The sequence below is a fragment of the Chanodichthys erythropterus genome, chromosome 14, assembly GCF_024489055.1.
Source record: "Chanodichthys erythropterus isolate Z2021 chromosome 14, ASM2448905v1, whole genome shotgun sequence".
NCBI lineage: Eukaryota > Metazoa > Chordata > Actinopteri > Cypriniformes > Xenocyprididae > Chanodichthys > Chanodichthys erythropterus.
The window spans coordinates 36,285,147-36,429,325 of NC_090234.1; the positions used below are offsets into that span (position 1 = coordinate 36,285,147).

The 144,179-nt window shown below is 37.1% G+C and overlaps 6 protein-coding genes and 1 long non-coding RNA gene across 10 annotated transcripts in view; 3 read left to right on the top strand and 4 right to left on the bottom strand.

The window, feature by feature from the left end:
• Nucleotides 1-6,748, bottom strand: part of thsd7ba (thrombospondin, type I, domain containing 7Ba) — a 350,089-nt gene extending 343,341 nt beyond the window's left edge. For both annotated transcript variants that reach the window (XM_067409173.1, XM_067409172.1), the window contains exon 1: nt 6,464-6,748. The gene's annotated coding sequence lies outside the window, so the exon portion shown is untranslated. The remainder of the gene's footprint in view (nt 1-6,463) is intronic.
• Nucleotides 6,749-23,324: 16,576 nt separating this feature from the next.
• cxcr4b (chemokine (C-X-C motif), receptor 4b) lies at nt 23,325-25,279 on the top strand. The gene is made up of 2 exons (XM_067408871.1): nt 23,325-23,468; nt 23,709-25,279. The coding sequence occupies exons 1-2, from the start codon at nt 23,454-23,456 to the stop codon at nt 24,753-24,755; spliced, it is 1,062 nt and encodes a 353-aa protein (XP_067264972.1). The 5' UTR covers nt 23,325-23,453; the 3' UTR covers nt 24,756-25,279.
• Nucleotides 25,280-28,483: 3,204 nt separating this feature from the next.
• Nucleotides 28,484-65,803, top strand: dars1 (aspartyl-tRNA synthetase 1). Its single transcript, XM_067409427.1, has 18 exons — nt 28,484-28,705; nt 33,150-33,252; nt 34,857-34,886; nt 35,638-35,695; nt 36,379-36,471; nt 39,972-40,074; nt 45,681-45,783; nt 46,201-46,281; nt 48,269-48,328; nt 55,697-55,808; nt 59,587-59,721; nt 61,127-61,274; nt 61,806-61,952; nt 62,058-62,100; nt 62,907-62,987; nt 63,070-63,181; nt 63,584-63,655; nt 65,326-65,803. Exons 1-18 carry the CDS (start codon nt 28,683-28,685, stop codon nt 65,415-65,417), a joined length of 1,596 nt encoding a protein of 531 aa, XP_067265528.1. The 5' UTR covers nt 28,484-28,682; the 3' UTR covers nt 65,418-65,803.
• Nucleotides 49,014-58,930, bottom strand: LOC137035784 (uncharacterized). The gene is made up of 4 exons (XR_010897117.1): nt 58,150-58,930; nt 55,677-55,859; nt 50,024-50,110; nt 49,014-49,644 (listed from the first exon to the last, which is right to left on the bottom strand). It is a non-coding gene; the product is annotated as an uncharacterized lncRNA (long non-coding RNA).
• Nucleotides 65,804-71,221: 5,418 nt separating the features above from the next.
• On the bottom strand, nt 71,222-76,997 carry LOC137036278 (protein lifeguard 3). The gene is made up of 11 exons (XM_067410341.1): nt 76,781-76,997; nt 76,296-76,366; nt 76,109-76,173; nt 75,925-75,978; nt 75,243-75,293; nt 75,116-75,155; nt 75,001-75,038; nt 74,809-74,896; nt 74,348-74,443; nt 71,673-71,726; nt 71,222-71,368 (listed from the first exon to the last, which is right to left on the bottom strand). Exons 1-11 carry the CDS (start codon nt 76,995-76,997, stop codon nt 71,222-71,224), a joined length of 921 nt encoding a protein of 306 aa, XP_067266442.1.
• A 5,577-nt stretch (nt 76,998-82,574) lies between these two features.
• gmppaa (GDP-mannose pyrophosphorylase Aa) lies at nt 82,575-89,780 on the top strand. Of its 3 annotated transcripts, XM_067409192.1 has the most exons (14): nt 82,817-82,866; nt 83,231-83,300; nt 83,505-83,539; nt 83,823-83,920; nt 84,025-84,128; nt 84,243-84,435; nt 84,646-84,705; nt 84,848-84,978; nt 86,595-86,729; nt 86,853-86,950; nt 87,038-87,084; nt 88,717-88,809; nt 88,910-89,078; nt 89,163-89,780. In XM_067409192.1, exons 3-14 carry the CDS (start codon nt 83,509-83,511, stop codon nt 89,261-89,263), a joined length of 1,260 nt encoding a protein of 419 aa, XP_067265293.1. In that variant the 5' UTR covers nt 82,817-82,866; nt 83,231-83,300; nt 83,505-83,508; the 3' UTR covers nt 89,264-89,780. The 3 variants fall into 3 exon arrangements, with proteins under 3 accessions (XP_067265292.1, XP_067265291.1, XP_067265293.1); XM_067409191.1 differs by lacking the exon at nt 83,231-83,300 and having other exon boundaries at nt 82,575-82,866; XM_067409190.1 differs by lacking the exons at nt 83,231-83,300; nt 83,505-83,539 and having other exon boundaries at nt 82,575-82,866.
• A 574-nt stretch (nt 89,781-90,354) lies between these two features.
• si:ch1073-416j23.1 (rac GTPase-activating protein 1) lies at nt 90,355-103,204 on the bottom strand. Its single transcript, XM_067410170.1, has 16 exons — nt 103,108-103,204; nt 101,807-102,009; nt 101,424-101,560; nt 101,267-101,339; nt 101,071-101,127; nt 99,994-100,092; nt 99,047-99,188; nt 98,826-98,971; nt 95,249-95,410; nt 95,064-95,159; nt 94,638-94,836; nt 93,129-93,234; nt 92,901-93,033; nt 92,683-92,809; nt 90,521-90,632; nt 90,355-90,439 (listed from the first exon to the last, which is right to left on the bottom strand). The coding sequence occupies exons 1-16, from the start codon at nt 103,187-103,189 to the stop codon at nt 90,385-90,387; spliced, it is 1,929 nt and encodes a 642-aa protein (XP_067266271.1). The 5' UTR covers nt 103,190-103,204; the 3' UTR covers nt 90,355-90,384.
• Nucleotides 103,205-144,179: the final 40,975 nt, after the last annotated feature.

The following is a 144,179-nucleotide window of genomic DNA, read 5'->3' on the forward strand; positions in this document are numbered from 1 at the left end:
TCCTTTAATGGTAGCATCACTCTTATATTTGATACTGACACAAAGGAGAAGGCACAGGCCTACAGAAAGATTTTATTGTCATCAGATGTAGCTTTGCACACTACCAGCATCTACAATGATTTTGATCAGCATTTTAGTGTTTATAGCAGAGGGCTCTCTCAACTTGTTATATTTTAGTTTGTCAATTGATACGATTTTGTAGTCTATGCATACACATGAAAAATTACAGTTTCATTACAGCTTCAAAACGTTCTACACAATCCCAGACGAGGAATAAGGGTCTTATCTAGAGAAACCATCGCTCATTTTCTAAAAAAATTATATACGTTTTTTTTTTTTAATTATATACGTTTTAACAATAAATGCTCATCTTGAACTAGCTCTCTTCTTCTTCTTCTTCTTCTTTTTCTCTATTAGAGTTACGGCAGTATAGACACTGCTAAGTGTATTACTGCCCTCCACAGGTTAAAGTTTGAACTAATTGTTATGTACTTGCACTAGCATATTGTATATATTTTTATAATTTAGACAATTTAGTTCAAACTTTGACCTGTGGAGGGCAGTAATACACTTAGCAGTGTCTGGAATTCAAATAGAGAAGAAGAAGAGAGCTAGTTCAAGATGAGCATTTATGGTTAAAATGTATAACATTTTTATTTTTTTATTTTTTTAGAAAATGAGTGATGGTTTCTCTAGACCCTTATTTCTCGTCTGGGATCGCTGTAAACTGTAATTCTGACCTTCAACTGTTTGGGCTCCATTGAAGTCCACTATGGAGAAAAATCCTGGAATGTTTTAATCAAAAACCTTAATTTCTTTTCGACTGAAGAAAGAAAGACATGAACATCTTGGATGACATGGGGGTGAGTAAATTATCCGGAAATTTTAATTTGAAAGTGAACTATTCCTTTAACCCCTGGTAGCATGACAAAATGATTCATATGGCGCACGGAAGTTTGAATCATTTTTGCGAACCGATTCATTTAGACGGTTCAAAAACTGATTCACCAAGTCTCCATTTAGTAACAAAATATCAGCCTCTCCACTAGATGGCACCTACATCAAATGATAACAATAATTGTTTTTTCCATAGCTGGGCATAGTATGCTGATATTGCATTAATGAAGTAAATTTTTTATTAGCTATACTGTTTTTATTACATGGTGCATGTCTGCTGATTACATAATGCACAACAACTGTGTGCCTGAAATGAATAAATAAATACATGAATAGCAGTTCTGAAAATGGCTCTGGATGAATTAAATTCTGATTAAATATCATTTGCACACACATGTTATGGCATGATAAATGTATTAATATAAAGAAAAGGGAAACAGAAAAGAAAAAAAAAAAAACAGTGCCAAGAACAATTTGTTCTGAGGCAGGAAGTGGTTTTGATCAGCAGACCAAATCACACTTATCTGCCCTCTGTCTGTATGTGAAACTAGAGAAACTCAAAACCCCCTAAAAGATCACCATATCAAAAGTTCAGTTTTACTTTTGACATGCCCACTAACAAAGGCATGTTGTTCCACCACATCAAGAAAAACAGAAAACAAAAATGTTTTTAAAAATTCATTATTTTGTCATTCATTATTTAGAGGCAGCATCAGCATGATTGATTTGCAGGCTTTCTCTTCCTTTTTTCTACCTAATTAGCCTTTGGGCACTCGGTCACAATAATACAAGCCATCTTTTGTTTCCTGAGGCAGCCTTTACTCTGGGATCCATATCCACACACACATGGGAATACTCCATGTCACTAGAGAGCAGCTCCCCATCATGGCTGCAGGGCAGGAGTGGAGCCACACGATGGAACTGCCACCATCCCTCTTACTGATTTATGATCTGGAGAGCAACAATAAAACAAGGAGGAGGCCCAATTATTCTTCTGAGGGAAACTGGAGAAAGTGTGTTAGCCTTGACTGCAGGAGAAGTAGGCGTGGGAGAGAGGGAAATGAGTCTGGCCCTCAGCAGCAGGTTGCTTCTCACCCAAAACCCAGCCATCTCCAACCAAAGTCATGGAGAAACAGATTTAGACCAATCAATGTCAGGTTTACGAATCTTTTTTGTTTCGAATCAGTGGTTCAGTGTGTGTATCAAACTGCAAAAAAAGTCACATGATTTCAGTAAGCGAGGCTTCATTACCTCATAAGTGTTTCGAAACGTTTCTTTGGCACGCTCCGAACCACCGATCCAAAACAAAAGATTTGTAAAGCTTCGAAGCTTCATGAAGCAGTGTTTTGAAATTGCTCATCACTAGATATTGTTGAATAAAGTTATTTTGTTTTTCTGGCGCACAAAAAGTATTCTAGTCGCTTCATAACATTAAGGTTGAACCACTGTAGTCACATGAACTATAAATATGTATTTAGTAACTTTCTGGTCATTTGAAAGTGTTAATTAACTTGCTGTCAATGCAGGCCTCACCTCACGATCGGATTTTATCAAAAATATCTTAATTTGTGTTCTGAAGATAAACTAAGGTCTCACGGGTGTGGAACGACATGAGGGTGAGAAATTAATGACAGAATTTTAATTTTTGGGTGAACTAACCCTTTAAAACCTGAAAAGTGGATATAAAAAGTCTACACACCTATATTTAAAACATCTTTTTGTGATGTAAAACAAAAAAGAACAAAAAAACAGTCACGATGTGCCAGACTGATAGACTCAACTGACTGTGTGCTGTAATAAAGGGGTGTGCACACTTATGCAGTTGGTTCTTATATGATTCATGTTTGTTTAATTTTTACATCACAAAAACCAGCTGCTTCCATGTGTAGTCTTTTTTATATCCACTGTAAGTCAATAGCAAATACTGATCTCCCTACAGAGATCCTCTACATATTATCAGTAGGTCTCATGGTAAAGCTTTACAGTAGTACAATCTTACAGTGCATGCAATATAAGAAAGCAGGATATGAAATTTTACATTCCGAGAACATCTGAACTCCCAGAGGAGAGAGAACACCGGCCCTTAAAAGAAGGAAAAAGAGAGCAGTCTTCACATGAAACACTGATTCATCAAACTTTGATTAAAGCACTGATATATGCCATCTTTAATGGCACTCAACAGAGTGATCACAGATTAAACCTGAAATCTGAAAGTCGCTTGACATATGCTTTGATTTACGTTCAAAAGAATAAGGGAAAGATTGAGGATCCTTTATAAAGCTGTTTGGAGTGCCACCTGGTGACTATTTACTATATTGGTTTATATTGAATGAACATCTTGACAGGGTCACTGTCAGATGAGGTTGGTTACTACTTAACCCTTGTTATCTGTTCGGGACCTCTGTCTGTGAGACCCCAAGGTCATTTTAATAACTCAAAAAGCATACTTAATATTTTAATATACATTTACAACCTTTCATTATATAAGAATGAATGCAATGCATTTTCACATGCTGCTTTTCTCTGTCAGGTGCATTTTAAGAAAGTTTTGAATTTAAATGACTTAAAATAACTACTATTATTTTTACATATACAGTATTGAGGTTTCTAAGACACTAAATATGATTATCATGAAGTCAGTAACAGAACATGAGAGTTAATTACATTTTCATATCTGGAATAAGTTTCGAACCAAACAAAGCAAAACGTAACGGTTCATCCAACAACGATATAAATTTAACCATCATAATAAGGATGCAAATGAACATCATAATCAGCTTTCTTTCACAGATGGCAGTGCACATGTTGTTTTCCGTCTGTGCGTCTGCATTTGTGTGATGTGTTTATTTTGGGAGAAATCAGTGACCCTTCAAGAAACAAACACATTTTATGAAGTGAATCACAAAAAATGAGGCAAAGCCTACTCTGTCTTTGTTAGCCAACGAGATGCATTAATACTGACAGGACTAGGCAGATTGGGAGATTTATGACTAAAGTGCCATGACTTCTGAACCCTGTGTTGCCCTGGAGTGCTGTCATGAACATGCGACCCTGCCCTCCAAGCACAGCTATAACAATTAGCATAGTAGAAACAGGAGCAAGATGTTACATAATTAACTTTGTCACCATGCAATGCTCAAAAACATTGACATAATGAGAACATAGATGTGTAAAACTATGTTGCATTATCATTCTCCGTGATAATGAGTTTGTAGGAACAGCATATGTGATATAATCTTTGTTCTTCTATGAATTGCTGTGCTTGGTGAAGAGATGACTAACATTGATCAAAGAACTTAAATGGCATAACGTCATTATAAACAGGGACATCTGTTTGCCACAAACGTAAGATACACAGATCAGATACACTAGTTCCAGTAGGCTAAATACCAGAGATATTTATCTGTGACAGCAAACTCTGAACCTATCTGAAGAAGTCTTGTGGTCTGTTGCATGAAGCTAGTTGAACAAACTCTGAGTTTCAGAGTAGGTTTGGAGTTGATAAATCCAGATAAATCCAACCTGGTTTAGATCAAGATCAACTGTTGCACAACGCTCGGTATAAATTTTCTCTGTCAACTCAAGAGAGCCGCGCAATTCATGTCTCTTCCGAAGATTAAGAGATCATTATGAAAAATATGAATTTAAACACATTTACAAAGCAGGAATAAACACTGATGCAGGGAAAGTTTGAGAAGGCAGCTGAAAGAAAACTATATCATATTACTATATTGACTATATCAATGCATGCGAATCAAACAAATAGACCAAATAATGAATATAGTTTCACAAAGAGCTCAAAAGAATACATGTAAGATTAATCTGTTTAAATATTATGCATGTATTATATTTATTTTAATTTAAAAGCAAAGTTTAATATTGTCAAATAATATAATAGGCCTAATTATATGAACATGTCATGAATTATTCATGATTTAAATTTATTTAATATAAATATAATGAATAATTAAAAGCAATTTTGTCTCTAAAATGTTTTCACTATAAACTGATTTAATTTGGAGCGAGAGATACCTTCATAAGCCCGAAAAACCAGAGTTAGCTGCTCAAACTAATCTTGAACTTACCTGGGTAGCAACTGAAACCGGCTTTGTGCAACAGGCCACCGGACTCTATTCGAACCGCACCAGAGTTCGTTTGGAAGCAGACCGAGACCCATCTTTTCAGCGGTCTCGGTCCGCTTGTTTGGTGCGCACCAGGGTTCGGATGGCAGCGTTCACATATGTTCAAATGAACCGCACTATCCGAGCAACCGCACCAGGGTTCGTTTTAATCGAACCAAACATGACAAGTGTGAACGCATGTTTTCACAGGCATTTTCCGTTAATACGGTACATTCTAATAGATTTAAATTGTTGCATTGGATACAGTAGGCCAGTGGTTCACAACCACATTCCTGGAGGCCCACCAACACTGCACATTTTGCATGTCTCCTCAAATAGACAAGCTCATTAGAAGTGACTCAAAGATCTAAAATGGGTGTGTCAGACAAAGGAGACGTGCAAAATGTGCAGTGTTGGTGGGCCTCGAGGAATGTGGTTGAAAACCACTGCAGTAGGCTATAGAAATTCTCAATCATATTCACCAGTTAAAATCATACAACAGTGCAATAATTTTGGCAACCAGCCTTGACTGCATCTCCCAAGCTCAACAATTTAACGCAGTTAGGCTACCCAAATATATATATATATTTATCAATAGGCTACAAATCAACAATTCACCCTAGCTAATTAGTTAGCTCCCAAAGAAGCCCAAAGTAGGCTATACCTCACTTTTTACGCGTATGTGAGGATCAGCGCACGTGACACGAATTTCGTCATTAGAAGAGTACGTGTGCACTGTACACACACAGCCGTATTTTTGTACCAGCAGATTTTTGTACTTTGTACGCACAGGTCGCACATGCGCATTTAAATTTTGTTGTTGTTGTTGTTGTTGTTGTTGTAATAATTAGTTTATCCACAAGGTGTAAACTGTGCCCAGTGGGTGTCGATTCACAAGAAAAACTGCATAAACAGAACAGATTGGAGCACATGCAAGCTACAAGGACAATTGAGGCCTACATAAATGGAGAGGTTAGAAAGCACCCTCATTTGTACAACTCTAGCATGAGAGAAAATACATATATTTGCATAGGTTGTAACTCTTGGCGAGCGATCGCTCAAAACTGCGCATGCGTCGAACGCCTGTGTACGCGTACGAGTCAAGTGAAGTATACTTTGCAAGGCGCGAAAGTGTAAAGTATACCCAGTGCTAGAGTAATAGCTTAATGTAGGTAAAACTTTTAACCCTGTTACTCATTCTGGTATATTTTTTACATATAGGGGTGAATTTAGGTTGACTGGGACACATTTTGCCATTGAGATGACTGAGAAAACATGTCCCAATCAACCTGAATTCACCCCTATATGAATGAAAGAATGGAAATTTTGTTTTTCCTAATATATTTATGTAATATTTACTGCTATTAAATGCACAAATCAGGCATGTCCCAACTTGGGATTGCAAATGTCCCATAAAAAAATAAAACAGCTCATATAATATTTACCTGTATCAACATTTTGTGAAGGTTAAACACCTTCATTCACTGACCATTTTGTTGTCCAAAATTCAACCCTTACTTTGTACTCTATTTTTGGAAAGAGCTCACTGACTTTCCACCCATTGAGCAGATAATGGAGGAGAGCAGCCCTGTGGGAGGCCTTGAAACCCTGAGCTGAATGCAGTTCTGCTCCAGATGTGTCACCCTGCCATTTTCCTCAGCAACAAAGCACAATCGCCATGCTCCGCTTGTGTGCTTTCAGAATGTCTGTGTCATGTCACTAATCTCTGGGTGCTTGCCTTTGTGTGTGGCTCCTTCAAGCCTGAGCTGTAGCTATTCACTTTGAGCAAGCCACACTTCACACCTCCTGTCCTCCTACCCCCCCCCCCACCACTACAAAACAAGAGGCCATCTGCCCCTAATAGATGTCAAGAACACTCCTTCTAAAGAGTGAGGTAGAAGTGTGACCCCTCAGATTTTTGAGACCATGCTTCCAAAAAATATTTGTACATGGACCCTTTTTACAGACTATTGTCTAAAAAAAAATGATGTTAGTCTTCTGTCATGTTTTATGTCACTTGGGGCTTTAAGTGAGCCTTGGACATCCAAATGTGCCACCTAAAAAAAAAAAAAAGGCCCCAACCCCCGAGTGTAGGGGTGTTAAATATTTATTCACGTCTCTTTCTAAATGAACATGAGGTTAACATGATCAATATAGAGACTATGGCTCTGCGGCCACTTTAGTTTTCCATCGGTTGGTTTTGAAATGTCATAGAGCTTGAGGTCATGCTTTAAAGTGGCTCTCTTGATCATGAATAAGCCCCTCTCTCATTACAGGTGACACAGAGGTGAACTTGTCTGCATGAAAGACCACAGAACAAGAACGCAGCAAAGCAAGATCTTTTTCTGACAACGGAAAGTTGACAGTGACCTCACTGCATGTTCAGAGGGAAACAAACAAGTCACAACTTCTTGTTTTTAACCGTCGCTCTCACGCAATCAGTGCACAAAACAGGGAAATGCGCAGATGTGACAGTGACTCATCAATGTTCTCAACTATTGGTTTAATTTCAGACAAGTGGTTTTATCATGCATAAACAGGCTGTAGGGTTAGGTTCGGAGGGAGTAAACTAGACAGGGGAAGTTGCTCTGAGGTTTAAACAACATGAGAAGCAGCAGCCATCAGCAGAACACAGGCCAGGTTCACAGAGAGTTCAGCCACTGTGTTTGAAGTAACATGTTGAATGGCAGAGGTTTGGTAGGCAGTGAAAGGGAGAGCTAATTACCCTGCAGACATCAGCAGACGGCTTCATTTTTTATTGCATGTTTTTTCAAACTAAATGGCACTGGTAAAAACAGCCCTGCAGGAAGGTGCTCAGGCATTTATACTCAAATACTTCTTAATGTACAGTAAGTGTTTTTAGAACACCTGCTTTCTAGAGTGGTCTTATAGACCAGAAGTTAGAAAACAAGGACTTATACTTTTTCAGTTTTAAAGGTGCCCTAGAATTGAAAATTGAATTTACCTCGGCATAGTTAAATAATTAGAGTTCAGTACATGGAAATGACATACAGTGAGTCTCAAACACCATTGTTTCCTCCTTCTTATGTAAATTTGATTTGTGCAAAAGACCTTCGAAGAACAGGCGAATCTCAACATAACACCGACTGTGATGTAACAGTCGGGATCATTAATATGTACACCCCCAATATTTGCATATGCCAGCTCATGTTCAAGGCATTACACAAGGGCAGCCAGTATTAACGTCTGGATCTGTGCACAGCTGAATGATCAGACTAGGTAAGCAAGCAAGAACAATAGCAAAAAATGGCAGATGGAGCAATAATAACTGACATGATTCATGATATGATATTTTTAGTGATATTTGTAAATTGTCTTTCTTAATGTTTTGTTAGCATGTTGCTAATGTACTGTTAAATGTGGTTAAAGTTACCATTGTTTCTTACTGTATTCACAGAGACAAGACTGTCGTTATTTTCATTATTAAACACTTGCAGTATGTATAACTCACAAGCACAGCTTCATTTTTTTATAAATCCCTCTAACAGTGTGTAATGTTAGCTTTAGCCCCATTAGCCGCAGCATATTATCAAACTCATTCAGAGTTTAATGTAAACATCCAAATAAATACTATACTTACATGATCTGATATGCTACGTGATGAACACTTTGTAAAGATCCATTTTGAAGGTTATATTAGCTGTGTGAACTTTGTTTATGTAATGTATTATAGAGTTGCGAGCTGGGGGCGTTGAGTGTGAGCATTTAAAGGGGAAGCGTGCTGAATCTGCGCATATTTAATGATGCCCCAAAATAGGCAGTTAAAAAATTGAATAAAAAAAAAAATCTATGGGGTATTTTAAGCTGAAACTTAAACTAAACTTTGTTGTTTTCTTGTGGTATGAGATAGAGCTTTTGGGCCCAGAAGCGCTGCCATGTGATTCTCTTTTTCCCGGACATATCCTTTTTTTAACCTTAGTAAAAAAAAAACATCCATCTGGGATTTCTAAATTAATTATGTCCACGATTTTGCAGGAATTTTCATATTGATGTGTTCTCTGGTCATAATTAAGTTGGCTTGAAAAAAGAGCTTTAGAAAAGATCTCCTAGAGCTTTAACTCTACAAACTCGTCTCAGACCTTCAGAGTGTTCTGACTTAGTGTGCTATATTTTTTCTAACTGATCCATCTTACGGTTTTCCTAAAAACTTTTGACTATTAAAGCTCGGAAACATCCCATTGACAGAATGTTCAAATGAGCCAAGACTCTATCTATCTATCTATCTATCTATCTATCTATCTATCTATCTATCTATCTATCTATCTATCTATCTATCTATCTATCTATCTCTATACCAGAACAACCTAGCAACCACATAGCAACCACCCAGAACACCATGGCAACCACACAAATCTCCCTGGCAACAGTCCGAGTACCCTAGCAACTGCATAGCAACACCCTAGCAACCACCCAGAATACCTTAGCAACCGCATAGCAACACCCTAGCAACAACACTGAGTACCCTAGCAAACATATAGCAACACCCTAGCAACCACCCTGAATACCTTAGCAACCACATAGCAACACCTTAGTAACCACCCCATGTACCTTAGCAACCACATAGCAAAACCCTAGCAACCACCTTGATTACTCTGACCTCTATCTATCTATCTATCTATCTATCTATCTATCTATCTATCTATCTATCTATCTATCTATCTATCTATCTATCTATCTGTCTGTCTGTCTATCTATCTATAGGCAGGAACACACCAAGTCGACGGTCATGTTGAATCGGCATTGGAGCTCGTCGGGCCATCTGATCATTCTGATTGGCTGTTCAGCTACTGCCGTCTGCTGTTCGGTAAGGCATTTCATCTCACGCAGGCGCAGAACTGACGTGCTACTAACAGACGCTGCCGACATGAGCCAACCCCGCAGTTTGCTTTTGTCGCCACTAGTTCGTCGCCGTCGGCTTGGTGTGTTCTGGCCTTATCTAAACTACTAATCTAAAACTGAAAACTTTCAAACTGAAAACTTTTAAAATTGCTTCAAACTTTCTGGACCGGCTTTTTCAAACCAACTTAAAGTTTGTCTTGACAAACTTTTTTTCATCTAGTTTATTATTATCATTATATAATTAAATGATTATACATTCTATGTGCGCGTATTTGCGTTATTTTGACCGTTGATCCAGCCTTCTCGCACGTCATAATTGGTCACTGCATAGTATTGGTCAAACTGCTTTCACAAATTTCTGTTTTGTTTTTTTATACACCGATACGATATAACTATAGCTATCATTTTCCAAAACTTGCACTTGCACCCATTTTCAAAAGTTTGCGTTTTCAGGCCAACAAAATGGCGTTGCTGTGTATATGAACAGCCAAAATGCATAAAAAGTGTCCTGTTTTTAGTTGGAAATGGTGTCATGTGAACGCCTCCGACTCACTCATTTTGCAGTATTCATTGTGAAGCATCAGATCCTGCGTCCTGTTTTTTTTTAAGTAACTGCCCCTACGCAGTATTTGTGTGTGTGTTATATTAATTTTATTCGAGATGCAGGCCTTCGTCAGCCATGCCGCTCCACTTTGAACTTTTTTTGTCCTTGCGCAATTCACTGCTGCCTACTCACTGAACAGGCGTCATCAAATACATCACTGAGGTATGATGACACTATATTTCTATAATACAGTCAAAACAAAAATGATTCAGACATTTTTTATATTTTGGATATATTTTTACTAGTGGGTGCAGGACAGTTCATTTATGTAAGTGAGGATAGCTAAATAAATTAAACTGTGACACATTATACCCAAAAATGTCTTCATACAGTGGACTACCAGTAAAACTGATATAAATTTGTAACAAAAAATTATTCAGACACTTTGACCTGACCATGTTTTGCTTAAGTGTTATCTGACATAATTAAGATTAATTTTTCGGACACAGTTTAACTCTGAGATCTTGTCATATTTTATTACTATTTTTTAAACTATAGTGAATAAACTGCATTAATAAATGAAATGTTCAGGGTGTCTGAATAAATTTTGGTTTGACTGTACATAAAATATGAATTATGTTGTTTATATAACATTTACACTTTATGTAAACACATTTTGCAAAAAGAACTAAAAATTATTATTTAATATTGCAGCATTGAGTAGGCCTACAAACCTTAGGAAATGTTAAAGCAAAAAGTTGTTCATAATAGTTTGCTCTAACAATGGGCACATGCATATTAAAAGTATGATTTAAAACAGACCTATTTTGAATGGTTTTATGGTTCAGTGTTTTAAGACAGCTAAGGCTTCCCTCATAAATATGAAAAAGGGATTTGGCCTTAGGAACACCTGAGACAAATCAGACAAATCCATCTTCTGCCAGAAGAAATAGGATATGGGTGTCTGAGGGCAAAGACAAAGCGCTCAGAAGTTGGTTGAGCAATAATTTCTGGTGTCAGACATTGAGGACAATAATAGGTGATTCAGTTTGAGTAATGAACTGAAAGCACAGGTGTTGCCATCACCTGGAATGATAACATTGCTTTAATTAACATCAGCCTTGGATGCCAAAAGTATGTTTGCACAAGAAATGCTTTAAGTTCTCAAATTACAGCACATCTGTTAGGAAACAACAGTCAAAATGTACAATTTCTGCAGGAGTTAAAACATTTTTATAAGGCTTGAGTATTTTACCATGACTTCTTCAAAAGACGTGACGAAACCGTGCCAAGGAAATGAAGCAAAATAGTGTCTCATTTTGCATCCTCTATAGAATTTAGTTCCTCTAGACCAGCTGCATCTGTTGATGTATCTTCAAGTCACTTCATCTTGTCAGTTACATATAAAACCAGATGGAAACCACCCCGGGGACGTGGCCCTGCTAATTCAATTAGACAGGCCTCTGCCATAGCCCCAGATATAAGCAGTCAGTGGACACCCTGAAAAATGGCAGATTGATCCCCACTGCCACCCTGAAGGCTCAGAGCCCATGATTGATCAGACATTGATTTGATTTGAAGTGAGAGTGAAGAGCACTTTCTTGGGCTCTAAGTAAGAGGTCTGAACAAGATTCCCCTTGTCAAATTGCCTGCGTCTTGTGAAGTGACTTTGGCTGTGAACAATAGGGGCTTACAGTTGAATGCAATTCAAGCACGATTCAAAACACATTGCTGTGAGTGAGTCAGAACAGAAGAATGTGACATTTTGAGAATTGTACAGCATCCAATATCTGTCTAATTTGAAATAGTACACTTATATCAAGATTTCTGTTCATTTACAGGCCACAATGTGAGGTGTCATGCAACCCAAACTGCATTTTAAACAAATGACTGACATGGTTTTCAAATTATATTTGAGATATCCACCAAACACAATACACATTCTGACTAAAGACCTGTTCACACCAAGGACGATAACTAAGGATAATGATAAAGATGTTGTTATAAAAAAAATCATTCTAAATTTCTCATAGCAAACACCCAGAACAACCTAGCAACCACCCAGAACACCATGGCAACCACACAAATCTCCCTGGCAACATCCTAGCAACCACCCAGAATACCTTAGCAACCACATAGCAACACCCTAGCAACCACACTGAGTACCATAGCAACCTGACATTTTTCATTTGCAACCCAAAGTGCCTTTTAAACAAAATACTGACATGGTTTTCAAATTATATTTGAGATATCCACCAAACACAATACACATTCTGCAAAAAAAATTGGCTGATGAACGATAAATGCTTTAAAGAAGCATTTAAAGGGATGGTTGATTATGATTTCACTTTTTTAACTTTAGTTAGTGTGTAATGTTGCTGTTAGAGCACAAACAACATCTGCAAACTTACTACACTCAAAGTTCAAAGCAAAGGGAGATTTTTTTTTTTTTTTTTTTTTTTTGAAGGAAATCGTTTTTTAAGGACTACAATAAATGGCTGGTAGGGACTACAACTACCTTCTTCCCAGGTTAGTGACATCACCAACCCTAAAATTTACATAAACTCCACCCCCGAGAACATGTGGCCATGTTATTGCAATACAGTTTGTAACACAAATGCAATAGCATGTCATAAAAGCAAGAAGACAACATGACAAGTTATAATCGTAATTAAACTTATACCTGTTCTATCTTCATGCAGCATTCTTGGGCTCTGTAGGATCTTACAACAGTTCCCACATGAGCGATTTATAGATTATCATGACAGAATATGCTAATCAATGACTTTAAGATAGTTATCTCCACATCAGCTACATAAATTCATCAACTAACCGTTCAGAAACATCCGGTTGCATTCTACATGTTGTCACTTCTTCTTGAGTCTCTCCATCATTGTCCGACTCCGGTTTGGACATAAAAGGCTGAACAGTTTCTGACGTTTTCAGTGAGTCTGAGATAATCAGCGCTGCTAACATGAGGTCTTGAAACTCCGCCCTCTTCTTAGAGCAGCAGCGCTCATTTGCATTTAAAGGGACACACACAAAAACACATTTTTGCTCACCCTCAAAAAGTGACAAATTTAACATGCTATAAAAAATGATCTGTGGGGTATTTTGAGCTAAAACTTCACATACACTCTCTGGGGGCATCAGAGACTTATTTTATATCTTGTAAAAGTGGTATTATATGGCACCTTTAATGACAGAACTGTGTGCTTATAATAACATAAGAACATCATTGTGTTATGTGGACGCAAACATATTTATTGTTATAGTTAGCTTTATAGTTATCGTTCTTGGTGTGTACAGGCCTTAACTTGTAATCTAACGTTTGTGATTACTCAAAACACTGTAAAAGGTCAAATTAATATTACATTTTAATTTTGTTATGATTGCCTTGAGGGGGTTCGAGCCTTAATTGACACTGTGTTAAATGTGAACAAACAATGCTTATATCAGGACTATATTTTGGCTTCACGGCAATGTTCTCTGTTTCGCTGTCTGGATTTCTTAATCTCAACAGGTTTTATCGGTGAAGACATCTAAGAATTAACAAGTCATAACAGGAAAAAAGGGAAACTGTGGCCAGAAATACAATACAAAATAAACTAAGAGCCGTTACTTACGAAGACCATGATGCTGGGAGTATATGATTCCCTGTCTGTCCACAGAAAAAGCCAGGAGGCGGAAACTTTAGCCAGGGGGAAAGGGAGTCCTCTGTTTACCTTTCTTGAAACACAAAGCCTCATGGGAATCTCCTTTCAGTTTCAGACTTTGATACTTTAAACATACAAATAACAAGACAGTATTATCTGTTGACATGAGTCATTTATATAGTGTACTTTGAATATAAATGTCAATAGTATAAGAAAATTAAGTGTGTGTATGTGCGTGCCAATGAAAAGTACATAAAATTGTGCAATATACAGTAAATATATTCTAAAAAATATGTGTATCTGTGAGTACATGGCCTCGCACAGCAGTCGCGCGTCAGAATTTGAAGTTCAAACAGTTGAGAAGCCTATAATTATGCCAAAAGGTTCACTGTGTGGCCCATCATTATAGCTTGCAGCCTATGAAATTGAGGAACAAAAACAAGTCATGTTAACAGGTGCTTGTTTTTCATCTCGCTCTCTTTTTCTCTCACCTCCAGACATGAAGCACAGAAAAATTACCATTTGTTTTTAGCTTGCTGCAGGCCATTGCTCTTGTCTCATCTTTCAGGCTTCAAGAAACCAGATCTTGGAGAAAACAGAGAGTGTCGGGATGACTGTGCTGATTATAGGTACTTTGTTTCAGTCTAGTGTTTAAGAAATATCTGCATGTCAGGGTTCTGCATGCTGCAGCAGTTCGTGTGAATGTTCTTTTAATGCATTAAACTATGGTGTTCATGTCGGGGATGCTATGTATCCGTTACTTCTCTCTTTACCAAAAAATGTCCACTCTATCTGTCTGAGATTTAAATAAAATTATAAAAAATATTTATAATATTTAGTATATTTAATATTTAGCAGACTGTTTGCCTCGAAAACAAATATAAAATTTTAATTAAAAATGCAGTTTCAAATATTCAGTATGTTTAATATTTAGTATTTTCTAAAAATGTTAAATCCTAGTAAGTGACTGTATACACTTCCTCCTGGCTTCTAATAGAATATAGTATATAATCTGGAATATAAGAGGATATAGAGGACTTTTTTTTTTTTTTTTTTTAACTGATGTTGAGCTTTCGCTTCACTCTATCTTGACTGACTATCTCAAATATGACTTGACATGAGAGTAATCACCCATCAGTAACCTAATAAATAATAAAAAAACTCAGAATTGCATTGCGGGTGCACTGAACGCTCATTAGCAGCGTGCCTATGTCTCTTCCGTTCATCAATTCATGAGGTCTTATGAGCTGTCATCTGGTGCACCGTCCCTCTTATCTGAGTCAAGTGAAGCAGAATTGAGCAGACCATGTGTTTGATGTGCTCTTTCTCCTCTACTTAAGCCTCTCTGGCCATATGGGTGGATAGAGCAGGGGACACTTGAAAGGGGGCAAAAGGAGTGGCTGCCCCTCAACCCTTCTGTCACAGATAGGCATCGTCCTTTTCTGCTGAATGCACACAATGGGCTGTATTAGCAGTTCAGACACAGGTAGAGCTATAAAAAAAACAGCTGATAAGTCAGTCAAAAATGTAGGTTACAACTGATTTCTTGTTTTGTTTTAGGTCATTTCCCTCTGATAGAATAACAGAAAGAGGGAAGCTGCACCTATGGCCTTTTAAGCAAACAATTGCTTGTAAACCCAGCTAACTGGGAATGTTCTCTGAACTTTGGCTAAGGTTTTCTCAAAGCTATGAACAAACGTTCCAGTAACGTTAATAGAAAGTCCATTCAAAGTTATCTGGTCTTCGATAATGTTCTCAAAACATTAGCACAAAAACATTATTTGTACATCGTTCATGGAATGTTTTCTTTTTTTTTTTTAAATGGATGTTTATCTTAGGACCGGTTCACAGAGAATGCATTTTTGCTGTTAAAAATGTGAGACAAACATTTTAAACTAGGTCTAGAGGCGCAAGTTAGTCTCAGCCTCAGACGTCACGGCCATGGACCATTGGTCTGATGCTTATGGCACACTTAAAGGGTTAGTTCACCCAAAAATGAAAATAATCACCCTCATGCCGTTCCACACCCGTAAGAACTTCGTTCATCTTCGGAACACAAATTAAGATATTTTGGTTGAAATCTGATGACTGTGAGGCCTGCATAGACAGCAATATGACACTTCCTCTCTCAAAATCCATAAAGGTTCTAAAAACATATTTAAATCAGTTCATGAAGCTTCGGGGCATTATGAATCAGCATGCCGAATCAGCAGTTCAGAGCGCCATAGTCACGTGATTTCAGCAGTTTGGCGGTTTGACATGCGATCCGAATTATGATTCAACACGCTGATTCATAACGCTCTGAAGCTTCCTGAAGCTTTGTTTTGAAATCAGCCATCACTATATAAGTCGTCATTTTGTTTTTTTGGCGCACCAAAAATATTCTCGTCGCTTTATAATATTAATATATTGAACCACTGTACTCACATGAACTGATTTAAATATGTTTTTAGTACATTAATGGATCTTGAGAGAGGAAATGTCATTGCTGTCTATGGAGGCCTCACTGAGCCATCGGATTTCAACAAAAATATCATAATTTGTGTTCTGAAGATGAACAAAGGTCTTACGGGTGTGGAACGACATGAGGGTGAGTAATTAATGACAGAATTTTCATTTTTGGATGAACTAACTTTACCTGGAAACCCTTTTTCAATTTTTTGAAGTCATCATCTGGTTAGTTGAATTCTACAGGATGCCCAGGAGACGTGTGTCGCATTCTTTAATGGTCCGCCTGGAAACAAATGCCGTGACGCAAAACCCCCTTGTGGAAGAACAACGCCGTCATGTTTGCAGCTTTGACAATGAACACTTACCAGGATCAACTATGTAAAGTATATGAAGTTTGCGGCTCCACTGTAAACTTGCACAACGTTCTTGAATGAATCATTTATTAGATGCACATCGGCCTGTTATTGTAGAGACATCGGCTTTACATTTTCACACCCCTAAACATGACGCGGAACAAAACGAACTGTGACTGGTTGCGTTACATGTCAGTCAAACGTCCTCTAGGGCGGTACTTGGCCAATGAAAGCTGCAGTAGAGTCTGCCGTCAGTCTGATGGTCTGGCTATGCGAGACTAGACGCAAGTTGACTTAACTTAAGCGCTGTGTTTTTAGATCACAGTATCATGTGCGAGACACTGCAAAAGATGCAAGACACGAGGACAAGTGATTAAAGTAGTTTGTCTAGTGCATGCTTATAATATATGTAATGCATATAATATAGGTAAAAATATGGAAAAGTAGCACAGTGGAATGAAAAAAACGTGTTCAGTATGAGCGGCCTCTATTTTTTTAGGTATGACCTCAGAACCTGGAAATTTAATTCACCACTGGTAAAACCTTTTAAATTTTCCTATGGGGTTTATAATTTTTTTAATTTATGAGTAAAAAAAAGCCTGTGGTAAACATAACTTGACAATTCTTTGATGTTTTTTTCTACAAAGTACACTGCACACACTCACACCCCATGTCTTAGTTAAAAACGTACATTTTTAAAAATAAACTGTTCCAATGAACTTCTTCAAAATTCATGTTTTCGCTATGAGTGTGTGTAATTTACACTGCAGAACAAAGTGTCAAAGTATAGTCAAATTATGTTCTTCACAGGCTTAATTTTACTCATAAATTGAAAACCCCTATTGGAAAATGTCGAAGGAGTGGCGAATTAGACTGCTGGGTTCTGACGTCATACATGCACCACTCTTTTGCTACTTGTTTCAGAATGTTCATAAAACATATTTTCTTAGCTGGGAAGTTAACCATTTAATGGATATATACCCAGCACAACATCTAAATAGCACAACACTGCATTTAGCTAGCAGGCCTACCCTAAGCGAAAGCGTTTTGCAACCTTATGTGGCACACTATCCCATTGGTCACTTTGCTCAGCTTTAGTATTGCACGCTAAACCACAATTTAGTCGTTAGTGAAGGAAGGTAGGAACTTATCGTGGAGGAACAGCAAACACCCTTCCCTTCAGACTCCATTTCATCCAAGAAATGCTTGTGAGACACTGCTGTGGTTTGTTTTGGGCTATGAGCCAATAATGAATATAAATTTCCAGCAACACCCCAAGGGAAGTGTCACCATTTGAAATTTCATTTTACCCAACCTATTTTTTCCTTTTTCATTACCCCTTCGTTTTAAAGTCGTGTCAGGACGTGTGGGCAAAGAAAATGTGTCAGTGATTTTTTTTTCTTTTATGCAAGCCATAGTGCTTCCTGTTGTAAGTCAACACCACAGATCAGGCACCCACTCGAAGCTCATGGTACAACATGTGACTGCCTGTTTTACATGGTTTCACTCTCACTCACGTGTTAACAAAATGTAGCAAAACCGCCAAAATGAGAGTCAACATTACTCATTACAAACGGAATTCATCTGAGTAGTAGTAGTGTTCAAAATCGACTTCAAACTTTGTGTCAAGCCTGCCTAACAAATTCTCCAGTTAAAAAATTGCCCTCTCCTCTTATTTCAAAGCTCAAAACCATGACCTAATGCTATAAGAGGAAGAGCTTTCAAAAACTCAATAAGTCTACCCACACCCAAGTAGGAAGCATAAAAAGGTGCCTTTCATAGATAAGGCAAACCTTTGTCCTTAAAAATGTCCATTGTTCAATCATAAGACTTTCCTTCAACAGTCTTTAAAATTAAGACATTTCCTAATCATTTCTATGATATAGGCTTAGAGCTGTCAAAGTGCATCTTGAATGTTTCAGTGTTATGGATGCAAAAGGACTGGATTTTTTCCCCCAACACACACCTAAATTGAGAAACTTTATGATATATGAGTAACACTATCATTTAGCGATGAAAGATGAAAAATATTCCAGACGGGAACATGAATGGGCAAATCTTATCATGTCATCCCCCTGGTCATGTTTCGCTTGCTCTTGTTGAGGGGAGGTGGGTGAAAAATATGCAGAACACAACCATAAAGATGCTGGAATGAATTAGGCAACATCCATTCGACATGTACCATTATCAAATATCCCAAAGCAGAAACATAAGCACCATAGAAAGCATGGTATTGATGTGTTTTCCAGCTCACAAAAAAAAGCCCTTCAGCTATTTTCTTACTGATATAAATGATGTGCCTTCTCAGAACAAATACATGAATGTTGAACCCATTCTTGATCTTAAACAGAGTTTTTAGAAACCTGTTTTGCATATAGAGCTACTTAATTCAAATTTATCTAATTAAAAAGTTGCTAGTGTTTTATTCCCTTGAAATAACCAAAAGTGGATCATTAATTTCTTTTGTGCAAATGAATAATTTCGGTACTGTAATCATGTGATATTTCCCTGTTAAATCTGTATTTAAAATTAAGTGCAAATTTGACTTTTAAATGTTAAAAAACAAACAGGTTGACAAAATGCAAATCAACCTACCTGCTTAAGGTTTTCAATGTCAGATCAAAGCAGAATAAGAACACACACAAAAAAAAATCAACAGTCTCCACACAAACAGCTGGGTTGTAATTACTGGAAACCCCCTAGCTCTGAATTTCATGATTAATTATGTATCATTGCGTATTTTCCAAAAAGCCCTATCTTATGAACCAGAGCTGATCCTTCAGCCTTCATATTATTATGTATGTGATCCTTTGCAAGCTTGCTGATGGCCATGAATGAGTTGTGGCTGCAAAACAAGCATTGTTTACTCTCTGGAGGCTTTACACATTTCGCTCTTTATCTCTGCTGCATTCTTTTACCTTATTTCCATGCTCATTCCCTGCTCCTTAGCTCCCTTGCCGCTCTTCACACTTTATATTTGAATTCTAAACAGCACACGGATCCTTTGTATTCTGGGTACAGATGGCGTATACAGACAGATTGTGTTTAGTGCTCTCAGGACAGGGTATCTTAGATTTCACAGGGGGGATTCTAGCTCTGGTTAGCGAAACACATCCTCCTGACCTGACCCTCGCTCATATAATTGAAAGAAAACAAAATGAGGAGGCAATGCCAAGTTAATAATTCAGACTGAAACGACCTGCCAAAACTTGTTTTAATTCAGTGGTGGAGTTTGAGTCTAAATCTGATTTAAAAAATCTGCTTTTATATTTTTTCCCCCCCATGAAAATTATATCACATTAAAGAGATAGTTCACCCAAAAATGAAAATTCTGTCATCGTTTACTCACCCTCAAGTTGTTCCAAACCTGTATGAATTTCTTTCTTCTGCTGAACACAAAAGATGATATTTTGATGAATGTTGGAAACCAAACAGTTGATGGACCCCATTGACTTCCATAGTATTTTTCCCCAATGGGGCCCATCAACTGTTTGATGAAAATAAGGCATTAGGCATACCTTTGCTGAGTGATTTATTTCATCAGCTAAAAGAAAGCTATAAGTGTCTGAACTGTAACGTATGTAGGATCAAGTGTTATTGTTATAGGACAAAGTTACATGATCCTTAAGAAAAAAGTGCATAAAAATTCTCTCATGTCTTCATCTGTCAGCGAACACTTTTACATGTACTTGTATTTTTCCTGAGTCACCTTCATTCGTATCCATTACTCACCAGAGGCCCATGCTGTTGATGTTTCACAGTAACACAATGGATGGAGGAATTCCATCTGTACGGTCCACAGGGCTCTAACCTAGTGAGAGGACAGACGTAACAACAAACACTGAAGGAACATAAGTTGACTGCGTGGCAAAGACGTTACTCAAAAATGAAATGAATAAACCACTTAAACGTCTCATGTTTCAAAGAAATACGATTCTGTCAGGGCTCACATTTAGTAGAGTCGCAGAGAGTTTGGATCTGTCATTACATGTTAGTCTAGGCATATGATGAAGGTGACTGTGTGACCTTCTTCTTTCATCACTCATGGTTCCTTTAACAATCAGAGTTCTACACGAAACAAATTGCAAAGAGGACCAGAGGAGACCTGTCGTATAGTAAATCACACTACAAAGCCTAAAGCGAACACAAGTAACGGCCTTCACACTGTTCTTCACCCGAGTAACACGATGTGATCGTAAACAAAACTGCTGGGATGTCTGGGAGGACATTTTAGGTGGTGGGAAATTTTTTTATTAATATGTGGGGGGCAAGTCAGATGGTCTTTTAAGGCAAATAAACCCTGACAGGGATTTTGGGACCCCCGACACAGAACAGAGGGGCTTGTATTGTCCTTAAGGGTATTACTTTGCGATAACGACCTGCTGACTGCTCATTATCAGCTATTTAGAAATAAATACATACACTGACATCAAATATTAATTTGAATATAAAATAATTCTTAAAATTGTATAATAATAAAAAACTTCCTTGCAGGGAGAGTTCACCCAAAAATGTAATTTCTGTCATCATTTACTCACCCTCAAGTTGTTCCAAACCTGTGTCAGTTTATTTCTTCTGCTGAACAACAAAAGAAGATATTTTGAAGAATAACCAAACAGTTGATGAACCCCATTGACTTCCATAGTATAGCGGGGGAAAAAGATACTATGGAAGTCATTGGGGTTCATCAACTGTTTGGTTTCCTACATTCTTCAAAAATATTTTCTTTTGTTGTTCAGCAAAAGAAAGAAATTCGAACAGGTTTGGAACAACTTGAGGGTGAATAAATGATGACAGAAATTACATTTTTGGGTGAACTCTCCCTTTAATGCATTTAAATAAATATACAATCTTAAAGGGTTATTTCACCCAAAAATTCTGTCATTTATTACTTACCCTCATGCCGTTCCACACCCGTAAGACCTTCGTTAATCTTCAGAACACAAATTAAGATATTTTAGTTGAAATCTGATGGCTCAGTGAGGCCTCCATAAGAAGCAACGTCATTTCCTCTCTCAAGATCCATTAATGTACTAAAAACATATTTAAATCAGTTCATGTGAGTACAGTGGTTCAATATTAATATTATAAAGCGACGAGAATATTTTTGGAGTGCCAAAAAAAACAAAATAACGACTTATTTAGTGATGGCCGATTTCAAAACACTGCTTCAGGAAGCTTCGGAGCACAGATGAAATTCTGTAAATGAGAAAAAATGTAAATTCTGTCATCATTTATTCACCCTCAAGTTGTTCCAAACCTGTTTGAATTTCTTTCTTCTGCTGAACAACAAAAGAAAATATTTTTGGGTGAACTAACCCTTTAAAAATGCTGGGTTAAAAACAACTCATGTTGAGTTGAAAATAGACAAACCCACCAACTGGGTTGTTTTAACCAGTCGGATAGGTTAAATGTTTGCCCAACCTGCTGGATAGTTTTATTTAACTCAACTGTTTAAAAATTACTGTATCGCTTGCATAAAATGTAAAACCCAAAGTATGTTGGAAATTAACATTAATTAATATGTTTAATAAATGAACATTTATTAATAAGTTTAATGAATAATAATTACATATTTATTAAATTGCTTATTAATAAATGTTCATCTTTTGATTATTATTGTTGCCTTGTCTGATTTTTTAATTTCCAACCTATTTTGGGTTCATTTTAAAGCTAGCCATATAGTGATTTTTAATCTATCTATCTATCTATCTATCTATCTATCATCTATCTATCTATCTATCTATCTATCTATCTATCTATCTATCTATCTATCTATCTATCTATCTATCTATCTATCTATCTATCTATCTATCTATCTATCTATCTATCTATCTATCTATCTATCTATCTATCTATCTATCTATCTATTTGTGCGATAAGGGGTAATTTTCAAGGAGGTTTTAGACAATACCTCACATTGGCAACAATGTATTATAAGAAGGGAAGATGCAAGGTTCCTAGGTGTGCAGGAACACCCAAAGTGATGTGCAAAAATTGTAACATACACCACTATTTCACAGCAGAGAAGAAGTGCTTTGTGAAGTTTCGTACGGAATGAAATCTTATTACATGAAGTACATTATATGGCACAGCGCACTACATGATACAGACATATGCATGTATCAAATTCAATATATCAATGTCTTTCAAGTGTTTTTCCCTTTTTACTTAATGATTTCTTTAATTTTATTTATTTATTTATTTTATTTTGATTATCATTTTCTCAAAAAAAAAAAATTTTAATCAATAAAATGTTCCCAAATGAACCAAAAAATTATGTGGAATATTTTTTTTTTTTTTTTCATGTGCCATCAACGTGTGCAGTAGAGGGTTAAGTTTATGTAATAATTAGAGGCAGCGTGCATTCATACACTTCTCACATTCTGAGCTGGATGGGAGCGCTGTTGCTCCGCCTGCGTCATGACCCCGCCTTCTTGAATAATATAAAGGGGCGGGTCAGGCTTTAAGGAGGACTGTTTAAATGCTGCTGCAGGAGATCCGTTGGCGTTGACTCAAGTGTGTATGTGGAGACGTTTGCCCGGTATTTGCGCTCACCTGTTTTAACAAGATGGACTTTTACGATGTAAGTTGTTTTAAGATAAATGTGAAACGCTCTGTAGTCTAATATATGATAAAATACTTATTAATAAGGCTTGGTCTGTTGTTTATGTTTATCACGTTTGGTTTACTACTCAGGTTTTGCGTGGTTTTAAAAAGTTTTTAAAAAATAAATTATGTGTATATTTTTTTTCCCATTGCTATTTTTAATGTCAACAACATGTTGCTTATGTGAAATTAATCAATATAATGTTATTTTCTGCAGCACATCATTTTAGACAACAGCTCAGACTCCGGGTCTGGGGACTTTGATGATTTTGAACTCTGTGATCTCAGGGACAATGATGACTTCCCAAAGATCTTCCTCCCTACCGTATATGGGATTATATTTGTCCTGGGAATCATTGGCAATGGACTTGTGGTGCTTGTGATGGGCTTCCAAAAGAAGTCGAAGAACATGACAGACAAGTACAGGTTGCACCTCTCCATCGCCGACCTCCTGTTTGTCCTCACTCTGCCCTTTTGGGCTGTGGATGCGGCCAGCGGATGGCATTTTGGGGGATTTCTGTGTGTCACAGTCAACATGATCTACACGCTGAATTTGTACAGCAGCGTGCTGATCCTGGCCTTCATCAGCCTGGATCGATATCTGGCCGTCGTTCGCGCCAGAAACAGCCAAAACATCAGGAGAACGCTTGCAGAAAAGGTGATCTACCTCGTAGTTTGGCTCCCAGCGACCCTACTCACCGTGCCCGATCTGGTCTTCGCCAAAGTCCACGATACGGGCATGAATACGATCTGCGAGCTCACCTACCCGCAGCGGGGGAACATGGTGTGGAAGGCTTATTTTCGCTTCCAGCACATCATCTTTGGCTTTTTGCTGCCTGGTCTGATCATTCTGACCTGTTACTTGATCATCATCTTAAAACTGTCCAAGAACTCCAAGGGTCAGGTCCTGAAGAGGAAGGCGCTAAAGACGACCATCATCCTCATCCTCTGCTTCTTCACCTGCTGGTTGCCTTACCATGCCGGCATCCTGGTGGACACTCTGGTGACACTAAACATCATATCTCACAGCTGTTTTCTGGAACAGGGGCTGGAGAAATGGATCTTCTTTACTGAGGCACTGGCGTACTTCCACTGCTGTCTCAACCCCATCCTTTATGCTTTCCTCGGAGTCAGGTTCAAAAAATCTGCCCGTAGCGCTCTGAGCATCAGCAGCAGATCGAGTCTCAAGATGTTGACCAAGAAAAGAGGCCCTATATCATCAGTATCTACTGAGTCCGAGTCATCCAGTGTGATGTCCAGTTAATGGACACTTTTGTACAGAAAACTTTCCGACATGGATGACTAAGCTTTTAATATTTTTTTTTTTTTAAACGGACTTTACTACACTTTTTGTACATTGTGAACTCCTTATTGTGTTGATTGTTATTTTGTAAGACTTTTGTTTATATTCAGCTACTTAAATTAATCTTTTTAAATGTTTGTACTTTTTCTTAGTACTTTTATTGCTGGACCTAAAGGCAGAGTCTGTATGCTTGCAGAAGTTCTTATAAGGAAATGTTGCATAGTCTTTTGTCTGATTCAGAATGCGTTGTGTAAATTATTTGTACATAGTTCATTGTTTGCCATTGTGTGTGTGTGTGTGTGTGTGTGTGTGTGTGTGTGTGTGTGTGTGTGCACTTAGCTTTTCCTTTTTCCCCCATAAGCTTTCTGATATTTATTTAAATGGTAGCTCACACTGTAAAAATGTTTTAAAAAAGGAGTTTTAATTGTCACAATTGTTGCATTTTGACTGCTATTTCATAATAAAACATAAAAACTTTTAATGAGGTCTGACAGTGTCGTCTTGCATCTCTCCAGTGGCCATACCCAAACACACACACACACACACACACACACACACCCACACCCCTCTACCCCCAATCTCTCTGTGGGGGTGGGGTAGAGCTGAAGGTCTGTCAAGTTACCAAAACAAAAGCTCCACCTGATCTCCCGCTGAACAGAATGGCTGAGGAGAGGGTCTGTAATTTTAAGAACATCTGTGTTCTTTAGCGTTTTAAGCAACTGCTGATACAAGACACCCATCAACCTACAAAGGGACAGAATTGGCTTTCCTTTGGGATTTCTGTTGTTGTATCAGATAACAAGCAAAAGAAGTTAATTAGGTAGTTTGAAGGTGTAAAGAGTGAAATTACAAAATCTGCAGAATGCAAATCTCACAAAACCTTCCAAAAAATGTCCCACAAATCAAAAGATAAAATATTAAGACATTGTGTTTTATATAAAGAAGTTTAGGACAATTAAATATATTTTATCCTTCACTTCTTATTATTGCAACATGTTTCAGCTTTATTATAGATATTATTTTTACTAATGATTCTAATCAGTGTGATGCGGTAATTACTTATATTAAAGATAAAAAATACTATAAATTAACAATATTTTAAATAAAAATACAATATATAAAAAAAAAAATCACATTACATTAATGAAAATAAATATGGATTTTTTTTACTCTAATGAGAATGGGGTGCTTGCTGTCATGAAAATTATATCACAATGGAAAAATCTTAAAAGCTACTTTTCATATGCCAAAATAAATAAGAAATTCCCATTCGTGAATGATGAAAAAATTATTTTGTCATCAAATATTAATGGGAATTTTTCTTCTTTCTTAAGATTCACCTAATTACTGTTATTACTGTATGAACCCACACACTTTTGACCTCTGTTTGCAATGCAAATATATCAGTCATCAAGTTGTGTTCTATTGTTAGATGAACAATAATCAGGTTCAGAAGCAAGTTAGCCGACCTTAAGTACCTATCAACCATAGAGGCAGAACATTGATATTCACAAAGGTTTGCATTGTAATGACCGAACTCATGTTTAATACAGTGGGTTAAAATTACCATTTCTAAAGAGTCCAATGAGGTGTGAAGTACCCTGTATCAAGTCTCTAAGGTTTATGGTTATTTTTCACTGTCTGCTCTCACAGTAAGAGGCCAGTAAAAATAGAGCATTCGGTGCTGCATTTTGTTCATTTGGAAATGTCCTGGAATGGTTCTGTCATTAGCATGAGAGCTGTTCTCAAAAGCCACGGCACACCATTAACACTCCACTGAGCTCAGCTGGGCCATCTCTAAACTGCCATTTGAAAAGAGAACAACCAAAAGGAGCTTCTGGGAATCTAATGGGAAAACCCTATTAGCAAACCCCACTCAACTCAGACCAGCCAAGCACATCACAGGTCAAAAACAGATGTTAAGTTCATCTAAACACTCAAAACACACTGAGCCTAACATTTTAAAAGAAAATTGCAAAAGATCATTTTTAATTCATTTTTACAAAAATGTGAAATAAATAACATTCAGTAAAATAATTCGACAAATAGGCTACCTGTGTACATATGCAATGTCATTTTTAAAGCTCCTTTAATTGCCAGAAATGTTTATTTAGATCTGTAAAAAAGCTGTAAAGGGAGTCTTATTGCACACAAGGCTGATTAGACTGTATTTCCCATTCTTGCCATTAACTTATTATTACATTTACATTGTTTTGGCTGGGAGATCAGGAAGGCAGCTTCCTGTATCAGGACCTCCTGTGACCAATAGCTGTTGAAAGACTTTATAGCCCTATAACACAACCGAATAGACCTAACAGAAGTGGTTGTCTGTAACTCAAGAGAAAGGGTGTTTTAAGGTTACTGATTGTCGGATTAATTATGATCGTGGTGATGTAATGTAAAATATCACACACACACACACACACACACACACACACACACACACACACACACACACACACACACACGTGTGGTCCTGGTTAACCCCACGTCATGGGGACAAAATGAACCCACAAAGATGGCATCTCTGAAATCCTCATCCTTACGGGGACATGTTTTGGTCCCCATGAGGAAAACAGCTTATAAATCATACTAATGATGTTTTCTGTGATTGCTAGGTTTAGGGTTAGGGGATAAAACATATAGTTTATATAGTATAAAAATCATTATGTATATGGAAAATCCCCAAAAAGCCCAACATGTTTTGGGTAAGGAGCAAGAGATTGCATTGTGCCAATGAATGTCCTGAAGAAGATAGATACACACACACACTTGTATATCTATCTTTTAGATGACATTCATTGACAGGATGCAATAACGTTGCTCATAACGTTGGGTTTTATGGGGACTTTCCATAGACATAATGGTTTTTATACTATATAAACTGTATATTTTATCCCCTAACCCTAAATCTAGCCATCACAGGAAACAACATTAGTATGATTTATAAGCTGTTTTCCTCATGGGGACCAAAACATGTCCCCGTAAGGATGAGGATTTCAGAGATTGCCATCTTTTTGGGTTCATTTTGTCAACATGACATAACCAGGACCATACACACACACACACACACACACACACACACACACACACACACACACACATACACTTGTATATCTATCTTTTTGAAGACATTCATCGACAGGATGCAATGTCTAACTCCTTACCCTAGCCTTGCCCATAACATGTTGGGTTTTATGGGGACTTTCCATAGACATAATGGTTTTTATACTATATAAACTATATGTTTTATCCCCTAACCCTAAACCTAGCCATCACAAAAAAACATCATTAGTATGATTCATAAACTGTTTTCCTCGTCGGGACCAAAACATGTCCCCATAAGGACAATGATTTCAGATATTGCTATCTTTGTGGGTTGTTTTTGTCCCTATAACATAGGGTTAACGGCTCTCTGGGGTTAACCAGGACCGACCACACCCACATCCTCTCCACTCCACTCCACACACACACACACACACACACACGCACATGCACACACACCTTGTACAGTTACATATAGTACATATATAGGATCCTCTAGCGTACATATATGCACATATTAACTCTAAATAATCAAAGAATGTCGTTTTTTTATGCCGTACAGAATGTTATATATCACTTCTATTTTATTTGGACGAAATAAGGAGCTCTAAAGAGGACAAATTGCACTGAGAGCGCGTGCGGATTAAACAGTACCTAGGAACCTTTAATGTGGAAACGTGTTCTACACGGATTAGCGAGGGTGTTGTGAATGTGTAACAGCAAAACACTTCCATCTCTTTTCCACATGTCCAGCGTTCCCAGTGGCTGTCATTGCACATCAACACAGCTGAAATTTTAAATATCCAGTGCTTTTTTTTCACTACATCCGATCAGAGCTGAAATATGACTAAAGAAAATGTGCAAGGGTGAGAATCCAATCTCATTGTTTTCTTCGGATGATGTTTAGTATTTATGGTCGGGCATTCATTAGCTTGCCTTGCTGCTAGCTCAGTCTAATAGTTGCAGCTGATTGCATCAGCAGTTTAGAGATCTTCGAGATAGTTTTCTTTAAAAAAAAATATATTGTCAGTTGGAGTTAGACAGCAGATTAGAAATTCTAGAAAATATTTTTGCAACAGTGGTAACTTTTAGGTGTGAAGTATCTTGTCTTAATAACTTAGTTGGGGATATATATAGAAGAATAAACTCCATTCTCCAGTCTTCAGTGTCACACGATCCTCCAGAAATCATTCTAATATGCTGCTCAAGAAACATTCCTTATTATCAATGCTGAAAACTGTTGTGCTGCTTAATGTTTTTGTGCAAACCTTGACACATATTTCGGGATTCTTTGATGAATAGCAAGAAGAAAGAACAACATTTAACGTTAAATCTAATGTAACATTACAAATGCTTTTACTTTCACTTTAATGCATAAATTTAATATATCCTTGCTGAATAAAGTATTCATTTCTTTAATAAAAAAAAAAAAAAAAAAAATCGCACTGACCCCAGACGTTTAAACGGTAGTTTATATTTTATAAAAAGAACAATGGTAACACTTTACAATAAGGTTCATTAGTTAACATTAGTTATCTTACATTAGCTAACATGAACTAATAATGCACTTAATAATCTTTGTTAATGTTAATTTCAACATTTACTAATACATTATTAAAATCTTGTTAACATTAGGTAATGCATTGTGAACTAACATGAACAAACAACGAACTGTATTTTCATCGTTAAAAAAAGATTAGTAAATACAGTAACAAATGTATTGCTCATGGTTAGTTCATGTTAGTTAATGCACTAACTAATGTTTAACTAATGAACATTATTGTAAAGTGTTACCAGAATAACGAATGTGCAATTTATATAATATCAAGTTGGAAAATCATAGAAATTTATTGATTGAAAAAGTTTTGTAACCCAGTGTGACCTAATTTTTCTTTTCAGAAAACAAAGTGAAAGTGGAAGAACCAGTTCTTTTGTTGTTGTTGTTTTTTTCCCCACAGAAATGTAATTGCAAACTGCAAATACATTGATCTTTTCATTTTAATTTGAATTTTTTAATCTATAATAATTATAGATTATTTCTGAAATAATGCTATGCTGTTCCCAAAGCAGAGTTACATGAACAATACCGTTTATGGTTTAATATATAATCCATAATTTGATGAGTCATATGATAACAGCTGCTGTCTGAGGCAGTGTGGAGGGCATTTCAAAGCTCCACCCTTATTTTTATATCCCTGCTCTGCCCCGGGTCTTGTGTTTCTGTGTAAATACATAACCCCAAATCTGGCACTGGCCTTTAATTATCGGCAGCCTTCTCATTCTCTTCTATCTGCCCCAGTGCTTCCAATTTCCTCTTAGCAGAAATTGCTGTGATGCTTTGGGGGACCGTCATCCGTGAATTCCTTTGAAAACTGCTCCATGCTGCTCATACCTTCACCGTGGCCCTTCATGTCCTCCGCTGCGTTACGTGCTAATGCATATTAATGCAGAGGGGGGAGTGGGGTTGTTTATTGCCCACTTTGGCAGGGTTGAGGCCTCAGCGGTGCCTGCGGCTGGACCATTGATGCCTTGTTGGCAGCGATAGCGCTTGGAAAGACATTCACAGATCCATTTTGTTTAAACTCCTGCAGCACTGTGTGTGTACAGGCACTTGATCCTGTGTTGCCTGAGGGCTGCCATATGGTCGCCTGCCCGGATTCTGCTGTTTTTGGGGGTTCTTTGTAGATCAGAGTTGGATAAAGAACAAGACTATGCAATTGATTCATAGTTTTGTTCTGTTGTTTGGAGCAATTAGTGTAATAAAAATTCTGTTAAATGTCTGGAGGTGGAGCGTGGGCTTGTCCTGCTCATATTGTTGACCACCTGTTACTCTTGTGGTTTCAAATTAAATGGTGCCATTCATTGCAATGCCATATTTAACATCCTTAGAGAGAGAACAGAATTTAAATTTAGCAAATGAGTGATTAGTAACGGGTGTGTTTAAAGCGGTTGGTTGGTCCTGTTAACCGGGAACCATGTGTTATGTAGAGAGTTTAAAATGGTAATAGAGATCACAGGGGCATGTCATTTCCTTTAGCCTATGCCCTGTGATCGGTTCCCGTATTGTTGGGGTTTCAGTGTAATCGTGTTTGTTTTAAATAACTGTTGTACTGCTTGGTAATCCATCTATGTCATATTAACTAATGATGGATGGGTGGTAGTGTTGGTAAATGTTGGACTCACTTGGTTAATGGACTTGGTCAGCCAAGTGTCCAAACTAACATAATGACCCAAGGACTCTTGTTGTAATGCCAATAATGAAACTAATTTCAGAATAATTGATTTAATTTTTATGCAAAGACCAACATTATCTAAATAAGTGTTTTTTTTTGTTTTTTTTTTGTTTTTTAAAAGCTTATTTCTCATTGTATAATCATTTAGAGGAAATAAGTTATTGTCTGTTTTTTTTAACTATAGCCAATGCTAAAATACAGAGCAGAGTGTCCAATGTCCAGTATATGTAATGTAATTTAATAATAGTGAATGAAATGCCCAGAAAAAAATAAGATGGTGTTTTTTTATTATATATTCTCATTTTCTCACAAATTTCAGAAGTTTGCGGTCTGTTTTTAAAATGTCTCTTATGCTCACCAAGGTGCCGTTTATTTAATCATAAATAATGTAATATTTTGAAATAATATTACAATTGAAAATAACTGTTTTCTATTGTAATATTTTTTTTTAAATGTATTTTTCCCTCTGATGGCAAAGCTGAATGCTAAAAACAGTAGTACTGATTATTTTTATTTATTTATTTTTATTTTTTGGAAACCATGATATTTGTTTTTTAGGATCAGAAGTTCTAAAGAACAGCATTTATTTGATATAGATTTTTTTTTTTTTTGTAACATAAATGTCTAACTGTCACTTTTGACAGTTTAATGCATCCTTAATGAATAAATGTGTTAAAGGGTTAGTTCACCCAAAAATGAAAATTATGTAATTTATTGCTCACCCTCATGTCGTTCCACACCTGTAAGACCTTTGTTCATCTTCAGAACACAAATTAAGATATTTTTGATGAAATCAGATTGCTCAGTGAGGCCTGCATTGCCAGCAATGTCACTGAACCTCTCAAAATCCAAAAAGGTACTAAAAACATTTAAATCAGTTCAAGTGAGTAATGTGTCCTGTGGTTTAACCTTAATATTATAAAGCAATGAGAATACTTTTTGTGCACCAAAAAACCCAAAATAACTATAATTCAACAATATCTAGTGATGGACGATTTCAAAACACTGCTTCATGAAGCTTCTGTTTTGAATCAATTGTTCAGAGTGCCAAAGTCACGTGATTTCAGCAGTTTGATACGTGATCCAAATCACTGATTCGAAACAAAAGATTCATAAAGCTTCAAAGCAGTGTTTTGAAATCGTCCATCACTAGATACGTTGTTGGACCGTTGTTGGACAGTTGTTATTTTGATTCTTTGGCACACAAAAAGTATTCTCATCCCTTTGTAATATTAAGGTAGAACCACTGAACTCAAATGAACTGTTTTAAATATGTTTTGAGTACCTTTCCTAGGTTCGGTGACATTGCTGGCAATAGAGGCCTCACTGAGCCATCGGATTTCATCAAAAATATCTTAATTTTTGTTCTGAAGATGAACGAAGGACTTACGAGTGTAGAACAACATGAGGGTGAGGAATTAATGACATTATTTATTATTTTTTGGGTGAACTAACCCTTTAATTTCTTTAAAAAAAACTTACATGTGAATAAGAGACCTGACAGTACCAAAAAAAGTGTTTTTGGACACACACGTACCATGTAAATATATAGTATGGTAATTATCCAGTATAATCTGACACCACAGCATCTTTTTAACGACTATTAGCCATGTAACTATTTGCAGATGTGATCATTTGGGCAAATATGAACTGAAGAATCAGTCTTGCCAATATGAATCAAATAAAAATCACCATTATTCCACTCAGGCCTACTCATTCCCACCCTCAACCATTATATTGGTCCATTGTTACAGTACGGGACAGTCATATCGCGTGAGTGATATTACATGTGTGTTACTGTAGTCAGACATCACATTTCCTGTACTGCTATAACTGGACTACCTAGACCACAGGAGCACAAACAAGCAAACATTACTGATGAAAGTCTAATTTAGCCTATGTTGTTTTTTTGGACCCGCTGAAACAATAGATGAAAGACACAGCAACTTAAAAAGCCTGCAGGACACTGATGGTTGGAATGCTTTTTCTCCATTTATCAGAAAAGCTTCCCGGAAGGAAACTAAAAAAAGGTAGATGGAATTTTGACAGATCTGTTTTTGTTGTCTTCCTGTTTCAGAGCTGGTGAGGAGGAGCAACAGGCCCAGTCCAAGAAAGCCCTGAAGAAACAGCAGAAGGAAGCAGAGAAAGCAGCGAAGAAGGCAGAGAAACAGGCCAAACTGGTGAGGCGACGCAAACACTGCCCACTTCTCTGCCCACCGCTGCGTGTGGAGGGGCTTCTATTGTTTTGCAATTCCTGCTATTGCAAATCTGTTTGTTTATGAGAAAACGTTTCCTCAATATTTTTAAGTCAAATCAACCATCCGTGCTCATTTTGTTTGTGTAATGTCTTATTTCATTTTTAGTGAATGAAATTGAGGCTGTGAGGTATAGAAGTACAGTTTGCTCAATAATGTACTGGATTTTTAAAAATATTTTTAAAATGTATTTTGTTACAAATATACTGTTACAGCGAAGAATATATATATAATACATATTCTAATACATATATATAAATACAGTACTGTGCAAAAGTCTTAGGCACGTCAGTATTTTCACCCCCCAAAAAAGGTTTTAAGCCAGTTATTTATATCTTTTGCTGTAGTGTGTCAATAGGAAATATCCGTTCACATTTCCAAACATTCTTTTTGTCATTAATTGTAATAATCCAGTGAGATTTTTGATTACAAGGAGTCTGACAACAGCCGGTGCTCCACACAGTGATCTGATCTCACCATCATCGAATCCGTCTGTGATTACATGAAGAAACATATGAAACTGAGACAAACTAAACCCAGGAGAACTGTGGCCGTGTCTCCAAGATGCTTGAAGAAACCTGCCTGCAAAGATACAGTACTGTGAAGAGTTTTAGGCACTTGTGTAAAAATGCTGTCAAGTGAGGATGTTTTTAAAAAATAGTTTTAAATTAGCCTGACTTCGTCATACTCATATTCTAGGCAGAAAAAATGTTGTGGGCGGGGTTCGGTCTGGCACCCAGGCTAGTTATAAATAGATTTTATTTATCAAATAACTTATATTAACTAAATAATATTTTGTGTGACCACCCTTTGCATTTAAAACAGCTCTTGTCCAGGTACACTTGGGCATCATTTTTCAGGTAGCTTTGGAGGCAGGTTTCTTAAAATCTCTTGGAGACACGGCCACAGTTCTTCTGGATTTGGTTTGTCTGTTTCATCTGTTTCTTCATGTAATCACAGACGGATTTGATGATGGTAAGCTCTGATCTCTATGTGGAGCACCGGCTGTTATCAGTCTTAATGTGTATTCAAAAATCTCACTGGATTATTACAGTTAATGGCAAAATGAATGTTTGGAAATGTGAACGGATATTTCCTATTGACACACTACAGCAAGAGATATAAATATATATCTCTAATATATATCTCTACCCCTGTTGGGGGTGAAAATACTAACATGCCTAAGACTTTTGCACAGTACTATATAAATATATATATAGCAGTTTTTTGTCTCCTAGACATTTGTGAAATATTTTGTTGAACTGAGTGACACTCATGTACACAAGATTCATGAAACGTGAGCAGAACAAAACATTCTTAAATTGATGTTAATTGGAATAATTTACACAGAATTCATTATTGCTGTAACTACAAAACTAATTTTATTTTCAATTTTCGAATATAGATGTGTTTTGTGATCTTACAGTGCTTGCCTTTCTATAGAATAATCAGCATGTTATTTTTACTTGATGTAAACTTTCCCTCAACTGTTGAAGTTTTATTGAAATCATTTCCTCTCTTTGATTCAGGCCACAGAGCAGCAGGAAGCTGATGAGGATGTAAGTTCTATTTACTTATCCTGAATATCACATTTCATATATTAAAGAAATAGTCCACCAAAAAATAATAAAAATGCTTTATGTACTCACCTTTTTGGTGTTTTAAACTATTAAATGGTTATTATTTGGAAATATTTTTTTTAAAGAATGTACAGATCACTTTTTTTCATCCAGTTACAAAAAATGGGGACTTTTTTTTTTGATGCACCATAAAAGTGGTCCGTATGAATAATTTCTGAAAACATTGATAAGCTCTTTGCTTATCAGTGTTTGTTTAATGAGCAAATTAGTCTTTTGTTTGATCTTTTTCAGTCAATCGGTTGATCCAGTATACAAAACCTCTTTAGTTCATGAATTGAACTGATTTTTTTTCTCACATTCAACTCACTGATGACATTCACGATCCATCCATCCATGATCCATCCAATTTTCTCAAATTGGCAGCTTACTGGAGTGTATAATTATCAGTATCCAACTTCAATAACGACTTTTATAATTTTGAATGAATTAACTAATTTTGGTCTGTTTGACTTAGGATATAGTGCTTATATGGACTTATTTTATGAGACTTTTGTGGTACTTTTGCATCTTTCTTGAAACATGAATGCTTCAGTTCTTCAGTTCAAATGTTCTCTTTTGGTGTTACAAGGAAGAAAGTAAATGACATGAGATGAGGGTGAATAAATGATGACAGAATTAAAAATATCCCTTTAAAATTCATTACCATCCCTGTCTTCTTTTCTCCTCTCAGGATTTTGCCAAGGATCGCTATGGGATCTGCCCTATGGTCCAATCCCAGGAGAAACTGGGTCAGTGTCTTTCTCATTTTTTAAGGGGAGATTTAAGAGGGTATCTCGCTCCCTCAGGATGAATATAGACGGGTTTCCCTGTGCAAAATTTGCTGTAGAATGATAATTAGGAATGTCTTCAAGCTTAAGAGATAATCTAAAGCTTTTGGGATCTCCCTGACATCCCCTTCAGCTCCCCTCGCTGTCACACATAATAGTCTTGAATAACAATATGAGATAAATCTCGGATGAGAAATTAGGGTGACATTACTCCCAACTGTCCGGCTGCGAGTTTTTAAGCTCTGCTGCTACAGAACAAAGTCGTCTCCCACCAGCATTGCTCTCGGGCAGAGATAGACTAAGCTTTCATGTGGGTGGATTCTGGATCAGTCAAACGCCCTGAGCTCTTTCACTGGGGCTAAGCGGGACCGCCCCGTCTCCGCTGCCTCATAATAAAGTCATAATGTGACTCAGCGCAGGCAGGGTGACACTAGGTCTGTCAAAACGGAGAAGAATTCACGTGATGGTCACCTTTCAGACAGGGCTTGTTATGTTTCATATTTATTAGCCCTCCTCCCGGTGGCTTTGTAATCCGAGTAAATGTCTTTGTGGGGATCTGTGTACAAGGGGGGAGGCCTGTCTTCTTTGATGTCTTTTCTCTGAGACTCTCACTCTCTCTCTCTCTCTCTCCTGGATGGAGGCAGACAGGGCGTTGGTGCGTGTCCAGGACCTGACACCCGAGAGGGCAGAACAGCAGATCTGGGTGCGCGCCAGAATTCACACCAGCAGAGCTAAAGGTAAACTCCTCCTCACTATTACACAAGCTCATCTGGAAGTGTTGCTCCATTCATTTCAACACGTGGAAGCTGCTCTTACTAAAGTTCAAGGGTTTCTTATTTGACATTACAGGCTATATTATTGCATTGCAGAATCCAAAAGAAAGACTTGGAACGGCATCAAACCATACTGCTCATACTGTTATTACTAGTGTTGTCAAAAGTACTGACTTCAGTACAAAGTCGAAATTTTTAAAATGTGATACCACCATTTCCCCCGAGTTGAGCAAATTCGTAAACACCTCTGATTGGCCACTGTGTTCACACAATCAACAGATATGTCTTTGATTGGCTACAATGATCAACGCTTCAAAAACTTTGATGCTCTTCACTGAGCGCTTACACAGATACACACAGGAGCGTTTGAAAACAGGTGTCTATCAGCCACTCATTCTATCAGCAAATATATTAGGGATCCGCTCATAGACGCCTGATTTCAAACACTCCCGTGTGTATCGGTGTAAGCGATTTTCGTCAAGAATGTCTATTTACAACATGTTTATGAAGCATTGATCATTGTAGCCAATCACAGACATATCTGTTGAGCTCGTGAACACAATGGCCAATCAGAGGTGTTTAAGAATCCATTTAACCATGCTAAAAATGCTAGGGGGAAATGCTGGTATCATCACATTTTTAAAGTTTTAGTACCCACTTGGTACCGAAGTCAGCACTTCTGACAACCCTAGTTGTTATAGTACGCAGCATTTATACTGAGAAAGTTCAAAAGTCATATAATACCCGGATGACTTTGGGGAACAGTCACATTTACCTACACAGCAAAATTCTGTGGTCTGAAATGCAGTCATCTGAACTGGAATCAACCTGATTCAGAATTTCAGATACAGGAAATCATTTCTTCATGCAGATTTTGCATTGGATTAAATTTTGAAATTAAATTTGAATAGGCAAGTTCACACGACCACTGTAAAGCTGCTAAACCTGGAAGTCAGTGGTTCTTCATCTGTTACTGCTCTGTTGATAATGGACAATGGACTTTCTTTGCCCGCAAAATTTTGTTAACATGACTGCACTTTCCTGCATTAACCAAAATATTCTCATAATGCACTCAACCTTCCATTCTTAGTGTGACAAATGAACGGGAAGTAATATTAGCCACTATTATGATCTCTGTATTGATTTATTACTTGAGCAGACTGCCAAGAATTTAAGGTATTTTTTTTTACACAAAATTGAATTAACAATGCAAAAAAAAATGTAAAACATGTTGCCACTCACAGAATAGAGTATTCAGTTTATGCTGCTCAGTATGTAGTGTGCTAACATTTCATTTTGAACATAGCCATTGTGTACAATTAACAAATATTCTGTACACATGACCTACTATAATTGATAAAATGTGAAGTATGCAACAAGAGCACACTACATTGGTTTGTCATGCCACAGTGGAGTGCACCCAAAATGTCCTTCCACTTTGAGAGTGGCACTTTTAAACATGTTTTCCTAATTATTTGATCTGACCAGCAAAAGTTGAGATGTTTTAACAAAAAGATGGATTAAAAATGTGAAATATATGTATATGTGTTTGAAACGTTTATTGTTGCATACTACTTCATATACTGTTTTTGTAGTATACAGTGTATATGTAATGCACAGTATGCAGTCAGCTGTATGTTCCTCAAAGCATGTTTTGCACATTCGCAAAATAATAATCATGATTTACTATGACCCAAAAAAAAAAAAAGTTCCATGTTTTCAGTCCTGTAATTTTCCGTACCCATGATTAATACAGGTGATGAGGACCATGGGGGATATGGGTGCCCTCAACACGTGCCTTATCTGTGCCAAATCTTTATTTGGATGAATTGCAATGGCGATGAAGGCTTATGAAAATAGTGTCCATTTCACTACAAAACTGACAAACACTTCCTGTGGTTGCGTTTTGTTGATAGTAAATGACACCAATAGAAACTGTTCAGTTGAATCCTCAGCGTAAGTGAAACTTTGTGGCTTCCCCTGTCTGTCCCACACCATCCAAGTCTGAGGGGCCAACACGTTCACACCTGGTTTAAGAGTGCGCTAATGAATAAACCATGTATTACGGCTATATCACTAACATTTCCTTCCAGGACAATTTCCATGTCAAGAGTCCTTTAACCTCCAGCTTTCCTCATTCTGTCAGTGTGCTCTGGGCTGAAGGATGTCCTTTAGCACAACAACATCCTGATTTGCTCTGGGATGAAGGGTCTGTTTTTAACTGTCTGTCAGGCTCTGAACACTGAGGAGTACTTCAAAGTGTCTGGGTGGTCTCTGATCTTGACCTAATCCGTGTCAGGTTTACACAAATCGGAGTTTGTTCACTCTCAAGGTGTCTGATTAGCAATTTGGTGACAAGTCAGAAGTTTGCACATTGTGTCTTTTAAAGAGACGTCCAGTCTGTTGATAGCTGATTGGTGCCAGTAAATTTGGTGCTTTTATTTAACTCCTCTGACTGCTCTACAATAATCTTAGAGCTAAATCATAGTTTGTTAGAGGTGTCTGACCGAGTCTAAATATGATAATATTCTCTCAAGTAATTGGTTAATATTTATCGTTGATACACTCATTCTTGTAGTTCTGGTTTTGTAATCAGAAACCATCTACAAGTTTCTGTGAAGACACAAGCGGCATTTGCAATGCATATTATAATGTGATGTTGATCCCTTTGAGGACTGACTGGATTGTGAAAGTGTGCACATTATTATGATGATACATTATTATGATATTATTAGTGGCAGTGTTGATTAATATTGCTCATACTTTGAACAATCCCCTATAAATATAAAAAAAAAAATAAACATTTATAGTGATTATTATAATATTATATATGCTATACTATATTGTATCATATATCTCATCATATCATATATCATAATTGAATATTATTTTATATTTTATTTTATTTTACATTAATTATATTTCAAAAGTCAAGTTTGTTATGCTCACCAAGGCTGCATTTATTTGCTAAAATAAACTAAAACAGTAATACTGTGAAATACTATCACAATTTAAAATTACAGTTTTCTGTTTGAATATATTTTAAAAAGTAATTTATTCCTGTGATAATCATTACTCCAGTCTTCAGTGTCACATGATCCTTCAGAAATCATTCTAATATGCTGATTTGGAGCTCAGATAGATTTTTAAAAAAAAATTATTAATGTTGAAAACGGTTGAGCTGCTTAATTTTTTTGTGTAAACTGTGATACATTTTTTTTATGATTTTTTTTTTGATGAATAGAAAGTTCAAAAGAACAGCATTTATTTGTAATACAAATCTTTTGTAACATTATAAAGGTCATTTTCAATCAATTTAATGCGTCCTTGCTGAATAAAAGTATTAATTTGGACAGTAGTGCATGTTATGTTATATTAGTGGGCTCTTTGTCCTGGACAGTAACAACCACCCTGGTTTTAAGGCACGTCGAGGTATGTTTACTGACAGGTTGTTTTTCCTCTAGGGAAACAGTGCTTCTTGGTTCTGCGTCACCAGCAGTCTACCGTGCAGGCCCTGATCGCCGTGGGAGACCATGCGAGCAAGCAGATGGTCAAGTTTGCAGCTAAGTGAGTATAGGCTATGTTTCCTGTCAAACAATGGTGGGAAAAGTGAAGTCCTGACGACTCATTCCATTTTGCCATGTTAAGTGGAGATCGATAAAGTTTCACTTCAGAACAAAAGCTCCATTTTTGCAGTCGGAAACAGCTTTCCCTCAACATCGTAATGGGTCGTTCCCCTTAAAACAACAAACAGTAGATACATCAGAGAGACAGACATCTACTTAACAGTCTGGCCTGAATGAATGACTCTGGGTCTGGGGTCAAATAGAGGGTTGTGGGATAATAGGACCAACATTTAGTCACAAATACAATACTGAAACCTTTCGCTTCATACAATCTGGCTCTTGAGGTGCCATTTAGTTTCTTATTTATTACTGATTCCTTCTGAATGTCTGGAAATATGAATGTTTGAAAATGTTTCATCAGATAGTAAGCTTTCATGACTACAGTGGGTACGGAAAGTATTCAGACCCCCTTAAATTTTACACTCTTTGTTATGTTGCAGCCATTTGCTCAATAATTTCCTCATTAATGTACACATAGCACCCAATATTGACAGAAAAACACAGAATTGTTGACATTTTTGCAGATTTAACTGAATACTTTCCGTACCCACTGTATATGATAGACAAGACACTTTGTTTTCAAGTCCACTTCCAGTCTTTTAAGAGGGTCAGAGGGTTTGTTGCTTAAGCATGTTAATATCCTCAGTTTGCTCATGCAGCATTGAATGGAGGCTAAACTCTATTCACATTATCAGTCATGAATTAGGAAGGGTGTTGTGGTCTGGGGAGTTCCTTTCAAGTTCCTTACACTGTTGATCTTGTTTCCCTTTTGCTTGCATTTAAATTGAACAGTTCTTGACTCAAAGGTTCCTGGTTAATATCTGTGCACTTGGTTGATTCTTATCTAACTGAAAGATTTCACCTCAGCAGAAATGTTAGATGAGTGTTTCCCCACATTCGCAGGTCACTGGAGCGGGTTTTGTGTTCTGTAGAGAAACTTCCTCTCTCTTTGAATTACGTAAATGTTAGTGGAGTAACATAACAGTTATGTTGGCAAGTTTCAGTTAGGGGATGTTAAAGAAATAATCCAGTTGCCACATAACATGCTTTTTTTGACTGTATTGTTGCATTATGCTTAACACACCCAAATTGTTCTATTGGATACATCATTAATTTATGTACCTATTAATAAACCTATTTTAGACTACCAGAATGATCTAAAACAACTAAGTGGCATAATTTAAAGTAATGTAGATCAATATTAGCTGCTATAAGCTTACACTAGGATGCACATTCCCCATTTATCTGGAATTTTGTTTGAGATCAAGCTCACATTTCCTAAAGCACGTTCATTATTCAGCTTTTTGAAAGTAAAATAGTAAAAAAAAATCATGCAATATGAATGTTGCAGGGTAAAGAATAAAACCCATTGTAAAATAAATAGTTCTGACTAAAATCTGATTGAGTGAGTCATGTTTGAAATCGTAGATTTTTTTCAATTTTTTTTAAACAATATTTTATGTTACTTGTCAGGGCTGTTTACACGTCATTGTTTTCAACTAAAAACAGAAAACTTTTTATTAGTTTTAGCCATTCATTTACACGACAACAGCATTTTGGTGGCCTGAAATCGCAAACAGGTTTCAAAGTGCAAGTATTTGAAAACGATAGCATTGTCATCTCTGTGTAAACTGCAAACACGCAAATCTGTGAAAGCGGTGATGTCATGCACATGCGTATTACGTGTTTAGTCTATCCACCTTATTTTTTCTTTTTTCCAAGTGTTTTCTGTGAGACTTCCACTATAGGGGCATAACGAAAAGAATATCAAAGTGCAGTAAACTCCTTAAAAAAAAAAAAAAAAAATTGGATAGGCATGCACATTTGGTGCGAGTGCTCTGTATAAAAATGTGTATACGTTTCCATTTTTATTACGTCATTGTCATGTAAATGTACTTCAACCCACAGAATGTATTCGTTTAAATTATTTATTTATTTAATATTGGTGTTTTTAATGTTGGTGTATCATATTCCCATTTTGGTCATTTTCTAAAAGCAACAAAGATGCGTTTCATTGATTTTTACCATGGTTAAGGGTTTTCACATCTCTTACCATGGTAAAATCACTGTAACTTGCATTTTCTCATAGCTTTTATTATTATTATTATTATGATTATTATGTTAGAAATATTTGTTTTATGCTTTTGCTGAAAAATATCATGCAAGTTTAAATATCACTGGTCATGTTCAAAAGAAATATTTTTAAACCTGCCAAATTACGTTTTATATTACTTGGCAGACATATTCTGTTTATTTATTGTAAATATTTATATTTTAAATAATATGTTTAATAAAAAAAAGCATCAACTTGGATGCATTACAGTGCACATTGCATGGTTATTTTAACATCTTTTTACCATGGTAGATTTTATTATGCCTTTGTATGTATTGAAATTGGTCTTGGATACAAACCGAGCAATAGAGCCACTCAGTGCTGATGTCCACAGTAATTTTACATGCTCCTTTACATGCCTTCACCTCCTGTTCATGCCATATCTCTGTATAGTAAGATTATTAAGCATTGCTTCCTGAACATAGGATGCTCCAGACTGATTAGAGTTTCTTACCACCTCAAACGCCACAGACAAGCACCATGTGCTTTGGAGCGCAGCTCCCCCTAGCTGATGTTCAGTGGGTCAGTGGATGTGTAGTCTTCATCACTGAAACACTCACTCATCAGCTCTCTATCATAATTATTAGTGGTGCTTGCTAAGCTGCTTCAGCAAATTTTGTTGTAAATCAAATATTGTTTGAAAAAGCATATAAGCACAATCAGAGGGCAGGTCAACACACTTGCTCCCTGTGTAATCCTCTCTTTATAACCACCTCTCCCTTCAGCCCAGTGTCCTTTCAATACACGAGCACTAATGCAGAGCCTATTATGGGTGACTTAGTGTTCAGTAACCAGACTTAATCAGGACTTATGAAGAGTGTCTGTATGGAGATTGTTTGAGAGAGCCGTGTGAGCAGAACTGATCCCAGAGCGATGTGGCCGCTCTCTGAGCAGCATCTGGCAGGGACTGGCACATCTCATTCTCACTCTCTCTGGTCTCTCATTACTCCTTTGTAATGACTAGAGCTGAAGGTTGCAATCTCAATTTGTGCTGTCTGCTTTTCAAGCAGACAGTTGGCTGTCGTCTTTACGTTTGACCTTTAGAGAAGCGACATGGCTTAGGCTTGCCAATCTAATATTGTTTCACTAAAAGGAGTAGGTCATCCAAAATTAAAGTGGTCAATTACTCACCCTCATGTCGTTCCAGAACGGTTTGACATTATTTTTCATTTTTTTGACAGATCTTAAATGATAGTTCAAAGTGACCGTGTCTGTCAAGCTTTAAAACTATTGTGTTCCACTGAAAAAATAATGCTTAACTTTCATTTGCAATGAGAAGAGGAAATGTGAATGATATAATTTTCATTTTTAGGTGAATGTTTTTGCAGTATACGTGGTGGGAAACCTGTGGCCTTTCGGTTTGTGATGCAAAGAACTTAAAATACATATGGTTTCACCATAGTAAAAGTGATGTGGTTTGTCTTCACAACATCAATGTTTGTTTGAACTTTGGAAAGGAGAACTGCGTTTACCACGTGAGAGAAAAAGTTTGAAACAAAATAGAGTTGCAAAGGTACTGTTGCCTAACATGATCTCATGAGTTTCCATGAAGTTGGTTTACAGTTTTTGTTTCACTTGTGCTATTCTGAACGTTGATGGAAAAAAAAAACAAAGTGTTGTTTTAAAGTGAAATGATTTTGTTGTAGATCAATATCAAGTCTTAAAGGGTTAGTTCACCCAAAAATGAAATTTCTGAAATCACTTTTTTTTTAGATGTAAACAGATATGTATAGGCTGCACATCATTGAAAACACTAAAGGTACTCATTAATGTTATTCATAAGTGAAAAATGGTTTTTTTCTTTTTTCATTTTTCAGAGCGATTTCTGTCTTCCGGTTTGAAAAGCTGAGTCGGAGCAACGTCACAAAATCTGACGTAAATCGTGTACTTTCGGCCCAAGTATGGCATGGTCGAACATGCTGATGTAGACCGTTTCGAGCGGTTCTCGACATATATTCATGACATAAAGCTCATTTAATCCAATCACTGCGCTGTAGTATGCATAAGATTATAATTGCGGTATTATGCATGAGGAAGTATCACTTCTCTCGCCTCGGTCTCTTGTCATTCAGAGACATATCGTTGGTGTTTGTTTCCTCAGTGCTACAACACAATGTGTTTTCCTGTGACGCGACCAGAGCAGAGGTTTGTGTGCATGTGGATTGTTTTGCTGCAATCTTCCAGCACAAATGAAAAAAACATGTTTGCATAAGATCGCATTACAGCAGAGAATTCAAATGTCACAAAAGTGCTGTTCATCACCTTTGCCTGCTCTAGCAGCGTTCAAACATGCGAGCCGTAGGCTGTTTCCCTCAGCACTGCAGCACGTGTGTTGTTTGTATTTTGCTCACGATGTGGTCAGAACTGGAGTTTGAATACGAACACATGAAAAATACGATTGTACACGTGGAGCGCGCATATGATCGGTTTCAGCGCAGAGCTCCGCGATGAGTTTAACAACACTAGCCACGTTGCTCATAGCTCATACAGAATAAAGTATCCGTGTTTAAAGTTTTTATTTCACACATTCTCCTGCACCAAACATTAACCAGCACGGTGTAGTTATGCACACATATTTCATCAAGTCTTCTTCAAATGAATTATATGTGCAAACTGGACAATGATACAGTGGTGTAGCTTATCTGAACACGACGACACGATTATTCTAAAAGACTGATTTTGAGTGCAGTGCTCGTAAACGTAATCAAAATAGCCTATTATTAGCCCTATTAAATATTCTTTCACATTTCTCCCTTGTGATTGGGAGTTTGTTGTCATTTTCTCCGTGCTCATATATTAATATTCATTATTCTGTATAATGAGTGTGTTCTATGTCTGTGCGTCATTGGTTGTTCTCTCCCCTCTTCTCCCCCTCTACACTCCCACTTATCCAGAGCTTTACACGCCCATTTTAATAGACTTTTCTGAGCTTTGAGGTGTGAACGACCAGGGTAAAACAGGGGGGTTTCATGACCCTTAATTACTCACACTCATGTCGTTCCACTCGTGTAAGACCTTCGTTCATCTTTGTAACACAAATTAAGATATTTTTGATGAAATCCGAGGCTGTCTGAACCATGCATAGGCATCAACGTCATTGTACCTTTTGAGGTCCAGAACAGTAGTAAAAACATGGTTAAAATAATCAACGTGACTACAGTGGTTCAACCGTAATGTTACGAAGTGACAAGAATTTCTGTGCGCAAAAACAGAACAAAAATAATGACATTATTCAACAATTTGAACTGTTGTCCAAACGCTGACTCATTATTGGCTGTCAGCATCACATGCATGCGTCGTGGTGCTCATGTGTATGCTTCGGCCAATAATGAGTCAGCGTTCGGATGTGAACACGGAAGCCTGTTTGTCTCATGTCATGTCAGCTGTTCAAATGCATTTTTTTCCCTTCATCCTCTTGTATTTTCCATTCACAGCCTCACGAAGGAGAGCATCATTGATGTGGAGGCTGTGGTGAAGAAAGTGGAGCAGAAGATCGAGAGCTGTTCTCAACAGGATGTAGAGCTCCATGTTGAGAGGGTACAGATCAAAGATTCATCTCTATTACTCGATTACGAGAACACATCTGATTTTTCTTTGTAAATATTGAGAGTCTAAATGGAAATGATGCTCATCATGGAATATAGGATCTTTATATCTTTCACCACAATGAGACCTGGAAAAAAATGTGTTGTCATAATTTACTAATCCTCATGTTTCAAACCTGTATGACTTTATTTCTTCTGTGGAACATAAAAGGAGCTGTTTAGCACAATGTCTACAAGCTGCTGTAGTTTATGCAGTGAAAGTGGATGGGGACCAGTTGAGGTCACTAATCACATTAATTTTATGGAAAAGCGCAGCTTGGACATTCTGCTAGATAACTTCTTTTATATAGGAGTCTTGTATTACAGCTGTAATTATAACTTACACTCTTTTTCTATGTCTTTGTACTAGATCTTTGTCATCAGCCAGTCTGAGGCCAGACTTCCCCTTCAGCTGGAGGATGCTGTCAGGCCTGAGGGAGAAGGAGATGAGGTGAGAAACGGAGGGGTGAGAAAGTTGAAATGTGTGGTGATGAGTCAAGAACAAAACCCAAATGAAAGCTTAAAATGTTAAACAGTTTTCTCAGTTCAGTGTTACAATAATCAAGAGTCCAAGTTCAGTTAGACATGTTGAGATAAAAGAGGATTTTGTTTATGAATGAAATGCAAGCATTGCATTGTGGTATATTGCATTCCTTGCAGTGGAAAGCCCAAAGTATACTTGTTGTGTATTGTCAAATGCGTAGCCTTTCAAAGTATACTCCATTTGATAGCATACATCAGGGATGGACAACTCCGGTCCTGGAGGGCCAGTGTCCAGCAGAGTTTAGCTCCAACCCTAATCAAACACACCTGAACCAGCTAATCAAGGTCTTTAGGATTAGTAGAAAGTTATAGGCAAGTGAGTTTTTATCAGGGATGGAGATACATTCCGCAGGACACTGGCCCTCCAGGACCGGAGTTGTCCATCCCTGGCATATATGAACAGAGGCGGTTGACACAGAAGTGCTCTAGAAAGTTTCATCTTTGTCCAGTGTCTGCGCTATTTTTTCTCCAGAAGTTATGAGCAATGAAATGTCTTCATATTCTTTTAAACTAAAGTTGTGGCTGTCTCATAACCGCTTCACACAAGTGCTTGTCAATGCAGGTGTCTGTTCTCTGGTATTTTGTTGTTGTTCCATCTCTTTAGTTTCATTTTCTACTGTGAAACAACAGCCCGGGCCAATGCCATCTGTGAAACAACTGTGCAAATTCAATTCAAATCGGCTGATGTGCATACGCACTGTATGAGGACCCTCGTGTATGCCTAAAAACTTGGGTTTAAGCTGTTGTGTTCTTAACATAGCAAATGCAGTAGGTCATTCAGGCATACCATGCATTCAGAAATATTAATTTGCATACTGTGGACAGTATGCATACTACACACTACAGAAACAGCTATTCTGAACTTATCTTCTATCTCTGCCCCTCTTTCTTGACGTCAGACAGTTGATGGTGTTTATGTAGTAAGACAAAACCAGCTGCAGTTGCTGTCCAGGTGTTCTCTGCAGGGATTCCACAACGTCAGTCAGACAGAGCATCTGCCGCCTCATTACGTCTGTGTCTTATCGGGCCGGTCTGAGAATGAGTAGTCTTGATCAGTTTTCAGCTCCTACAGGCTTTAAGAAGGAAAGATTACTTTGGAGCCATGGGGGAGCCTCTGCAAGAGAAACTATTTGAACCTTATTTCTCATATATATATATATATTATTACAACTGGGTATATACACTACTGGGTTGGTTTGAGTCTATTATGCTCATCAAGACTGCATTTATTTGACCCCCCCCCCCAAAAAAAAAGTACAGTAAAAACCGTAACATATTAAACCATTATTACAATTTAGAATGACTGCTTTCTATCTTTATATATTTAAAAAAATTTGATTCTTGTGATGTCAAAGCTGAGTTTTCAGCATCATTACTCCAGTCTTCAGTGTCACATGATCCTTCAGAAATCATTCTAATATGCTAATTTGCTGCTCAAGAAACATTTCTTACTATTATCAATATTGAAAACAGTTGAGTAGCTTAATATTTTTGAGGAAACCATAATTCTTTTCAGGATTCTTTGAAGAATATAAACTTAAAAAAAAAGTTTTAGTTTCTTTATAAAAAATGGCACTATGCATTATACTTGCATAATTTTCAGCTTGTTGCAAACTTTTTGTAAATTTAAATATAAAAGTATATAAAAAATAAGGTTCAATGAAAAATATAAATAGGCTGTTTCAAGCAAAATTAAATAAAAAAAATCACAAATGTTTTTATCACAAATGTTGGCACGGCAAGTGCAAATTAGTCTGGCAGAAAAAAATCCTTGTTGTTGAGCCCTAATGGAAGAATCATATCGGTTTTGGACCAATCAGATTTATTCTTGAACTGTCAACAGGGTCGAAGAAATTCTTTTTGAGTAATAGTGACCTTTTCTATTTTTCTTTCAGGAAGGAAGAGCCACTGTCAATCAGGACACCAGACTGGACAACAGAGTTATTGATTTGAGGGTAAGCCCATCTCCATCTCTAGTAAATGTCTGTCCTGAGGGGTCAGGTTTGATTAAAGGGGTGGTTCAGTGGTTTTTTTCCTAGGCTTGATTGTGTTTTTGGGGTGCAGTTTAACATGTCTTAATGCTTTGTTTTTAAAAAAGCTGTATTTTTCATATATTTTACCTTTATTCTACACCTCATATGAACGGCTTGTTTGACTTCCTGCTTCTATGAAGTCACTCCCTCCGAAATACGCAATGTGCTCAGATTGGTTAGCTGGCCCAGTGTATTGTGATTCGCTGAAGCGTCCAGAAACGCCACGCACCTTACCATTAGTTGTTACATGTGCTTCAGTGGAAATGTAAATAATAGCGTCTATATTGCTGTATCAAATTGAGCCGAATCATACAAGCAGGTCAAGCAGAACCCCTGCAATCGCTGCTTTTAAAGGTCGTTTATGAATGGTATTTCATTTAGTATTTGTGTCAAAGTGTTTAGATATGCTGTCACTGCTGTTTGTTAGCTTTCAATATACGGTTTTATCCTGATTAAAGCTTTACTGTAGCCAAATACATGACTGAGTAGGAGCATTTTTGTAAAGCATGAACAACTGTTTGTCTATGAACATAGAAGTATGCAATATAATTTAGCTAATGAGTCTATATTTCTGTATCAAATTGAGCCCGAATCAGACCCAGATGAAAAGGGTCAAGCTCTCTGCAATCGTGGCTTTTAAAGGACGTTTATGAATGGTATTTAATTAAGTATTTGTGTCAAAGTGTTTAGATATGCTGTCACTGCTGTTTGTTAGCTTTCAATATACGGTTTTATCCTGATTAAAGCTTTACTGTAGCCGAATACATGACTGAGTAGTCGCATTTTTGTAAAGGTATCGTTTAATTTATAGCATGGACAACTGTTTGTCTATGAACATAGAAGTTTGTTGGCCTTTGTTAGAGAAGTATGCAATAGAATTTAGCTAACCTTAGCTGGCTAGCGAAGCAAAAACGCGTTGGTCTTTGTTTACGTCCTTGATGCAACCAAAAAATAGCAACAGAACTATACATTTAAAAGACACGTACAAACAATAAAACACACTTACAGTTATGAAGCCAATAAACAGCAGCTGTGGGATCTGCTTCTTTCAGTAAAAGCCTTTGTACAAATCCAGCATTGAACTCGTGTAGATTCTGGAAGCTGTCTTCAGCGCCGCATCCAGACAATATCACTGATTATTATAATGGGTTCTATTGTCTTTTGACGCGTCCAGTGTACACAACTCTTCTGCTTCCACATGCTGCGCCACATGGCCTCGCCCACTTTGTTGCGTGTTCCTGGGGAAGTGTTTTGCAGGGTTTATGATTTTATGATGTCACCAACCCAGGAAGAAGCTTGTTGTAGTCCAAACCGGTCATTTTTGTAGGCATTAAACTGACATAACTTTAAAAGACAATATCTCAGTTTGCATTGAACTTTCAGCGTTGTAACTTAGCAGATATTGTTTATGCTTAAGCAATAACTAAAGTTAAAAAGTGAAATTGCAATGAACCACCCCTTTAAAATGGCCCTGTAATTATATTATGGCTCAAACGAATGGCTTAAAACAGCTCAGGTGGTTGGTGATTGGCAAATGCCAGTAGGTTTCTTCAACTTTGGCTGTGGCTAGATTTAACAGATCAATGTAATTTTCATCTTCTGTCATTAATTACTCACCCTTATGTCGTTGCAAACCCATAAGACCTTTGTTCATCTTCGGAACACAAATTAAGATACTTTTGATGAAATCCGAGAGGTTTCTGTCTGATCCCCAAGAGAAAGCAATGTAATTACCACATTCAAGGTCAAGAAAAGTAGTAAAAACAATAGTTCATGTGACTAGTGGTTCAACCTGAAAGGATTAGTTCCCCCAAAAATGAAATTTCTGTCATTTATTACTCAGCCTCATGTCGTTCGATACCCGTAAGACCTTTGCTTATCTTCGGAACACAAATTAAGATAATTTGATGAAATCCTTGAGCTATCTGGCCTCTGATAGACTGTAAAGGCCAGAACACACCAAGCCGACGCCGACGAACTAGTGGAGACGAAAGCAGACTGCGGGGTTTGCTCACGTCGGCAGCGTCTGTGTCCAAAGTTGCCCTGACACACCAAACCGACGCTAAACAGCCGGAGGCCAAGCAGCACATCAGTTCTGCGCCTGCGTGAGATGAAAAGCCTTTCAGAAACAGCAGGCGGCAGTAGCTGAGCAGCCAATCAGAATGATCAAATGGCCCGACGGACCGACGAGCTCCAACGCCGATTCAACATTTCGAATCGGCCGAAAAAAGGTAGACGAGGACCAACTTCAGCCGACGGTGCGGAACACACTGAGAAAACTTAGTCAGCCGACGAAGAAAAACTGCCAGATGGCCGACCGTCGGCTTTGTGTGTTCTGGCCTTAACACAATTACCACTTTCAAGGCCAAGAAATGTAGTAAAGACATTGTTAAAATAGTCCATGTGACTACAGTGGTTCAACCTTAATGTTATGAAGCAACAAGAATACTTTTTGTGAGAAAAAACAAAAATAACGACTTTATTCAACAATTTCTTCTCTTCAATGTCAGTCTCCTATGCAGTTGATGTTGTACACACAGTGCAGCGCTTCCGTGTTCTATGTCAGACCGCCGACTCTACAATAAAGTGGGGTCTATATTTTTTTATCAGTTTTATTCTGATAAACATGACACAATATAACATTAATATTATATGAAACAAGTTTTTACTATTATAAAACATGGATTTGTGAGCATAACAGAACTAAAGGTACCCAAATAAACATGTCGTTATCATTGGTGAATCCATTTGCTTTCGAATCGCTCTCGCGGTATGATGGCATACATCACGTGGCATCAGTACCACCACAAATTTCTAACTGGCATGCACCTCCATAGTCTGTCCTCCCTGACTTCCTGACATTGTGAAACATGAACAAAGCGATAAGGTTCTGAAATAAAGGAGAGAATCCCAAATGAGCCCATTGTTCAGATTTATGAAGCCCTGATGGTGTTGTTGTAGGACTCGGGTGCAGTGATTGGCCGCCTGTGCTTTGTGAGAACACCTGTTTCTCAGACAATGTGTCTGTGTGCTTTCACACTTTGATTTTAGTGAACAGTAAAGCAGTAAACGGTTTCCAGAGGTGGCAGGCTTTGCTCTAACATTATGAAAGTCTTCCGTGTCACACACCGTGCTTTTTTTTTCACACACCAAATGAGATCGAAATCTGGCAGTGCTATAGGACTGCTGCAGTGCACCTAGCTTTGAGAAAGCGTCTTTTTTAAGAACTTCCAGAAAGTGAAGGCAGAAATCTGAGAGTGTGAAGCGGGGGAGTCAAACCACAGGACAACAGCTTTTTGCGCCTCTTCGGTTTTCACTGCAGCCTTGTGAACACTAAGGTGACGCACACAGTTCCTTTCTCCACGCCTACAGCGAGAGACGTGTGAGGACTGCAACTGAAACCTGCATGTTTACACACTCCACTGATAACAGCTTTGCATGTTAACTGTACAACCGCTTAACTTCACAAACTAATTACTAAATGTCCTGGCAGCCTATTCCCGGGGTCGTGTTATCATGATCTGCGCTAAGAATATAGACAGACTGTCTTAATATGTTGACTCTTTGATATTTATTAGCAGATTAATATGAGGAAGTCCTATTGTCCTGTTTATATTACATTTATTGTATGATATTAAAGTCATAAATTACTACACAATAACTGTTATTTAAAAACAACAACAATAAAAAATTAATTCTTGCAGATATATCAGGGAATGTTAAAATGTTTATAGTAAATTTAAATCTTTCTAGTTACAGCTATATTTAATTGCTAGAAATTTGCTGTTAGTGAGTGCAATTCTCTATTTAATGATTAAAACTTCTCATATTCATTAGTCAAAAGTTGTAGGAATCCATTTCCAAGTTATAGGCCACTAATGATAATATGCACTTTTTTCCTGTTCCAAAACCAAAGCTGACTTCTACCTAGATGAGAAAGTTTTCCAAAAGAAAGGCAGCATAGTTTTGTACCTGTATCTTGTTTTGAACAAATTCCAAAGCAGAAACACATTTTTTTTCTCTTTTTTCGAAGGGAGCAGTGCATTGTGACAAGCTCAAAGGAGAAAAAAGAATCCATGATTACAGATGAGAAATATCAGTTTGAAATATACACTTCTGTTCAAACGTTTGGGGTAATATAAGGATTCAGCAAGGATGGAATAATTTATTTAAAACTGACAATAAAAATTATATTTCAAATAAATGCTGGTCTTTTGAACTTTTCCATTCCTTTTTAAAGAATCCAGAAGAAAATCACATTTTTCACTAAACTATTCAGCAACACTACTGTTTTCGACATTGATAATAATCATAAATGTTTCTTGAGCAGCAAATCAGCATATTAGAATGATTTCTAAAGGATCATGGGACACTGAAGACTGGAGTAATTATGCTGAAAATTCAGCTTCAAAATTTTAAAATACATTAAAATAGAAAACAGTTTTAACTTGTTATATTTCACAGTATAACCGTTTTACTGTTTTTTTTTTTGTTTTTTTTAATTAAATAGACTTCTTGCAAAGACAATATAAAATCTTACCAATCCCAGACGTTTTAACTGTGGTGTACTTATATTCAATACTGAAACTAATCATAGTTAAAGGTGATAGAGAGGATTTTTTCGTCGACTGAGAATCCAAAGACTGTTAGTGAGTTTTTGAAATGAGCGCATGCATAAGAACAAACCCCCTCCTTCTCGTGCACGAGTATTGGAACACGAGTGTTTGTTTACCACCGGCATTCGCTGTGTCATGTTTTTTGGATTTATGTCGGACTCACCGCAGGTAACTCATAATCTGCAGTTGTTATTCCTGTCTCCTGACAAAAACATTGCATGCGCCGCCTGTGTAGTGTGGAAAGTTACTGGAGCGCGCAGCCACACTCGTCTCTCACAAGTAGGGCTGGGCGATATATCGAATGCTTTTGTCACGCGCATTTCGTCAGTAAAGCCGGTTCCTGATTACTACTAAATCGGCATCACCTGCTTTCAAATGAAGCGGCATTTAATAGACAGAGCCGTAGTTCACTGATAAGCCACGCAATATCGCGTTCAATATCGACGGCGATTCATATCGATATTGAACGCGATATTGCGTGGCTTGTCTGTGAACTACGGCTCTGTCTATTAAATGCCGTTTCATTTGAAAGCAGGTGATGGCGATTTAGCGGTAATCAGGGAACCGGCTTTACTGACGAAATGCACGTGACAAAAGCATTCGATATATCGCCCAGCCCTACTCACAAGGAACGTCACGGCAGTCATTGACAAGCCAGAGGCCCAATCGTTTACGCAATCATCGATTGGCTGATGTTTTTAAGGCCCTACCTTGTGCACAGATGATGTATATTAATATTATTCCTTTCAGTGCACCTAATAAATAGTCTTTTATCAGTTAGTAAAGACTGTTTCAAGTAATATTGAAAAAATGTATAAAACAAAACATCCTCTTTAGCACCTTTAAATAATGTTTTGTCTAATTAATAATCACCTATTTTACCCATTGTCTCTGCCTGTTGTGTATTTATTGTATTTATTACCCTTTATTAACGTTAACCTCAAAAAACGTTAACCTCAAGCTAAAGTTCACCAACCATCTAGATAAACACTCTTTTACAGTAATAACAACTCTTATCTGCTTGAAGACCAAAAACTCTAAAACTGTTTGTCAAGTTCGCATGTCAATATTAAATTTAAAATCTGCGATAAAAACTGACAGTAATTGTATCATAAATGTAGCCTCTTTAACTGAACTCACATTAAAATGGCAGTTTTTTGATACCAGTCCAGCTAATGCACAAGCATGTTAGATCTGTTTGCAGAGCTGCTGCTAATATATGTTACTTTCAAGCAGGGCTTGACATTAACTTTTTTTGCTCACCAGCCACTGTGGTTAGTGGTTTTTCCAAAGTTACTATTTTGCTGTTGGAAAATTACATTTGTATATGATTAAAGTTGACTTTGGCATGGTTAGTTTACTTGATTTGTAGTAGTTTTACTTGATTTAGATGATTTAAAACCCTTTCAAACTTACAAATCCAGATTAACCACCCAAATCAAGACTACATTGTATATCAGCTGGCATGTACAGGTGGGCAAGGGGTGGGCAATATGAGCAGAAAGATTTAGAAAGTTTTGTTTGGCTAAATAAAAAGCATGTATATATTTATTTAACATTTTTTGTTGTTTGATTAAAATTAATGACAGACAGGTATTCAACTGGGCTGCTGAATGCATGGATGTAATATCCTGACACAGTTTTTACCCATCTGTTTACATCCACTTAAGCCCTAACTGACTGTATTCACACGAGATGCCCCACACAATGGGCATTTTGACATCTTTGTGCGCATATATTTGACCATTCAAGAACTGTTGTGTCATTCAGTGCGATTCCACTCATCCCGCCTTCACTAACAGCAAGTTAACCGATAAAGAATTGTAATTGAAATGTAATTTTGTGATACGATGAGTTGGCTACCTTTCATTTGGCTGTAGGCTGAAATTATATTCAACTTGCCAAAGTGGCTAGTGGGATTGGCTGTCTTACCTGCCACAGCTGAAATCTAACCGCATTTGGCTGGTTGGCAGGTGTTAATGTCAAGCCCTGCTTACAAGTCTAAAATTCCCCTTAGGGAGTTTTAGAGGTTTATAATGTGGTCATAATGAGGTTGAAACTACAAACATGCAACCAGGATAGATCTGATTAATTTAAATCTCTAAAAAAAATCTTAATGTTACTATCACATCAATTCTTGCCTGCAGAAGCGAGTCTGTCCTAACTGAATCAAATCCAATAAACAGGAGCCTTGAAATATTGAGATAGAAGCTGATTGTTTCTCTAGGATTTATGCAAGCTCTGTAAGTCATAAAGAATCGGAAATGTGGCCCATATCACGGGTCATCAGGGAGTCATCTGATTCATGGGAAATTCAGGCTGAGAAAGCTTTTTTTGCCTAAAGACCAGAGGATTCAGGAGGTTTGATTGTTGCTGAAGATTAATTTTGCAAGTACTGTGTCCCTTTGGTACTGTGAACAGGACATAATTTATTTGTATCTCTAACAAAAAATGACCAGAATGTATTATGTTGCCAGTGAGATTTTATTATAACATAATAAAAAGATGTTTTCCTCCAGAACTTGTGCAGAAATACTTGCAAAACCTTTGCAGTGCAAAGTGAAAAGTAGATGGTTCAACATTGCATAATAAGAGAAGTGCTGATATCAGTCTCTGTCACACCCAAATACAGGTTACATAACATGTTTACTAACCCATACGTCTTCCCTCACAGACCACGACCAGCCAGGCCATCTTCCGGCTGCAGTCAGGCGTATGTCAGCTCTTCAGAGACACGCTCATCAACAAGGGCTTTGTGGAGATTCAGACCCCCAAGATCATCTCTGGTACGACCATCTCCAAGTACACTTCTTCTCTCTCCTTTTGTTCACATCTTTCTTCATAATTTTGGAGAGAGAGAGAGGAATATTTCACTAAGTTAACATTGGCCTAACCATGGTACTGAGGAGTCATCAGTGGTCTTACCTGTAATATATAGACTTATTGTAACAAATGCTACAGTTACAAGAACTATGTTAGATTTTCATAACAGCAAGTACAAGTTAGAATCAAGAGCTGTGTGTAAAATGTGTTCTAATGATGATTGATAGGAAAAACCTGGCCTTCTGATATTCTAAGCAATGACATAGACAAAATCATTAAGAGCCTAATGAACTGTTAAGGAGTAGGAAATAAACAATTTCAATATAAGAGAATGTTAAGTAAATTTAGTTTGGCTTCCCATGGCACTTTTTTATTAGAACATTCAGTCAAACTAATTAAGTTCCAGGTGCTTAAATAATATCAAATACATCATATTTCTTATGTAAGCAATTCAAATTTAAAAATAGCTGCAAAGCAGCAATAATGGGCCCAAACCCCGGCGTCTTCAGGGCAACTGTACACGATGAGCAATATGCATTTAAACTGGGTAAATGTAAAAAAAACTGTAAACTAAAGAAATGTAAACTTCCTGTTTCCCCTTTTTGTCATTAACACTGTTTAAGATGTCCAATATCCCACAATTTAACATCTTCCATGTCTTGCCACCATGTTCAGAAAGTTTGGTGTGAATCGTATAAATGCTTTAAGAGGAGTATTTAAAAATTTAGAGCCTGATAATAAAAAAAAAAAAAAAAAAAATCACATTCAAACCTAAATATCTGACTTCCTATTGGTCGGAGCTAATGACTGTAAATTAGAAAGTTCTCCTGCTCAATAAGAACAATACATGTACCAAGTTTGGTGACTGTAAGTAAAACTAACCCCCCACTTTTGTCAAAAGGTGGCACTGCAGAGCTCCCTCTCCATGCCCGTTTTAAAGGCTTTGCCCATGTGTACTTGCTGAGCGCTCTGATGTTTGTGTTGAGTTTCATGTAATTTGAAGCATGCAAGATTCTCAGAACACCCAAAAATATTATTAAAGTTTGGTGCATTGCCATGGAAACAGTATTTAAGATATCAAGAATCCTTTCGCAGGTCTACATCTGCTGTTTTTTGACATTATATGGATGAAGTTTAAAGTGAATTGGATAAAAATGAGAGGGCATTTTGACTAAGCTGTTATTTTATACTCATCAAAACTTTCCCCACATCTGAAACAACTTTTCTACTGAAGGCATATATGACATATTAAACATGTTTTGCCCTATCTTTTTTTCTAAATGCATGTTATTGATCTTATAGTTAAAGATTCATCAATTCATGTTTTGATCTCGCATTTTTTAATAAAATATCTTAACTCAATATTCTGATGAAACGACAGACTTCTCTGACGAATACTGGACTTCTCCAATCATTTAGTGTGCTTAAGTCCTGCCTCTTTCTTACAATCTTCTGTAAGCTTGCATTTAGATCTGCCTCCATCCAGTCAACAACCGATGGATAGAACCAAGTCCCCTCACTACTATTTTTTTTTCTTTTTCGATAATCTGTTTGATTCTAATATACTTCACAATAAGGACGAAAAGATCTGTTGCTACTTTCATTACACCGTGGCTTTAACCTCACAGAGTATCTGAGATGACATAAGGTGAACAATCTTGTCTCTGTGTTCACGCTGGAGTATCTGTATTCAAGACGGCAGGGACAGAGTAGCACAGGTCTTATCTCTGTCCTCACACACTGAGCCTTCTGAATGATTTCCTGCTCATGCTGTCCAACTTAGTTTATTGTTCTTTCTCTGCACCTTCAGTCTCTAAAAATTTCAATTTCAAGGATTGATACTTTTTCATTTTCTGAGGTAAAAAAAAAAGTCAGCGACACTGTCAAAACAGTAGCTGAAGAAAAAGTGGTGTTTATTAAGGAGATATGTCTCCAGTCACTGATGGGGTGCCATGTTAGCACTCTTGAAATGGTGGGTACACCGAGTGCTATCGGATATGCTGGGATTCATGAGCATAGCTGTCTTTTTGAAGAGTTCAGGGCCTCTTTCTTTTTACTTGACTCACAACTGTGCAAATTGATTGCTTTCTCAGCTCTTACAAACACGGTTCACCCCCCAAAAAATCTATTATTTTATGTTACAAAAGGTTCCCATTTCAGATATATACTGATCTTTTGAAGTTCTCCGTTTTAAGCCAATCACTTGAGCCATAATATGATTACAGGGCCATTTTAATTGACCCTGACCCCTCGGGACAGACATTTACTCTTAAATTCAAAAATGAGAGATGGAGTTGGACTTACCCTCAAATCGATAACTCTGTTGTCCAATCTGGTGTCCTGATTGACAGTAGCTCTTCCTTCCTGAAAGAAAAATAGAAAAGGTCACTATTACTCAAAAAGAATTTCTTTGACCATGTTGACAGTTCAAGAATAAATCTGATTGATCCAAAATCTATATGATTCTTCCATTAGGGCTCAACAATAAGATTTTTTTTCTGGCAGACTAATTTGCAACATTTGTGATAAAAAAAAAAAATATTTTTTTATTTAATTTTGCCTAATAGCCTATTCATATTTTTCATTGAACTTTATTTTTTTATATATATACTTTTATATTTAAATTTACAAAAAGAAAGTTTGCAACAAGCTGAAATTTTAAGAATAAGAAATATAAGAAATGTTTCTTAAGCAGCAGATCATCATATTAGAATGATTTCTGAAGGATCATGTGACACTGAAGATTGGAGTAATGATGCTGAAAATTCAACTTTGCCATCATAGAAATAAAATATGTGGATATATATATATAAGCCTGTTTTTACCTTTAAAATTAAAGGATTAAATATAATTGAGATATAAACAAATTTTGAGTCAAAGTTGCATTTTTTATTTATTTATTTTTACTTTATTTCTTTTTTTTTTTTACAAAGAGGCTTCTATTTTAATGGTATAATGAAAAATCATATTTTGGAATGACATGAAGTGAATACTTTTTTCTTTATTTGAAACTATTTCTTTTAAAAATGTCAAATAAAACATAAAACTGTAAAAATGTAAAAAGAAATGTGTAATATATATATATATATATATATATATATGTATATATATGTATATGTGTATATGTATATATATATATATATATATATGTATATATATGTATATGTGTATATGTATATATGTATATGTATATGTGTATATATGTATATATGTGTGTGTATTAATAAATGATTCATTGCTTGTTTAACAGTATATTGTCCTTAGATGCTGAAAGTCTAGTGCAATAATGATGGTGCTCAACTCCTTCAACTGCCCTTAAATATGCTTCTTTTTTAGTCCACCAATGATTTTAAAGTCTGTGTATTGCGTCAGTTAAGGTCTCGTGGTGTTTCAACACTTTCCCTCTACAAACCCCCTGTTCTGTTTATGTGGTTTTTGCTGTTAAGGAAAACAGTTTCTTTCATTTCCTCTGCACCCCTACCGGCCAATCAGAATGCATCTCTATGACGCATTTCGAATTTAAACTTTGCCGCCTTTGGTGTGATCTGCCACCCGCAACAGATCAACATTGTGTTCTTTCTGTAAAACCGCATGACATCCGGTGCACACACCCAAATGTACGTGCCCTATAGAACATCATGCTCGTATTTAACATAGTTGCCATGAGAATTATCATCTCACGTTTGAGGACAAAATGTTACCTATGACTACGGTACAAATGTTTTTGTGTGTTTTTAACAGCTGCCAGTGAGGGTGGTGCAAATGTCTTCACCGTCTCGTACTTCAAGACCAGTGCGTACCTGGCCCAGTCCCCTCAGCTCTACAAGCAAATGTGCATTTGTGCTGACTTTGACAAAGTCTTCTGTGTCGGACCAGGTATTTCATGAAAATGCCGCCTGTCTCTTATTTTTCTTCTATATCCTGTTCCCATCGTCAGGTCATCTTTAAAGTGGACAGTAAGAATTCACTGAACATCCAGAGACAACCACAGACAATAGCCTAAAAAGTATCTGGCCACTGTATTTGTATATCTATCTGTAGAGGTCACCTTCACCAGTATCTCTTCCCTGCCAGTATGCAGATCAGGACATACTGCAGGATAAATAGACGGATTGTGCTCTTGGTGCTTTTGGCGGGCACCGAAATCCCTCCTGTGCAGCTCACTGAATAGAGCAAGAATATCAAACACTTTCAGCAGAGCCATGGGACATAGACTTCAGAAAAATACAGCTCATCAGGGACCTCTGCTGATGGGAAGTCACATTGTAGAAACAGTATAAGTGCTTTTTTTGTAGACCTGGGAATATTCAAAACAAGTGCATTAGTCTGATTTTTGGGCAAGAATGATACTGTTTTTTGACACTGAAATGTGAACATCTCTGTTTTACAAATGTATCTGCTAATAATATTGCTAGGCAGTGTTATTTTAGTATTATCTATATACTATTAAAGTATTTTGAATTGTGTTTTGTTTAATTTTTAGTCATTTTATGTGCACATGACATTTTTAATTTTTTTTTTTAATATTTCTATTTAGCGTTTCTATTTATTTTTAGTTTTTAGTACAGTAATTTAAGTACTCCAACTTATTTTATTTCAGAATTTCTCATTTAGTTTACTATAGATTTTCATATTAGTATTTGTTTTATTTTATTTAAGCATTATTTAAATTAAAGATAACTTTTTTTTTTAATAGATTTGGGTTTTGTTAACTACCAACACAGCAAAAAAGTATTGCAAAGTCAGCTTGAAACAAATTGCAATGTGTTTAAAATCATGTTGTACTCAAGTTCACCCAGTTTTAAATGAAATGTGACCCTGGACCACAAAACCAGTCATAAGGGTCCATTTTTTTATGAAATGTGAATAAGCTGAATAAATAAGCGTTCTATTGATGTATGGTTTGTTAGGATAGGACAATATTTGGCTGAGATACAACTTTTTGAAAATCTGGAATCTGAGGGTGCAAAAAAATCAAAATATTGAGGAAAATCATCTTTAAAGTTGTCCAAATGAAGTCCTTAGCAATGCAAATCCTCTCACAAAAATACATTTTTGATATATTTAAGGTAGGAAATTTTCAAAACATCTTCTTGGAACATGATATTTGCTTAATATCCTAATGATTTTTGGCATAAAAGAAAAATCGATAATTTTGACCCATACAATGTATTGTTGGCTATTGCTACAAATATACCCATGTGACTTTTGACTGGTTTTGTGTTCCAGGGTCACAAATACTAATGAATGTGAATCTCACAGTTGTCTGTGTTTCTTCTAGTGTTCAGGGCTGAGGATTCCAACACTCATCGCCACCTGACGGAGTTTGTGGGTCTGGATATTGAAATGGCTTTCAATTACCATTACCATGAGGTTATTGACTCCATTACTGACACCATGGTTCAGATCTTTAAAGGACTACGTGACCGGTAAGGGACGTGACTCCTTCAACATCCCTTTAAGTTCTCAAAAGTCCTATTTCCTTTTATGAAGAATCAAATCACATGAGAATAAAGTCATGAATTTCACTTGAAAATTGATGTCATTTATTCATGGGAAAGAAAGGGCAACACGTTCATGTGGTTTATAATAACAAGGATATACACTGCCATCTAGTGGTCAGGCTGTTTTTTTTTTATATATAAATATATTACTTTATAACTTAAATCTTTTACCATCTCATTGTGTCAAATGTTACATACAATTGGAAATCTGACCCAGCAGTTTATATACGTGGAATGCATAATATTTCACCCAGTAATCACAAACAACCTGATCAGCACTGTGAAAAGTAACATTTGCCTACTAATGGTTTACATTTGAAAGATGAAACTGAGACGTTTTAATTAAAGCCTTGAGAAACACTTTTCAATTAAATTCTGGGCCTGCATGTCATGCTAATCTCCGTTCTACCTACTTATTCTCTCTTATGTTGTCTCTGTGATGTGGATGCGCTCCAGGTTCCAGACAGAGATCCAGACCGTGAATAAGCAGTACCCCAGTGAGCCGTTCAAGTTCCTGGAGCCCACGCTGAGACTGGAGTATAAGGAGGGAGTGGCCATGCTCAGAGCTGCTGGGGTGGAAATGGGGGATGAAGAAGATTTGAGGTCAGTGTGGCTTTCTTTGATACAATTTCCCACAATGTGCACTCATTCTGAATCTGAAACTGATTTCATAACAGATCTGTGATCTTTTTCTTTTTTCTTCTTCAGCACACCCAATGAAAAGCTGCTTGGTCGTCTAGTGAAGGAGAAGGTAAAAAGACATACGCTTCTGTTACACAAAAAAAAAATACAGAAAAACAGTAATTTGGTGAAATTCAGATTTTCTCCTTTAATAGATTTTGTAATTTATTCCTGTGATGTTAAAGCTGAATTTTCAGCATCATTTCTTCGGTCTTCAGTGTCACATGATCCTTCAGAAATCATTCTAATATGCTGATTTGCTGCTCAAGAAACATTTCTTATCAATGTTGAAAATGGTTATATTTACAAAATTTAAAAAAATATTTTTGTAGAAACTGATACTTTTTTTCTGCATTCTTTGATGAATACAAGAACAGCAGTTATTTCATATATATATATATATATATATATATATATATATATATATATATATATATATATATATATATATATATATATATATATATATATATATATATATTTTTTTTTTTTTTTTTTTTTTTTTTTTTTTCAATTTAGAAATGTTATAAAAATATATATTTTTTTTAATAATAATAAAAAATATCATACTGACCCCAAACTTGGAAATGGTTGACAAAAAGATTTTCCCTGAAATAAGAAAACAAGAACAGACATACTGTACATAATGTTATAATGCTAATTTAAGGAAACCACAAAAATGGGTCATTTTGAAGTCTGTTTGACATGTTTGTTTACTGCTTAAGGTCAGAGAGAGTGGAAAATGGCCTTGTAAAACTCCATTTGTGATGTTTTTAGTTCCAGAAACCTTGAAATCTGGACAAAATGTAATTCTACAAACATATATATGTGGAATATTACCCATATTAATTAAACACACCTTTGTGATTATTTTAGTATGACACTGACTTCTATGTTCTGGACAAATACCCCTTGGCAGTAAGGCCGTTCTACACCATGCCTGACCCCAACAATCCGGTAAGTGTTTTGGATCTAAATACATTGCTTTTTATTCAGAGACTATGTGGTTCATATCATACTCCGCATGTTCTTCCTGCAGAAATACTCCAACTCATATGATATGTTCATGAGGGGAGAGGAGATCCTGTCTGGAGCTCAGAGAGTCCACGATGCTCAGCTGCTCACTGAAAGGGCAACGCACCACGGCATTGGTAACGGAACACAACAGCTGTATTAAAAATGTTAAAAATGTGATCCCTCATTCAACAAGAATACACAAAACATCTAAATGTTGGTTGACCATAATGCATTTGAATTTCAACACTCTTTGGTACTTTTTCTGGTTACACTTTATTTTAACGTTTCATTGTTACAGTGTAATTATAGATTTAAGTACTGAATAATATTAATTAACTACTTGTATTTACTGTAGGGTTAGGTATAAGATTAGGGTTCGGTTTAGAGTTAGTTTTGTGTAATTATGCATTATTTATTAATATGGTAGCTACATGTAACACGTGTAACAAGGACACTGTAAAATGAAGTGTTACCCTTCATTTTTATGGTAAATAAAGTTTTGTAGTAGATGATTAGTTTTTTACTCTTTGTTACAGACCTGGAGAAGATCAAGGCTTACATCGACTCGTTCCGTTATGGAGCTCCTCCTCATGCTGGCGGTGGTATAGGTAACAAATATTTTTTTATGATCTTGTAGGTTAGAAATGGTTCTAGTTTCACTATTGTTCAAAGTTTTGGGGTCATTAAGATTTTTAGTTTGAAAGAAATCCATACTTTTATTCAGCAAGGATGCATCAAATTGATCAAAAGGAACAGTAAAGACTTTTACATGGTTTAAAAATATTTTTTATTTTAAATAAATGCTGTTCTTTCGAACTTATTATTCATCAAAGAAATCCTGAGAAAAATGCATAATGTTTTCCACAAAAATGGAACAAAAAAGCACAGCTGTTTTCAACATTGATGATAAGAAGTGCTTCTTGAGCAGCAAATCATCATATTAGAATGATTTCTGAAGGATCATGTGACACTGAAGACTGGAGTAATGATGCTGAAAATTCAGCTTTGCATCACAGGAATAAACTAGATAAAAAAGTTTGAAGACAAACTTTAAATTGGCTTGAAAAAGCTGGTCCAGAAAGTTTGGAGTAGTTTTAAAAGTTTGAAGTTTGAAAGTTTAAGTTTTATTCGATAGATTTAGTTTGATAGATAGATAGATAGATAGATAGATAGACAGATAGATAGATAGATAGATAGATAGATAGATAGATAGATAGATAGATAGATAGATAGATAGATAGATAGACAGATAGATAGACAGATAGATAGACATCTAAGATGTTGCTATGCGGTTGCTAGGGTACTCAGGGTGGTTGCTAGGGTATTGCAATGCGGTTGCTAGGGTAATCAGGGTGGTTGCTAGGGTGTTGCTATGCGGTTGCTATGGTACTCATGGTGGTTGCTAGGGTGTTGCTATGCGGTCGCTAAGGTATTCTGGGTGGTTGCTAGGGTATTGCTATGCGGTTGCTAGGGTACTCAGGGTGGTTGCCGAGGTGTTGCTATGTGGTTGCTAGGGTACTCTGGGTGGTTGCTAGGGTGTTGCTATGTGGTTGCTAGGGTACTTGGGGTGGTTGCTAAGGTATTGCTATGCAGTTGCTAGTGTACCCTGGCTGGTTGCCAGGATGATGCCAGGGTGATTTGTGTGGTTGCTATGCATTTGCCATGGTGTTCTGGGTGGTTGCTATGTGGTTGCCATGAGAGTTATAGATAGATAGATTAAATGAGTTTGAATGAGTTTGAATGGCTCAGAAATAGGAATGGCAGTTTAATTGAGTCTGTGTGTTTGAATTTGAATTTTGACAGTTGGACGGAATGTTCAGATCAAGAGTTCAATGAAAGTCAATGGGATTTTTCCAAGTTTTGGCTTTTTTTAAGGAAAACTGAAGTCGGATCAGTTAGAAAAGATATAGCAACTAAGTTAACAACAGTTTGAAGGTCTGACCCGAGTTTGGAGTTTATAGAGTTAAAGCTCTAGGAGGCGTTAGAGTTGGTCTCAGAAGAATAATAATCAATTTAAATAGCATTACAGTAAGTTGGCTTTTTCAATTACATTTTAAAATATATTCAGAAAGTAGACATTTTAAATATTTCGCAATAATACTGCTTTTACTGTATTTTTGATCAAATAATTGCACCCTTGGTGAGCATAACAGACTTCTTTTCAAAACATTAAAAAAATCTTGCAGACTTCGAATGGTAGTGTAAAACATTCAGTTTTAGTCCTCATTTAAAAATATGTGGCACAAGTTCATGATGTTAAATGTATGCCATCTCTTAGGTCTGGAGAGAGTGACCATGCTTTATCTCGGCCTACACAACGTACGTCAGACCTCCATGTTCCCCCGTGACCCCAAACGCCTGACCCCATAAAGATTAAAGTAGCCGTTCGGCCTGTCGTCTCCCATCCCACCTGAAACAGTACAAGCTCTCGGACACCCAGCCATCGGGGATCTTGACGTGCTAGGATGTGGAAGTGCCATGATGATTAACCCACAAAAATGAAGCCACTTTTATAACACTTATCACCAGACTCAGCAGGATGTCAGATAAATCTAATATACTTAAACCATTGAAGGGAATAAATGTTAACTGTTAAATGATGCAGATGATATTGTGAGATCATGTTATTAAAATCATACTGTACATGTAGGTTTTTTCTACTGACCTATGTTCCTTGACACGCCAAGTTTTTGAGAATTCTAAAAATAATTTCAACAGCACATGCACAATAAATTAACTAAAAAGTATGTTTTTGAGTGTTTTTCTTCTGAATGTTTGACTAAAACAAATGAACAAATGAACAATTCATAAAATTCCAAAACATAAATTCCCCAAATGTTGAAAGTCAGTATTACATCACTTCCTTTTTTGTAATGCCAGTGTAGTTCTGTAGTCATAGTTCACCCAACTACTCATTTCGTTCCAAAATTGTATGACTTACTTTTATTCTGTGGAACATAAATGAAGAAATGTTGGTAACCAGTTTTGGTTACCGTTGTCTTCCATTGTATGGGGGGAAAAACGTGGACAAATGTCTTTCGTATTATTTATGTACTATTACATATTTTATTTATTTTGAATTATATTTTGAGTTTTAATTTTAGTTTCATTTAATTTTAGTGATTTTGTCATATACTTTTGTCACTTTTATTTGTTTTAGTTTTTTTATATTGTTATTTTGGTTTAAAGGGATAGTTCACCCAAAAATGAAAATTTGATGTTTATCTGCTTACCCCCAGCGCATCCAAAATGTAGGTGACTTTGTTTCTTCAGTAGAACACAAATGATGATTTTTAACTCCAACCATTGCCGTCTGTCAGTCAAATAATGGGAGTGGATGGGAACTTCTACTATAAGAGTAAATAAAACTTGCATAGACAAATCCAAATTAAACCCTGCAGATCGTGACGACACACTGTTGTCCTAAGACACGAAACGATCGGTTTGTGTGATAAACCGAACAGTATTTATATAATTTTTTAACTAATACACCACTATGTCCAACTGCGTTCAGCATTCGCTTAGTGATGTCTGAACGCGCTCTGACAGCGTCAGTGATGTCACTTTACCGCCGAAAACACGCCCCCTCAGCTGGACTGAGTGGCAAAAGAACCTGCTGCGTGACTGGATTTAGTAGAGAAAACTGCGAAAACGCAAGTAAAACTAACGAATTAGAATTACACTAAGGTTGGAATTGAATATGTTCCTTACAACTTGTAAAATAAAACTAATCCATGGATATCGACATGCAGCCTGCAGTCGTGTTTCCTGACATTTATATGTGCCTGATTTGACGCCGGGGAAATACATAAAGCAAATCTGCATGTGAATATTTAACTGCAATATAGGTAGGTTTAAATCCGCGTAATCACTTATATCAATGTTATATCGTCATATTGTCCAGCCCTAAAACATATATATAGTTTTATAGTATAGTTTTTGTCAGTTATTTAAAAACACAATTATGCAGAATATAAGATTGAAAATATTTAATTGATGAGTTGTCAACATAATATATAACAATACAATATATACGGTATGATTTTACCTCAAAATCCAACATTTTGACACAAAATGATAACTGCAAATCCATGTTTCTCTGCCTGGAGTTCAGATGTTTCTGTGAATTGCTTGAATTTTTTATTTTTTTTTTAATATATGCATCAGGTTTTGTGTCAAAACTATTTGTAAAGTCAATCAAAAAGCTCTTTTCCGTTTTGGATGTGTTTTGTGTGTTTTTCGCGACATTCACGCTGAAAACCAATGCTGCCGCTCAGTCTTTTTCCTCTCAGTGGTAGTGATGGGTCGTTCGCGAACGAGCCGGCTCTAAGAGCCGACTCTTTTACGTGAACGTCGGGAGCCGGCTCACATATCTGAAGAGCCGAATCTATTTTTAAAAATATAGCCTATAGAAATTTAATCATTATGTAATGAATGATTTTAATTTTATTTAAAACAATAGACTAATAATTCAAAGAACAACACAAAAATTATAATTATATAAGCCTTGGTGCACACACTCATTCGTTTCGACTGTCTGATCAGCCTCACGGTCTGTTCCTGTCAATCATACACGTGGTGTCAACCAATTATACTGCGAGGGAGGGCCGAGCCAACTCTCTCTCACACACACAGACAGAGTAGCCTAGACGAAACTCGGAGGAGAGGAAAAACAGCTGTAAAAAAACAAAAGCAGCAAAATGAGTCGGAAGCACAGCGGCATTTGGAATCATTTTAATGATTTAGGTAATGTGAAAGCACAGTGTAGAATTTGCCAAATAAAAATTTCATTTAAAGCTGGTTCTACACACAACTTACACCGGCATATGCGAACTGTGCACCCAACTGTGAAGCTAGCGGAGCTTCGACACTGCTAGTGATGTTGGTGGAGCGTCTGGACCCAGCACCTCCGCAGCTGGAGATGTATCCACTCAGTTAAGTAGGCCTACTCCGCGACCCACAGCAACGCAGTCTTCTATAATGGACCAGTTTATGCAAAAGTCAATGTCTGTAGCAAAACAAGGCCAAATTGATATTGCATTGGCTAAAATGTTTGCCACCGATTTCCAGCCATTTTCAATCGTGGAGGACAGAGGTTTTAGAAATTATAGCAAGAGTCTAAATCCAATGTACACAATTCCAAGCAGGAAAGTAATTTCAAAATCACTTATTCCACAACTGTATGAGAGCACACGGGCTTCAGTGCAGGAAAGAGTCAAAAAAGCTACTGCAGTTTGCCTTACCACTGACTGCTGGACATCAAGAGTGACCACTAATTACATGTCAGTTACATGTCACTTCATTGAAGATTTTTCAATGTCTAGCTGTCTTCTGGATTGCTTTGAGTTCAGCGACAGACACACCTCAGAGAACTTGGCAGAGGAACTGTTGAGAGTGGCAAAAGAATGGGATGTAGATGGAAAAGTGGTCTGTTGTGTTACTGACAATGCAGCTAATATAACCAAAGCTGTAAACATTTTAAAGTGGACCCATCATCCATGTCTTGCCCACACAATCAACCTGATTGTAAGAGATGCTCTGAAGGTGATGAAGCCCACTGTGGACAAAGTGAAAGCAGCTGTGGAATTCTTCCACAGGAGCACAGTGGGTGCTGAAAAACTAAGGTCTACACAATGCCAGATGGGAATGCCTGAGCTAAGGCCTAAACAAGACTGCCCTACAAGGTGGAATTCAACATTTTATATGTTGAAAAGGTTTCTTGAGTCAAAGGATGCTATCATCTCTACCCTGGCCATTGTCAATGCACCTGTTGATCCTCTGACCCAAGAGGAATGGGAGGTGGTGGAGGAGGTGTGCAGAGTCCTGGAGCCCTTTGAGCAGGTTACTGTGGAGATCAGTGGAGAGAGGTACAGTAAGCAGTTATTTCTACATTTTATCCTGTATTTTAATATATATATATATATATATATATATATATATATATATATAAAATCTGTTCTCTCTTTTTAGCTATGTGACAGCGTCAAAAATGATACTCCTATGTAAGGGTCTGCAGCGAATCACATCCAACCGCCAGAGAGAAGCAAATGTAACCACAAGACAAGTGATAGAGTTGATGGACACCCTATGTTCATCAATGGACAGAAAGTTCCATAGAATGGAATATAATCACGTGCTATCAGAAACTGCTGCACTTGACCACAGGTTTAAGAAGTTAGCCTTCAGTGATGCCAGAGCGCTTGATGAGGCTCTTCAGAGAATCACCTCAGCAGCAGGGAGGGACAGTCCCAGCAGTCAGCTGGCTCAGACACCAGGGCAACAGGAAGCAGAAGGAGCAGAAGCACCAGCAGTATTGCCACAAACGTCTGCTGTTTGGATGCTGTTTGATGAGAGAGCAACTGGGGATGCGGCGAGAAGGAATCCCTCAGCAGATGCCATAATGGAGGTCCGATCCTATTTGGAGGAGCCCCTCCTCCAAAGATCTGCAGATCCTCTGAGCTGGTGGAAGAACAAGGCCTCTATCTACCCACGGCTTACTAAAGTCATGACAGGGAGACTCTGCATAGTGGCCACATCCGTTCCCTCTGAAAGGGTTTTCTCGAAAACAGGACAAATTATTACTGAGAGAAGAAACCGCATCAGCCCGTCGAAAGTGAGGGAGCTTGCATTTCTGAATGCAAATCTCTCATAAAATAAAAATATGGCCAGCATTGTGTGTGTGTGTGTTCATGCTAGTTATGCATAATATAACTAGTGAGAGCTCATATGGCAATAAAAAAAGAGAAAAAGAGGGACCAGTTTAATCCTTTCAGTTATTTATTTTTCTTTAATATTTAATGGGTTCTATTATGTTGTTCAGATTGTATTTCTTTTGAATGTTGTTTCTATACATTAAAAAGTTTTAATTTAAATACAAATGTTTAATAGTATTTTTTTATAACAAATCAATGCATTTTTAAAGAAATTGTGAGACATTGTGAGTATTATTTCATTTAATAATTTAATTAGAACTGTTTTCACACCTATCATAGTCAAAGTCATAGTTAAAACATTTATTATTTAAAGAGCCGTTTGTGAGTCAAAAGAGCCGGCTCTTTTCAGTGAGCTGAGTCAAACGAGCCGGCTCACGAAAAAGAGCCGGAATGCCCATCACTACTCAGTGGACGTGACCGCAGTCATAACGGTCGACGGTGACGTCACTTGCATACCCTCAATGAGAGCGAGACATCACTGTCGTTGTCAGAGCGCGATCAGACCTTACTAACGAGTCGAGTGCTGAACGCGGTTGGACATAGTGGTGTATTAGTTAAAAAATGATATAAATACTGTTCGGTTTATCGCACAAACCGATCGTTTGTGTCTTAGGACATCAGTGTGTCGTCACGAGCCGCAAATCATCATTTGTGTTCTACTGAAGAAACAAAGTCACCTACATCTTGGATGCGCTGGCAGCAAATTTTCATTTTTGGGTGAACTATCCCTTTAATTTATTTTTATTTCAGTTTCAGTTTTTATTTACTTTCAGTTAATAATTTTAGTGCTTCAACTTGAACTTTTTTCAGTTTGTAGCCAAGGCAAAATATCTCATTGTTAATTTAGTTTTTCCTCTAGTACATATATTTTATATAATTTCAGCTTTAATTAACAAAATTGTTTTTAATAGTTTTAGTTAATGGTAATAACCCTCCTCAAAATATATTCTTTGTGTTCAAGAGAGGTTAGGTTTTGAATGACACAAGGGGGTGAGTAAATGATGAGTTTTATTTTTGGGTGAACTAACCCTTTAACAATGTGGTCCGCAGTCTTCATTTCAGTAACTTTAAGCCAGTGGACCACCTTCAAACATCTACATTTCCTGTATTCCTGATAGTCATCATACAACACAACTGTTTCTCTTGATTTTATTTTCCGTCAGGTTGCAGGCTAAATATTGATAATACAATTATCAAATCACAGTGGAGTTGTTTTAGTACACACTCAGGCTCTTCAAAATGCAAATTAACAGATGGAACGTTACAAAAATAAAGTGCTTATTCCAGTAGAAGTATGAGCAACCTCTGTAGAGCAACCTATTACGCAACACAACACAAAATACTTCTAATAACAGTCAGTAGTGCTAAAGGTGATATTTGAGATTCATGTGATTGAAAAGGTCAAGATAAGCTCAAAGAAAGATCAGTCTCTGAAACAGAAATGCTTAAACGTGTGTGCGTTTACTCAGAGCTCCCTGTGATGTGCAGGAGGAAAATAAAGATCTGGACGATATCGACGTAGAGGGAAAGAGCTCCGAAGACATATTCCTCAGGGCTGATGGCGTTCGCTCGGTTTCCAATGAGCAACTGTGTGTGGTAGGCCAAAAACTATAACAAGACAAGTTATCAGTAAGTGTTCTCTTGTGTAAATGTACTTCACATATACTAAACCGCAACTTTTTCATTACAAATGTGTAATTACAATACAAATTTCAAATACAAAAGAAGTAATAATATTATTGCAGATAAAGATGTACTTAAGTCCTTCTTAAATGGCGAAACTAATTACAATTTTAAAAATAAGTATTCAATTATGCTAAAGTGTACTTCTTTTTCACATGGGTTCTGTTTCATTTTTAGCCATTGGTGAATAATTGAACAAACAACATAAAATTCGGTTTCATAAACTCACCAAGGTAAAGACTATCGCTCCACAAGCACCATACAGCATGTGCAGCCAGGGCACCTGAGACATTGATGGTATAGGTACATTATCATATAACAAGTGTGTTCCAGGTTATTTATTCATTAGACGGCACATGGGCTTAATTTAGCAAAGACAAGGTTTCAGTTAATATGTGTAATGTATGCAAAATGTATGCAGCTACAATGTTTTGAAAGAACCCTTAGCAGTGGTTCTCAACCCCCCTAATCTATGGGCACTCCTATCAAAAATAATTAAATTTCAGGATTCCAGAATTTTTAGGGTCTGAATGTTCTCCAGGGTTCCCACTCTTTTTACCAAGGAATTTACATTACTCTTCCAGTCATTCATGATTTACTGGATAAGGATTTTTAAAAAACATTTTTAAAAGAACCGGCACACTGATATTTCTGCTCCCAAAGATACTTAATAAATTGTAATGTTTCAACCACAAGCTGTCTTCGTCAGGCCTCGAAACATTACAATTTATCAAATGCCTTTGGGAACAGAAATATCAGTGTGCCAGTACTTTTGCATTTCAGCTCAGTTTTCTTTTGACTGATCACCTGCTTAAGTGATGTTTGGATGTGCACATACTACTTTGATTTTCAACTTCTACCTGATAAAATACTTAAGATCTTGGATAACTGGTGATATGTATTCCCATGGAGTATTAAGATTTGATTAATTTACATTAATTTCCACATTTATTAAAGGGTTAGTTCACCCAAAATTGAAATTTCTGTTATTAATTACTCACCCTCTTGTCGTTCCACACCCGTAAGACCTTCATTAATCTTCAGAACACAAATTAAGATATTTTAGTTGAAATCCGATGGCTCCGTGAGGCCTCCATAGGGAGCAATGACACTTCCTCTCTCAAGATCCATAAAGGTACTAAAAACATATTTAAATCGGTTCATGTGAGTACAGTGGTTCAATATTAATATTATAAAGCGACGAGAATATTTTTGGTGCGGCAAAAAACCCGAAATAATGACTTATTTAGTGATGGCCGATTTCAAAACACTGCTTCATGAAGCATCGGAGCACAGATGAATCAGTGTGTCGAATCTGCTGTTCGGAGCGCCAAAGTCATGTGATTTCAGCCATTGGCAGTTTGACACGCGATCTGAATCATGATTCGACACACTGATCAATTTATGCTCCGAATCTTCCTGAAGCAGTGTTTTGAAATCGGCCATCACTAAATAAGTCATTATTTTGTTTTTTTGGCGTTCCAAAAATATTCTCGTCGCTTTATAATATTGATATTGAACCACTGAACTCACATGAACCGATTTAAATATGTTTTTAGTACCTTTATGGATCTTGAGAGAGGAAGTGTCCATTGCTCCCTATGGAGGCCTCACTGAGCCATCGGATTTCAACTAAAATATCTTAATTTGTGTTCCGAAGATTAACAAAGGTTTTACAGCTGTGGAACGGCATGACGGGTGAGTAATAAATGACATTATTTTCATTTTTGGGTGAACTAGCCCTTTAATTTGTGTTCCAAAGATGAACAAAGGTCTTACAGATTTGGAACGACAAGGGTGAGTAATTAATAACAGAAATTTCACTTTTGGGTGAACTAACCTTTAAATTACACATTTATAATTAGGCTAAATCATATATCCAGGTTTTTCTGTGGGAGCTCTGGTTCTTCAAAGACAAAAAACAATTGTTGAGGGGGAAAATTAAAATAAGAAATATCTTGGTTATCTTATTTTTTTAAAGTTTATTTTAAAGCTTGTTTTGTCTTCTTGAGGCCCCCTTGGAAGTTCACAGAGGCCCTCTATGCGCCCCGGCCCCCTGGTTGAGAACCACTGCTTTAAAAGCACAACTTACCCATAAAAGATCATTTAATAACCATAATGTCATTCCAAACCCATATTCTGACAGTTAAGAACTTAAATTTCAATCTGTTCCCCCACACAATGTGTTCCAACAAAGACTTGGAAGATAAAAAAATAAATGGTATAAAAGATAATGATGCAATTGTATTGCTTTTTTTCTGTTATTTTGTGGCAAAAGTGTAACGATTCTTGACTTTCTACTCTAGTGTTTCACAGAAAAAATAGCAGCATATGTTTTTGAAATGACACAAGGTTAAGTAAATGATTTTTCTCTATTTTGGGCTGAACTATCACTTTAAATATCATGGTTATACTTCTGCAACTGTTTTGTTTAAACATTTTTTTTACAGTGCCACCCAGTTTGGTACAAATTAGTAAGTAAGTTCAGTAGTAAGTCACTTACTTCCATTGTAAACACATAACTGTAATGTGTTTGTTTTTAACAAACTGAGGGACGAGTCAGAATTATTTTCTCTGGTAATAAACAGCACACCACAAATGTAGGCATTGAAAATAATTTGTGATTTTTTTGAAGTTCCAAGAACTGTCATGTCACCTTTTATATAGCGCTTTAAACAATACAGATTTGTTTCAAAGCAGCTTTATTATAAACATAAAAATAATGATCAAACAGTACAATTCTGCTGTAAAGCAGCTATAAAAAAGACTATACTGTAATTTCTTTAATATAAAAACTTCCTTTTGAAGTTTGCTGAGGCCCCCTGGTTGAGAACCACTGCTTTAAACTGCAAAATCATTCACAATGACTGAAAGTGTAAACTTTGCCATAATGGTCTCACTTACATACTGAAAGGAGAGTACAATGGATGTGATGATGCCAGTCACCAGGACGACCACACAAAGAGCACAGAGAAGACCTGTACAGGAGGTGAAGTCAACCTGTTCAAACACACACAGAGAGACTTCACTGCAACTTGACAGCATGGTTTGATTAAAAAAAAACTGTAGAAGTTGTAAAAACATTGATTTCATAAGTAAAATGAGTAGAAAATATTACGCATGTATATCTACTGTATACATGAATCCCAGCAAAAATGGATCCATTAAAAAACGGAACACTCAAGAAAACAGGTTTTGTCTCAAGCAAGCATGAGACATTTAGCAGTAAGCCATGAATGTTTCAAAAGAGACTGACGATCATTGTAATCAAATACAATGGGGTTATTTTACACGGCCAACAAAGTGGCATTCACCGCCGGCCAGTCGATCAGAGCCGTGGGTGCTGCTGCCACAGAAGGTCTTACCTTGGTCTGAAAACAGAAGACTGTGACGATTACACACACTATTGCTGTGATCCCCAGGGCCAGGAACACTGCTTTGGTGTCAAAATAACTGTAAATAATGCCAGAAGGAAAAAAAAAACATGAGAGCTTAATGTTCTGATGTTTAAAACTAAACACATGCAGTATGTGAAACTGATGAAACCCTTATCAAACCTTGATATCGTTCCTGTCATGTAAGACAACGTAAGGGTCTGTTGAGGACAGAAAACATGTTGCATCAATTATAATGTAGAACTCAATGTAAATGTTAAATTGAATCATCACTTACAAAAATGAGCAGGAGTATTAAATTCCATGGATGACGTCTCCTAAAAGCAGAGGCAGGGTTTCCATGATTAAACAGATGTTCTTGTACTCATAATGTAAATAAATAATCAAAAAATTATTAAACTCACCTCGGCCCCTCACAGCAAACCAGCATAAGGTAAGTAACAAGATACACGGGGCTGTGAAAAACATTCCACTGTTACTTCAATATAATATTCACTACCATTTAAAAGTTTGGAGTCAGTACGTTCTTTTTTTTTTGTTTTTGTTTTTTATAAAGAAATTAATACTTTTATTCAGCAAGGATGTATTAAATTGATCAAAAGTGACAGTAAAGACATTTAGAATGTTACAAAAGATTTCAATTTAAAATAAAATGCTGTTTTTTTTTTTACTTTCTATTCATCATAGAATCTTTAAAAAAAAATTAGGTTTTTTTTATATCACAAACATATTAAGCAGCACAAATGTTTTCAACATTGATAATAGTAAGAAATGTTTCTTGTCAAATCAATGATTTCTGAAGGATCATGTGACACTGAAGACTGGAGTAATGATGCTGAAAACTAAGCTTTAGAATCACAGGAATCATTTTTATAAAATAAATGAAAACTGAAAACAAAAATTGTAATAATATTTGACCATATTACTGTTTTTACTGTATTTTTGATTAAATAAATGCAGCCTTGGTGAGACTTCTTTCAAAAAAACAAAACAAAAAAAACTTAATGAACCCAAACTTTGTGTACATATGATATTTGTTTTTGTCATTTATTTAGACTAGTCAGACATGACAATAAAATAACTCACAATGATGCCCAATAAATGGCAGGATTTTGGATCACAAAAAGACGCACAGGCTCACTGTAAGATATGAAATGTAGAAATGTATGAAAACGCACCAGTTTCATTGCATTAGTATGCATGCATAATGTATGTAATTCACACAGCTGTTCATAAAAATTCATTTGTTGTGTGGATTTGTTGTACTCACACAAACGTAAACACCGCAATGATTGAAGTAGTGATTAACAGCTGGGCGGCTAAAATAAGATAAACCTGGTACAAAAGTACACACAAATCAATTTCTTTACATGAAGCCGTTGCTTTCTTTTGTTGCATTTATCGATTGTTATATTTATAAATCTGTAGTTCAAATTTAGGACAAATAGTCTCGATACCTTTCTAATGAAAGCATGCCGAACACTCATGCTGTCCCATACGCCAGTTGATGAGATGCCCTCTGCATCTCCTACAACAAAACAATGAACACACACACACACACACACACATAACATATTTGATGATAAACATCAAACACTGTGGCCCCAAAATGTATTTGGACACCTAGGTCATATTTAAAAGTGTTCTGTACCAGATATATAAAAAGCAGTTCAGTTTTATTCATAAAGCAGACTAATGCATCTTAAAAGAAAGAAAGAAAGAAAGAAAGAAAGAAAGAAAGAAAGAAAGAAAGAAAGAAAGAAAGAAAGAAAGAAAGAAAGAAAGAAAGAAAGAAAGACTATGTCAAAACTAAATAGTACGAAGGCAGGCTGCCCTGGAAAGTGGCCTGAATATTACAAACAAAACAAACATAAATACAGTATAATAGTTATAGTTATAGATATGGTATAGGATTCAGACGAGAACTTTATTTGAGTCTTACTTAGGTTGGAGGAAAATATTCCTGCTGTTATTAAGGGTGGTATTGCTGGAGGGGGGTATCCAGGGCCATGCCACAGCCCTGCCTGGGGGTGTATTCCTGGCTGTCCTGGGCCTGTGTACACTCCTGGTTGGGCTGGATATCCGTAGGGAGGGTACGGATAGTTTCCATGCTGCTGTCTTGACTCTTCGTAACTTGGAGGGAGATCTGACTTTGACATTGTGATGTCCCTGAAACACAAGACAGATACCTATATGACTACTCACTCTCACTATTTACACACAAAGCCTACATACATACAGTATATAATATAGAAATATCCATTCACGCAGTAAAAGAAGATAGACACATACTAAACACGTATAAACAATACAGTATTTACACTTTATTTTCATTTTAAGTTTCTTAAACAACAAAAGTGACCTGTTCTTAACTGTTTTGCCAGGGTTTCATCATAATAATTGTAAATTAATGTAGTAATATTTTGCTTACCACGTTAGCTGTGACCTCAGCAACGGGACTGCAGAGTGAACTCGTTCTGCTCTACGTAAGTAACGCAGCGGGTGATGTAGTGAAGAGCGCGAGGTGCGCTTTGGAGCCTACTGATTGGCTGGAACTGAGTTGCGCCGTCTCCAGTTTCCAGGGTACTGTCCTCACTAGACTGCGCTCAGTATCTATTTACCGAATTAGTCTAGTCATCTTCTCACCGAAATACCGTATTGTGTGACCACTGTTTAGTTTTTTTTTTTTTTTTTTTATATAAACCATTCATTCTTTTTTTTTGATGACCTGGACAGTATAATCTTCACAGGACCATATTGCCTTATGTATTCAGACTTGTTTAATATAAGAGCTTAGTGACGATCATCATTAGTTAACGATCGTGTAGTAAAACTGTCTAACAACAGACGGCGCTAAAACATAAAACATAACTGTTCATTTGGACACTCATGTATGGAAGTTTTTTCCTAACAAAATTAAAATGAAAATTCAAATGCTTCAAAAGAATAGATAAAACAGCTGCTCAAATAAATCAAATGCTCAAATTATTAGATAATAAATCAAACTTTCAAACGGCTGCTCAAATGATAAATTAAATGCTCAAATGCAATTTCATTTCCTCATTCGGGGAAGCATGAACTGTATCAAAAATCAAATTAAAACTAATTTGTATTTGATTTTTAATTTTCATTATCAACCCAGTATAAACCTGTCATAATTAAATATATAATTCAGTGCAGTGCACAAATTATAAATCAAATGCTTAAACCGACATTGCAAATGATAAATCAAATTCAAATGAGGTGTGTTTTTGTTGTTGTTGTTGTTGTTGTTTTAGAGAATCAAATAATAAAAAGCATTTATTATAACATTGATGATAAGCCTCCATACATCCAGTTTCCATATCGCTTATACTATAGCTATTGGGTTGCAGGTGAGCTGGATGATTACTGATGTGCAGCATTACTGACGTTAGTATAATGTTAGAATAACGTTATGGGAATGTTAGAATATCATTAGGAGAATGTTAGTATAATGTTAGAATAACGTTATAGGAATGTTAGAATAACGTTAGGGGAACATTAGTATAATGTTAGAATAACGTTATGGGAATGTTAGAATATCATTAGGAGAATGTTAGTATAATGTTAGAATAACGTTATAGGAATGTTAGAATAACGTTAGGGGAACATTAGTATAATGTTAGAATGACGTTATGGGAATGTTAGAATATCATTAGGGGAACGTTAGTATAATGTTAGAATAGCGTTATAGGAATGTTAGAATAACGTTAGGGGAACATTAGTATAATGTTAGAATGACGTTATGGGAATGTTAGAATATCGTTAGGGGAACGTTAGTATAATGTTAGAATGACGTTATGGGAATGTTAGAATATCATTAGGGGAACGTTAGTATAATGTTAGAATGACGTTATGGGAATGTTAGAATATCGTTAGGGGAACGTTAGTATAATGTTAGAATAACGTTATGGGAATGTTAGAATATCATTAGGGGAACGTTAGTATAATGTTAGAATAACGTTATAGGAATGTTAGAATAACGTTAGGGGAACATTAGTATAATGTTAGAATGACGTTATGGGAATGTTAGAATATCGTTAGGGGAACGTTAGTATAATGTTAGAATGACGTTATGGGAATGTTAGAATATCGTTAGGGGAACGTTAGTATAATTTTAGAATAACGTTATTAAAATGTTAGAATATCATTAGGGGAACGTTAGTATAATGTTAGAATGACGTTATGGGAATGTTAGAATATCATTAGGGGAACGTTAGTATAATGTTAGAATGACGTTATGGGAATGTTAGAATATTGTTAGGGGAACGTTAGTATAATTTTAGAATAACGTTATTAAAATGTTAGAATATCATTAGGGGAACGTTAGTATAATGTTAGAATAACGTTATGGGAATGTTAGAATATTGTTAGGGGAACGTTAGTATAATGTTAGAATAACGTTATGGGAGTGTTAGAATATCATTAGGGGAACGTTAGTATAATGTTAGAATGACGTTATGGGAATGTTAGAATATCATTAGGGGAACGTTAGTATAATGTTAGAATGACGTTATGGGAATGTTAGAATATCGTTAGGGGAACGTTAGCATAATGTTAGTATAACATTAAAGTAATGTTAGAATAAGGTTAGGGGAACATTATCATAATGTTAGAATAACGTTATGGGAATGTTAGAATATCGTTAGGGGAACGTTAGTATAATGTTAGAATAATGTTATGGGAATGTTTCAATATCATTAGGGGAACGTTAGTATAATGTTAGAATGACGTTATGGGAATGTTAGAATATTGTTAGGGGAACGTTAGCATAATGTTAGAATAACGTTAAAGTAATGTTAGAATAAGGTTAGGGGAACATTATCATAATGTTAGAATAACGTTATGGGAATGTTAGAATATCGTTAGGGGAACGTTAGTATAATGTTAGAATAATGTTATGGGAATGTTAGAATATCATTAGGGGAACGTTAGTATAATGTTAGAATGACGTTATGGGAATGTTAGAATATTGTTAGGGGAACGTTAGCATAATGTTAGAATAACGTTATAGGAATGTTAGAATAACGTTAGGGGAACAAACGTTATAGGAATGTTAGAATATTGTTAGGGGAACGTTAGTATAATGTTAGAATAACGTTATGGGAATGTTAGAATATCATTAGGGGAACGTTAGTATAATGTTAGAATAACGTTATGGGAATGTTAGAATATCATTAGGGGAACGTTAGTATAATGTTAGAATGACCTTATGGGAATGTTAGAATATCGTTAGGGGAACGTTAGTATAATGTTAGAATAACGTTATGGGAATTTTAGAATATCATTGGGGGAACGTTAGTATAATGTTAGAATAACATTATGGGAATGTTAGAATATCGTTAGGTGAACGTTATTGTTAATTTACAAATATTACTAAAAATATCATGATATCATGGATCATGTCAGTTATTATTGCTCCATCTGCCATTTTTCGCTATTTTCCTTGCTTGCCTACCTAGTCTGATGATTCAGCTGTGCACAGATCCAGACGTCCTGCCCTTGTGTAATGCCTTGAACATGAGCTGGCATATGCAAATATTGGGGGCGTGCATATTAATGATCCCGACTGTTATGTAACAGTCAGTGTTATGTTGAGATTCGCCTGTTTTTCGGAGGGCTTTTAAACAAATGAGATTTATATAAGAAGGAGGAAACAATGGAGTTTGAGACTCACTGTATGTCATTTCCATGTACTGAACTCTTGTTATTCAACTATGCCACGGTAAATTCAATTTTTAATTCTAGGGCACCTTTAAGGGTTAAGGAAACATTAAAATAACATTAGGGGAACATTAAAATAACGTTGGAATAACCTTAGAATAACATTAGGGGAACGTTAGAATAACGTTAGGAGAATGCTAGAATTACGTTATAGGAACGTTAGAATAACGTTAGGAGAATGCTAGAATTACGTTATAGGAACGTTAGAATAACATTAGGGGAACGTTAAAAAAACAAACAAAAAAAAAAAACATAAAAAAGAACATTCTGGGAACCAGAAACTAATGTTCTGGCAACCAAAAAATGTTAGCTATTTATGCTGTGAATATTTCAATTCAAAATATTTCACACACATTACCATTATTAAAAATGCAATAATTTAAATTCATCTTTCAGATTTCACTTCCAAAATATTAATGCTGTTTAAAAATACAACCTATAAAATTCGACTAGCAATTTTCGGTCTATTTTATTTCGCTTCACAAATTCGATTTCACAAATTCAGTGGTTCAAATTCAACATTTCACATCCAGGAACTGCAAGAAAAGCCGGTGCCGCTAACACGTGTTGACGAAGAGCAGAGCAGCAACCTCTATGAAAGCAACAGTTAGAAACAGGTCATTCATTTATTAACACAGATTTGCAGAAATAGAGCAAGCCGTAAGTGAATGTGTGATGATTATCAGGGCCAATATAAATGCAGAGAAGCTGATAAAGACACAAAAGCTGCATTTATGTTTAATTCAGTGTCTTTACGGTTATTTATTTATTGTTTTTTGCAGGTTTCGTCCTCCATATAAAACCAGTGGCAATCTTTATTAAATGCAAGCAATGGTATCTACTTTAGGAAATACATTTCCCCTTTTTTGTAATCCCCACATAACTCTAAATTACTGTATGTGGGCAATACAATAGATCAGACTGAGATATGTATTAGATTAGGAAATGAAATCTAATAGATTAGATACTTTTTTTTCTTTAATGCTCATTGCATGAAGCATAACATTTTCTTGATTGTAAATAAAAAATAAAAAAAATAAAAAAATAAACATTTTCAGCATGCCGTGGGTTGAAGAGATTATGAAAATGTATGAGTGTAACCTCTATTCCTCCTTATAATTCTACATTAGCATGGAGTCTGAAATGCCCCGCAGAGGATCTGCTTATCAGAGTCCTGCAGGAGTCAGAAACCGCCTCTATTCACACCTTTGAAAGCTCTTATGATGTACAAGTGAAACACCCTTTTTTGTCAGTTTACTGGACACAACATCAATACTGAACATTTATTTGCACATCATTCAGAATAATTTGTCTGATACCACAATGCTTCTGATACTGGTAACAGTGTGATAGTTATTTCCCCATGTGTTTTTGAAATTAACAGTTACAAAAACTGCAAATGTTGAAATTTAGGTATAGATTAGAATGGAAAAGAACTGCCTGGAGGCTTTGGCTGGCGGATAAGACACGGTCTCGTGTTCATGCAGCAGGTTGCAAAATGTGTCTTATGTGTTTGTGTACAGGCCTGCACTTCTCTGCAGTTTTCAGTCTAGATACAGCATTAACATACACCACAGCACAATGAATTATTCAACAAGCTTTTGCATTACACTTTCAACAAGTAGAACCATAACAAAACTACATATACTACTTGAGTAAGAGATAATAATAAGCAGGAACTCGAAAAGATGATAAAGTACACAGAACACAAGTTTACACAACCATTAATAAAGAACAGAATAAATGTTCAGTTTACTTGAATATTTTGAAGGGATGATATTTTTCTATGTACAATAATGTAAAAAAATTAACAAAAAATGAATAAGGCAAAACAATTACAAGTGATAGAATTTTATTTTATAAATAAAAAACTTCAACTGTATTGTTTATCTGACTATTTCTTTGTTTATAATTACGTTATACAGGATTGTGAGGATTATGACTTTTATTTTGAAAACAAATGATCTCTCTCTGCACTTCCGGAACTGTCACCGTGAGCTGTTTGTATTTTACGATGCTGTCATGTTGATTACTTTGCAATTGGCTAGATGAAAATATTTTTTCTTGTATTGTTTTTTGCATGTTGAAGCCAAAGATGTAAGGACATTTATGCACAAAGTGATTTACTGAAGGAGTTTGGGTAACGTTACTTACTTCCTTCTCAACCGTCCGTTTACTCAAAACTCAACAGTATTTTTTAGAGCTTTTTGGTTTTTCATATACAAGAAGAAAATAAGTAAGTTATGCTGAAGGCTGTCATTCTTATCGGAGGTCCTCAAAAAGGTGAGTAAATGTCCCTCACACTCGTATCATTCAATATTGAGTGAATAGAATAACTAGACAAATATAAAACACGTTATATCACCTGGTATATGATGTGTGTGTATGTCTAATAGCATAATGATCAGTGAACAGGTCGATGTCTTATTGTTCTTACTGTCTATAATATAATATATCCATATATATATAGAACGCATTCTATAATTGGGGGTACATTTCACAGCAGCAACAACAAAAAAGTACCAAAACAATATGCTTTCTCAATTAAATGACTGTTGTTTTCGGTTTATATATTTCATCAGTGTAGTTGTCAAGCTTATCCATTAAACATCATTTTGATATTACAAGGGAAAGGATGTTTTCCCAGGTTAACTTGTCAATTATTTTACGGACAAACTGTATGGCATTACAGACTCTGATTAAGGGCTCCACTTCAGGTAATTTTAAATTAATTTTTTTATGAATTTTTTTTTGCGCACAAAAAGTATTCTTGTTGCTTCATAACATTAAGGTTGAACCACTGTAGTCACATGAGCTGATTTTAGTACCTCTTCTGGGCATTGAAAGTGTAGATTAACTTGCTGTCAATGCAGGCCTCACCATCGGATTTCATCAAAAATATCTTAATTTGTGTTTTGAAGATGAATGAAGGTCACGGGTGTGAAACGACATGAGGGTGAGTAATTAATGACACATAGTAACATAGTAGACAATTCCCAGAGACAAAAACAGAGACCACAAAAACTAATTTAATGGACATCAAGGCAATTTCAAGCAATGGAGAAAAAAAAGTAATGGATAAAATATGATTTTTGTGAAGAAAATTGTTAAAAAAATATAACAATTGACATGAAATGTACCCTACATTATAGAATGAATTATAGATGCAGAGTGTCTGATTTTGTGAATTATATATATTTTAGAGTATTTGATTTTGTATTTTCCTGCTGTTTATACAGGGACCCGATTTCGCCCGCTGTCTTTTGAGGTGCCCAAACCTCTGTTCCCAGTGGCTGGAGTGCCAATGCTGCAGCATCACATTGAGGCCTGTTCTAAGGTATATATTCTCAGTTCATATAGCGATAAATAGGTGCTTTATTGAGTCCCGTTATGCAATTAGTATTAATATTTAATACATTGTTTGACCTTTTTTCCCTAAAGCTTCCAAATATGAAGGAGATCTTACTCATTGGCTTTTATCAGCCCAATGAAGAACTTAACAGGTTTTTGTCATGCGCCCAACAAGATTTCAAAATATCAATAAGGTAAGTTACTGTATAATATTTATATTATTATAATATGTTTGTATTTATTGTTTGAAAATCAGAAAAGTTCCTACAATCAAGTGTTTCATTTATATTGTCCTAAATCCCCCTTAGATACCTTCAGGAATATGCTGCTCTGGGCACTGGAGGAGGAATCTACCATTTCAGAGATCAGATCCTGTCTGGCGGTCCAGAGGCATTTTTTGTCATGAATGCTGATGTGTGCTCAGAGTTTCCTCTGCCAGAGATGATTGACTTCCAGAAGGAGCACGGAGACGCTTACAGTTTTATCATCCTCGGCACCACTGTTAGGAATTCTTATGTCTTGTATTTATGTGTAAACCATTTTATAATGCAGACTGTTCCTGAGCACAAGCCGGGCAACTTATAAAACAGGATTCTCAATTGAGTATTAGCTTGTTTTTAACTAGAGATTTAGTAATCAATCCATGATGTTTTGTTATGATGTGGTGGTGCTTGAAAATCAAATGAATAAACTTAATTATGATTGTTTCAGGCCAACAGAAAACAGTCCCTGAACTACGGCTGCATTGTTGAGAATCAACAAACTGATGAGGTAATTGTGTTTTCAGTGTGGAAGGATACATTTGATATGTTGGGGATTTCAAACATTTTACTACAGTTAATATTTAATTGATTACTTTTAAAACTTAAAGCAATAATAAATAAGATCCTAATTGTCTCATCATATCCCCCAGGTCTTGCATTATGTAGAGAAGCCCAGCACATTTGTGAGTGACATAATCAACTGTGGAATATACCTGTTCACTCCGGAGATATTCCAGCACATCGGAGAAGTTTTCCAGAAGAACCAACAGGACATGCTGTTGTGAGTGGGACAAATGCTGTAGGGTTCTTGAGTGGAAGTGCATGCATACTTGATACATTTCTTTTCCTTGGTTCTCTTCATTTGTTTCCCCCCCTCTATCTCCTTCCTGTCTGCCATCATTCTGTTTCCTGTTCCATCATCAGATATTCGTATGAGGGGTAAGTTTGAATGTGGGCTGAAGCTCTGGTTTGGTTATGATGTAGACTGCTTAGGAGCAAGTGTGATGTAGGTTTTGTAGTGAGCGCACCTGCTTGAATGATCTGTAAACTAGATTCATGTTAGCATGTTGTGATGAAAACAACACGTCACGCTTTTTTATACCTTTTATGAGTAGGGTTTGATCTTTGAAATCCCCTTAGAACCGCTGCCTGATAAAAAGTTTGTTTTAATGTTCTTTCATCAAAATTTAATTTTCTTTGCCTCTGAAACTACTTTTCTTTTTCTGTTGACTTAACCAAGGTCTGGTGGATGGGAATAATAATATTAACCAATAATATTATAGCCTAATTATCAATATCCAATAGGGATGTAACGATACCCTCATGTCACAATTTGATACGTATCACGATACTGAACTCACAATACGATATTATTGTGATACTTCAAGACATATGGTAAAGGTTAACAAAAAAATTAACTGTTGATTAAAATGCTAAATTTGGTATTACATTAGGGTGGAAATGAAAAGGCTTGGACTTGGTGCTGGTAACCCAATGCACAGGAAAATGGTGACACCAGAATAAAAATATTCTTAATTCTGAAGCTGGAAATACAGAAAAATACAAATATGCTTGCTTCCGTCAGTCGTATTTTTTAAACTCGATTGTTAGATTCGAATAGCAAGCAACTCTTACTGCACGCACGCACCACAACAGACTTTAAGAAATTATGGTTGAAATAAAATGCTGCGTGGAGTCAACCAATCAAAATGCTGTGTGAACTCAACCAATTAGCATGTTCAGTGCCCAAGTCCCACCCCCGAAAGTTCGGGAACTTTGAAAAAGTACTACCTAGTGAGCAGGTACTTTCTTAGGGTGAATTTTCTCCCAGAACTTCATTTAGACCCTGGTTCCTGCAGTCGAAACCGAGTACCACCGTGGCTTATCATGTTATTCCCAGTGCTTCATGGAAGTGTGTGATTTGCTTTCAGTTCTCTGATTGGGGGGAGATTTCTCTGCAGAATCATGAGTAATTTAGTTTTTTCACTATAAATTCTGTACTTGATTTTTAAAACATAAGTTGAAATAATGTGGGCTGATTGCTTCAACTAAAGCATATGAAGTCTGACTTTTCATAACAAGTTGTTGTTAAAAAATCAATTCCCCTTTGGAGAAAATTAATGTGATTTTTATTTCCTTAACCAGACTTGTTGCACTCTTCTAAATTTTCTGATTTACTCGTGAATGTGACACATTTTGAAAGCTGAATATACTGCACATGCCATTTCATGTTGGTTTTAACACACTGCATCTTCAGCATTTACCTGTAATTTTCATTCATTTGTACCTATTCAGATTATCCTTCCTAATTGTTTGTCCATTATAGTGTCATGTCGTCCTCTGTCCTGGATATTAGAAAAACTCTATTTGGTACTATGCATTGTGTGCTGTTCTCAGAGAAGAGCAGTCCAACGGCTGGCATCGGGCAGAGGTGATCCGCCTCGAGCAGGACATCTTCACTGCTCTGGCAGGACAAGGCAAGCTATATGTGTACAAAACAGACCGCTTCTGGAGCCAGATCAAATCTGCAGGGTTAGTTCTTGACATATAATGTGTCATTAGACTTATGTATTGATTGTTACTGCATTTTCTCTGTGACCACATTTGATAATGTTTGTATTATTATAGTTCATGTTATGCCCTCCTCTTTGTCAGATCTGCGATCTACGCAAGCCGATTGTATCTTAACCAGTATCACAAGACCCATCCAGAGAGGTTAGCTACTAATACAGATGGAGGGCCGAAGACCAGAGGTAAATGCTTCATGGAAATAGGAAATTTTTATATCTGAAAATGCTCTTCATGCAGTCCTTCTAATGGATTTTTTTATTTTATTTTAGGAAATGTTTATATACATCCAACTGCCAATATTGATCCAACTGCTGTAGTAAGTGTTTCTCTTTTATAGTTAAATTGATATTTAAAGTTTCTCAACACAATACATTTGCAAGGTATTAAACATTTGAAATTAGATACTTCTGTGTAAAATGGTATGTTCAGTAGGAAATGTGCAGAATATTACCAATAAGTATTTGATTTGAACTTAAAGGTGCCATCGGAGGTTTTTCAAGATGTAATATAAGTCTAAGGTGTCCCCTGAATGTGTCTGTGAAGTTTCAGCTCAAAATATGCCATAGATTTTTTTAAAATAAATTTTTTTAACTGCCTATTTTGGGGCATAATTAGAAATGCACTGATTCAAGCTGCGGCCCCTTTAATTCCTCACGCTCCCTGCCCCCGGAGCTTGCGCTTGCCTTAAACAGCATAAGCAAAGTTCACACAGCTAATAAAACCATCAAAATGGATCTTTACAAAGTGTTCATCATGCATGCTGCATGCATACATCAGACCATTTAAGTACAGTATTTATTTGGATGTTTACATGTGATTCTGAATGAGTTTGAGGCTATGCTATGTGGCTAAAGCTAACATACACTGTTGGAGAGATTTATAAAGAATGAAGTTGTGTTTTTGAATTATACAGACTGCAAGTGTTTAAAAATGAAAATAGCGACGGCTCTTGTCTCCGTGAATACAGTAATAAACGATGGTAACTTTAATCACATTTAACAGTACATTAGCAACATGCTAACGAAACATTTAGACAGACAGTTTACAAATATCACTAAAAATATCATGATATCATGGATCATGTCAGTTATTATTGCTCCATCTGCCATTTTTCGCTATTGTCCTTGCTTGCTTACCTAGTCTGATGATTCAGCTGTGCACAGATCCAGACGTTAATACTGGCTTGTCTAATGCTTGAACATGAGCTGGCATATGCAAATATTGGGGGCGTACATATTAATGATCCCGACTGTTACGTAACAGTCGGTGTTATATTGAGATTCGCCTGTTCTTCTGAGGTCTTTTAAACAAATGAGATTTATATAAGAAGAAGGAAACAATGGAGTTTGAGACTCACTGTATGTCATTTCCATGTACTGAACTCTTGTTATTCAACTATGCCAAGGTAAATTCAATTTTCCATTCGATGGCACCTTTAAATATGTTTGGTTTGATATTAACATAACATTAATTTACCTGTGCAGTCTTGGTCATGTCAAAATAGATTTCCTAGTCAAGTGATTAGGATATTTTGCCCAGACTTTTTATTATGAAGGGCCAAATGTCAAACTTGATTGAGGGGTGTGGGCCAAAAGTGCAGTAAATGTTGCATTATATCCAACAATTTTATTTATGTAAAAATATATACAAATTAATTAAATTTGTCTCCAATTGTTGTGACAAGACATGACAGACACAGGCCCTGGTTTGGGCTTCCCTGCTTTAGAATAACATGCAGTAAGGAATCACACACAGCTGGACCCAGGTCATTATTATTAAACTATAAAGGGTTCATTTTGAGAGACGACGAGGGAATCTTGTTCGTCGTTATTTCTGCAATTTAACTTGGTGGCACAGAGATTGTTGTTTTTAAAATATTTTGGACAGTTGACTTTTATCATTTATATATCTATAATTCATGTTATATTGGTGCTTCTTATCCCTTCAGTTAGGTCCAAATGTGTCCATAGGAACAGGAGTAACGATTGGCGCAGGAGTTCGCGTGAGGGAGTCCATCATCCTCCATGGTGCTACTTTACAGGTGAGTTCAGGCCACATTCTCTCTGTATTGCTTTGTCTGGGAATTGAAATTAATGACTCATTACACAATATACAGTATTTATACTGACTGTCTTCTGTAGGATCACAGTTGTGTGTTGAACAGTATTGTGGGCTGGGGCAGCACCATTGGCAAATGGGCCAGAGTAGAAGGAACCCCTAGTGACCCGAATCCTAATGACCCGTATGCCAAAATTGACAGCGAGACACTCTTCAGAGATGGAAAACTAACACCCTCCATTACAATTCTAGGTAATTTTATAGGACAACATCATGAATATATTATATTTTTGAGAGTGATTCATCTAAAGACTGCTTCTCCCTCTGTCTCATCAGGCTGTAATGTAAATATCCCATCTGAAGTCATCATACTCAACTCCATCGTCCTGCCACATAAAGACCTCAACAGAAGCTTCAAAAACCAGATCATACTGTAGTTTGTTTTGCTTGTATTTATGGCATTAGCATAGAAGTAAAATGGATCTTTGAAATGAAACATTAATAATGGATGAATCATCTGAAGATTCAGTGGTTTCATGTAAAAGTGTCTGGTGCAGTATTGTGCACATGGATTAACCACCGGTGTCTTCGTGTCAAAGCTGGATAAAACAAATGCTAAAATAATTCTGCTACAACAAATCTTCACTTTGTCAAACTGTTTCTGAAATTACTTGAAATGTATCTTATTTACAGCTTGTTGGCTCCCTTCGTGTCAGTGAAATGCCAAAGAAAGGCGCAAAAAAGCGGGTTATTTGTGCACTCTGTTACCATTTCTTTCCAGCATTTAACATGTCATGTAGAACAAAAAAAATGGTAAGACAAATGGTAAAATCTTGTAATTGGATACCAGTTGTGTTGGTAATTGTTTTGAATAATTGATGTTTCTGTGACTGCTCTCCGTATGAAAACCGAGCACAGTGCAAAAGTCAGACGTCTGCAATAAATTATATTTTGATTAAGTCACATGAGGTAGAAGTAATTTACTGCTGCCCTTGTAGAAAATCACAATGTCTGTTTTGTGCTATAAGACCATCAATTATTTTTCTTAAGCTAGAAAGGCAAAGACAAATTATTCAATTACAGACATCACATTATTGATAGAAAAAAAGCCCCAAAACATTTTTGCAGTTTGGCAAGAGTTAAAATCTCCCACTGCTTTTATATTCATTTATAACACTGCCTGACGTCTGAGGGCACTAGTGCAGACATTGGCATCCCAATGTGACCGATACAAAATACACAAGACAGAACATAAATTCATCTAGTTTATTTCAAATCAATACACTATTTCACCATGTTTATACCATTTCCTTTATACAAAATTACAAAAACACTTAAACCTTCTACAAAAAATGACCAAGAGTGTGGTCTCATGTTCCAAGATTTTTTCTTTCTGGACAGACTTACATTCATAAGAAAAGTTATTTTCCAAGGTAGGATATAAAGTGCTAAAGTTTTTCATTTCGAGTGGTAGGAAAAAACAGTTCAAGCCACCAAAGCAAAGTGTCCTTGTGAAACTACCTGGCACACAAAATACACATTTATACACACACATAAATCATTTGGGGGATGTAAAGAACTTCCTTTTTCCTGGTTCATTTCTTGGTTTGCTTCTAGAAAGGAGAGAATGGTTATGAAATCATGCAATACTAAGCTCAAGACTATTAAGAGTTGCATGAGGAATAGTAGCTTACGGGTTATTGAAAGTGCCACCAAAGTGCTTGATCCGACCCTTAATTGAGCCGCTAGATGTAGTTTTAGAATATTTGCTCAACTCAGGAGAGGTCAGAGGTTTGAATATCTTATCTGAAAGACACATTCAGGAACAAAATTAATGATTCAAGGTAAAAAGTAAAAATGTTAGATCATAATTTAAAGGGACCTTTCACCCAAAAATGAAAATTACCACGATTTACTCACCCTCAAGCCATCCAAAGTGTATATGACTTTCTTCTTTCAGATGAATACAAACAGAGATATATTTAAAGGTGCCTTAGATTTAAAAATTGAATTTACCTTGGCATAGTTAAATAACAAGAGTTCAGTACATGGAAATGACATACAGTGAGTCTCAAACTCCATTGTTTCCTCCTTTATATAAATATCATTTGTTTAAAAGACCTCCGGAAAACATGCGGATCTCAACATAACACCAACTGTTACGTAACAGTCGGGATCATTAATATGTACGCCCCCAATATTTGCATATGCCAGCCCATGTTCCCAACATGAAAGGCATTAGACAAGGGCAGACTGTCTGGATCTGTGCACAGCCGAATCATCAGACTAGGTAAGCAAGCAAGAACAACAGTGAAAAATGGCAGATGGAGCAATAATAACTGACATGATTCATGATAACATGATATTTTTAGTGATATTTGTAAACTGTCTTTCTAAATGTTTCATTTGCATGTTGCTAATGTACTGTTAAATGTGGTTAAAGTTACCATCGTTTCTTACTGTATTCACGGAGACAAGAGCCGTCGCTATTTTCATTATTAAACACTTGCAGTCTGTATAATTCATAAACACAACTTCATTCTTTATAAATCTCTCCAACAGTGTAGCATTAGCCGTTAGCCACAGAGCACAGCCTCAAATTCATTCAGAATCAAATGTAAACATCAAAATAAACACTGTACTTACGCGATTAGACATGCTGCATGACGAACGCTTTGTAAAGATCCATTTTAAGGGTTATATTAGTTGTTTGAACTTTTTTTATGTTGTTTAAGGCAAGCGCGAGCTCCGTGGGCGTGGAGCATGAGATTTAAAGGGCCACACACCCTGAATCGGCTCATTTCTAATTATGCCCCAAAATAGGCAGTTAAAAAAAATGAATTACAAAAAATCTATGGGGTATTTTGAGCTGAAACTTCAGACACATTCAGGGGACACCTTAGACTTATATTACACATTTTAAAAAAGTTCTAGAGCACCTTTAAAAATATCTTGGCTCTTCCAAGCTATATAACGATTGATTTTGAAGCCAAAAAAAGTGCATCCATCCATCATAAAAGTACACCACATGGCTCCGGAGGGAGCGTCAGACCAGAAACACAAGCTTGTGCAAAAAAAATTACGCATTTCGCTGCATTCCAAAGTTCAAGTTTGGTGAACTCTGACCTGCGACTTTGATTACGTGAAGGCGTGCAACCAGTGAGAATATCGATTCGTCACGGCATGACCTCTTGGCTGTATTAAAAGAATGATCTTTTTGCAGTAAAGTCAAGTAGGTTCTCTATTTTTACATTTTGAATGTATTACTTTAAGTTATATGTTGAATTCATGTTCGTAAAAAGGACGCTGTAGACCGTGACGTCATATCACGACCGTTACAGCATCCAAAGAAATTTTGCACGTTCAAAGTCTAGTGTGAGCGCGGCTTAAGGCTGTGCAACAAACTCATGCTTTTTTTAGGGGTTACTCTTCCGCCGCAAATTGATGCTTACGGCCGTATGCTGGAAGCTATAGTTATTATAGTTAATGTTTTTAAATATGGATATTTTTTGTACAAAAAAACAAAACAAAAAAACATTGCTTTGCTTCAGAAGGCCTTTATTAACCCCTCAGAGCCGTGTGGAGTACTTTTACAATGGATGGAAACACTTTTTTTTGGCTTCAAAATCAGGCCCCCACATTCACTGCCATTTTAAATATATCTCAGTTTGTATTCATCTGAAAGAAGAAAGTCACATACACCTTGGATGGCTTGAAGATGAGTAAATCATGGGATAATTTAATTGTTTTTTAGTAAACTATCCCTTTAAATGCCATTAAATATGCAATAAGTGAGCAGTTTAATTTTAACCGGCCGACGTTTAACTCAAAACATGGTGGATACTGATGCATGTACCTCTGCTAGTGCTTGGACAGACATTGCTGACGTTGGAATCGACCACAGGAGGGACAAGCGGATTCTTCTCCTCAGCTAGAAAGCCTTCCCAGAAATCTGAAGGAAAAGACAGTAACCGAGCCACAACCTGTTGCAAAGAAGTTAGAATATGTTTATTTCTTAAAATATAAGGTCAATACAAAAGGAATTGATCACATCCTGATTTTCTAGCAACTCACTTTGGGTTGTGTGTTTGTGTCTCTCATAATGGTCATGGGAGAAGGTTCTAGCATCCCATGACCAATGATAGTGGGGCCAAACACTCTGGACAAGTTATTCTGATCCATTTGACACAACGGACTCTGCATTACCCTGAGAAACACCATGAATGCAGATGCAAAACAAGCAAGCACACTTAAAAAAAACAAGTATATGAAGGCAGAGTTGCCTAAATTAGAACATTTTACCTCTGCAAATGCAGGATTAGGAAGGCCAGGGTGTCTCTGTTAGGCTGCGGCAGCTCTTTGATATTCTTTATTAATGTTTCTATGCTCTTGTCTTCATCAGCCATCTCTGTGAGTGAAAAAAATGTTTTGTCGAGCCGGCCACAGTATCAGATTCAATTACGCTCCATTGCAAAAGCAATACATCAGATATTATAGGTGAATTAATCACTTGATCAACTTTTCTGACTTTAAGGATATCAGCTTTCATGGAGCAGGAACATAAACACCTGTAGCAGCGATGCATTATGAAGGACTTTCTCATTTACATGCTACAGCCATTCCTGGCCAAGGAAATTAGACAATATGACTCTCCCCATGACATCCAATCCAATTTATAATTTAAAAGGGAGGTACTTTACCCTGGAGTCATCCTGAATCTATGAGGGCTAGGGGGAGAAAAAAACTCCATAATAATAGCGGAAGCACCCTGACTGCTCCTAAATCTGCCACTTACCCTCCATTCAGCAGCAGCGACTGAAATTAAAACGCTGAAAAAGACAAGCGCTGGTTTGGGAGATAACGTTCGACATTGATTGTTTCCAAGTCATCAGGGACTTGTCAACTATATCACAAGTAATGGGAAATAACCATCCGCCCTAAATGAACGAGGGTAGCATACGTCCTCATGCCTCCGGCGTACACAAGAGCCAGACGCTTGTTATAGAATCCACCCTCTGCAAAATTGCAACCATTTTGTATAATCTAGTCAGACTGCTCAAAGATTTTCAAATTTTGAAAGTCAAATTGAAACTATTAAATGTCAGGACAAGTTGGGTTTCCAACTCAATGACTCTGTTCCACAAATGTCAGTTTTTTTCTGCACTGAAAAAGTTTCACCCAGTGTTTCACCCAGTTGAGATCTGTTCATTTGAGTTTGGGTTGAGATCCAAGTAGGTTAAGGCAAGAGTCCAAATGAATCTTGGACTTGGATTCAAGTACTACAATACTGATTTCACCTACCAATGGCACAACTGGTTAGACACGTGGAATGGGAAGAGGAAGAGGAGGAAGAAGATGAAGAAATGTTTCTTGAGCAGCAAATCATCATCATAGAATGATTTCTAAAGGATCATGTGACGCTGAAGACTGGAGTAATGATGCTGAAAATTCAGCTTTGCCATCACAGGAATAAATTAAAATTTAAGATACCGATATTGTATTAATACTTCACAGTATTAGTGTTTTTACTGTATTTTTGATCAAATAAATGCAACCTTGATGAGCATAACAGACCTTTCAAAAACAAAACAAAACAAAACAAAAAAAACTTTACCAACCCCAAACTTTTGAACAGTAGTATATATTTAAAATTGAAATCAAATCTTCTCCATAATATTATTAAGAAAACCCAGTAGCCCCTCACTGCAGAAAAACATGAGATCCAGGGGGCGGAGAAAAGTGGGAGGAGTTGGATCTAGATCGCCCCCTGGATCTCGTGTTCTGCAATGAGGACCATCTCAGAAAACCTACCAGAAGCTTCCATAAATGTTCTGTGCAGCTTAAATGTTATGAGAGGCTCTTTGAGTTTCCTCAGGAAGTCTTTGAGGAGTCCACAGACAGCATGAACCTCTTCTACTTTGTGGAGCATCAGCGGGCCTTTCCCACACACGTATTTCTCCCTCAGTTCCTTCACCATTCGCTCTCCTCCCGGCACTCTGTAAATGCCCTTCTACATACCCCAGTCAACCATAAAATAGAAGTGAGATATAGAGAAATTTAATTTGTCAACTGTATACACTGTAACTGGATGTTGTAATATACTGCAATATGATAGAAAAGATTTGTTTCTTAAATCCAAATTAAGCTTAATTATACAGAGCTGTGTTTTGAGCTCTGTAATTATACTTTCAGCTTGAGAAACCATCCCTGTGTTGGTGTATTATTTAGTAAAAACACCTCTTCAAGTCCTCTTCTCTCAATTTCATGAACACACTGAACAATCAAAGAGGGAATCCGTGGACGTGTGGAGGGGGCAAAGCTTTCTAATGTCTCCTAAAAAGGGGAAACAAACAGAACTTTTTAACATGCCATCTTTACATAAAGATGTGTATGTACACTACTACAGTATGAAAGGTGAATACCTCTTTGGGCTGAGCTGAACCATGAGCATTAGGGCTGCACTTCTCCAGACATAGTTGCTTACACTCAGGATGGCTCACCACTCGACAGTCTCTGCATTTTATGGCCATCTTCCCAAAGCGAATCCTCTTCCCACATGGTACACATGTCTCGGGACGAATCACCTAATCACAAAATATAAAATGCTGACTCAGTGGTCGACTGGAACATGCACCGTGCCATCAAACACAGACCCCGTTTACACCTGGTATTTCTTACTTGTTATAATTATGTTTATTTTATTTTAAGTTCAATTTATAGTTTTTTTCTCCACCATTTTCCACCCTATGACCCTTACAATTAAAGCCTGTATTACACTCTGGCATTTTCATTAAAAAACACAATAAGATGTGCTGTACAGACTGTTAAGGTCAGACTAGTGTTATTAGGGGTCTTGCTAAAAAAATAACCCCAGCCACTTATTTTAAAGGTGCCCTAGAATCAAAAATTTAATTTATCTTGGCATAGTTGAATAACAAGAGTTCAGTACATGGAAATGACATACAGTGAGTTTCAAACTCCATTGTTTCCTCCTCCTTATGTAAATCTCATTTGTTTAAAAGACCTCCGAAGAACAGGCGAATCTCAACATAACACCGACTGTTACATAACAGTCGGGATCATTAATATGTACGCCCCCAATATTTGCATATGCCAGCTCATGTTCAAGGCATTAGACAAGCCAGTATTAATGTCTAGATGTGCACAGCTGAATCAACAGACTAGGTAAACAAGCAAGAACAATAGCGAAAAATGGCAGATGGAGCGATAATAACTGACATGATTCATGATAACATGATATTTTTAGTGATATTTGTAAATTGTCTTTCTAAATGTTTTGTTAGCATGTTGTTAAAGGGTTAGTTCACCCAAAAATGAAAATGATGTCATTAATGACTCACCCTCATGTTGTTCCAAACCCGTAAGACCTCCGTTCATCTTCGGAACACAGTTTAAGATATTTTAGATTTAGTCTGAGAGCTTTCTGTCCCTCCAATTAAAATGTATGTACGGTATACTGTCAATGTCCAGAGAGGTAATAAAAACATCATCAAAGTAGTCCATGTGACATCAGTGGGTTAGTTAGAATTTGTTAAAGCATCGAAAATACATTTTGGTCCAAAAATAACCAAAACCACGACTTTATTCAGCATTGTCTTCTCTTCCGGAATCCTTTCCATTGAATTGATTCCATTGAATAGATTCCATTGAGTTGATTCCATTGAATCCTTTCATCTGTCGGCCTTGGTAATGCACGTCGCCGTGGTTGTTTTTGGCGATTAGGACATCCGCGACATGCACACTTATGCACCATTTAAAAAAAATATAGCAATACCAAAATACAAACAATGTGTGTTCCGAAGATGAACGGAGGTCTTACGGGTTTGGAACGACATGAGGGTGAGTCATTAATGACATAATTTTCATTTTTGGGTGAACTAACCCTTTAATGTACTTTTAAATGTGGTTAAAGTTACCATAGTTTATTACTGTATTCACGGAGACAAGAGCCGTCGCTATTTTCATTTTTAAACACTTGCAGTCTGTATAATTCATGAACAACTTCATTCTTTATAAATCTCTCCAAAAGTGTGTAATGTTAGCTTTAGCCATGGAGCACTATCAAACTCATTCAGAATCAAATGTAAACATCCAAATAAATACTATACTCACATGATCCGAAGCATGCAGAATAAAGACGAACATGTTGTAAAGATCCATTTGAGGGTTATATTAGCTGTGTGAACTTTGTTTATGCCATGTTTTATAGTTGAGAGCTCGGGGGTCAGGGAGCACAAGGATTTAAAGGGGCCACAGCCTGATTTGTGGTCCAGGATACACCAGTTTGCTTTTATTGCCGTTTTTGGAGCTTGTGGTGACTACAGAGACCGCGTTTTTTTTTTTTTTTACAGTGTGTTCAGGGGACAGGCAGCTAGCGGATAGTGAGATGTTTGCTGTATGTGACAAAAAATTTTTTGGCCTAAAAACGCATTACATTGCTTATGGGGCATTGTTAAAGGTCCTCTAAGCGGTTAAAAAAAAATAAATAAAAAAAATAAAATCTATGGGGTATTTTGAGCTGAAACTTCAGACACATTCAGGGGACACCTTAGACTTATATTATATCTTGTGAAAGAACGTTCTAGGGCACCTTTAAACAATTGTGAACCAGAAACAGTGCCTTTGGCAGACATTTCTTATATTGCACTGGAATAATAGCATGATGAACACTGTATAGTAATACAATTATATTATAAATTATTTTATTTTATATAATAAAATCATGTTTATTAAAAATGTTGATGTTCATATATTAAAATACAATATATTTTGACATGGTTTATATTATATTGTAGCATAGGAGGACCAACAAGTGAACGGTGATGAAATGAGAGACATAATATAATGTAATTGTATAAAATTTAAAAGTTATAATATAATGTAATGTAATCTAACTATTTTATCTGGACTTTTTCAGAGTGTGATGACACATTTCCAGTTATTAACATCGTAAATCTAGCTACTTTTTTTTAAAAATATATTTTCTTCTTATTTTTTTAAATGTACATTTATATGACCATACTTTGCGTTATATTACTTTGGAATTAAATTACAGAAAACTAGTAAATGCTGCTGCGTGAGTGTTTCTAATACACCGGCTGAGGGAGTGATTGCAAATTCGACATCTTTCTGTCTTCTGACCAATGTAATCTTAAAGGTGATTTACTTAAAAAATATTTTTTGTTATGCTGGTTGAAAGTTTCTTCACATACCGAAAGCAAGCAATAAGTTAAGTGGTCTAAATGTATTTATATCGTCTTTGGAAGTCGTAGGAACATAAAATGTTTGTCCAATCAGATCCCTCAGTCCAAGGGATACAATAGGATGGCTTACCTGCCTGTCAACGTATGTTTTACATACCCTCATGCACCCTATTCGCACAGACATCATACGACATCAGCGCATTTCATGTGACAAACTCCAGTCACAAGCACCACAACCAAAACAGCAGCCATGTTTTACGTTTACTTCTGAACAAAAATGAGCTTATGCTGCTTTCACACCATAACTACTATAATCTGTAAGAGATGGAGTGGTTTGTGACTCTAATTTATGTCTTTCAATGGCAAATGAACGCTATCAACGCTGAAATGAATCTGCAGCAGTCAAGTGGTACTGGTCAGTGCTCTTTAAAGTTGTTTACGTTCATTATTATTGTAAAGTTATGTGCTTTGAGACAGAAGGTAGTTTAACAGCGTCTCTTGTGGCGCTTTTGTTTGCTCCCTGCTGTACGTGTTCATGTCTTTTGGAGGAGGTGTGGCTTTGGAGACGCTCTAATGCTTTCAAAGCTAGCTAGCTATTGATAGCCTCTCTCCGAAAATAACCTATCCTACCTTTAAATATCTAGTAAATTCATAGAAACTATTAGAAAAAAAAAACATCTAATAAATGTTTGATACATGACTCATGAAACAGATGTTAATACCAGGTGTAAAAGCCTTGCAACATGTTGAGAAGTACTACTGAATGGCCTCCTACTGTTTTTTGTTGGAATACATGCTGCAAAGTCTTATCGACGGTGGGCGTGAAGTCCTGAGGGACAGCTGGCTCAGGGGCGATCACCTCCATTTCAACCAGCGTTTCAGCCTCCGTGACTTCACTATGTGCCCACACAGACGTTTGTTCTGCATGCACAACTCTGGTTAGTTTGGGAAGGTTAGAACGTGTCAATGAAAGTGGCGCCTCTGAGGCTTATTTACCATCAACAGACGGAAAATGTTCATTTCTGAGAGCTCTGGATGGATGTTCTGGAGTCTCCTGGGTTATGTCTATTACCATGTGAATCTGACCTCCATTCTCTGGGGTAGTGACAGACGCCTTCACAACAGTCGTCTCGATTTCCTTAGCACATACAGACAAACACACACACACACACACACACACAAAAAATCCATTTGAAGCCAATCATTCCTTCTGCTGGAATGTAAGACCCTTAGAGTAGCATAACAATTGGTTATCTAGCTTGTGTCCACGTTCCTGGCAACGAGGACAAATGTAGTTTCTCAAAGTGCCAAATTGCTTTGCTTCTCTTTAGTGATCAGTGCCAGCTGAGTGGGAGTGATATGTGTCCCATGGAGGGAGACAGGCAGGACATGGTCCACTGCTGTTCTCATCAGAGCAGTGTGGTGGTGGGCGTGGCCAATCTGATGGCAAGCAGTCAGATGAGGGACTGATGAACGAACGAGCTGATGAGAAGTGACACCAGACTAACCTAAAGAGGGGATATGATCCCCTTACTGATAGAAGGAAAAAGAAAAATGAAGTAGGCTGTACATTTCACAAGATATTCCTCACATTTTGCTAACTGTGTGCTACAATCCCAACTGATATCTAAGCCAGGAGGAGCTTTTTCATTAAACAGTAAATGGCAATTTAGGATTACTGAAGATTTTAAAAACTTAACTGACTGTGAAATTAACAGGATGACTCAAAGTGCCTCAACTCAAAAGTTACAAACGATGCATGGCGGCATCAAATATTCAACATGCAGATCATTTCTGTTTAACGTTTTTTTTTTTTTTTTTGCTCGATTTTATTATTATTAATTTTTTATACAAACACTTGTCTGCATTTATTTGTTCAGAATAAATGAGATGGGGGGGGGGGGGGGGGTTACATATTAGCCCTAATAAACTTCTATACCAACCTTATCCGGTGGTCTAGTCCCCAGTAGATCCCCTGAACGCCCGTTGATTCTCCCTCGTTTTGAAATCGGAGGACCAACACTTGGGCCCATTGATGAACGCTAAAAACAAGCAGTGATAAAGTGAGATACATTACGACTTGCACAAAATTAGTCATTAGTCCCAAATGATGCACCATACACTATGCACTTATACGCTATGTACTAAACCATGTATTGTATGAATTTTATAAGGTTATTTTGTCATTCAAAATTCGAAATTTGTGTTCAACATTCCACTCTTTGTTTTTTTGGTTAATTGAGTGCTTTCTTTTTGGAATTTTTCACTGTGAACACACTACTTGTGTGAACGCACTACTATTTATACTATAAAAAGGCACAGAATGGTGCATAAGTATGCAAATTATGTATACTAGTCTAGCACACATAATGAGATCACTTTTATAACTTGAGAAATCTGAAAGAGAAATTGGGAATATCAAATATCTATATAATGATGCAAATTTACTTATTCAAATAGTAAGCCAGAATTAGTGCAGAAGCTTAAATATTTCATATTCATATAAAAAAGCAAAAACACACTGCTGCACATTATTCATCATTTTGTAGAAGTACTGTAGAGTTCAGAAATCTTGCTGAATTTTTGTAGAAAAGGTACATCGCTATCTTGCTCCGACCAAAGTAACTTGAACGCACCTAATGTTGTAATTACAACTTCCCAATTCATAAATACGAACGTCCCAGGAGGACTTTAGGAGGAAAGCAGTAATATCTTACATTGTTAAAAAAAGATATCCATTTCAAATAAAAGCTATTCATCAAAGAACCCTGAAAAACATGCATCATAGTTTCCACAAAAATTCAGTGTTTTCAATATTGATAATAAGAAAAGTTGCTTGTACACCAAATCAGCATATTAGAATGATTTCTGAAGGATCATTTGACACTGAAGACTGGAGTTATGATGCTGAAAATTCAGCTTTGCCATTACAAGAATAAATTACACATATACATACGTACACACAAAATATCTTTCAAAAAAAAAAGGCAGCAATTATTAGGAAAACTGGCAGCACTTACTCTTCTCTCACGAGCTCTTGACTTGAGAGGCTTAACAAACGCTGTGCTGTCCAGGTCCTAGAAATCATACCAGTGAAATAATTTTTAGAAACAATTGTTTTGAACTTTTCAGTGATTTTTATGCATATTCACTTTGCTCGTTTCTGACAATAATTCTACATCATAAATAAAAATGATACTAAATGTGATACTTCACCAAATCATCATCCGTTCTGTCATAACTAATGTCAGAGTGCGACAGGAAGGAGGACTCGTCGATCACTGATAACCTGATATAAAGACACATGATGGAAAACAGCATTGCGAAAGGGGGAAAACACCAGTGAACTGAGAACTAAATGAAGTTGAGGTACCTTCTTCCTCTGTGTTGTGGGACACTGGCTCCTTTGTGACTGAAGCTGGTCAGCATTGACCTCTGCTCATCATTGAGACAGGCACTTGACTTGCTGTCATGCACCAGTACGTCACATATCAACTGCATCTGCCGCTCCTGTCAAATGAATTAAGATGCGATAAAGACAGCATAAGTATCATTAATAAACTCTCACATGGATGGTCAATAAATCAAAGAGCACTTCTGTTTTATGAACTTTCATTAACACATGACTGTCCACATTCACATGAACATTATGGGCCCTGTACTAAGCACTTACAGCCCTCAACCAAGTCCATACGTAACGCAAGGTAACGTAACGACATATAATGAAATGAATGGCTATGTAATTTCTTAACTAACCAGGCACTGATAGTCTGCCTCAGCTTTGTAGCGCTTCTTGATCTCCACATCTAGCTGGTTTCGAGCATGTTTGAGTTTGACCTCCAGAGCAGCTCGAGATACGTCAGACTTCACTAGGAGCTCCTTTTGTTTTTTCAGCTCCAGCTCTGCATGCAGCCATTTCTTCCGGGCAGCTTCAAAGTTCCTCACCACCTCAATAAATTCTTGTAGATAAGAGACAACTGGTGAGAATTCAATATGACAATATATATTCAGATCAAAGAAGGACTATCAAGAAAAACACGCATATTCTAAAAGCAGTAGTTTCTTTTAATTCTAGAACAAAGATATGAAGGAGTTACTAAATGGTTAAATGGTGGTAAAATAAATGCTTTTAACAAAGAACCACTTTCCCTTTTGCTTCCAAAATGTTAAATAAATCCCCGGCTTCCAAAAGCGCTGTACAAACAATACACCTTACATTTTTCAGATGTCTAAATTATCCCTCGTTACACTATAATTGACTTGACTTCCCTTCTTTTTGACCTCCATGTGAAAATAACAGTAATTTCATAATTATTAGTATTTTTTTTTTTTTTTTTTTTACCTCCAAATGATTTTAATATAGCCCTGCTGCAATGGACTGGCCATCCATTCATGGGGTTTTCCTATGGCCCGAGATGCTGGAATAGGCTCCAGCATCCCTGCGACAAGTGACAAACGGTTTGGAAAATGGATGGACGGTTTTAATATGTTCCTCTGACACAATGAAAACCCAGCAGACATATTATTGAAGTTCAATCATCTCTTTTATTATTATATAGAGTGGGCATGCATTTTCCAGAGTTGTGATTGCTATCCGAGACAGTAATGTTTCTGTTTTGGGTCAAATGGGAGATTAATTTAGCCTCAGCAAAAATACCCTTTTACAGTGAGTATATCAATACTACCATTTCTGAAGTATCACATGACACTGAAGACTGGAGTAATGGCTGCAGAAAATTAATCTTTGCCATCACAGGAATAAAAAGAAAAGTAAACCAAGAAAAAAAATGCAGCCTTGGTGAGCATAAGAGGGAAAAAAAATCTGATTTCAAACTTTTGAACGGTAGTAACATGGACATTTGGGGTTTTAAAAACAGAGGGGGAAAAAGCACTAGCGAACAGATTAATCAAACAGAATTAAGCTTTTTGGATTACAGACGTATTGGACCTATGGGACAGGTAAATATGTTTTTAATTTGAGTTCAAGGTCAAACATATGATATAATATAATATTACAATTTTAAGAATGAATCTAAATAGGGCCGATAATATCTTACCGAGCTCAGAGTTAGTAGCTTCTTCTATAGCAAGCCTTTGCAAACACAGACCGAGGACTTCTCTTACAAACTGATCCCCCATGGTCGAGTCAGCTGATGATCCCGCATCAAACTCAAACAAGTCGCTTTAAATGCGTCACGTGAGTGTAATAATGTCACGGGTCACATGGATGTAGTTGCTTATGCAGCAAACTGGACTTCATCGTTTCTGAAACTCTGCATGTGGACCATTAAACGGATTATCGTTCCGGAAGTCCATCCATCAGCAACAACTGGAAAGTTTTTCATCAGTTTTCAAAGCAACCTAGCCTCTGAGCCAAGGTAAGTCCAGCTTTTAATTCACTAAAGGACCTGAAGTGGTTTGAGACTTTAATTACAGCTGCCATGGCATCGCGTCTGCTGATATTTACACTGAAATGGTGTTGCTTTTGCAGTGCATATTATGCGTGTATGTGCATTATAATTATTATCTTTTTAATACAGTTAAAGGGTTAGTTCACCCAAAAATGAAAATTCTGTCATTTATTACTCACCCTCATGTCGTTCTACACATGTAAGACCTTCGTTGATCTTTGGAACACAAAATAAGATATTTTTGATTAAATCCGATGGCTCAGTGAGGCCTGGATACCCAGCAGTAACATTTCCTCTCAGTATCCATAAAGGTACTAAAAACATATTTAAATCAGTTCATGTGAGCACAGTGGTTCAATATTAATATTATAAAGCGACGAGAATATTTTTGGTGCAACAAAAAACAAAATAACGACTTATATATAGTGATGGCCGATTTCAAAACACTGCTTCATGAAGCATCGGAGCATAAATGAATCAGTGTGTCGAATCATGATTCGGATCGCGTGTCAAATCGCCAAACTGCTGAAATCACGTGACTTTGGCGCTCCGAATAGCTGATTCGACACACTGATTCGTTATGCTCATGAAGCAGTGTTTTAAAATATGCCATCATTATATATGTCATTATTTTGTTTTGTTTTTTTTGGTGCACCAAAAATATTCTCGGCGATTTATAATATTAATATTGAACCACTGTACTCACATGAACTGATTTAAATATGTTTTTAGTACCTTTATGGATCTTAAGAGAGGAAATGTCACTGCTGGCTATGGAGGCCTCACAGCCATCGGATTTCAACAAAAATATCTCAATTGTATTCCGAAGATGAACGAAGGTCTTACAGGTGTGGAACGACATGAGGGTGAGTAATAAATGACAGAATTTTCATTTTTGGGTGAACTAACCCTTTAATACCAGGGTTAGTTTAGTATAGGCCCATAACCTACCTTAAATTTGTCTTGACTATGATTTGAGTAATTGGTACTGTGGAAGATGGTGGACATATTTATTTACTTTTTTTTTTTTAACATTGTATTATCTTTTGTTAATTTTGCTGTTACTATCTGAAATAGGCTAAACAAGAAGTCTTCCATAATTTATTGATATAATACAATTATTATGAATAATCTTTAGCCTAATGTAAGTTTTAGTAAAGAGTTTTAGAGTAAATGTTTGAAATAAGAATGGATAAAACAGTAACAGAAGCCTCTTTTACACCTATCTCGCTCTGTTAGCCAGTAGAGGGCAGTCAAGGCATTTTGTGTTGGGCATCCACGGTTGTTGTACCTTCACAATATGGGGATGTGTGAGTATGCCAGTGATTAGGGTGGTGTTTGAGCAAAGCTTTGTTGTGTTTGCTTGACTCAACGCTGTTCACAAGAAAATAAGCTTCTCTGTGATATCATGCTCTGAGTCTCTTGCTGCAAATGTTCCATTACACAAATAATGGGTTCTGCTGCTATTGGAGTCACTTTAATTTACCACCCAAAAATCTTATTACAGTCATTTTTAACATGGCTGCTTTGAGCATAGGAGATCAAGAGCGGTGGTGTTTGGAGGGACTGAATTCAATTTTGTTGGAAATAAAAGACTTGTAACACCAGGTCTTTCTCATTGTTGAAAGTTTAACTGGAATGCAAGGCCTTGGTCACTGTTTGTGGAATACTGCATTTGAATTTAGTGCTATCTTTAGTGCTTTCAAGGGTTTCACATATCGTTCCTTGCATAGCAATAGAATCATTGAGCATTGGAAAATTAACAATATTTTTTATTTTCTGTTCTATTTGTCTTTTTTACCCGCTTTTTGCTCAGAAGACCCCCCCCCACCCCTCCCAAATTAAAGCTTCTCTTAAGGCAACATTGATAAAAATGTAATTGTGATTGTGTGCTGTGTGGAATACAAAATCTGTTTTTCTCTGAGGGCGCTGGGTATTTGCATTGTTTAGCAAGCAAGAAACCCTAAAAATAATCAGTTTTTGATGGCAATGATGCACATTTGCTTTAGCAAGCGAGTGTTGTGTTAATCTGCGGAAAACATACATTTATAAAATAACATAATTTGTTTCATAAATGCACATGGCATGCAGTTGTTTTCTGATTAATATATTTATCTGCTGTTGTTCTATAAAATACAAGATATCCTGAACATGTAGACATAATATTTTATTACAGATTAATTTGTAATTAATGATTAGTCATGAATGAATCTGATTAGTTTATAAACCGATTTTTTAAAATGCATGTTTTGTCCCTTGTATTTTATTTTATTTTATTTTTTTCTGAAAAGATGTAAGTTATTTTAATTTGTCTGGCACTCTACAGCAAAGAACAAATAGATTTCTGGAGTTGTGCCCATAAACATTAAAAAAGCAATTTATTGTCTGTTGGCTAATATTAATGTTTGCTTTACAGTGCATTGGCTCATTAGGAAACTTATTGCCTTTGGCTGAGTATATAGACAGCTCAGCAGATGAGATGCTAATCTGAGGACCAGCGAAGAATATGTTTGAAACTAGTCCCTGTATTAGTCAACATGGTTTTAATGAATGAGCCATTTCTCTCATTAAGTATTTACCCAAACCCAGAGAGGCATTCATTCTTAGAGCATGAGTCTTGATTTGTTCATTCGTTCTATGAGATATGCTGTCCATAAAAACAAAAATGAAGATGGGAAAGCAACCAAAAGCAAAAGCCCAACACAAGCAAATGAAAGCAGTCTAAAATAAATGTATTCATATCCTGACTTGAGCTCTACCTCTTTGTGCCAGAATGCAGTGATATATATTCTTAAGTGATTTCAGTAATGAGCTTTTATCCTGTAGACCAGGGGTTCTCAGCTCTGACCCTCGAGGTCCACTTCCCTGCAGATTTTTTGCTGTAACCCTAATCAAACACACCTGAACAAGCTTATAAAGGTCTTCAGGATTACTAGAAAGCTATAGGCAGGCAAGTGTGATCAAGGTTGGAGCTAAACTCTGCAGGGAAGTTGATCTTGAGGGCCAGAGTTAAGAACCCCTGCTGTAGACTGTGTTTTTCAGTTCAGTAATTCAAACTTTTCAGTCTGGTACCCCTGACCACCTCATCTCTCTCACCAAAGCACTCATGATTTATTTAAACAAGTGTGACTTCAAGTCAAAAGCATGTTGGAAATAAATATGAATGCAGGGCTAGGACTCCCCTGTGCTCTGTGTTACCAGCCACGAGCAAACCATATCAAGACAGTATATCAATAAATGGATCAGTCAGTCAGTCAATCAATCAATCAATCAATCAATCAATCAATCAATCAATCAATCAATCAATCAATCAATCAATCAATCAATCAATCAATCAATGGATCAAATTAATGAATCAATCAATTGAATCGATTGATTGATTGTTTGATTGATCCACTCGATTCATTTATTCAATTGATTTGTTAATTCATTCAACTGATCAATCGATCGAATTGAATGAATGAATGATCGAATCAATAAAATTAATTGAATGAATGAAAACAAATCAATCGAATGAATGGATGAATCAGTCAATCGGAAAAATTAATGAATGAATCCATCGAAATGAAGAATCAATCAATCAATCAATCAATCAATCAATCAATCAATCAATCAATCAATCAATCAATCAATCAATCAATCAATCAATCAATCAATCAATCAATCAATCAATCAATCAATCAATCAATCAATCAATCAATCAATCAATCGAATTAATGAATGAATGAATGAATGAATGAAATAATCATTTGAATGAATGAAATAATCATTTGAATGAATGAATGAAGTCGTCTTGTAAAATGAAGTATATTTAACATGTATAATGCTTTACATTTTATATATATGTATAATATATATATGAAGATATGAAGATACATTTCTAGCTCTGACAAATTTAAAATAATTTTGGCCACCGCTGAAATGGGTTAATACCATTGACATTACCTGAGTAGTTGAATTAAATACACTATAAAACACAACTCATTCAAGGTCGCACATTTATTGCATGGACGAAGCAAAAACAAAATGTGTTTAAAATGCATGCAGTGTTCAGTTGAGTGATAAAATTTGCCCTCTTTAATTCTGTTAATCAGCTTGATGAAATATACTCAACATTAACAACAACAACAACACTGAAAAAAAATATGTTATTAAATATATATTTTTTATGCACCCCCAGCCCCCCCGATGGGCATTGTGTAATTCGCACCCTGGTTCTAGCGGTATGAGTAGTGTTATTAGCAAACTGTAACAGAACTATAGCCATATAATGTAGGCTATGTAATGCATGTAAATGTATTTGAATTTATTTTATGGTTAAGTTCACACCTGTTGTGTTGAAATGAACAAATTGTAAATGATGTCAATGAAGTCACACATTTCCTGTTAAGTTGTTAATTTAGAAGACCGAATGAACTTTCATAGTGACAGTATGCACTTAGCAGCTGAAAAAGCCTGAAATTATGCACCTAGGAAAAGAAAAATACAAACCTCTGAGGACTTGGATATAAATAATAAATAAATAAATAAATAGAATGTGTCTCATCCCAAGCTGTTACTGAAACTGTCAAAACAAAAAAGCTTCAAACAAATATACATAGCTGGAGTACCTAGTTGAATTCTTATAATCATAATTGTTCCCTGAATGTATTCTAATACCAGTGTGAGCATGGATTTCTGCGCCAGGTACAGTACATCTGTGAAGTTCTTATGAGGTGAGCATGGAATAAACAAGGAATATGCATGCATGACTTCTCCTACTCCACTGGGACCCATTATCAGCACCGCTGATGCAGGAAATAGATTGAATGCTGAAAATAATACCCTTGAATAATTAATCAGATGGGTTTTAAACGTGCAACAAACACACTAGCTTCTCTCTAGGGGAAAGAGAATGTGTGATTTTACAAGTGCAAGTTTAAAAGCTGAACTCAGTTCACATCTGAAACCGGAGAGAAGCCGATAACTAGGTGAAGGAATTAGATTAAACCCCTGTTTGCAGTAGAAAGCCCACAGAGTCTGTGTATGTTTGCTCTGTGCTTTGATAAGGCATGAACAGGCTATAGGATCCAACCCACACTGTAGAAAAGGTCAGAGAGTCGACCATCTTCCCTGATTGGGTTTGTTTCAGTGAGCGCTTTATTCGATAGAGCAAATCACACTTTATCTCCATATCTTCTGATTGGAAAGTTGGGTGTCGTTTGCTGCACATAAGCAGAACTAAGTAAATATTGGATTTCCAAGTGCAATTGACCATTTGTGATCACTTATCAGTTTATGTGATGACTAATGTTTCTCTGACACATTAGTCTTAGAAGGGCTTAGATAGGATAAAACCAACACGTTTAGAAAGTACACCGAGGAGAAATGTCAACATTTAACAGTTGAGTTCAGACTGCATTCCATTTCTTGCACATTTAGATTCATTTTATTGTGTCGATTGTTTAAGAAATTACAAATGTCAGTGGATGACCTTTCGAGTGACATTCCAGTTTCAGATAATATCAAAGCAACTAGTTGCATTCAATGAGGCAGAAATGCTGTTAGCTTTACTTTGAAGAGACAGACATGTGAAGTCTCCGTTAACAGACTCGCATACACGCAAGACTAGACAGAATATAAGAGTGTAAATATACTCATATTTTTCCTCAGAGTCTCAGCTGGTGTTCTCAGATTTCTATTGAATTTTCTTGATAAAGAAAATTAGAAGCAATACTTGATACTCCAATACTTCAATAGGAGAAATAAAGCAGAATTTGAATGCTTTGTGTGGAAATATTTGTCTGTATGACCTTGTTGAACTCATGGGTGGACTTTGTTTTAAATGTTGCTAGGCTATATATTTATTGGTAATATCTGACTGACTGTGTTGAAAAAGAAAAGGGAATTATTGAAATTTATTAAAAGAGGCATATTTTATTTCAAAAGTTCCTTCTGTCAGAAATAGTAATATTTATTTGGTTTATTATTTAATTTTTGAAATAAAATGTATATGTGTATGCATACAGTATGTGCAGTGCTTCCCACAGGTTTTAAATATACTTGCGGTGGTAGCCGGGCGAAATATCCTCCTATTACCCACGGCACAAAAATTGTCGACTACATGTGACAAACAAACAATGTGTGATTTTTTTTATTTTTATTTTTATTTATTTTTTTTAAACAGTATTTTTATTTATTGAAATTAATTTTAATTAAATAACATATTACATTTAATTACATACTAATATTATGCATTATTATGTATTGTAAATTGTGCATTTAAATGGTTCACATTTTCCTATGTTCTCCTTGCTATCATATAGTGTTTCTCTCAGTGAATGGGACACAGATTTTACTAGTAAAATTTATAAAATGAAAAATATATGTGTCAAATAATGTTCTTAGTCTTTTCTTTTCTTTCTTTTCTTTCAATAATTTACTATGAATTAAATGGAAATCAAATTAAATACAATTTATTGTGTAACCAAAATACCAATAATGCCCAAAAGAAAAAAAACTTAGCATGTGACTTTTAATTATAAACAAGCCCGAAATTCACTGGGACTCTTATTTTGAAATGTCGGTACTATTGCATGCTGATCCTTCAGATTCTTACAATCGTCTAAAACATTTTATATAAAGGCCATGAAGTAGACATTGTAATAAATCATCAACTTGAGTTCATTAGCAATAAATCTGCGCTTTTCATTGATTGAGAATCACTTTGAAGCAGTCTGAAGCGCTGTTGTGCGAGCCTGTAGAAAGTGCAACAGCGCCCCCTTGTGACTTTGCAAAATGCAGCGCCCGTTTGAATGTTAGCAGGAGTAAACAGTTCTGACGCACACATGACGAGCAGGTACGAAACGACTAGTTAATCGATCGTGGATGGTTTCATTATCTTGCGTGGATATAATATATTTTATCATATTGTGAATGATAATCTCTGATTCATTTTAAATCCCTAAAGCATGTTTACTAATGCTGTGAAATCCCATGAGAAACCATATTTATTCAGTTAATAGAAGTAATGGAAGAAATTTTTAACATACTGAAGCCAAATATAGTTTCCTTTCGAAGTGGAACTCAACACTGTGTCTTGGATTGACACTATGGGGAATGCCATCAGCGTGACCGGTGTCTGAAGCACATGTAATCTCACCTTTCACATCTCCTTAAGACAAATAAGTTGATGACATGTGCTGTGGGCCCTTATACTTTTGGGCACTCCACTTATGATGTCACAGGCTGTCTCCAGCCAATGAAACTGGAGTGTGTTTACACATGCTTCAGACACCGGTCACGCTGATGTCATTTCACATAGCATCAATCGAAGATGCAGTGTCTTGTTCCCATTCTCAGGGAACCATTGTTACAGTCCTAACCTGAGACGTTTTAGAATATTTAAATGTATTTAAATTTAGATTTTAAAAACCTGATATAGTTTACCATACATTTTTCTTGCTATGAAAATTGCCACCGAAGCTGAAATGGTGTTAAAAACAAACAATCAAACTGATTAATTTTCAAAGTAATGATAATAGTTTAAAAACAAATGGCAAGTACAGCTGCAGTTATGTTTTGTTTAAAAATCTCACGAATCAGTGAAACTGTTGTCTTTATTTGCCATTTCGTGCCTTTAAGATGGATTATGCAAAGACCAACATTTGAATTTTAGCTTATCTAATTGTATATGCAGCTGTGAGCTTTTACTGCAGATGAAAAGAGACAAGACAGACATGACTGATTTTAAAGCAAAGCTATTCCATTACTAACAATCACTCTAATGTTTCCTAAAGGTAAAGTTTTAATTCTGGATCTTTATAATGGCATTCTTGGCAGAGCACTGTATTTTTTGAGTTATTTGAAAATGGTGCAGTTCCCTATATTTTGCCACTTGAACACAGGCACCCCTTTGCTACTGTTCACTTCGACTGTCAAATGACTTTCAAGCATGAAATGAATTTGGGTACATCTCACTAGTCTACCCTGTCCTGTTGTTCCTCTGAGATGGTTCTCCAGAGAGGAACTGTCTTAATAGAATGAAACAATGAAAAACACTGGCAAGTCAGTCTACAGTGTAAATAGGGTGAGAGAAACTCCTGTATCAGAATGTAAATCTTGACTGAATGGAGGACAGGTCTCTAAATTTTACATTATTTGATTGAAGATGATGTCAGTTTCCCATATTGCATACACTTATTTTAGTTTTGGAGTTATACAGAGTTCCCCTGACTTTTGAAAATCCTTTTCACCACATTTTTTGACTCATCATTCTGCCAAGCATTGACTGTAAAGTTGTCAAACAAAGACAGAATACCAGTACTCTATTATCAGCAATTCATGCAGTGCCTTAAATTTATATTATCCAAAACCATGACAGAAAAGGCTGTAGTTTAATATAAATAGCATTATGTAAATACTAAACTGTGGCAATTTGTCCAGGAGACTTAGTCAATGACTTAATGACATTTTATAGGTACTTGACTCAAAGTAATGAATGAATGAATGAATTACTTTTTAAAATCTATTAAAATAGAAAACGGTTCTTTTAAATTGTATTACTATCACAGTATTATTGTTTTTACTGTATTTTTCATCAAATATTTGCAGCCTTAGAGAGCAAAAGAGGCTTCTTTGCAACCCCAAACATTTGAACAGTAGTGTATAAATTAATATACATGTTCTTCATGTATATGTTTTATTCATAAGTGGTTTCAAATCCAGATATGACATATCTGGTAGTCCAGTACTCTGAACTTTTGTTATGTTTCTGCAATTTTTCATCATTAATATCCCCATAACATAATTTACAGTTATGTATGTCTGTGCATGTCTAATGTAATTCTGAAGTTTTGAGATATCGATTGTATTTTTACACACATTGACTGATATTAACATAAATAAATTTGATTCTGTGTGCACATTTTAACAATGTGAAGGACATGAATGAGAGAATTCATTATTTCATAATATTATAGTGCGTAATGTGCGAAACTCAGCTTAATAAAATCCAATAATAAATCTCCTTTGTAGAATTATTTGCATTCTTTGGATGTTTAGCTGATATTTCTAGGGAAAACCTGTATATGTATATGTCATGTTTGGTGGCATTCATGAGGACTACTAAAAATAACAACACCAGCCTAACTAGTGCTGACTGACCGCATAGTGTGTGTTGGCGGGCCATTAATGTAAACACAGTGGGTTATGTATAAACCGAAAGTACACAGGCAGGAACAAAGATCAGAAGTATACCTTGCAGCCAGACGGTGGAAGAGGGAACTTCATAGGTTTTGAGCTGCTGTGATGATAAAAGAAACTTTTTTCCAACCTACATACACCGGGGCTTGCAGTAGTATGGCTGTTTTCTTGTTTTATTTATTTGTCTGAAATCTCTGAATGTTTTGGTTTCCACCTGTCTCTCCTTGCCCTGCAGGTCTCTTTTTAAAAGTTAGTATTACGGTACATTTGCGTCATCAATGTGAGAACTAGCGGCAGCTGTTTTACTACTGTAACCAGGTAACAACTGGAGAAGAAGATGCCAAAAATGGAAAGTGGTGTTTGCTTCACTTCACTCAAAATGACACATGTGTATTGCTTGTGTCTGCTGCTGATCCATCAGTCTGCATTTTTTGCAAATCTTGCAAAGGCATTATTAGCATCGAGAAATGCTTTATAATAGAAGTTGACCGATACTGATTTCTTTTGATGGAATATGCCGTTATATTAGAGAGCAGGGTGGCTGATGGCCTATATATACAGTCAAACCAAAAATTAATCCGACACCTTGAACATTTCATTCATTATTACAATTTATTTACTGTAGTTTAAAAAAAGGTAATAAAATATGACAAGATTTCAGAGTTAAACTGTGTCAGAGTTGATTATGTCAGATAACACTTAAGCAAAACATGATCAGGTCAAAGTGTCTTGGTTCCAAATTTTTAGTCTACTGTTAAAGAATTTTTGGGTATAATATGTCACAGTTTACTTTATTTTGCTATCCTCACTTACATAAATGAACTGTGTCCTGCACCCACTAGTAAAAACATATAAAAATATCTATTGTCTGAATAATTTTTGGTTTGACTCTGTATATAAATAATATGTTTAAGTAATATGTATAATAAATAACATGTTTAAATAATATGTTTAATAAATAACACACACACGCATATATAGTGGCATGAAAAAGTATGTGAACCCCTTGCAGAATCTGTGAAAATGAGAATTATTTTAATAAAATAAGAGGGATGATTATTTATTAAAATAACCCCATTCATAAGTATGTGAACCATTGATTCTCAATACTGTGTGTGGTTACCTGATGATCCACGACTGTTTTTTTGTTTTGTGATGGTTGTTCATGAGTCCCTTGTTTATTCTGAGCAGTTAAACTGAGCTCTGTTCTTCAGAAAAATCCTCCAGCTCCTGCAGCTCCTGCAGATTCTTCAGTTTCCAAGCATTTTTGCATATTAAAATAATTCTCATTTTCACAGATTCTGCAAGGGGTTCACATATATACACACACACACACAGTGGCATGAAAAAGTATATCACATTATTTAATTTAAAAATACCAAAAACATAACAATTGCTGTTTTTTTAATTTAATTTTAAATAATATTTACTAAATCAGAAATAAATCATTTGAAAATGAATATGAAAAAAAAAAAAATCTTTAAAATAAACAGATTTCTACTTTGGATTTGCAACTTTTTTTAATGCTGCAATCCTATTATAATTTTTTCACAAATAAAGAAATTGTTAAAAATATGAACAAAAATAAAGTAAACTGCATATTTGCTGAATGTTGATGGTAGATTAAAGTAAAAGCCAGCACTATACCATTTCATATACTATTTACTTTCTTTTTTAATAACTGTCTAATAATTTATGAGAAAGCACCATTAAGCAGAGACAGTAAACTAATATAAACTAAATAAATGTTACTTCTACAAATGACTTTGGATTGATTTCATACTAATTGCAGATCACATGAATGGTATTCCAGGGCAGTTCCTGCTGTTTCCTGCTGCCATCAAATAAACTCTGATCCGGACCTAAAGCTTTAGTGTGAACAACCCAAAAACTGAAGCTGGTCCTGTCTGCATTGGGGTTATTAGTTCAAAAAGTGCCGCAATGCTGTACTTAACTGAATGTGTTATTTTCCCCTGTCCTTTTTGTTTTGGTCTATAGCGAACGTTGGGGATTGCAGCAGTGTAGCGCTGTCAAAGGTAAAACATAATTTTGACACTGAAGACTGACAAAGGCCTATTAATTAGTGGAGTTTCATTAATCCAGGCAGCTAATTATCCCAGGAGCATGATTTGTGAGCTTATCTGGAGAGATAAGGAGTTAAATATGATGATAGTTCTGCTTATCCCTGCTATGGGTAATTGTAATTACTACAGTATAGTGTAAAGGGAACATTGGCAAATTGTCTCAGATTAAAAAATCATTATCGTTCTCCAATGAACATGCAGCCTGGTCTCCTGGTTTATTATGAAAACAATGTAGCAATTTGGCATAAACCGAGACAGCAGATTATTGCTAGCAATTAAGATTCATTCTTTCACGACAGCTTTTATTCATAACTGGCATAATGTCATGTGCTGTCAACAGTGTGACAAGGGCTTCTTATGAATCTGACACAGGTATAAATGACTCCATATCCTGGCTCTTTACCACACTGGGTAAAAGCTCTAATTAAATGTCCTTGAATTCCTGCACTGATTCAAACATACGGCTTACATTATTCTTTCTGTGGACGGTTATTCATGGCTCATGCTCTGATCTTTCAAATATTAGTACCACGCTGACCTCATTCCTTTCTTTCCATTATATGTATATTTTTGGATTTGATTGTATGCGAAGTAGAAAGGGAAATTCATCTCAATGGATTGGCCACACTGCAGAATCCGCTGCAATGAAGCTGGAGTTTGTCTAAGAATGAGAGTGGTTTGGTGGAGCAGCAATTAGAATCAGCTTTGATTTTCTTTCAGGCTGGATGATGAAAGCTGGCACTTTTACACAATCATATCTCAAAGCCATTTTTAAGGTCCATGACCTGCTGCTCATGTTACTCATGCAGTTACTGTAATGCAAACAAATATGAAGAAGTTTTAGAGGAAACATATGCTTTTATGTTTTGTACTATCTTTTTGTTCATCTTACTGTTGTTATTATTAGCTTTTTGTTGTTTTTGCATTGCCTACATTTCATTTGTGGGTCAATGTAATTCATATTTTATTTATATTTTTTGGGTTAGTTAAGGTTGTAAAATGTCATGTGGTGCAACCCTCACAAAAAAACAAAAAAACATTGATATTCATTAATTGATAATTCATGATATTTGAAATAAGTTTCTTTCTTTCTTTTTTTTGTTGAGAATAATAGGCTATATAATTCTGGGGCCCGTTCTTCATATGTTGCTAACTCGGTTAGCTGGATTTGATTGATGACGATATGGCATGATCTTGATTTGTTCGGTTCTTCAATGCTGTTCTTCAATGTTGTGTAGTCTTACTAGTCTATAATACTATAGGCACAGCCAGTTTTACTCATTGAAAGATTTATTTTTGATGGAATAATTGCTTTACAATTGTATTGGAGTCTTACAAACATGCTTGTACAGTTATTCTGACATGTAGGATTTCTGTCCGCTAGAGGCCTTTTCAAAACAAAGGCTTAGCTTGATGATGGCAAGTTTGAGCGCGGAATCTTGGGACATGTGGTTTTCACATCACAGCTGGTGCAAAAAATAGGGATAGGACTCGGGAAGAAATCATGTTCATGGATGCGATTATTAACATTATTGTAGTATGAAGCAGAGCAGGACCGAGTGTTGTGGAGCTGAACGAGGCCGCTGGAGCGATTGCTTAACATGCTTCACGTGCAGCAGAACTTTTAGTATGCCACAGTCGCCAGCGCTGCTTCCGCTTTTCCAGTCATGAGTATGAGGTAATGCAGCTCTGTTTATCATATTAGATACATTTGAGAGTGTTGAAAATGATATTATAACGTTACTCTGATATTATAACGTTACTTTAAAACACACTGCAGTAAGCTAGATTGATTTAAGAATATCATATTAAATGCTGGATGGCTTGTATTGATAAATGGCATGCAATTAATTTTAAAACGTATTGTTTGATGGAGAAAATGCTGTATTACTTTTACTAAAAATAAAGCTGCATCTGATTATGCTATGTTATCTACTTCACAAAATAGTGTTTTTCTCTGAGGCATGGTACTCACAAAAAAATCAAGAAAATTTATTTAAACAATAAGATTATACGTGTTGAGCTATATAACAATAATTAGTTTGGGCTATAAATGTAACCAAACAGTTGTTGCCTATTAAAACATGTAATATTCTTTAGTGTTTCCATGGTTTCTACAAAATAAAACCAGAAACCGAAGCATCTGTCAAATCATCTCAGATGTATTTAGTGAGGTATGAAGAACGGACCACTGGTCATCATATATGACCATTTTTTATATATATATATATATATATATATATATATATATATATATATATATATATATATATATAAATAAAATTATATAATTTTATATATAATTTTTTTTTTTTTTTCAAACTGTTATTTAACTCTTAGTTGGTCAGAATACTTCTTAAAGGGTTAGTTCACCCAAAAATAAAAATTCTGTCATTTATTTCTCACCCTCATGTCGTTCCACACCCGTAAAACCTTAGTTAATCTTCAGAACGCAAATTAAGATATTTTAGTTGAAATCCGATGGCTCTGTGAGGCCTTCATAGGGAGCAATGACACTTCCTCTCTCAAGATCCATAAATGTACTAAAAACATATTTAAATCAGTTCATGTGAGTACAGTGGCTCAATATTAATATTAATAGTATTTTAAAAAGACAGACAAGGGAAAAAAATGGCTGCCTCTGCTTCACTGGGTCTAGTCAGTGTTGTCAATCTTCCGGAGAAGATTGGGATCAATTCCACTATGTGTGCTATTCTGACTTCAGCACGGCTCCCATTAGATGTTTACTTCACTTCAAATCATAGAGGAGAGAAGTGCGCCCACAACGGTCAAAGGATTTAGCACCTGAGAGTAAGAAAGCTGCAGCATTCTGAAACAATCACAGCGGTGAAAATGGAAGCAGATTGGGCCTGCTGTGGTCTGATTGATTTGTCTCGGACGTGGGTAAAAGAAAAGTTCCTTCTGTGAAAATTTTAAAAGATGAACCCTCTATGGGTCACATTGTGAAGACACACCTCCTTTACTCCACAGCTATTTTCAAAGTGATACAGCATGTGTTTTTTTTTCATTAACAATTTGGTTAAACATATCTCGCTATCTACCATATACAATTCTCTACCAAAATCTCCTGAAAACCTCTATTCACAGGTTGCATTCAGGCAAGTTTTATAGGGAATCAAAATGGATATTGTTGACTTTTCTTATAACCTTTGTGAAAAAAAATAAGTACATATCAAAATTCTTTTAAAACGAGTACTTATTACAAAAATAATATACTTGTGTGAAAACTGAATGTAATTCTGCATGTCAATTGCAATTAAATGAACATGCATTATAGTTAAAATTTAATAAATTAACGATTAGCTGAACTTTAGAGTGCTTTTTGGAGCCACTAAAGTAGGATTTAAATGCATCTACATGTTTTAAATGTCCTTAAAATATGGTTTGTGTAAACTAAAATATACTTTAATATAATTTCTATTACAACTTGTATGCCATGTATTTAAATACCTTTTTAATGATGAACTTAGAATGTAGTACGTTTAAATTATATTCATTTTAAATATAATATTGAATAAAACACTACAGTTAAAATTATGATGATGTATTTGTGCTTTAGTATGTTAGTCACTCACATCAAAATTAATGTGGTGTACTTCTTTAAAGCATGGCATTATAAAAACAATGATTTAAAATGTACTTTAAAGTAAAACGTCTAATTTGACATTGTTACAAACTGCACTTTTAAGTGTTCTTTAATGTCCTAAGAAAGTCATGAAAGTGTATTCATTTTTAAGTAAAGCCTTTTATTATGTCATAGCAACAGAAAGGTATGTCCCCATGTTGGTGCAGAACACACACTTTTATTTTTTATTATCTTTTTGATCTATGTTATGTATTTTGACTGGATACTAGACTTGTCAACACCACTTGTCTGAGTTGTTGTTGCAGTTTTTTTGCCACGCGTCTGGCCTCGGTGCTTATGCTACCTCTAGGTAAATGCTCTGGTATTTGACACATAAATGTTATGTGCTCTTTTTGTCTTTCAAGAGCATGTAAATCTCTCCACAGTCACATTTGAAAGAAGCTTTTCGCACTCTCAAGCTGATGACTGATGAAAAGTAAAAGGGTGTCTGAGAAGTCGGCTGTGACTCACTGTTTTAATTGGTGTAGACAGATCCACATCTATTAAAATAAACTGCAGGTAATGCATTTATGTACTGTAGGAATAAAAGCCTGAAGTCCGCTTTGGAAATCTTGGATTTTTATTTCATCTAAATAGACAGTTTTAGAACTTAAAAATAAACCAAGACCATAATATTAACAATTTTATGAACAAGAAGTTAAATATACAGGACAATGACACCATTAACTCCAACTTACCATTAACTCTACAGTAAAGCAGAGAGATCTCCCAAAGCCTGAGCCATTGGTCCCACCCAATGTCCTGCCCACCCTATTGTCACTATCATCACCGCTGGCTCCATCAAACTCCTAAGACTCACCTGCCTTGCTGATACCTCGCAGCTCCTCGGCTTTGCCTCGGACCCCTTCACCACCAGCGTGATTCTGTAAAGCTGAAGCTTGGGCTTTACCCCGGGCCTCCAAGGCCATTGCTCCATCTTGGCCTGTCAGCCCAGTCGGCTCTGCCTTGGCTCTACCCTTTCTCAGCCCCACCTTGGTCCACCAGGCTTCACTGGGCGCCCTCGTCCCTCTGGCTCCACCTTGGTCCATCGTCACCCTGGTTTTGTTGTGGACTTGCACACCTCCGGCAGGTCCTCAGCCCTCCATCTCTTCGGCTTCACCTGGCTCCTCCTTACCTCCAGCTCCACTTTGGTCCTCACTGGACCATCGTCCTCAAAATTTTGCATGCATCTACAAAGTTGATAGGGTCAGAGCTATCAGTAGTCCCCAAAGGCTCCGCTCAGGAGATCTCTCAGGGCTCCACCTTGACTCCTCCTTCCTTCATCTCTGCTAAAGCATTCACAGCAGCAAGTTCTTCCGGTTTCCTGCCCTTCGCCAGTTCCTCGTCCACCTCCAAGACCCCCGCCCTCCACTCTGGTACTCTCATCTGGTGGGAAGGGGGACTAATGTCACGGTTATGTCATAATGCATTGTGTTTTTGCATTGTGTTTTTGTTCATGTTCCTGTGTTTGCTTTCAGTTTAGTTCCCTGTTTCCATAGTTACTATGTTCTCCCTGTTCCCACCTGTATCTAGTTTAGTTCTCTTTGTATAAGTACTCCATGTTTTGTTCATTCCTCTGTTGGTTCTTGTTGTGATTTAGTGTTGTTAATGTGATTTATTCTTCATGTATTCTCCTAGTTATATACTCTGTGTGTTTATTAAAGTTTCTTTGGAGAAAAAAATATATAGAAATACATGTGACTACAGGACTAAACTGTTTTCAAAAATTGAATGCGTTTTTTTTATTAAATTCACAAAGAGTGCAAAATGAAAGACATTTTTCTAGTGGTCTCCGACTCTTTGTCCTCCATGTGTGCATGGAAGTATCAGGTATAGAGAGACCTGGAGTGCTCTGGCTGTCCTTAAATCTTTGCCAGTAGGAGTGACATCATATTTGCCATCTTCCTGTGTGGGAGGTGGCCGGAGGGCACCCAGTTTCAGACTTCAAGAAGAATTATTGTCATCTCAGCATGATGGTGCTGCAGGGCTGAAAACTCTGAAAATGTCTATTGGCGCATGTATACAAGTATGAATCTAAACTGATTCAAATGCCTGCTTTCATCATCTTGCCTACACAATCTACATCTTGGCACTGGTGCTGTTAAACAAATCCTTCATGTGTAACAGAGTTAAAAAGAACATTAATTCTAATGATATTCATGGTGTTAAGTTACATGAATTAGATGATCAACTAAATGAAATGGTGTTTTGGTGCCCCCTAGTGGTTAATGCATTGCAGACATCCATTATTTTGTCCTTTTGAGCCTACCATAGTTCATCAGAAAATGGCTGACACTGCTGTGGGTAAGCGTGTTTCTCTTCTCTGCTGTTTATAGTGTTAAAAAAATGTGATAAAAGTGTATTTATATGAGTATTTCGTAGTGATAACAACAAATGTACGATGAGTAGGGCTGCGCGATTTGGAGGAAAAATCGAATTGTGATTTTTCTGGTTAAAATTGCGATTTGCGATTTAAAATGCGATTTTATAAAACATATGGAAATATTTTTTATAAACAATACCAGACTTGTTTTGCTTGTTTGTAGGGCTGCACAACTTGGCCCGAAATTTTGTGCTAATATATTATTTTGACTAATTATTTTTTATCCTTATTATCATTATCATTATCATTATCAAATAGTAAATCAAATAAGAAATATTACTATTGTAATAACTTTCATTATTAAAGTATTTAGCATTAGTATTTAATTATAAATATAACTATAATAATAAATATAACTATAATAAAGAAAATAATATTTAAAACTTGTATGACAAAATGTGGGTATGCAAAATCCAAAATGGAGTCCATGTATTTAATATGAGCCTTTTATGCATCCGCTGTGGAAAAAAATCTTGTACACTTATGTACGCTGGAGAAAAACATATTGATTATATGTTTCCCTCAAAGTTCTTTAGAGAGAGGAATTATTTTTCCTATTTTACCCTGAATAGGAATGAGTGAGCTTTACTTGGCGCTAAACATGTCTGTTTCATACTGGACGCCGGAGGGCGCCCTTGAGCAGATACTCTAAATCATAGAATACTCCAAATATGCGCAATATAACAAATGCTGTTCCAGGAAATCCATTGGGGAGGGCATCATGTGCAATATACTGAATTAAAAGAAGGTAGAATAAAAATAAAAAGTGACCGAATAAAAAGAAGGTATAAATGCTTTGATTGATTAAACATGAATAATAAAAAAAAGACGACTACAACAATACATGGTTTATATGTTTTCTTCAAGCCTTCTCGGGTATTTCTGTGATAATAAAGTATATTCATAATCCAATGCTAATCAAAATGCTATTTCAAACACTCAACCGACGTTATGAAGTAAGTTTGGAGTAAAAACACATTAAATGTTTTCTTTTCTTTTGTTAGAAAAGAAGTTCGTAAAGGCTTCCCATGTTTGGAAAGTTTGTATATTTGACGTATGTTTTTTTTTTTTTCTAATGCAGTGCTCTCAGATGGAGCGTCATTTACTACTGATCACAGAGCAGCTCTTCACTAACACGCTGTGTACATAATTATATAATTAAAAATCGTAGCCTTTGCGATGTCATAATCGCACTAAGCCAAATCGCAATTTTGATTCAATTACGATTAATCGTGCAGCCCTAACGATGAGTTGGATGAGTTTATATGTGGAAACTTTGTTGAGTAATTATCATTGTACCTCATGCCTCATACAGTGAAATTAAAGGGATAGTTCACCCAAAAATGAAAATTTGATATTTATCTGCTTACCCCCAGGACATCCAAGATGTAGGTGACTTTGTTTCTTCAGTAGAACACAGATGATGATTTTTTAACTTTTTAACCGTTGCAGTCGGTTTAAATTTTTTAACCGTTGCAGTCTGTCAGTCGTATAAGGCAATGGTAACAAAATCTATGAGTAAAAAAAACAAAAAAAACATGCACAGACCAATCCAAATGAAACGCTAGAAACCGAACAATTTTACCTTGAGCGCGCACATGGCATCCGCTGCTTGAGGTGTGTATGCGCTCTGGCGGAAGTGATCTCTTGCGTGTATACGTCATTCATTGTTTACACAGTGCATAAACATTGTAGGTACACTGGCTAAGCAAATTGGTACTTACTTGCTCTTTTCTGGATTGTTCAAACCGACTTAAAACTAAAAGATCACGTTTTCTCATGTGAACTCATTTGGGAGTGGTGACTTTCCATGTATTCCCAACTTCTGAGCCTACTCGCCTGAAGTTATGGTTGATTGCTCTTCGGCTGGATATCAACACACAGGACATCAATGTGTCGTCACGAGCCGCATGGTTTAATTTGGATTTGTCTGTGCATGTTTTTTTGACTCTCATAGATGGAGTTCCTATTGACACGCATTATACGACTGACAGAATGCAACAGTTGTAAAAAATCATCATTTGTGTTCTACTGAAGAAACAAAGTCACCTACATCTTGGATGTCCTGGGGGTAAGCAGATAAAAATCAAATTTTCATTTTTGGGTGAATTATCCCTTTAACGTGCTGCTGCTGATGTAGCATCAGATGGCTAATTGGAAAACACACTGTTACCCTTAATGAGAGAGTTTGTTCATTTTATGTTTTTCTTATTTCAGTGGGATTTGTCTGCAGTGTTTTTCACCCTGTCTAAATAATACATTTTGATGTATTTCTCAGACAAGATTGTTGCTGCGGAGAATTAAAAGAACAGACAACCAGAGTCTTGTGTGTGTCATTCATTCAAAGTTTGTGACGGTTGAGCGGGATGTAAGGCCACATTGGGAATGACAAACGTTACACATGCAAACAATATAGCTTACTCCTTAAATGAGCTCAACCTGTTTCCAAGAAGCCTGTCAATCACACTATTGATCAGTAAGCTTCTGTACCAGATATCTATATCTGTGCAGGAGACATTAGGCTTTGTACACTTTGTATTTTTGGGGAAGCTACTTTGAAACTGTAGCTTGCTAAGGTACAAACTAACAAGTTACAGTACAGTCTTGCGGTACAGTACAGCACTTTTCAAAAAAAAGTGAAGGTGCTAAAGCAGGAATTTTATACAACTATTATAATTAACTTAGTATTTATTTATTATTATTGTGTTATATACAGTTTAATCTGATCTACACTGTTAAATTTACTGCAAAAACTGGTTAACAGAAATTCACTGTAAAAAAAATAAAATAAAAAATAAGATGACAGTGTTTCAGGTATTACTAAAAGGGCATATTGGTTACTTGTATATTTTATTAAGTCATTAATGTCAATATACTGTATCAAGATACATGGATCTATTGAAAGCTGCTTTTTACCTTTAAATTAACTGATAACCACCATGATAATACAGATGTTATAATAGAAAGCCACATGATGAATGTCATCATGTTCATCATAAGTACCTGTTCATAAAACATAGCCAGTACTTGCATATATATGGTGCATATCATATACACAAACACAAAACACTATCAAGATAACATACAACATTAAAATAATACCATAAACATGAACTAAATAACAGGAAATTTAACACATTATCCTAATGTCATTACTGATAACACAAGTAATATTAAGAAACAAAACTATTTAATTGAAATTTTATTATATGTGATGTTCATATATGATGTACAAACCCGATTCCAAACAAGTTGGGACACTGTACATATTGTGAATAAAAAAGGAATGCAATAATTTACAAATCTCCTAAACTTATATTTTATTCACAACAGAGATAACATATCAAATGTTGAAAGTGAGACATTTTGAAATGTCATGCCAAATATTGGCTCATTTTGAATTTCATGAGAGCTACACATTCCAAAAAATTTGGGACAGGTAGCAATAAGAGGCCGGAAAAGTTAAATGTACATATAAGGAACAGCTGGAGGACCAATTTGCAACTTATTAGGTCAATTGGCAACATGATTGGGTATAAAAAGAGCCTCTCAGAGTGGCAGTGTCTCTCAGAAGTCAAGATGGGCAGAGGATCACCACGGTGAAAGATAGTGGAGCAATATCAGAAAAGAGTTTCTCAGAGAAAAATTGCAAAGAGTTTGAAGTTCTACATCTACAGTGCATAATGTCATCCAAAGATTCAGAGAATCTGGAACAATCTCTGTGCGTAAGGGTCAAGGCCGGAAAACCATACTGGATGCCCGTGATCTTCGGGCCCTTAGACGGCACTGCATCACATACAGGAATGCTACTGTAATGAAAATCACAACATGGGCTCAGGAATACTTCCAGAAAACATTGTCGGTGAACACAATCCACTGTGCCATTTGCCGTTGCCAGCTAAAACTCTATAGGTCAAAAAAGAAGCCATATCTAAACATGATCCAGCAGCGCAGGCCTTTTCTCTGGGCCAAGGCTCATTTTAAATGGACTGTGGCAAAGTGGAAAACTGTTCTGTGGTCAGACGAATCAAAATTTGAAGTTCTTTTTGGAAAACTGGGACACCATGTCATCCGGACTAAAGAGGACAAGGACAACCCAGGTTGTTATCAGCGCTCAGTTCAGAAGCCTTCATCTCTGATGGTATGGGGTTGCATGAGTGCATGTGGCATGGGCAGCTTACACATCTGGAAAGGTACCATCAATGCTGAAAGGTATATCCAAGTTCTAGAACAACATATGCTCCCATCCAGATGTCGTCTCTTTCAGGGAAGACCTTGCATTTTCCAACATGACAATGCCAGACCACATACTGCATCAATTACAATATCATGGCTGCGTAGAAGAAGGATCCGAGTACTGCCAGCCTGCAGTCCAGATCTTTCACCAATAGAAAACATTTGGCACATCATAAAGAGGAAAATGTGACAAAGAAGACCTAAGACAGTTGAGCAAGTCCCCAGACGTTTGCAGACTGTTATAAAAAGAAGAGGGGATGCCACACAGTGGTAAACATGGCCTTGTCCCAACTTTTTTGAGATGTGTTAATGCCATGAAATTTAAAATCAACTTATTTTTCCCTTTAAAATGATACATTTTCTCAGTTTAAACATTTGATATGTCATCTATGTTGTATTCTGAATAAAATATTGAAATTTGAAACTTCATTGCATTCTGTTTTTATTCACAATTTGTACAGTGTCCAGGGACGTGCACAGACATTTTGGGGGGCAGGGGCTCAAGTGGAAAAAAGGGCACTTCTCATAATTATTTATTTAAAAAATAACGAACCCTTAAATATATTAAGACAACTTTGACTTCACTTACACTCATCCAATTGTTTTATACTCCACAGATTTCTACAAAATAATCAGTTCACACAGAGACCATGGTCTTCTTTAGTATTCACTCGGTTTATCACAAGAGAAATCAACAACTATTTTCAAGTAGCTATATATATTTAGAATAAATGACTGCACCAAGGAGAGGGACATAGTTTCACTAATAATTTATTTTGCACAAATCAATAAATCGTTTTAATTTTTTGGTGTTATTGGAATACTTCTTTCATGAAGTGGACAATTTTAAGATTTTACAATTTTAAGGTCCATTTTTGCTGCCATGTCTTTCACTCTAATGGAAAGAAAACTTAACCCTAACCCTACACATTTAGATGGAGTTTGTTTTAAGCCTACTACCCTCCGTCTGTTTGCATCTGTAGATTTCTTCTAAATTAACCAAAATAAGCTAATCTGCATATTTAAACACATCAAAAAAAAAAAAAATTCCTGAACTGTTAATACATTATATGTTATAACAAATGCCTGCAGAGGGCGCCAAAAGCCTGCTGATTTTTGTTGTTAGACAGCACAGCACGATTAAATCCACGATCAAAGCCAACCATGATTAAAAAAAAATATATTTTTAGTTAAATAATAATATTCGCCCACTTCTTTGTGATAGAAATGCTACAGCCACTGTAATTTCTTCAACAAGAATATGTGGACATCAAACATGCAAAGACAGAGCGAGAGTTTTTTTTATTGATGTATTATCCTGTGTAAGCTTAGATTTAAGAATAGCATTATGTAGCTGATGCTGTATTATGATTTTTAAATAGTTTTAATACACCATGCATCCTTACAAAACTGTCTAATAATGTGGTTCATGGATGTGCGTCCATGGAGTGCTCCTCTTTTTAGTATTGACAGCCCAACCTATCGGTCAAGTGTTTACCATGGTTCAAAACGCAATGCATAGCACAATACAATAATTTAAATTATAATATGACATATATTTCATTAGTATCAAATCAGGCAGATGTGTTGATTGTGGTCAATCTATTAATGCAGCGTTAAATGTATAAACAGCCCTTAAATAGACAAAACTTTCAGGTTTGTGAACATAGGCTAGCCTACCTGAAAGAAATGCACGGGATGAATCCATCTAGGGCTTTTTTCTTTTTCGCTTCTTATCGCCAGACAGCAGTTGGATTTTCGCGGAAATAGTTTGTCACAAGTTTTCAGCCAGCAGCAAACTCGAGGTGGGGTGGGGTGGGGTGGGGCGCGCGTGAGTGCGTGCGGGGAATGGCGTGTCGCGGAGTGAGGGCATCTGAACTCGACAAAGCCGACCTGATATAGTATTTTTTTATTTGTTTTATACAGTAAATATATTTGTTTGACAGGGGAAGCTGTGCGCAAACAGGAATATATATTCATTTATTTAAAAAAAAAAAAAAAAAACACCCCAGAAAAAAGGGCACTTTCTCCCCAGGAAGAAAAAGGGCAGGTGCTCAAGCCCCTTTTTTGTCTATGTGTGCACGTGCCTGACAGTGTCCCAACTTTTTTGGAATCGGGTTTGTATATGTACGTATAAAATGACTCAGACTTTTATTGCCTATCCTGATCTGGTCTGATCTGAAGCTAATGTGGCTAAAAGGACAATGTAATGCTTCAAATTTTCAGTGTTTTGTTAATTTTTTGTATCATTTCATACTAGAACAAGAGCATTTGGATGAAAGCCAAGATATCTGAAAGCCGAGATATTTTTTCAGTCATACTCATTTCCCCCTTCGCTCAAGGGTATCCGCGGGGTCTTGAAAAGTATTAAAAGGTGATAAATCAATTTTGGGAAAATTAAGACCCTTAAAAAGTATTAAAAAGTCTTATCACGGCTTTATAAAGTCTTAATTTTTTTAATTTAGTCATTTTTATTAAAAAAACGAACAGGTACATAAACTAGGCTATTGTGGGTGCGTTCGTAAAATTACTGCGAAAATGTTTTATGTACTATGTTTTATGTTTTCTAATACGTCACCGACGGAATGGTCCAGCGCTGCGCGGCGCCATCTGTAGGACAAAGCTCAGCAAAGATGTAGGAATATCTGATCAGAGTTGTACACGGATACACATTTTTAAATAAATCTGCCGTGGCAAAGCTACTGAAAGTGATTTTCGGTGCTGGTAATCCATATATCATTTGCTGAAACAAACTCTCCATGGAGAGCGCGTCTCATGGTTGCGTAGTAACGACAGACGCCACCGCAGCGCCCGAGCGCTTTGGAAAGAAGAAAGCGGCGCCGACGCGTTTTCCATGCGTTTTTAGACGCGACATATGAACGGTCCCTAAAAGAGTTCAAATGGCTCAACGCACCAAATGCGAGTAGAATCAGCGCTGAAACGTGTTTGGTAACTTTTTTTTTATTTTTTTATGAATGTGTTGGGATTAAATATATAATTTGCAACGGCTGTGATTTAATTATATAGCATGCTTGCTGTAGCAGGTGTGTGTTTTCATTTTCGATTAACTGTAAATGCTACTTTGCTTGTGATGTTTAAATTTGCATTTAGAATGATTTTTTAATTCTGTTGTTTACAAAGAGAAGTTTCAGTATCACATGATTCTTCAGAAATGCTGATTTGCTGCTCAAGAAACATTCACTATTTATATTATTAAGGTTAAAATGCAGTTTTTGCTGCTTAAAATTGTGGAAATCCAATTTAAACATTTCTGGTAAGATTTAAAAAATACAAAAATTAATACTTTAATCTGTCATACTTTAAAGTGATAAAGTGAGTGAAGAGTGAAGACATTTAAAATGTTACAGAATATATTTTAATAAATAATATATTTGATAAATACATGTAATATAATTTCAAATAAATGCTGTTATTGAACTTCCTCTTTTTCAAAGAAAACAAACAAATATCACCGTTTCCACAAAAATATGAAGCAGCACAACTGTTTTCAGCATTGATAATAATCATAAATGTTTCTTGAGTATCAAATCAAATTGTAATTGTTCTGAAGGATCATGTGACACTGCAGACTGGAGTAATGATGCTGAAAATGATCACAGGAATAAATTACATTTTACAGTACATTTCGCAGGTACATAATAATAACAATTATATACACACACATATAAAATAATGTGTGTGTTTCCATCGTAGGTTAGGTCTTAAATTTCATGTAAGGTGGTATTAAAAAGGTCTTAAAAAGTCTTAAATTTAACTTGTTCATATCTGCAGATACCCTGACTTGTGAGAAGTCATAATGAGGAAGTTATAGATTAAATCGCAATGAAATCAATGTATGTAATGTATCTTTAGTGGATGGCCTAACTTAAAAGTTTTCAAACTAAATTATATTGGTATATTAGACTATGAACTCCATCTCTGAGATCTGTAAAAGGCTCATGACCGATGCTGCTTCAGTTTCTAGCAAGTCTTCCAACAGACGTTATTGTAATGGCAGCTCTATCGTATGGGCGGTGGGATGAATCACATCCTACAAAAGCCGGTAGAACTCACACTTCAAATCTGAGAGCGTTAGAGAAACAAACCTCTCTTCATAGAATCCAAAGCGTCCTCCAGCCAGACATGGGCTCCATCAGACATTCTCTCTGGCTGCTCACCCTCGTGGGATCACTGGGCTTCCTTCTATTTCTTTAGCTCTATTACTTTTTATTTCCAATACGACCATGTCACCCAACTACATGAGGAGACTAGAAGCGAGATTGACTTTCCTGCAGTTACACTGTGCAACATGAACCCAGCCTGGCTGTCTCCTCTCACGCTCTGTGATGTGCAACACATTGGAGGGATTTGGTGCATTCCTGTGGACACCTTCCTTACTAACCGCAACAGTCAAACGGACGACGCATAAGTGCAGCAACTCAACATCACAGAGCTGAAGTGCGACCTGTGCAGTTTTGACTGGCAGGAGGTGTATGATCGAGCCGCTCAACGCCTCTGGGGCATGGTGAAATCTTGTCATTTTCAGGGGCTGCACTGCACCCTTGAAGACTTTGAATCTGTGCGTAATCCCTGGCTCTTGCCTTTGAACTTTAATCCATTCAGCTCCCTGTAGCTGTGGGCCAGTGTTGTCTGCGAGAGGTGTCTAGGAACCACCTTCTTTGCATATAAACTTCCCTCTACTGAAGAATCAAACTTAGCAAATAGGTTATGACGAGAATAGATTAAGATGAGTTTTTTATAGGTAATTCATCTGACATCTTCTAAGGCCTTCGCACAAGTACTGTGAAATTACAATATAACCACTACGAGAACGTCTTGTCTTTTCCGCTCTCTCTTTTAACCACAAAAAATCTAACTAGACTTCAAAGCTTGAAACAGATTCTGTTTGAAGTTACTTTCTTTTTCAGGTGCACTGAAGGTTTTGGACCACCTGTCTTAGTAAAACAGAAGGTTGAAAAATGAAATTCGAGATAAGTAAAGTGTCTATCATTTTTTTTTATTGCTTTTATTTCATTTTAGATGTGTAAATTTAAGGGAACATCATCGCAATCCGTTAACTGATACACAGTAATGTAACTGATAGTTGTGTGCAGTGTAAATGTTTGGTCCAACCTCTTGGAGAGCGAACAGTCAGCTCATTTTCATTTATTAGCTAAAGGTTTCAATGAAAAAAAGAACAAAATTAATAAAAGTGCAGCTACTTCAATCTCTGATGAATAGAAATCTAAAAAGGACAGCATTTATTTGAAATGGACATCTTTTATAACATTATAAGGCCCAGTTTCACAGACAAGGCTTAGATTTTGTCAGGATTAGGCCTTAGTTCAATTAGGACATTTAAGTAGCTTTAATAAACGTACCTTTGAAAAAAATATTACTAGTGTGCATCTTGAGACAAAACAATGGCCTGGTATAAGATATGTCAGTGCAAATTGATTTCAGTTAAAGGATTAGTTCACTTTCAAACTAAAATTTCCTGATAATTTACTCACCCCCATGTCATGTCATCCAAGATGTTCATGTCTTTCTTTCTTCAGTTGAAAAGAAATTAAGGTTTTTAATGAAAACATTACATGATTTTTCTCCATATAGTGGAATTCAATGGAGTCCAAATGGTTGAAGGTCAAAATTACAGTTTACAGCGATCCCAGACGAGGAATAAGGGTCTTATCTAGAGAAACCATCACTCATTTTCTAAAAAAAATTAAAAACTTATATAAGTTTTAACCATAAATGCTCATCTTGAACTAGCTCTCTTCTTCTTCTTTTGTATTTGAATTCCAGCAGTGTAGACACTGCTAAGCGTATTACTACCCTCCTTCCTCGTCTGGGATCGTGTAGAACATTTTGAAGCTGCACTGAAACTGTAATTTTGACCTTCAACCGTTTGGAGGCCACTGAAGTCCATTATATGGAGAAAAATCCTTGAAAGTTTTCATCAAAAATAGGGGTGTGACGAGATCTCGTGTCACGAGATCTTGCGAGACTAAACTGTGACGAGATTTCTTGTTGAGGCGAAAAGTAGTCTCGTGATGTTGCCATGACAGACTGGTTAGGATGATTAGGAAAGAATATGCCACCGGTACGACATTACGCCTCCACTGTCGTTTTGCTTTGTATTTAAATAAATTTTTTTTAATTCAGTTGGATAACGGTCGCCGCCGCTCCATATTTACAGAGTTAAGCGCAATCGCTGAAAGTGAAAGTAAACACGAGCACGCATTTAAACACGATTTCAATACCACACATTTTGAAAGAGGCTCCCTGATGAATACAGATCTCTCTCAATATGAAAGCTATTTTAGGCTGGGCAGTGTAGTTGTAACCATCTCTTAGCTCTGTATCAAAGAAAAATTTGGTCTTATTTGCACTTTTAATATTGAGAGAGTGTGATTATGGTTGCACTTATGGTAAAGTGTTACCATGAAAACGAATAACAATTTTCTCTTAATCTTATTAAGCACAAACAATAAGGTTTCATTTGTTAACATTAGTTAAATCACTGTTAATTATGAACTAACAATGAATGACTATTTTTATTAACTAACATAAACAAAGATTAATAAATACTGTAGCAAATATATTGCTCATTAGCTGATGTTGGTTAATACATTAATGTTAATAAATGAGACCTTATTGTAAAGTGTTAACATTTTTATTTATACTGTTTTTATTTCTATGATCAGTTTGTGGAAAGGAGTTCAGTTAGGAGTTCAAAGGTTGTAGAAGCTCATAAATCATGTACAGTAAGGTCTGAAGAGACTAAAATCATACAGAAGAGAAGTCAGTCAGTTGAGTTAGTGGCAAAACCTTTTACAGTGCTTGAGTATTGTTGTCTTTTACTGCATATGATAATTCACACTCAGAAAGTAGAACTGAAATGACATTCATTACAAGATGATTAGTTAAAACATTTCAAATACACCTGCAGAATATTTTTTCCTAGTCATGATTTCACTATTGAGGATTTCTTAAAAATAGTGTGTAAAAATAGTGTGAACTCAGTCTCGAGTCTCGTCTCGTGAGATACCTGTCTAGTCACACCCCTAATCAAAAACCTTCATTTCTTTTCGACTGAAGAAAGAAAGACATGAACATCTTGGATGACATGGGGGTGAGTAAATTACAGGGTTGGGAAGGTTACTTTTAGAATGTATTTGTAACGAAGCGGGACTGAGGCAGAGATCCATTTGCAAGCTTTATTACAAAAGTAAGCGTGGTCGTACAGGCAGGGTCTAAGCAGGGGCAAACAGGAACAGCAAGGGCTAGGCAGAATCGTTGTCAGGGTACAGGCAGTAGATCGAGGCAGGCAGATATCATTCACAGTCCAGGAAACAATAAACAGTCCAGAGGTATGTAGCAAGGAATCATAAACGGGTAACCAGACAGGATCAAGAACAGATAGGCAGACAGGATACAGGGAAACGCTCAGAAATGTTACACAAGTGAAAACGTACTCGGTTACTAACGTAACCTCGGTTCCCTGAGATACGGAACGAGTACTGCGTATGGGGAAAGGTCTCCCTTTTTCCCCGCTGCTGAAGCCTTTTTCAATAACGCAGTGTAACTGCACCGTCATTGGTTCACTCATAGACAAGTTGTTGAACCAATGGCGGCGCGGCATAGCTGCGCGGCCTATGGCGACAAAGCGCGCGAATATTCCCGCCGAAATGGGCGGGGTATAGGGCTATATAAGCAGGCGTTTCGCCATAGGATTTCAGTGTCAATCGACTGAAGCGACGACCCTGAGCCGCAGCCTCGTGGCACGGCAAGTGACGCAGTACTCGTTCCGTATCTCAGGGAACCGAGGTTACGTTAGTAACCGAGTACGTTCCCTTTCGATACTTCACTCGTACTGCGTATGGGGAACGAATTCAACCACGCCGTGCCACGGCTGGGAACGATATAGCTTGCATTTGGCCACCCAGAGGGGGGCAAAAAGGACAAGCGGAGGCAAAGCCTAACCGAACCCATGGTTACACTGAAGGAAGATACTTCCTATGGTGGCGTGAAGCGGGACCTGTTGGGAAGCCGCTAATCACACCGACAGGACCCGAGCTTGTAAGGTCGGGACATCGAGGTGATAGAACCTGACAAAGGTGGACGGCGAAGACCAGCCGGCCGCCTCACAGATGTCTTGGATGGAAACTCCGTTGGACCAAGCCCACGAGGAAGCCATTCCTCTAGTGGAGTGGGCCCTGACTCCTATGGGGCAATTAGTGCCCAGTGAGGAGTAGCACAGGTTAATAGCATCCACTATCCAACGGGAAATGCGTTGTTTCGAGACCGGAGACCCTTTGGTGCGGCCGCCAAAACAAACAAAGAGCTGATCCGACAGTCTGAAAGACTGTGATCGGTCTATGTAGGTCCTCAATGCCCTGACTGGGCAGAGTAGCTGCAGCTCTGGTTCGTCCGCCGAGGGAGGAAGAGCAGAGAGCGAGATGACCTGAGCTCTAAACGGAGTTGAGAGCACTTTAGGGACGTAGCCATGCCTAGGTTTCAGAACGACCTTAGAGTCACCAGGCCCGAATTCGAGGCATGCAGGGTTCACAGAGAGGGCCTGCAAATCGCCAACACGCTTTACCGATGCTAGTGCTAGTAGCAGAGCGGTTTTTAGTGTTAGGGGCCTGAGGTCGGCTGAACCCATTGGTTCAAATGGGGCTCCTTTCAAGGCCCTGAGGACCAACGAGAGGTCCCAGGAGGGAATAGTGAGAGGGGGAGGAGGATTCAAACGCCTAGCACCTCTCAAAAAACGGATCACGAGCCCGTTTCGTCCCACCGATTGGCCAGCAATAGGAGCGTGGAACGCTGCAATGGCTGCTACGTAAACCTTAAGCGTGGAAGGGGAGCGCCCCATTTCCAAGCGTTCTTGGAGGAAAGACAGTATGGAAGATACGTCACTCTCCACAGGGTCTATGTTGCGTGTTGAACACCAATCAACAAAGACTGACCACTTCTGGTCGTAGAGGCGCCTCGTAGATGGGGCTCTAGCCTGAGAAATGGTATTTAGGACGTCCTCGGGGAGGCTAGTCGGCTCCCATCGAGGGACCAGAGGTGCAGAGCCCAGAGCTGCGGCTGTGGGTGCCAGATTGTTCTGTTTGCCTGAGAGAGGAGGTCCCGTCTCAGGGGAATCGGCCACGGGGCTCTTAGAGAGAGCCTGAATAGCTCTGAGGACCAAACCTGGTTCCTCCAGAGCGGGGCCACCAGAAGGACTCTGTGCTGGTCTTCTCTGATACGCCTGATGACCTGGGGGATCAGTGCGATCGGAGGGAAAGCATAAAGGAGCGTGCTGGGCCATGTGTGGGCCAGAGCATCTACTTCCTTCGAGAAAAATGTTGGGCAATGAGAGTTGTCTTCTGAGGCGAAGAGGTCTACCTCTGCCTTCCCGAAGAACTCCCAGATCGTGAGGACCACTTGGGGGTGGAGCATCCACTCGTCGGAGGGGATGTTGCTCCGTGACAACATGTCCGCACCCAGATTGTTCCTGCCAGGAACATGAGTCGCTCTGAGCGACTGAAGCCTCGGAAGAGCCCATTCCAGCAGACGTTTCGCCAGAGCGCATAAGCGGCTGGACGAAAGACCGCCTTGGTGGTTCAGGTATGACACCACCGTCATACTGTCTGACCGAACTAGAACATGACGTCCCGTCAAGTAAGCCTGAAAGAACTGAAGGGCTTTCATCACTGCTAGCATCTCTAGACAGTTGATGTGTAGATGGCTTTCCTCGTGGCTCCACGAGCCGAAGGCCGGTCTGCCCTCGCACACAGCGCCCCAGCCCAAGTTGGAGGCGTCTGTTGAGAGCACCGTCCTCCGTGAGACCGCCTGTAAAGGGACTCCGCGTTGGAACCATACTGGATCCATCCAAGGTTTCAGGGCTAGAAGACAGGCCCGATTGACCTTGAGACATAGGCGGCCGTGCCGCCATGCGCTGGGAGGAACCCGGAACTTCAACCAGTACTGAAGAGGCCGCATCCGAAGAAGGCCTAGCTGCAGCACCGGGGAGGCGGAAGCCATCAGCCCTAGCAGCCTCTGGAAAAACTTCAGAGGGAGATAGGCTTTGTTCGTGACAGATGCCGTGAGCTGCTGAATTGCCAGGGCGCGCTCTGGCGAGACTACTGCCGTCATACGGACCGAGTCGAAAACTGCTCCCAGAAACGAAATTCGTTGAGTGGGGCATAGCGAGCTCTTGGCTAAGTTGACCCTGAGACCCAGGCATTGTAGATGGCTGAGGAGCACGGATCTGTGGCGTTCCAGCTCGTCTCGCGAACGGGCTAAGATGAGCCAGTCGTCGAGATAATTCAGAACCCGGATTCCCATCTGTCTCAGAGGGGAAAGCGCCGCGTCCATGCACTTGGTGAAAGTGCGGGGAGCCAGAGACAGCCCGAAGGGCAGGACCGTATATTGGTATGCCACCCCTTCGTATGCGAATCTCAAGAATCGTCTGTGACGGGGGGCTATCTGGATGTGAAAATACGCATCCTTCAGGTCAGCGAGCAGAACCAGTCCTCGGGGCAAATGTGCGCGAGGATCTGCTTCAGCGTCAGCATTTTGAACTTCCGTCTCATGAGGGAGTGATTCAAAAGCCTGAGGTCTAGGATGGGTCTGAGACCGCCATCCTTTTTGGGGACCAGAAAGTAGCGGCTGTAAAAGCCTGTCTCGCTCTCTGACGGAGGAACCATTTCCACAGCTCCTTTTTCCAGCAACGACATGACTTCGGCCCGGAGGACATGAGCGTCGTCCGGATTGACCGATGTTTGAAGCACCCCGGCGAAGCGGGGGCCGTCGTGCAAACTGGAGCGAGTAGCCCTGGTTTACGATCCCCATGACCCATTCTGACACATCGGGGATGGCCTGCCAGGCCTCGGCCCGAGTGGCTAGGGGGTTGAATAATGTTGGGTGACAGACCACCGTTGAGAGGGTCGTACACCGCGAGGGGTGGAAGAGGAAATTTGCTCTTTTTGTGATGAGGTAAAAATTTGTCCGCCGTGAAAACGGCGTTTGGAGTGGGCGCAACAGGTGTGGGCCCAGCTGTCACTTGGAGTATGTTTCCCACGCCCGGAAATAAACGAGGCGGAGGGGAAATTACTCGTGGGAGCTTTTGGGGTGGTCCGGTCGTAACGGGACGGTCCCCCATCCTCTTCCTGTCCGACGAATCAGGACGACTTCGGAGGCACCGGGTCCAGCACAATCCTGGGCCGGGGTCCCTGGCGCCTCGGGAAGGGAGGGCGCTTCGCAGGGCGCGCGAGCGCTGGCGATGCTCCTGGGGCGGCGCTGCCTGTGTTGCAGGTGGGGCTGGTTTGTTCTGCTGAGCCGGCGCAGTCCTGGGGCGGCTAGACGCAGAAGCGGAGCTGGAGCGCTTAGGCAAGAAATGCCTCATAGCCTGAGACGATTTCTGCGCGGCAGTAAAGCGCTCAGTGAAGCCATCCACTGCAGGCCCGAAGAGACCAGAAGGCGAGACCGGGGCGTCTAAGAAGGCCGTCTTGTCTAGGTCTTTGATCTCCGTTAGGTTGAGCCACAGGTGGCGCTCCAACACGACCAGGCTGGCCATGGAACGAGGCCGATGGCCTGGGCCGTAGCCTTCGTAGCTCGCAGGGCAAGATCCGTGGCGCTGCGGAGATCTTTGAAGGCTGGCGCGTCGATTCCAGACTCATCCAGAGAGCGGAGGAGTTTGGCCTGGAATGCTGAAATATGGCCATGGTGTGGAGCGCAGAGGCAGCTTGGCCCGCCGAGGTGTAAGCCCGTCCAGCCAGAGTAGAGGTGGTCCGACAGGGCTTGGAAGGAAGGGCCCTCTTCGTCTTCCAACCCACAGCCGCGGGAGGACAGAGGTGAGCAGCCACCGCTTCATCTAGGGGTGGCAAGCGCTCGTATCCCTTCTCCTCGGCGCTGTCGACGGCGGTGAGGGCGGAGGCGGTGCGTAGTGTGGAGGCGGGCAGAGTAAGGAGCGCGCCACGACTTCGTCAGCTCTTCGTGGACCTCAGGAAAGAAGGGCGCTGAACGCTGGCGAGGTGCTTGGCGGCGGCCTGGCAGAAACCATTCGTCCAGGCGGCTGCGAGACGGCTCCTCTGGAGGGGCCCACTCGAGGTCCAGTTCTTCAACGGCTCTAGACAGGATGCGGAAGAGCTCGGCATCCATGCCCTGGCCATGCTCGATGGGTTCCAAGGGAGGCGGTGGAGCGGGATCTTCCCGGCTCGCCAGCCCATCCTTCCGCTTCGGAAGCCGCAAGAGACATGGAGTCGTCTTGTTCGTCGTCTGTTCCCCCGAATGAGACGAGGTCACTCGCTTCTGCGGAGGGACGCTGCTCAGGGCGAGAGAACAGAACGGGAGAGAGTTCCCTGGGAGGAGAGGGCGAGGCACGCGGGGCTGGGCCGGCGTGAGCTCGCTCAACTCCTGGCGCTGAGTCGCTCTACCCCGCTGTCTTTTCCTCGCCGGCTCGCGGGAGGAAGGAGACGGGAGGGCGCGAGCGGCGAGATCGCCTTCAGTGAAGAAGGCGACCCGCGAGCGCAGGGAAGCGAGACTCATACACTCGCAGTGCGGGCATGAGTCTCCAGCGAGCGCGCCGTCTGCGTGGGGCTTGCCCAGGCAAGCGACACACTCGCTGTGTCCATCGTCGTCGTGCAGGGGGCCCTGCAAGTACCACATGAGTGGCGGGGCATCGTGAGACGCCGCTGCCGTGAAAACGGCAATTGGGTGGCTCTTTTAGAGCGGCGAGGGCCGCGGAAGCTCTTAGAGCGGTGAAAACCGCTGGAAATCGCTCTTTTTAGAGCGGCGTTTAAGCCGCGGATGAAGCTCTCAGGCGGCGCGCCGGATGGCGGCAGGGGACGCACAGGAAGCGGCCGGAAGCGGGAAGCGGGAGGCGGCGGCTCGGCGACGGCGCTAGAAGCTGCAGTCCGCGAGGGCGCCGGCGCTTTCTTCCACCGGCGAGTCCAGGCGAGTCCGCTGCGGGAGCCTCTTCAGACGGCGGCGAGAGCAGAAGGCGGCGAGCTTCTTCGGCTTCAGGCGGAGATCAGCGAAGAGAAGTAGATGTCGTCGCTGAAGGAGAAAACACTGAAATCCTATGGCGAAACGCCTGCTTATATAGCCCTATACCCCGCCCATTTCGGCGGGAATATTCGCGCGCTTTGTCGCCATAGGCCGCGCAGCTATGCCGCGCCGCCATTGGTTCAACAACTTGTCTATGAGTGAACCAATGACGGTGCAGTTACACTGCGTTATTGAAAAAGGCTTCAGCAGCGGGGAAAAAGGGAGACCTTTCCCCATACGCAGTACGAGTGAAGTATCGAAAGGGAACAAGACTTCGCGATCAGGTGATGAGTGTGTGAGTCTTTTATAGTCCAGGTAATGCATGGCAGCTGGGTGTGGTGATTAGTGTAGTGATCGGTGGAGTGAGTGCAGGTGATTGGCAGAGAGGATTATGGGGAATGTAGTCCAGGAAGTGACAGGAACTGACGGTGATCGTGACAGTATTTCACTACAGATTACAAAATACATGCTTTAAAAAGTAATCTGTAACGTATTTCGTTACATTACTCAAGTTTAGCAACTTAATCCAAATACTTTAGAATACTTTGAAATACTTAACACAAAGAACCATATTAACTTGATGTTCTGTTTTAAGTTTACAACCTGTAAATAAAAATGACCTCTACCCACAAAGATTTGGTTTTCCACTAAATTGTATTTTTAACATCAGTTACAAAATATATATCTGCAATTTATTAGACATAACCTATGTGTTGGTAAAGAATTTCAATATCTTGATAAACAAATTATGAAAATATTTGTTTCTTTTAACATCACATCCATATATAATTACTAGTGATATATCATTCCTAAATTATATTTTTATAATTAAAGGTTGTTTTATAGGTGTATAGAGTTGAATTGACACAATGGTTTAAATTGTTTTATTAACAAAGTTTGTAACATTTAGAATATAAATCAAGAAAATGAAATTAAATGAAATGATCTACCCAATAATCCCGAGAGAAGGCCTATATTCAGCTAACTCCTACAGTTTTTTTTCATCTCTCTACCACATTTTACAGGTTTGGAAAAAAAATATGATCATTTTGTGTGAACTATCCCTAGTATAAATATGTTTATACTAATATTTAACCTTAGTGCATTAATATTAACCATATAAACAACAAACAGCAACGAAAAAAAAAAAATAGATTTTTTAAATAATCCTTTATTTATTTTTTATATTTTTATTTTTATTATTAGTGATGCACCTATTTTGATTTTTCATGGCCAATAGTAGCAAATTGACTGATTCTGATACTGGTTTCAGATTGTTTTTAAAGCAAATTTATTTGTTGTTTATTTGTTCAAAAAATCTGTGTAGCTCTTTGATATTAGAGGCAAACACTGGATTTTTATCACAGTCCCAACAAAGATGTTATGAACATGAGCATGAGCAGTTGTTTTTCATTTAAATTACTGTATAGTTTCAGGATTAACAGCAAAAACAGAATGGTCTGACTTTAAAAATTATGCTACATAAGACACCTGCACAAAAAAAACTTTCAGCAGACGGACTGAATGAAATGTAAATTCAATCTCTCTGACAGTAGGTGGCGCTTATAGAACAGCAGTGATATAGCGTTTCCATGGTTACAGCTATACACAATGCAGCGCTGCACTGGAGATAAGAGGAAAAACCATAGACATGATGTCTATGGGAAAAACCACCTAAACTTTTCTGAAGACAATTCCCTTCAGAGATGTATTCATATCAACCCCAATTCAATATTTATATTATTCTTCCTATATTTGGCGAACAGTGAGCCTGAGATGGTGCAGTATTTTCTCTGCGGGCGCGTCTGTTCTCATTGTGTCCGTATTCAGCGTGTGCCTGTGTTAACGTCCTGTTGACAGGCTTAGTAAATATTTCCTGAATTTTTGGGAAATTATTACAAAGCAGTTTGTTTGCAAGCCCGGAATAAAGATAGACCAAAATAAAACTAAAAAAACTTTGGATTTATGACCAGTGGACTAGTGCATCTCTATTTTTGATCATGAACTCGAGTATGCGCCATAAACCTAAACATTTAGAATGAATTATTAAGATTTAAAGTTTGTCTGTAGAGTAGCTACACCAAGAAGCTGGCTTTATAAAACATTATTTAACGCATGATTAAGTGGATGTTAACTATATGAGGATTTTGTGTTATTTTTCAAAGACCTAATAAATTCTTATAAATATTAAACGTAGGCTAATACCATATAATGCTCAACTTACGAGTAAATGGGAAAATAAGGAGTAAATAAGGAAAATAACATTTTCAAAGACCATGAACAGTGTAGGCCTACCTCGAGATGTTTTTTTCAGATTAGATGTTGAATCCTTTGAAGCCGATAGAAGTTTTGTTGCAGGTAGACATAGCTTGCATTGCACTATGATGTTACTGTACGTCCTTTTTCATGTTTATAAGTAAAACTGTCTTTGAATTTCTACTAGAGAAATGCATTATGCCCTGTTTTCCCGTCCATTCTTTGCGTGTGATCTCACGTCTGATGACTCTGCAGGTTGCTGATCTGAACAGGCTGCGCGCACGTTTTTTTTTTTAATCGGACAGAGTCTGAGAATCATCAACAATGGCTCGTTAGTTAAAAATCCTCAAACAGCAATTACGTTAATACTCTATTAAATGAAATAAATTACATAAAAATTTAAAGTAATCCCTTTGGTAATCTAAAATACTTTTTGAAAGTAACTGTAATTTGATTACCATCTATTTAAAATGTAACTGTAACGAAATACAGTTACTCAAATTTTGTATTTTAAATACATAACATTGTTACATGTACTTTGTTACTCCCCAACCCTGGTAAATTATCAGGAAATTTTAATTTGAAAGTGAACTAATCCTTTAAGACAGCCCATGCATGCATTTTAGTCTGGGACTAGGTTTAAGCCTTATCTGTGAAACCAGCCAAATATGTTTTTATCAGCACTTTCAACAAACAAACAAACAAACAAAATACTCTTATTCCCCCTGAACTTTTAAATAGTAGTGTATTTCAGTGGTATTAACCAGCAGGTTTTACCATTTAGGCTGTTTTTTTTTCTTGTAAATAATAGGTTGTCAATATAGTAGATTGTGAATAATTTCTTCTTCATGTGAATGCGTATTAAGCTTATACTATAAGTGACATTTAACAAAACAGCATTAATTGTTGGATATTTATTGTTCATACAGACCTCACAGACTTTTATACAGCATGATCAACAGAAAGTGTCGAATATGCCATGCAGAAGTGTTAATACTTAATAATTGGTGACCTATGCAGAGAGACATAAGTGGAAGGGCTTTATTTGAGATTTGTGTCATGAACTTAATTAAGCTCTGTTGTTTTCTGTAAAGGTCAGTGTATTTTACAAAGTACAGTGATTAATATTTCAGCTGAAAGAAGATCAATTCTGCACTTGTAATGTATTTGTGGGAGTGATGAATTTATTAAACTGAGATCTCTGATATCTAATTGACAGTGTACTATGATATACTGGAGAAAATATATGGCAGTCTATAATTATAGACAGACGTTACATGAACAGTTTTGTACTGCTGTGCAAACAGAGATGTTGAAATCATGGATGAAACCCAACAGAAGAACAGAAGTGACTGGGTGCAATCCATGTAAATATATCTTAAAATAGCCTTGTTATTAAAATGTCACAAACATCAAGACATTCCCATGAGGGAGGTTAGGACAAGGACAGCTGCACAGGCAAAATAAATAATATACTAACTGCTCAAACACTGGGACACATGATACTGAAACAAAGAAGACATTAAATACATTGGTGAAACTCAGAATGATAGCGCCGTTTGTTTTTACATGCTGTCTAGGTTGTTTTAGTGATTCGCTGTGGAAATTGTGTCTGTGTGTATATATATGAATGTTTTTTTTTTTTTGATTATTTGATTGTCCTTTGAAAAATAATTGCTGCCATGATCAATATAAAATGTACACAGATATCTTTTGTAAAGTAATAAAACAAATTTAAGCCAGTTATGAAAAAAGACCAATAAGATTTGAGCTTTGGGTCACATGTCTACAGCTGCTTAGATGCTTAGATACTGAAAGTTGCCTTTAGGTTTTTTTTTTTTTTCTCCTGTTAAATTTATTTATTTTTTTTTCTAAAATACAAGAAAATGTGGTAAACTTTTTGTTGAATTTGCTCTTCTCTATATAGTTCATCAAAAGCAAACAAGTCAAAGTGACATGTATGGAGTCAAAATCACACCATATAGTTTTGCAAAAGAAAAATTAAGAAATTCAAAAGAGAAATAAAATTTTTGCAAACAAAATAAAGAATTGCAAAAATTAAGATATAATTAATTGCAAAAATCAGTGACCGCTGTAAAAGAAGCTTATGAAATTTGATCCCATTTTATCTCTGCAACAGGTATTTTCCATGGTCACACTTACTAATTCATTTGTAACTCTCCTTTTATTCTGCGTTTCAGTCAAGTGTGAGCTCGCAATACCGTTTTCCCTTTGCGCTGCACTTTTCTGTGTGTTTCACATTATGGCACTGTTTTGATGTGGGGTGGAGTCAAGAAACTGGGGCGTGTTCAGCGGGCCTGGTCAGACCTCCCTCCAAGTGACATCATCTGCTCGAGACGCAAATCAACACACAGTGCGTTCCAAACGGGATATATGGCCCTCCGAAAGGCACTTCAGAGTGAAAACCATCATGGCCGCCATATTGAAGGGTCGTTCTGAACCGAAGTGCTCAAAACTGGCCACTTCAAAGGCCCCTTCGGAATGAAGGATTTCAAAGGGAACAACTGATGGACATGTCGGGCCCCCATGATCCTTTGCACAGGGAAGTTGTTTGATGTCACAGAATGGGTACAGGAGGCTTGGAGTTCGATTTTACCTGTAAATGTATAAATCTATACTACTGTAATATTTATACGAGTCAGATTTGGTACATTATTATGGTCAAAAACGACATTGTAACTTCAACAAAAATACTTTACAGCTCCCTTTATCAGTCCATTCAAATGTTTCAAATACAAAGACACAATATACAATATGGTGCGATAAACCAAAAATAAATAAATATATAAACTAACGTTAAACAAAAGGCGCAACTTGCGCAATTTACTCCTCCTTGATTGTCTTGTTAAGATGACACAGAAGTGCGTTCCAAAAAAAAGAGTTTTTTTGACCCATACACCCTTCATCCCTTCGAACCTCTCACTCTGGAGGGTAAACCCTTTGAAGGGATTAGGGCATAGGGATGAGCCCTTCTGAATGGAACGCAGGCACAGATGAAAGGTAGAGACATACCTAGGAGTAATAATAGATAGTATGTTGTCATGGAAAGACCGTATAGATTGCATTGTTTTTTTTACAAATACTAAGGATCTACTTTCTTCGCCGTTTGAGATCTTTTGGGGCAAGAAACCAGATTCTATTATTATTTTTACGTTTGTGATTATGATTGCGTTGCAGTAGACTACTGTAATTCTGTATGGTACATGTGTCTGTCTGTCAGTTTAAAACAAAGTTGATGAACCTACTAAAAATGTGATTTAAAATAGTGGGTCACCCACTCCGAAAAGAATATGAATCATCTTATCACAAAAACCTTATAAGGTTATCTAATAATATTGTCTCTGAACCAAATCACGTGTTGTATAATGAATTTGTACTTTTGCCATCTAATCAGATGTATAAGGTTCCAAGATATAATCGGATTAGACTAAGGAACTGCTTTGTACTCCAAGCTGTATTGGAGCTGAATAAGCCTTAAAAAAATAAATAAATCTGTAGCTGGAGCCCTGAATGTTTTATTAATGTTTTAACGTAAACTGTCTAAAAAAATAGCCAGCACCTGCCGTTTATTTCTCAGTGTGCACACTTTTATAGTATTAAAATGTTAATGGTTTCATTTTATTAAATGTGTATTACCAGTGTTTGCTTAAAACCTGTTAACCCACGGGAGGACGCCGGCATAGGCCTACTCTTTGTTTACATTAGTTCAAAGTTACTGCTAGTTTTAATGTAAGCTGTAAATGTAAATAGTATGTAATTAACTTGACTGACTAACAGTAAAATGAATCAAGCTTCTGTTTTATTCAGCATATCTTATAGTGACAGAAATTTCTGGTAACAATTTATAATAACTGCATGCTATGAAGCA

Bases quoted from the DNA above. Each gene is read 5' to 3' on its own strand.
- dars1 (XM_067409427.1), top strand. From the start codon at position 28,683: ATGACTAAAGAAAATGTGCAAGG. The intron at 55,809-59,586 runs GTACGACCATCT...TGTTTTTAACAG, and splicing joins GACCCCCAAGATCATCTCTG to CTGCCAGTGAGGGTGGTGCA. The intron at 63,182-63,583 runs GTAACGGAACAC...TCTTTGTTACAG, and splicing joins GGCAACGCACCACGGCATTG to ACCTGGAGAAGATCAAGGCT.
- LOC137036278 (XM_067410341.1), bottom strand. From the start codon at position 76,997: ATGTCAAAGTCAGATCTCCCTCCAAGTTACGAAGAGTCAAGACAGCAG. The intron at 75,039-75,115 runs GTAAGTGATGAT...TGTCCTCAACAG, and splicing joins TAATACTCCTGCTCATTTTT to ACCCTTACGTTGTCTTACAT. The intron at 74,897-75,000 runs GTTTGATAAGGG...CATTATTTACAG, and splicing joins ATGACAGGAACGATATCAAG to TTATTTTGACACCAAAGCAG.
- gmppaa (XM_067409190.1), top strand. From the start codon at position 82,827: ATGCTGAAGGCTGTCATTCTTATCGGAGGTCCTCAAAAAG. The intron at 83,921-84,024 runs GTATATATTCTC...TTTTCCCTAAAG, and splicing joins ACATTGAGGCCTGTTCTAAG to CTTCCAAATATGAAGGAGAT. The intron at 84,979-86,594 runs GTGAGTGGGACA...TGCTGTTCTCAG, and splicing joins AACCAACAGGACATGCTGTT to AGAAGAGCAGTCCAACGGCT.
- si:ch1073-416j23.1 (XM_067410170.1), bottom strand. From the start codon at position 103,189: ATGGGGGATCAGTTTGTAAGAGAAGTCCTCGGTCTGTGTTTGCAAAGG. The intron at 100,093-101,070 runs GTAAGTGCTGCC...GCTTGTTTTTAG, and splicing joins CAAGAGCTCGTGAGAGAAGA to CGTTCATCAATGGGCCCAAG. The intron at 99,189-99,993 runs GTTGGTATAGAA...GTATGTGCTAAG, and splicing joins GGACTAGACCACCGGATAAG to GAAATCGAGACGACTGTTGT.